A 127525-nucleotide genomic window follows, 5' to 3' on the forward strand; every position below is an offset into this window, starting at 1 on the left:
TTCCCGTAATGCAGAGCTATATTGGTAATTCTCCATTTAACATTCTGCTTGCAAAAAAAAATAATCTTGAAGGTCTTGTAAGCAAACTCTGATCTTTTGGTGGCCACCTCAATTCTATGTTGCAAGAAAAGTTACTCGAAATATATCCTACTCGTTTTTGATCATCACTGTTCCGAACCCGTACTACTTCCCATCTCACTTAGGTCAACCATGTATCAAATTTTCAACGACTTCCTAGAAAAGTCTTCGCATCATCACTTGTGGGAAATATATACGAATATTGTAAAAGTAGGTAAAAAACTCAGATGTACTATTGCATAATTATATAGAAAATTATTAGAATTTTTCTCCATTATGTTTCAAAACGACAGTGGCATTCAATGCATTGAAAATATTACGACAACATTTAAAATCTCCTAACCAAGTCCATTGTGAATCATTGTGTAAGACTTAGTATAGATCTTTTTAATTTCTTTATATACTTTAATTAAAATCACGGACTACGACTTCCTGGTTATATCTGACAACTTAACAACAAATCGTAGCATTTAACAATTCAATACTAAACTATTCAACTATTCTTCACGCTTTACATGCAATGTGTAATTATATATTTTTGACCTTATATATAGTGTACCTTGGGATTGATATTATTGTAAGTTGTATTTTTTATTTGTTAACATAATTGTTTTGGATATGGTTATTTTTTATTGTGGAATTTTCAGTGTGAAATCTTTCTTTTAAGATGAACAGTCTGACGAAGTTAGACCTACACCATGCCTAGATAGTACAATGGAAAGCTCAAGCTATGTTAATAAGGATTCTCACCAAGTATGTGTGATGCGATGTTTTCTGCTAGACAGATGTACATGGGCGTCTAACCTCCATTTGGCTCTCGAGCAACATGATTTGTCGACAACAGACTTCGTTGTAGAAGCAGACGTTATAAATTTAGAAGTGCCGAGAGTAGTCGAACAGTCAGATTTCATCATTCTGGTTATCTGTAAACATCTACAACAAAACATCCGAAAAATCAAGAGATACTTACAGGATGTAAGTAATAAGGTGATCATATCTGGTGATCTTCATGGACTTCAAACCAAACAAATATTCCACAATTTCAAAATGTTTAAGATAACCGATGCTGAACCTATCGCGTCTTACGTAAAAACAACTCTTTCTGATAATAGAGAAAGAAACGAAGAATTAATCTACAAACAACACTCATCTGATTATGATGACGTCAACAGTATTGGTGGAACTTATAAGAAACTAAGACATTTCAAACATTCACATTGTGGGTTCGTTCATTCGTCGACATTAGAACCAGGAGAAAATAATAGAGGGACTTTCCTTTTGGCCAAAGCTTGTTTCCCATCTGGTAAGAATTACTATATATGTAAACCGCGTTGAGGGGAATTAGATGAAGCATCCAATTTTACACTCCAAAAAGGCACGATCTGTAAATATGTATTTATATCGTGATCAGGAGTTATACTTTCATTCGCTTCATATATTTGTTCCTGATAGTTTCTTTAAGTTGATTGCCAATGTTAAATGAATTGAGCCTCCATCTTCTGAACATCTATCGAAGCTCCAATAGTAGATTTATTGCTTGTTTTTAATGTCATTGTTTTCTTTGTCCCTTTATATCATATGATTTAAAAATTTAAAAAAATTAAACAATTTAGAATATAAACTAAAAATATTATATTCATTAGTTTCTTGGATAAGCTCGTTTGTTTGTGTGTGTGTGTGTGTTGTTTGGTTGCAATCTCATTGATGCACATCTCTCATATTTTTTTATTCATATTGCTCTATTTCTAAAGACATACATACATACAACTTTTGAAAACAGTAAAATTATTGAATTACTCATGCACTAAACATTTGCTAAAGTAGCTCGGTTTTGCAAAGGAATAGATACCTCTGTGCAAATACTTTAAATTTTGGGGAGTTGTTTTTTTTTGAATATTTTTGAAAATACAACAAATACAGAGTTTTTTGTGAACTGAAAAAATAAAAGAACGGGTAATCTAAATTTCAATTTTTTTCCTTGCGCGTTTAAATATTTTGAAAATAATTTCCAACAAATAAGAAACTTATCAAGTTATCCCGATATGTGGCAAAAATAGGTTTTCACTTAATTATGTATATTAACCTATTAACCATAGTATAAATTGTTAATATTTTGAACTCCATTTTATATGAAAACAGATACAGTGACGTTTATTTTATATGCTAAAATTCAGTTTCTATACATTTTTTTTTCTTTTAGGAAGATGAAAAATAAATCTTGCATATCGAAATTTAAGTGTTTAAAACACTTTTCTATGTGATTAAAGGTCGTCTTTTATTACGCAAAAATATACGGAAGTGTTTGTATCCGTATTCAATAAACTTTTGATGTAATCCGAAACTAGAAACTAATAATATCTCCAAATAACTAATTCAAAGCGAAATCGTTCATGTATGAGTTCTTTCTTATTCCTTTATTTGAATATAAAATGCATTTTTTGTTGTTACTGTGATTGTATACAATTATCAAAGGTACCAGGATTATAATTTAGTACGCCAGACGCGCGTTTCGTCTACATAAGACTCATCAGTGTCGCTCATGTCAAAATATTTATAAAGCCAAACAAGTACGAAGTTGAAGAGCATTGAGGATCCAAAATTCCCAAAAGTTGTGCCAAATACTGGTAAGGTAATCTATTCCTGGGATAAGAAAATCCTTAGTTTTTCGAAAATTTTAAAGTTTTGTAAACAAGAAATTTATAAAAATGACCACGTATTTGATATTCGTGTCAACACCGAAGTGCTGACTACTGGGCTGGTGATACCCTCGGGGACGAAACGTCCACCAACAGTGACATCGACCCAGGGGTGTATACAATATTATATTAAAGAACCCAATGTTTATCCAAAGACTTTTTTCTAAATGGATAATCAAGTAAAGAAACATATAACTATGATTCACACTTCAAAATAAGTACGCAAACGTCACTTTACCAATATGTTTTGTTATTAAAAACACCCATGATAAGTTTAAGGATACCGATGAGAAAATAATTAACCGTTCATAGAAGGAAAGGCACAAATATGTAGATGAATAATAATAATAATCCAAGCGTTTTCTTTAATATATTTTAATATTCAATGAGAGTTCTACTTATCAGCACAATACCATTTATTATCAAAACATTGGTTCACAAAACAAACCGCGAAAACAAAATATTAAGCAACACGATACATATAAAAAACGAGTTACACTCTAGTATTCTGCTACTTAAGAACTGATTGAAAGATACAGATAACTATTTTTACATTAAGACAAAAAACTTTATTAATGAAGTATTTTTGTTTGTCGTAACAAGACATACAAGCAAACTATTTTCAATAGCTGAGATACTTGTTTTGTTTTGCCAAAATATTCTTAAATAAAATGGTTTGTTCTTTATTAGTTTTAGTACGTACCGATTCACTAGACAATCTGAAAAGACGGTTTTACATTGTCGGGGAAGAAGAAAAGAAAGAGCTGATTAAACAGATACAGAATGTTACATTAAAGTCGCTACGTATGAGTTCGGATTATCTTGGGTTGATAACACTACTTGGGATTGCAGATTATAACATCCAGGAAAATATCATAGTAACCTTGAACCATTTACAACTAGAAGACAATATAATGAACCGATGCTTACGAGCGAACGATCTGTTCACAGCAGCAAAGTGGTTGATAGGAATAGTGAAAGCTAATTTTGGAGACTCTCATATCATGATAAACCTGTTACCCGTTGTCCTGGAGACTATTTCTATGCTTTATTTGTCAACATTGACTATTACTATGCTTCATGAGAAAGTAAAAGGTGAAATAGAATCATTCTGCGCAGAATCAGACCAATCTTTGCGAAGCTTAGTAGCAAATCACATAGCAGGGAATAAGGATGCATTATCAGGCTTGATACATTCGCTTCTAGTACTCCTTGTTGATTTCAAACAAAGAGTTGGAATATCAACGTCATTGAAAATTGGAAATTTAAAAGATGCGTTGATGATCCAAGAAAATAGAAGTCGTATATTACGAGACTTTCAAAACACTATGTGCTTCCTCGAACAGTATACGTGCCTCGCTTTCGTTGCAAATCTGGTTAGTTGATAATTATTACTTCACTTGTATCTGTCAATATTCACACGTGAAAATATTTCTAATTAGTGTTGATTGATTGAATGGATTCTAGATTGATTGATTGATTGATAGATTGGTGGTTGCTTTTCACCGCATCAGCACAAAAATGCTGATATTACGTCGAACCAGTAAACCTGATAAACAATCAATTTTATGATAGATTTTTCATTTGTTACTAGTTATTTAAGTGTTTTTAAAAGTAAAAATGACGTTGTACATGACATAAAGAGCTTTCTTCATCGTTAAGAGAAAACAAGTCACGTTTTCGGTTTGCTCTGATAAAGTAATTTGTTTTTTAAATTGTGCGTTCGATGAACTGTTTATTCATATTATAACACTAGCACAAATACAAAATCTATCACAATATGAAGTTTGAAATCCTATTTTACGATTTAGATGAAATCAAAATTTAGAATTGATAAATCTTTTTTTAAAACTCAAGCAGTTGATAGCTACAAAAGGTTAATCCAGCAAATTATGCTTGGCATTTTGTTTTATACTATTGTCATTTAATTGAAAAAAAAGTAACTTCGTACCGTACCGCTGTTAGATAACTGCATAATTTAAATATCTTCTCTCCTTTATCTTGCCTATTGTGCTCGAAAAGATGGAATGTGGCTATTCTAGAAACAAAATCACTCCAAACGCTTGTCAAAACCCGAAGCAAAGTAATGACACTTTCTTTGTAATAATGTAAACTTACACTATGTCAAGACTGTTCTCTTGAATCGGTTCGAGTTAAAGTCTTTGATTGACTACATCAGTAGAAACAAATGCAAAACTATATATGGGTGCTATTTAAACAAATATCAGACGACAACACAAAGAATACATTATAGAATGAACTCAAATAATTTGCTTGACAAAAATCTTTCTTAAATGTATTTAACAAATAAAAAAAGATAAAAACTCTCCTTTTAAAGACTCGCACATTTTTATTTGCTTATACACAATTTTTGAATATTTTAGGTGATGAAAACAATGGATATGGAAATCATAGAATTTTTCGATCAGCTAATTCGTCAATCATTGAGAAAAGCAAGACGAAAACAAAAGATGAATGATGTCTTATTTTCAGTCCTTCATCTTGTAACTAAAACAGTACTATTAAGACTAGGAAAGGATATAGGTAAGATCATATATGAGTTCATTGCATATCTTTTGTCGTCCACTTTAAAACTTGATAAAAAAAAAATCCCGAAAATTCAGAAATATTCCTGGTACCCAACAAACTTTTCTTCATCTCCTACTCAAACACATTTACGATACCACCGGTCAGACCTTCGTTTTGAAAATAACCAGGTAAATACACAATATGTGTTTAAGAATAGACGAAAAACATAAACTGTGTGGAGATATTAGCGGTTTTGAAGCTATACATAGAGGGGGAGCTTTAATTGTTTTGCATGCTACGGAAATCTCTTAAATCTAAAATGACAAAAATACCGAACGCCGAAAAAAATTCTAATCAGAAAGTCCCTAATCAAATGGCAAAATCAAAAGCTCAAATACATCAAACGGTCGAATAAGAACTGTCATAATCCTGACTGGGTGAAGGCATTTTCTTATGTAGAAAATGGTGGGTTAAACCTGGTTTAATAGCTAGCTAAACCTTTCACTTGTATAACAGTCGCATAAAACTCCAATATATTGACAACGATGTGTGAACAAAACAAACAGACATAATAGGTAAAAATATAAAAAAAAATGGGTACATCAGTCAACGTTGTGTTATAATCTTAATCACTACAAAAACAAAAACATATGTATTATAGAAACACAAAAGGGCATATAGATAAAGCACATAGGTACATATGAAAGACAAGAATAAAAGAATTTACCAGAGCACAATAACACAATGACAGAATGTATAAGTAAAAAGCCACGTCATATATAACAAAGAAACTCAAAAAGGCATATGGACAAAGAACATTAGCAAAAATGAAAAATGAAAAACAAAAATACAAAAAATTACCAAAGCCCAATAACACAATGACGGGATGTATCAGTACAGAGAAACGTCCAATGGATATCTAATTTATTCCAGATGTCGACTTCCAAAGAACACCATCTCAATTGAGTTGGAAACTCGCAAAAATTTTGAATCTTTTCCTAGACAATGACAGAATTGGACTTTCTCTACGTAAAAGGTTACTGATCATGATAGAACCTTTGTTGTTAAGTAGCAGCCAACAAATTATTGTCAACATCATATATTTATTACGTAAACATGATGTAAAATCAGATGAAATTAGACAAAGGTTTGTCAAAACAATCAGCTTAAAATTACATCCAATCAATTTTAAAATAAGAATTAGTAGTGTTGAACTAGGTGAGGATTTTAAACCTGAGTGGGTGGATTATGAAGGAACATTGGCAGACTCTACCATAGTGACTATGCACATGCTTTTACCGACTCTAAACGCACTCTCGAAGGGCGACGTGGATGAGTATATACGGAAATCAAAGAAGTATGATACTGATCGTCACACCAGTGCTCTACAAGTTCTCCATTCGTTGCATGAAGGTGTAACCCATCGGTGCATAATGCAATTGTTTGCCTTCCAGTGTCGGCCAATTCCGTTGTTTTATGTGACTGAAAAGTCAAAAGACCCCGATCTTTTAACTTATTTATTGAACAGTAGACATGTTGAAAATCAGTTACAGACGCATCGACTATTAGAACTAGTTGTGGACATTATAGAAGCTGTGATATTTTTACATGAACACAAAATCATTCATAGAAATTTAACCTGCTCAGCATTTAGCATACGGCATGAAGGAAGGACGGTGTTCTTACACGACTTCAGTCTTGCCACTAGTCAAACCAGCAGTATTTCAGGTAAATACCTTGGATATTTTTTTTAATTTTTTTAACGTCATTAAAGAAACATTCAAACATTTTGATCGCTGGCCAGCCATTACAAAAACAAACAACCCACAAAAACACAAAAATCACCCAAAAGTTTTTTAAATGAAGTAATGAGTACTGATAACATTTTAATTCTAGAATCATTTAAAATACCTTCATTTTCAAATACTATTTTAAAATATTCATTTCTTTCTTTATCTTAATCATTAAAAAACTTCCAGAAAGCGAAGTTCAAAACAATGAAAACTCAACTTTGACATTTTTTCACCAAACAAAATGATATAGAACGTTAAGATCGTAATCGTGATGTTGTTCTGAGGTAATGAAATAAACTTCAAGATTAAACTAAAAACGGGCATTTAACTTTCGATCAATAATCTGTTGTTACATTTGAGACAATTGAACAACCAATACATGTAATGTTTATAATATTTATCTTGTGAGTTCAATCGGACAATTGACAGTAAAAGTCATAAAAATAAATTAAAAGAGAGAAACTATTTTCAAGCATAAAAATTTGATAAAGACATTATAGAAACATGATCCATGTAGTTAAATCAACTTATATATGTAGGAATAAAAGGGGATTTTTTAGACGTCACGGTACAGATATAAACGACATACATAACAAAAAGTACCTCTTAGTTGAAAAACAATCTTTTAAAATAAATATTTCTTTATATTCTTTCTTTACAGCGCAAGCGTCACATTATTTATTATTTTGTTGATTATAAAAAAAACTATTCCCTTTATCTTTGATCTAAATATTTTTCTTCAAACTGAGAATCAGAATACGGTTTTTGTAGAAAATAACCACTCCCATATATTGTTACTAAAACATTTCCATTGATAAATTGTAAAATAAAAAGTAAAAACTAATTAATAACTAACATCATTATGTTATTCTCCAATATGAAATATCGTCAAAATACGATACATCTATTGGTATGGCTCCTTATTTGGAAAATTCACACGAATATGTAGCGGTCTTTAAACAGATTCGTAGAAAATTTTACACGAAAAAGTAATGAACTATGACAAAATACAGATGGTTGATACCAAAGAGATATTCAAACTCGTTAATTGAAGACAAACTAACAATATGAAATGACATGGCAATAAACCAAAAATGATCAAAAGACAACCGTCTGCAAAACACAATAAGGAAAACTAAATACTGAGCAATACCAAAACAAGTTGTATTAAAAAAAAACTTCCGCAATCCATTATCTCTACCATTGTCATCACCAAGATACAATTAATTATGAATTAAAAACAACCTGACTTATCATGGAATTAAAAAGAATAGAAATGTATAAATTTATGTTATAGAAGTTGTAGGAATTCCAGTCCTTTGGTCTTCTCCAGAAAGTATCTTAGAAGATAGGTTTGACAAACGGACAGACGCATGGATGCTTGGTAATGTCGTGTATGAAGTATTCACTCGTGGTTGTCATCCATACACAGAGGTTTATAATACTCCAACCGATCAAATTCTGGAATACGTAAGCATAACATGATATTCAAATTTATGTAATAGAATACAAATATATATTTAAAAAAAAACTAGTTTTGCTGTAAATTCACTGAAAAAGGTTAGGCACATTATAAGTTTTAGAGCATTGGTTAGAAAGTAAGATTGTATGAGAAGATTCTGTTCATACATTCAGCAAAATACAAAATCCGCTTTTTAAAGTAATTGCAGAGTAGTGATATCTGTTTTATTAGTGAAACTTATATCAAGAGGTATAAAACATTGGTAAGACATGCAGTGTAAAGCGCCGAACAAGGGAAGTACATTAAAATACCATCAAATGCACTAACATTCGATACAAAAATATCTCGGCATTACATTTTTCAACATATTGCACAGGGAAACTATCAGACATTGTGTTGGGATGGTTGGGGTTTAAACCATAGATGGTTACAGGATAATATTGATAAATGTATGTAGAAAGTGACAGAACAAAGTTGAAACGGACATAAACATCTAGTTTTGAAGTTGATCACTAAACAAAACTATCATACGTTGCTCTGGGTATACTGTTGTATTTCAAGATAATAATGGTACAAGTAATATGTATCCTCTTTTATGTAAAGATATTGTTCAGTCATCTGAAGTTGTACAAGTGGCCATGTATCCCGAACGAAGTACACAACGCAATACTAGGGTTAACACAAACACAACCAAGCGATAGATCGGAAGTTTCAGCGATAAAAACAAAAATTGGATTGATGTTGAACGACGAAAAATTCAAGGATCAAGGTATGATTATATGCAAGCTACTTATAAGAACATCATATGTTGGGTTTTTCAAGTATCGGTGCCTGGTTGCAATCATGTGAAGCTTCCATATCCGATATCCAATATACCTGCTTAAATCAGTTTTTAATACATGGCACTATCTTTTATCGGTTGCGATGGGATTCGACTGATATTCTAAATAATATTCTACCAGGCGAAGTTTATCTTCAATGAGTTTTGCTATCCGTTTTATGTCTACAGCTCCTTATATTCATATATGTAGGTATTCGAACATCCAAAGACTTAAAAGCGTTCATGCTGATCGAGATGGAGGAATTCCATTAAGTGTTATTTTCATTTATATTCCCTAACGCTTTAAGATGTTGGTTTGTAGTTGTAGCAGGAAATAATTCTTCCGAACTGGCCTTTGTTCACGAGTTTTTTTGCAACAAACGTATAATAACCACATGGTCCAAAACACGTGTATCTGGAATAATCTTCATGGGGTACACTCATGGTCGAAATCTAAGGAGCCTAACACGTCGCTATACGCCAAAGGTTACAATAACTATGCAAGGTTGAGAACAAATTATTAAAACATAATTACTCATTCTAAAGGTGTCTGTATAATACACATTTAGTGTATTTCTATGTTTTCTATTGCATATTTTAATTCTTGAACAAAAAAGATGATAAATTTATTTCACTCCTATAAAGTTGATCTTGTATGTTTGTAGTCTCCTTAAGCTATCTAGCTATTCATTTTTGAGAGTTTCTTCTATGGATTTTCCGTGCTTCTGGTGAGGATATTAGCATTAATTTTAATTGAACACAAAAAGGGACTACTAACGGTAGTCGACTCTGATTATTAAGTCTAAATGTAATTCTTCAGGTTCAAAAATTAGTGTTCCACTCGACACAAAACAAAGTCAAGAATTGCCACAACTGGATATGAATCAAGGAAATCCTGAAATTGTAAGTTTTTAATAGTAAAATAATTAATTGTGAAAAACATTTTGAATTCTAATATCTATACAAAAAGAAGGCATAAATCAATAAAAATTACAAGATATATAATTTTGGATCCTCAATGCTCTTCAACTTTGTATTTGTTTGTCTTTATAAATATGTTGATATGAGCGTCACGGATGAGTCTTATGTAGACGAAACGCGCGTCTGATGTACTAAAATATAATCCTGGTACCTTTGATAACTATATAGATAAACATTCTGCATAATTTACGCATTTTTGGTCCGTGGTGCGCTTAACTGAAAAAACTTCGAACCTTAGAGTATCAAAGATCGAGTAGCGATCACCGTAAACCAACTTAAAAGCTGCAAAACAACAGAAGAAAAAGCAACAGGTAAAAATTCTCTGTTGAAGGATTACAACAGAAATTTTGAAATTTTGAATTACGTTGCAGTGCCGATATTCGATATTGTTCTAGTTTAAAAAAAAATCTACATGGCAACGTCTCTTTTAAAAAAAAGTTGGCGACCGTTATAACTGATCATCGTATTCGTACGTACTGTACTATACTATATTTTCACAAATGTGATCTACCGAATTAGACCATTTACTTGATTTGTAAAAACATGGGCAACACCACGGGTGCCACATGTGGAGCAGGATCTGCTTACCCTTCCGGAGAACCTGCGATCACCTCCATTTTTTGGTGGGGTTCCTGTTGCTTAGTCTTCAGTTTTCTATGTTGTGTCTTTTTGTGAACTTTATTTGTCTGTTTGTCTTTTTCTTTTTTAGCCATGGTGTTGTCAGTTTATTTTCGATCTATTAGTTTGATGGTTCCTCTGGTATCTTTTATAAAAGTTGTTTTTGCTTGATTTTGCTCTGTCAAGAACAACGTCACGGCTTCAGGTTTTGATATAGTTTAGCGTTCAACCCTTCAGATTGACCAATTTCGACTATGATTTTTTTTATCATTTACAAAGTGTTTTCTAAATTTAATGATCGATGTATAGAAGAAAATTCTTTTATAAGATATGTCTCGTCTAAAAAAAATTCGAAAGGTTTATGCCCAATACAGCTATGATAATGTACTCATGGGAAAGAACATCCTTAGAATGTCGAAAAATTCAGATATATATTAGTACGTACGTTAAGGTTTCTACAGTTAATTAATGATGCACCAAATACCCTTATTTAACTGTGATCTTTTTCCCTAGGAAGTACCAAAACTGATTTATCAGCTGAAATGTATTCACGGTGGATCAAGTAGTAAGTATGGAAATCGGTGTTTAACGCCATAATAAACTATTGTGCTCTTACGCTGTAATACTAAACAGAGGATTTCATTTTATAAAAAACTAACCTCATTTATAGTTTGTATACGTCATAAAGAAAAACAAATAGTATCTTCGGTTTGTGAAATGTTTAAACAACCAGTTTGTTTTTATTAATGGTAATTTTACATCAGAAACAAAAATGACTATGAAAACATGATTTATTTTTTTGTTGTAATTGGCTTTGAATCAGCTTTCATTTAATGCGAATACTCTTTCATTAGTCCTTTGTATCTATTGTTGTTATATTAATTCTTTTTATGTCTAGTGTCGATTTTTTATAATAAGCCAATAAGCAAACTGACAACGCCATGGCTTAAAAAATAAAAAAGACAAACAGAAAAACAATAGTAAACATGACACAGCATAGAAAACTAAAGAATAAACAACACGAACCCCACCAAAACTAGGGGTGATCTCATGTGCTCCGGAAGGATAAGCAGATCCTGCTCCACATGTGGCACCCGTCGTGTTGCTTATGTGATTACAATTCCGGTAAATAGTCTAATTCGGTAGGTCACATTCACGAACGGGAAGGGGATTGTAGTTACGACGTAAGGAACATATCCGATATCATTTGTGAAACGGTTATTCCATAACGGTCAACCAACTCGTGATGGCGTCCGATCAAAGTGTCATTCAAACTCCTAAGTAGAAAATAAACTGACAACGCCATGAAAAAAAGAAAATAAAACAAACAGACAAACAACAGTTTACATCAAACAATATCTAAAACTAAAGACTGATTAACATGGAACCCAGGTTATAACATTTGGGGATGTGGAATATATGGGTTGAGAGAAGGTGGATTTCGTCTGCAAACTGTAAACAAATGGGAGATTTGAGAAAAACGCATCCAGGTGTCATCTCTCTCGATTGTTTCTCGCTCTTATTGCTTTTTTTGTGACAACTTTTAGGTTTGTCCTTATATGTATTTACTAGTTTTATAGTTCATTTCTTTATATTAGATGCAACGAAAATATCAGGACATACGTATGTGAATACCCGACTTAGTCAGAGATTGCATAGTAACAGCCTAGCTATCAGTCCCCTTGATTTAACAGCACAAGATAAACCTAGAATCCTCAAAAGGGTAACTTTTGTACATGTTATGTCTGATATTTTTTCTAACAATTCTTACAATAAATGACAGTAAGTGACAGTGCTAACAGTTTTAATATTGAATTGTACCTTAAGTGATCGTTTTAAAACAGTTATTCAAGTTATTGGTTCAAACGGATATTCATTTCAAACACTGAGGGAGTAAACCACTTGAACATAAGCCATTTTTTTTTTGCCTTTTATAGCTTACCACGTGGTACGAGTTCTACTCATTGATAAAAGCCTATAGCTACTTACATTTGTACCTTGACCATTGTGACCTGAATGGAGAGTTATCTCATTAGCAATCATACTAGATTTTCTTATTTGTATAAAAATCTGATTATCAAAATGAGAATGTTCCTTCATTTTTTCAAAAATATGTTTCAGTCATTATACTAGCACCTTTTTCAGAGTATTATTTAGTTCAAATTTTCAAAGTATGAAACCTTCTTTTTAATTATCCTCATTTACTTTTGACAGCCAAAAGTTAAAACTGATAATGATAATTATGTATTTACTTAATTGTTCCTTATAGATACATGCACCAACATATTTTAGAAATTTGGTTACCCTATTTTCATTGTTTACTAAGAAAAAATGAAAGAACTTAGTCAAGTTAATATTTTTGTTAATCGACCTTTTGTATGTGAAAATAGAAGAGAGCGAACTATATTTCCCTATGTTGTACATAATCTTTCTAGATGTTTTTCTATTCAATAAATAATCTTGATAAAGCAAAGAAAAAAGATACAAATCAAAAAGGGGGTGAAATTGGACAGTGGCAGCTTTATCTTTCATATTTAAGAACCGAACATAATGATGAAAGGAGAAAATATAAATAAAATTAGATTTATAGACATTTCTTTGTAATCTAAACTTTAAATGAATATATATATACATATTGAAAAAAACGACTGAAAACAAATCAATTTGCCGTGACAAATCATCAAATTTGCAATATTCCGAAATAAAAAACAATTATAATTCTATGTAAATAACTGACGATATTTAACTCTTTCTAGTTTGGATTTCTAGACATACGAGAACCAGTAACATTGAAATTTCTTCGGATTTTACCTAATATTGACGAGGAAACTTATAAAGAAGTAATGTGTTTATATGATTCCCCGGAAAGGCATTTATCACAAACAGGCCAAAGAATGCAGGAACAAAATTTTCCATTTTATTTGGTAGGTTTTTCAATTATATTGTACGGTGTTGGTCTTATATTATGAATAACTAATCATAACGAAAAATAGTCAATCTTTTAAGTATGTATCAAAACTTGAATAAAAAAACAAAAATAAACATAAAAAAATTTTAATCGTTGGTCAACAATTCTATAAGTATTATAAGATATATTTATATTTCAAAGGTAAAAGCGAAAATGAAATGACATATGTTTAATATTACAAGTAGATAAGTTTTGAGAAAAGTATATGTATTACTAGCAGCATGTAAAAAACAGTACGATTTTTACTGAGGATTTATCAGCATGTCGTTTGAAGAATAACATTTCCTCATAAATCTTGCAGAAATACAGGACAATCAGAGGAAATAACCTATTAGAATTTGCGTTTACACATCCTTTTAAACATCTCCATGGAAATCCAGCATCAACCAAAGACGATTTCATTCACATAGTTGTCAAAATTGCGCATTTTATTTCCGAAATGCATCGCCGACATTTCATTTTAGGAGATCTTTGTGCTGAACATTTATATGTTTCTGACGACACAAAACAGGTAATTAAATTTTGGTATTTTACGTATTTTACGATGTAGGTATTAGCGTGCTTTTTCATAGATTGAATAAAACCCCTCTTGTTTTACACTTAACACTATTGTTTAAATATTCTAATGTCAAAATTTAATAATTTTAAGAGACATTTAAGTAAAAACCAAAGCATCATTACACTTGTTACCTCTTCGATTTTTCTAGTGCATATATTGATGTTATAAAGAAAAGAAATACACTTTAGAATGTCAATCAGCGTTTTTCATGATTTGACTGGATATGGAACGCGTAAACTTTAAAATCATTTTTCAAGGGTGCATTAAAACTTCAATACTAGAACAGTTTTATGACAAAAAAGGAGCAAAATAAAAAACGCCTAGATAATGCATTCTTGATCTTCTCAAAAAGTTTTATTATAAAAAATGAGTATGAGAGTTTTTTTCTAATCTTCAAAGGTGTTTTTGCCAAGAATTGGAAGAGTGTTATACTTTGAAGAATCTGATGGAATTGAGGATTGTTTACTTGGATCTATGTATCAAGACAGGAGAAGATGGTGAGTTATGCACTTGCTTTATAATTTTTAAATAACTACGTACATTCATGAACAAAAATTATTATAATTCACTTCAAGTAAAACATTTCAGAACGACACAAATATGGGTGAATATGGTTGTTTTTCCGTTCTGTATTCGAAAATATATCGTTCTTACCTAATTAGTATTATTTTTTTAGAGATAATAAATTATTTAATAACAGGTTTATAAAGATAACAAAAATACATTTAAAAGCATAAATTTAAAAAAAAGGTTTGAAAGTTGACAGTGTTAATGAATGAGATAATTCCTCAAAAATATATGTTTTTATGTTATCAACTATCATGATATTTAGAATAGTATTTTATCGAGTTCAAATATTACAAATCGATTAAAATTACACAAATAATGCTCTCAAAAAGAATCCAAGTTGAGGGATACCTGGTTAGCCAACAGCGCCTCCTGCTATACACGCATCATCCACCATGTAAATAATCACCTGGCCAAATTTCACAGTTTGATAATAGGAAACATTTGGTAAAATGACAGATCAGAAGACTATTCTGGTGTCTAAAGAACTAGGACCGCAGAAACATGGCCCTAGTGTCATTAGAACAAGACACGTTCGTAACGTAACAAGTGATATACATGTATGTTAACTCCCTTCATACGATGGGGTTATTGTTATGTTATAATACTAAAAACAATACAATTTGACAATTGAAAAGATGAAATCCTCACGTTTGTAACATACTTATATCTCAATGTTGCTGCCATTAATAAGCTAAACTATGTAGAATAATTTATCTGTTGTATTATGCAAACTATCACGTGATGAACTTTATCATGAATAGGAATCCAATTGAAGTTCTTCAGCATGGACAATATTCATACGAAAGTGATGTCTATCGTTTTGCAATGACTGTATATGAGTTCTACACTGCATTAAATATACATAGCCAGGACCCAATGGCTGATCAACTCAACTGTGCTCCATTTGCTTACGTTGAAAGTGATGTGGTTAGTTTTACTAAAAATTCATTTATGTAGATTTATATTTCTGTCAGTAAAAATATTACAGATACATTCATGAAGCCTGGTATCAATGATGATTACAGTTATATTGAATAATATACTCCAAAGCTAGGACTGAGGTACAATCAAGAAATCAGTCTTGGAGAAGCGCAAAAAACAGTTACTGATAAATAATTGAATTACTGAAATATATAAATCATAGACAGGTCAATTCCCCTCACAAACTGGACTGATTATGTATTCTGTCAGTTACTATACTATCTTTCTCCGTATATCCATTCCATAAAAAAAGGATGCGGTATATACCAAAGGGACATTAAAACTTAAAAGTTAGAAATAAACCGACAATGCCACGCCAAAAAAAAAAACGAAAAAGACCAAAGCTCGTATTGAGTCCGATCTGAGAAAATATTAACGATGATATATCTTAAAATGTATAGAAGGTTGTTATCCTATTAACTGTCCTCTATCTCGTGATTTCGACTATATGTTTTCTTAAATCTAAAATATTGGTGTTGGTGTTTTCAAAGTGGTACCTGTCAAAATAATTGTTGACAGAATATTTACTATAAATAATGATAATATATAAAACAATACTTTGATACCGTCAATACAGCAGCAATATATTTAAAACAATACTTTGATACTTCAATATGCAGGAAATTTTAAAAGCGAATAAAATACGAAATGTTTTCAACACAAAAAAACGCTGTGGGCTTGATAATTTCCAGAAAAATAAGAGATACATGTTTTTGTATGTCGTAAAAAATTGAAATTAAGAAGCATAGTCAAGTCATCTATGGCGTTTTTTTAATACATTACATCTACATTTTGACTTGAAAGATTATTATTTTTATTTGGAACTAAACAGATTTCAAAAATAATTTATTATTTATAACTTCAGAGGATAACATAATGTTGACTGCTGTTTCCCTATTTTTGACATTTTTACCTATTGTGTCTGTTTGTTTTGTTTACGTATCGTTGTCAATATAATGGTTTTGGAGGCAACCGTCATACAAGCGAGAGGTTAAGCTAGCTTTAAAATCAGGTTCAATCCACCATTTTCTACATAAGAAAATGCCTGTTCCAAGTCAGGAATGTGACAGTTGTTATCGATTCGTTTGATGTGTTTGATCTTTTGATTGTACCATTTGATTATAGACTTTCCTTTTTGAACTTTCCTCTGAGTTCAGTATTTTGTGATTTTACTGTTTAGATGATATACTTCGTAATAGAATAAATATCAAAGTAAGAATCATAACAGAAAACAAAAATATTTTTTCTTAGTTAAAACATTATTTTTATTCATATTTTAAGTAAGAACAGTATGTGTTTCTATATTTTCAATTTGCCAATTATTATTCCAGCTTCTAGATGTTTTATATAATGGAGCAGTACCACCAAGACCGAAATTATGCCCTGATTGGTTATATGGAATATTACTTAAGTGTTGGGATCGGGATAGGACACAGAGACCATCTGCCCTGTGGCTTAAAAATATTATTTCACGCCAAATGGGGTAAGTAAAGGATTATTCAAAATATTTTGTGGTATGAGGTTGGTGTACTCCAAATCTTCGTATATTCATAACTTGATTACAATTTTGTTTCTGATAATATAAAACTCTGATAAAAAGACGCCGTGAATAAATACATGGTAAACAAGGAAAATATATGGCCAAGTTCGGATGGATATCTAGAGTAGATGGAATTAATATGGTCATATATAACACCTGTTATGATTGGATATAGCTTTCCCGCCGTTAACACTCGAGGAACTGTTGGTTGTGGCAGGGTTCCTAGAGATCGACTCGATATCCCGGATGTTATGACGTCAATCCAATCAAATTTGAATGTAAACATATTCAGAGTAGGGGCGTTGTTCTTCCGGTTATCTAGAGACCTTACTCTTCAAAATTATTTACCGTTCATATGGAACTCGAGTCAGAACTCTAGTTCCATCCGAACTTAGCCCATATGAAAACTTAACTATATTATTAAATTTGGCTCAATGTTTTAGTTAGAATATTCATTTTCAACTTTTAACTTATTACCTACTAACGCATTATTACTTAAATGCCAAGTAAACTGCGCTTACAAGGATTCGTGAAATATAATACGATATTTCAGACTGTTTACAGTAAATATAATTACACCTTATGCAAGACTTCTGGGTTTTGATTGGCTGGTGGCCAGTATATTTTTCTCCAATTTACTTTTATCAAATGAATATCGTTCATTTTTCAACAGCGCCGGGTTATATGCGAAAAGGATATGCATTTTTTACCCTCTCTTCTATGGTATTAACCAAAAATACTCTATTCGACTGGACGCTTGTAATGACACGATTATCAATGCGTTTTGCACGTTAACATTCGGTGTAATTAAACAGATATAGCTTGTTGTTGAGGGGTATTTACGAAAAATACCAGTCTTGAGAATGAATTTCCATCGCCTTACGGCTCGCGAAATTGAACATTCTCTCGACTGGTATTTTTCGCAATTACCCCTCCTTAACATGATATATCTGTTCAAAAGTTAGTTATACATGTTGCTGTTAGAAAAGATAAGTTGATATCTCAAAGTGGATCTCATTGGGGTCTCAGCGTGAGACGGGATTACCGATTTTTTGTAAGCACAAGACGTGAAAGTCAAATTATTGTGACGTGAAAACGGGAAATTAATTCTAGCGGGACACGGGAAATAAAAAAAAAGAGAACTGCGTACGTTTATAGCGTAAGCGGCATACAGGAATATGACTAAACAGTAAGTGGGATCCGGGATAAGAACCCCCAATGAAACCCCCTCACACAATCAAGTTTCTAGCTTAACTACAATTTCTATCGATTCTAAAAGATGTATTGATCAAAGTAGTTTATTTTATTTTGTAGGGATCCTCTCTTAGATATAGACCATACTCTTTTCGATAAACAACTAGATACTGAAATAGCTGATTATGACACTCCAAGACCTGAAATACCTCTTCGTTCCAAAAAGACAGACCAACCAACAAATGAACACTCATTTCAACCTGCTGTATCTGATCAATCAGCTACTGCTAACAGGCATGACGAGTCATCAGGATTTACCCTATCAAGAGGTCCAACCGTTTATACACGCAGTGGAAGAAGATCGTCGAGTTATCGTCGCCAAAGCGACTCGTCGACTTTTGGAAAAACAGAATTTTCATTGCCTCAAAGATTTCCCAGTTTGGAAAATCTAACAAGAGATTTCAAGGGATCCTTTAGTCATACTTCACAGAATCAATTAATGCACAATCTCCATAGTAATACAGCAACTCGATCTCAACCTACTTTTGTGGAACCAGAAAGACAATCGTTAGGCAGTCATCATGTTAAAAGCCAACCAGTTCTTTCCCCTGTGTTACCTTTTCAAGGATCTGTACGTTTACAAAGACAGGTCGGTTCTTTAATAAATCACAATCCAACATCTAAAACTAGTAGTGCACCAAACTTACCACAACACCAATCGACAATATGGAGGAGAAAAGAAGACGTAGAAAATAGACAATTCAAACCACCACATCCATACACTGACAAGAGATTTCAAACATATATTGACGAATTGAATGACAAATTTTCGTCAGTCACAACGACAGGAAATGAACATGTGTTAAACGAGAGTATAGAGAGAAGCGAATCAAATTTGTATCTTCAAGCAGTTCAATATGTATGACATATGTTTTCATAATCCATAAAAAGAAAATCCGTAATCAACATATTCTTTTTTTATGTTCATTGAGAATGGTCTTAGTTAAAGACGTATTGTTTCTTTCAAACAATCTTTAAATGATTTGTTTGATTTTGTCTCTATCAGAAGCGTCATGTTGCCGGATTTTGGGGCAATTTTTTCAGCGGCGTCAATAAATAGATATAGGAAGATGTGGTATGAGTGCCAATAAGACAACTCTCCATCCAAGTAACAATCTATAAAGGTAAACCATGATTATAGGTCATGGTACTGCCTTCGACACGGAGCCTTGGCTCACACCGAACAGCAAGCTATTAAGGGCCCAAAAATTACTAGTTTAAAACTATTCAAACGGGAAAACCAACAGTCTAATCTATATAAAAACGAGAAAAAAGTATGAACTACATAAACAGACGACAACAACTGTACATCAGATTCCTGACTTAGGACAGGAGCAAACATTTGCAGCGGGATTAAACTTTTGTCCCACTTTATCGGTCATACTCTATAGACATTATTACAATACACGATTGCATAGTTAAATATTTAGTTTATGTGATTACTTCAGTCTGAGGGAAACACAAAGATTAACTCTTTACGATAAGTCAGTGTTATTTCGCATGCAGGTGTATCGTTTTTAGTATATCGCTTTCAACATTCGCATAGCTGCGTGTTGTTATTTAAATTTCAACATTTGCAATACTAATATACTATACTAGTCAACACACAACTTTTGAATCAAAATGATCAAAAAGCATTTAATCTAAAACAAAATCAGGTGCACTATTTTGGAAACTTTTGAAAGGCCATATATTTGCATATGATTATGAAAATCAAAACCTGCCGGAAAGAAACTAAATTCTGCGTAAATGATCACAGGATTCAAATATTTTTTGCGGAAAATTGGATTCAAATCGACACACAGTTTTCAAAGTAATAACAAAAATTCAAATTTGTTCAAAAATATGCAATATGGTAAATCAAGTTATGTCCATGTTGTAAATTAAGGGTTGAAATATTGGGTTTTTTTTGGGAGGGGGGGGGGGGGGATCTAAAAAAAAAGATAAAAAAAATGTGTCTACGTCTTAAATCAATTCTTTATATATGAAAACACCACACTTTAAATTTGGAACCTTTCGGATTAGTTTTAGGGTTGAAACCGTGTATTTGAATTTCACTTTACGTATACTGTATATAGTAAATGAAAGGATAATGTATATATTTTACCGATTTCTAATGGGACCGAATTTCGCATTACAAATAAACGAATAAAGTGTATGATTTTTAAAGAAAAATTGATGGCAAACATTGTCTTTACCTGTAAATGAGAGGTTGTCATTATTAGTTGGAACTTCTGTTTTTTAAAATTGTCGTTTTTGCTAATTTCGCCCAATGACGTCATGGAAACAAAAAAAAATGGGTTTTTTGTAAAAGGATATTTAGGTGTAAAACCACCAAATCATGGTACGTCACATTCGGTTGCATACGAAAATAGGTCGAAAAAAAATTCCCTTGAATTTGACAGTTGTAGGGAATTTTTTTGGAGGGGATTTCTATAGAATAATTTGTAATCTTGAGGTTACATGGTAACTAAACCTTGTACACAGATGAAATAAAGGGAGAAATTTGATTGATTCATTTCCAGTGATGGTTATTTTCTTATATGCAATGAAATGTTATGTGAATTTTTTTCTATAGTACTGGACAGGATAAAACTTTACTCATGAAAAGTATTTCTTTATTTGAAACAAAGATAATTTCTACACATTTTTTTGAAAAGTTCAAACTTAACAAAGACTAATAGGGGAAAAGCAATGTAGGTATTACACTTATAGTTCCGTGGTCATTCGGTATTACCATCTTCAATATTGGTCGTAAAAATGCAAACTTCATCTAGAATTCGAAAAAAAGGTTGGTTGTGTATCGTTTCTTTTGTTGACTAGTATATTAAAACAAGATACAGACGAGAAACATTTCTGTGTCAACATTAACAAATTGATGTCGCGTGGTTCCTGCTACTGCAGTGCAATTGTTTATCAGTCCGACTAATGATTCGGTAAGTCTGTCTAACATAATGACTACACACTACTAAACAGTGCCACTTGAATTAGAATAGATGACCAATCTACTAGTAATACGAAATGACAAATAAATGTATGGTTAGTTTTAAAACAGCAGTTTAAGCACACTCATATATAGCCCAGGTGGTCGTGTGGTCTAGCGGGACGGCTGCAGTGCAGGCGATTTGGTGTCACGATATCACAGTAGCATGGGTTCGAATCCCGGCGAGGGAAGAACCAAAAATTTGCGAAAGCAAATTTACAGATCTAACATTGTTGGGTTGATGTTTAGACGAGTTGTATATATATATATATATATATATATATATATATATATATATATCATGGTGGTTTTTGATAGTGAAAAAAACCAGAAAGTAAACCATCGAACTTCGGAATAACTGGTAATCATAGTCAACTAGAACCGAACAAACTTGCAGAAGTGGAGATCATATTCACAATATCCATGTTGAATGATTGATGATGTAAATACTTTTACGACTTGGCCACCAAGGTCCAGTTTACTTAACTTTATAAGATCGCAGAACCGTGTACCCGTCTTTGGTTCTTTGTATAAATACTTTTTCCTATCCGTCTTTTTTCCCTTGATATGACATCTGTCTTTGTCTTCTCGGTCGATCTGTGAGATTTGAACACTATAAACTACTGTTATTTATCTCTATGTAGGAAATGAAGAGAAGAAGTAGAAAAACAGACCCCAACCATAAGAAAATTTTAGCTATCATACTTTGTCTATTGTTTTGGTATGGAAGTTGAAAGCTTTGGCTTGTGTATACGATGAATATTTATATTTTGCATATAAATCACATTCAGAATGGGTTATTTTTACAATAAATCTATAAAATTGAGAATGGAAATGGGGAATGAGTCAAAGAGACAACAACCCGACCATAGAGAAGACAACAGCAGGAGGTCACCAACAGGTCTTCAATGCAGCGATAAATTCTCGCACCCGGAGGCGTCCTTCAGCTGGCCCCTACACAAATATATATACTAGTTCAGTGATAATGAACGCCATACTAAACTCCAAATTGTACACAAGAAACTGAAATTAAAAATAATACAAGACTAACAAAGGCCAGAGGCTCCTGACTTGGGACAGGCGCAAAAATGCGGCTGGGTTAAACATGTTTATGAGATCTCAACCCTCCCCCTATACCTCTAGCCAATGCAGAAAAGTAAACGCATAACAGTACGCACATTAAAATTCAGTTCAAGAGAAGTCCGAGTCTGATGTCAGAAGATGTAACAAAAAAAAATAAACAAAATGACAATAATACATAAAAAACATCAGACTACTAGCAGTTAACTGACATGCCAGCTCCAGACTTAAACTGATTGAAAGATTATGTCTTCATCATATGAATATCCGGCACAATCCTTCCCATGAGGGGTTTAGTATCATACCATCATAACATATATGAGAAGAACATAACCCGTGTCATGCCAACAACTGGTTTTTAATAAATGTGTTTAGTTCCGATGCAAAGACCCTATAAGTGAATGAATATCAACGCCAAAATATGCAATCTTTCATGACCTGAGAACAGTATCGCAACTATATCCCTTCTTAATAAGTCTATTTAAAGGTTTTGTTAGCTTCTGAGGTGAATAATGACATTTTTGTGCTTTATAAAGAAGATTTCCATAAAATATCGGATGTGAAATACCTGAACGTATAAGAAGTCTGCATGTTGAGCTATATTTACGAATGATGTCCTTATACCGATGATAAAATTTAGTAAATGTTTTGACTAGTTTGTGATATCGAAAACCCTGGTGTAATAATTTTTCAGTAATATATATATATATGAGAGTTTTACAGAAAATCGCACGATTTTATATCATGATGATCAGCTGGTTTAGTTGTTTGTGCTAAATTTGCATTTTCTTCATTACGGTAAGGTATAGTTTATATTTGTATTTGGGTTTTTTTTCTCTCTATCATACCCTTTTTGTCGGCTAAGAGATTTACAAACAAAAAATAGATTCATATCTATGTTTTTGTTAATCAACCACCACTTATTCATGTACCTTTTTAATGTCAAGGTCAGATGACAAACTCTCAAAACAAACAATTTTGGCAGTCTATTCAGTTTTGTATCTGATTTAAGAAGTATCAATAGTTTCAATCCTAATGTAACTATGCAAAAAAAAATCCAGAATACAAAAAATGGATGTCTGATAAACATATGAAGGTTGCTTTTTTGGAAATTAAGTGTTTTTGATTTTCGAGTTTAATTTGGAAAAGTCACCTCATCAAATCTTATCCTGTCTTTTTCTTGCCATTTATGAAATTGAAAAACATTCTGAATATTTGTTGGTATTTGTCGAATATTCTTATTAATAGGCAGTTAACCATATATATATATATATTATACAGAGATTCATCCAGATTGTTTTAATTGATACATGTATGTTTTAAAACTGTTTACTTCAGCTATGTTCAATTTAACGTATTAGGAAAAACATCCATGTGTTAAAATGATCATGTCAAGCAGAATCTTGAATAATGTATTTCCCTTTGTTCACACTTTTCAAATGTACTATAACATTATATTATATTTGAAATATAGCTAAATTAAAGTAGAATGAATGGCTACTAATGGAAATTAATGAAATAGAAACCAATATGTGTTGAATTTATGATAACTGCATATGTTACTAAAGTAGCTTTATTTCATAAATATCATTTTAGTTGATTATGTACACAAGTATATCGAGTAATTATAATGAGGTCTGGTTTACTCTTGTTTTTTGACATCTCATTACGTTCATGATTAATGTCATTTGAAATACACATATTGCATCTACATACATGACTGTTTGCGTCTGTTAAAAGTCTAAACATCGGCATACACAACAGCCAAATAGTTATCTTCCGAACATAAATTTGCATTTGAAAGAGATTCAGAATCTTTGTATGATTCACTTTCGGTATCCTCGTCCGCAGTATTGTCCATATGAAAATACGTGCTGCTTTCTCTCGACCTATCGCTGAATTTATCGTCATCTGCTGTATACACGTTTGTTGTTTTGCCACTTTCTGTTTTTGATTTATAAGGAGTATTTTCACCATTGATCTTTGCTGGTGTCTCAAAACGATTGCTGCTGCAAGAAGAAGCCGAACTCGTCTCCCTACCTTGAAAGTCTATTGATTTTATATCACATGGTGTTGTAGATTGTTTGGAAGTTTTACAAGTTTCTGGTTTTCGTGTGTTCTTTGGAGATGTTTCTGTCGATGACTGGCTATTCAAATCCATATGACAGTAAAAACTACTTGCGTTAGATGCATTGTTACCGTTAAATTGATCTTCCTTACAATTTTGGTTGATGCCTTCATTGATGTTTTTATCCTTTTCTTTAAAAACAACAGCCGCACCATTAATAGAACTTGCCGAAGCTTCTGCTTTTGAGATGCTGTTTGAATGGAATGAAATACCTTTGAACGTTTGACTTGTTTCTTTGGATTTTGCATCCGTATATTGATATTGATAATCGTTCCGATATTCATATTCTCTTTCTGATGTTATGATATCTGCGAATTTAAAACCATTGCTTGGGAAAGATCTTCTTGATGCTGATCTGTGTTTAGATTGCACATTATGATGTTTGAACGTACTCAACTCAGATTCTGTGTCGCTATTAACACATGAAAACTGTACATTGTCTTTAGTAAAAGAACTTGTTCTAGATTCGAAACTACAAGTTTGTTGTCTATTTACTTTAAACGGATTAGTATTCCCATATTTTGGAATCGAAATTATTGGCCAATGGCATGTTGTTTCTACAGATGGATTAAATTTGTCTAAACTGATGTCGTCAAGGCTGTCAAAGCTTTCACTATCAAGGCTGTCATAGTTTTCACTATCGATGCTGTTTGTTTTCTTTAGATGTTCATAACCCCCTTCTGGTTCTGAACCCTCTGGCACCTCGTACTTTTCTTGGTCAGAGTCGCTAGAGACCTGATTTGTTGATGTTCTGAAATTATAAACATCAAGTATCTGTATATTCTAGATAAGGATCAAGGATCAAGGATCCATGTACAGCAATATTAATGTCTCTATGAATTACGGTTTATGAGTAGCATCGATATATAACTTATATCAAATGTAAAAAGGTAAAAAAAAGCTATCCATTAGATATCACAAGCCTACTGTGGTCGAAAATGAATAAACCCATTACATGGTATTATGTTCCAAAAATCACTCAGTGTGTGTCGAAACAATAAAAAAAAATATCAGTTGAATAATGAAAAAAGAACTGAACAAAACGTTTTTGCACGCAAAATATGTAAAATGAAAGACCTAATAACCAAGTATGCTGATAAGTTCAAAATCAGATAATAAGGTTTATAGTTATTGTTATTTAGCATTCAATCGTGATTGATAAATTGTTTGAAAAGCGTTACTCAAGAGATTGATTTTATTGTGAATTGTAATTACGTCTATAACTTACTCCATGTTTCTCTTAATTTCTTTGATAATATAATTAGTAGTTGGTCTGCGTGTTCTGTCTCTGTTCCAACAAAGCTTCATAATATCATACAACCAATCAGGACAATAATCTGGTTGCATTGGTACTTCTCCACTGTAAAGGGTCTTAAGTAACTACAAAAGACAGACGGAAGATGAGATTAGTTATAACAAAACAATTTCCGTATTATCTTGTTTGTCATTGAGTATATCGTCAAATGCGAGACAAGAGTTACCTACTTTGTCGCTGCAATTAGGGGTACTCCGTAAGGAGCTCGGTGTGGTTTCGTCTGTTGGTGTATCTCCCATGTTTGTCAGTTTATTGCCGACTCTGTGTAATTTTATCTGACATCAGTATACTGCTACCATATTTGGTACGACATTTTGTGGACATACTTTACACATTTAAGCATTGTAAAATGAAAATGTTCAAAATATTAACATTTGACATTTGTTATTTGTCAATATTAACATTTGCACATCAATACTTTATTTAACGTATTAATAAGATATGCTATACACCTCCGTAATTGTTGTAAGATCTTTCAAAACTATCTTTGTGGGTACAAATCTATCTTATTTCATGTGTCTGACGCTCTTTTTTGTATTGATTTTATGTCATTGAGAAAATAATTACATCCAAATACGAGAACCCCAATCATGTATGAATGCATAGAAACGAAAGGATAAAAGTATCGTCAAATTCTTTTAAGTTAAATTTGCATTGAGGAGTTGGAACCTTACAAGTTTGTTATTCATCTGACGGTGTCTTCCTTTGTTTGGATGAAACGATTTTTGAATTCATTCAAATCGAGTATTATGGTTTGTACCATATGTTTTTTTTTTTTTTATATACAACTGTTTTACACTAGTCGGAGAGTATTTGTAGTCAAAACACACCACTATCTTATTATATATTTTATATTAATATCAGTCAATAAAAGTAATTGATTTTATATCCAACATTATATAACTTTTACCTCTGAAATTGAAACGGTGGCAAACGGTGCACATTCTAACTCGCTTGCCATGTTGTCATGTTGATGAACATCAAGCGCCATGTAAAGTTCATAAATTACCATTGCAAACATATAGATATCACCTTCCTTTGAGTATTGACCATTTTGAAGAACCTCAATTGGTAACCTATTATGTTTAAATTATGAGTTATATTCAAATAAATCAAAGGTTCAAGTTTTGCAATAGTTTAATGTTTACAATCACTGAATTTCAATTGAAACAAATAAATGTATATTCAAACTAAGATATTTTGTATTAGTTGTTATTTAATTTGAACCAGCGGTCAGTAACTTTAAGTACTCTCAGAACTGTACTTTGTGTCTTTCTTTAGTTGTTAGGGATATATAAATACCCTGCCACATCCGATCTATGAAAGACGTTTTTCTGCTTTGTATCGATCTGACGAATTAAACCATTTTCAACCAAAGAATACATATGATTTTTATGGACTTTTAGCTTTTATAGCCGACTATGATAAAATTGAGAATGGAAATGGGGAATGTGCCAAAGAGACAACAACCCGACCATAGAAAAAAAACAACAGCAGAAGGTCACCAACAGGTCTTCAATGTAGCGAGAAATTCCCGCACCCGGAGGCGTCCTTCAACTGGCCCCTAAACAAATATATACTAGTTCAGTGATAATGAACGCCATACTAATTTCCAAATTGTACACAAGAAACTAAAATTAAAATAATACAAGACTAACAAAGGCCAGAGGCTCCTGACTTGGGACAGGCGCAAAAATGCGGCGGGGTTAAACATGTTTGTGAGATCTCAACCCTCCCCTATACCTCTAGCCAATGTAGAAAAGTAAACGCATAACAATACGCACATTGAAATTCAGTTCAAGAGAAGTCCGAGTCTGATGTCAGAAGATGTAACCAAAGAAAATAAACAAAATGACAATAATACATAAATAACAACAGACTACTAGCAGTTAACTGACATGCCAGCTCCAGACTTCAATTAAACTGACTGAAAGATTATGATTTCATCATATGAACATCAGGCACAATCCTTCCGTGTATGGATTTTGATCATTGTTGAAAGTGGTATGGTGACATATCGTTGTTAATTTCTGTGTAAAGGCAATCCTATCACATTTTCTTATTCTTCTATAATGATGTTTAATTAATAGTAGATTTATTAATCAATTTCTATTACACATTATTATGATTTTCATCAGAGTTTGTAAAGACGACACGTGTGTGAAATGGTGTGCTTACCTTTATCAAGAACCTTGGTTCACCTTTTATGTGCATAAGGGTACATGCTGCTCAACTAGTATACAACATAATTTATTGACTATCTTTAATTAACTTGTGGAACACTTAGCATTAAGAGATTACATATTTCATTTATAATTATGTGATTGTTTTCTCTATCTGAATGCATATAGATAAAAACACCAATTAATATACCTCTGTTTAAAACTCATAAATCGATTAAGCGAAAACAAATCCAGATTACAAACCAACATGTCATTACTTTGAAATTTTTAAATCAAGTCCATATAACTGACAGGATCACAGCAAAGTTGTTTAACAACACAAATCAATTATGTAATCTAATTCGTTAATTTTTGTTATATTTCTTTTGAGAACTCATCTTAGCATGTAACATCAAGTTACAATGAAGATCTCTATCTTTCTTTGGATCTGTGTATACAGGTTTGATGTGTATTTCAACTCTTGGTATTTATTGTTGTTCGTAAGTTGTTTATGATTAGCCATCACATAAAATTGAGAATGGAAATGGGGAAAGTGTCAAAGAGACAACAACCCGACCATAGAACAAGCAACAGCAAGAAGGTCACCAACAGGTCTTCAATGCAGCGAGAAATTCCCGCACCCAGAGGCGTCCTTTAGATTGCCCCCCTTGTATGCTACAAGAATGTAAAAACTGACACTGGAAGTTTTTAGATGTAAATACTTTGTTATCAGAGCAAATGAAATTTAAATTTGCATGACTCAAATCTATGGTGGTTTCTGGTAATGGCATATTCGTTATCTATGATAAATGAGACGTCAAGCCACCCAAAATCTATGGCAGAAGTTTAAAAATCCAACGTTATGCAATCTATAAAAAAAAATCTTATCTATGACGAATTTCAAGTTTTCATATCAATGACATTTTGTCTTTGAATAGAAGACTAGTCACAGTACATATCTGATAAATTAGTCGTCACCTGAACTTGAATTTCTGAAATACATTTGAATTTATGGATTATGGGCCATTCTTTTTCTTCTATATTACAAATCTGTCATCATTAGCGTTCTAAACACTATAGTTAAATCTTTCCCCGGATAAATTATTATTATTTCAAGTTCTGCCATTGATTGAGAGGAGGAAACTGCCATAGATTAATGGTTTGTCCGGCGTTTGTGACGCTATATTTATCTTAGATTAAGAGCTCGACAAAGATATTTAACCAGCCATAGACATAAGAACTACATATATGCAAGGTATAACGTTCTCACCAGCGTCGCCTGTCCTCTTTTACTTCATCTATGATACAATCGTCCAATACGCCATTTGAATCAAACCACAACATTCGACCAAGTCGTGGCATAGTTATCTGTAATAATAATTAAATTGACATTTAAGATATTATAATAGGAACTGTGTTATTTCATTTATTGCTACATGTAGTTTAGAAAAAAGTCGAATCGCATTCTCTAAAGATAATAATGAAGTTCCTGGGTATAGTATAAAGATATTGATCAAACATATCTTTTTATCCAAATGAGATTAAAAAAAATCAAAATAAAAAATCAGACACCTCAGAGTCTGTATCTTCTAGTCATATCTTAATAATTTTTTTTTATTTTCTACTCATTTCAATTTTGATTGTTAAGATGATGGATCTCGTGCCGTCGTAACGTAAATTGAAAGCCTTTGATCTGTTTTTTCAAACAGGACTTATTGCTACCAAAGAATGTAAGAAGTTAATATTTAATTCTACCCATGAATTTTATTCACAATTTAATTGGTTTTCGATGTTACATCATTTCGTAAAATATCGTTCAGATGTTAGAAATTTATAGATCAACATAGAGAGCAAAACGATAACGTTCAACGTAATCTAATGTATATGCAATCTTTCATAAAGCATATTTCTTATCAACAAACAGTTTCTTTCGCTGAATGAAGCCTAACATAACCAACTTTACATCGAACATTACTTTGAATTGAACCGGCTTATTGAAACTTCAAGGTAATGTGTCCGTCTTTTTTAAAATTATCATTCTGATATTCACAATAGAAGGTGGCTAGTGATTTATTCACAGCAGTCATCGCTCCAAGTTTAGCTCCTTGAAGAATTTATGCCATTTTCACAAGTTTCTGTTCTAGTGTAATATTTATATTCTATATTAATTTATAAGATTTGAAGATCAGTCGACTGATATAAGTAGATTTTGGATGGTGCTTGAAAAATAATGCTCTCAACCTTTATGATGAACACTACTGTTATCTTCTAATAATTCAATGTATTATGTAACGCATTCTCTGATTTGCTGACAGTGTTTTGCCTATCAGTTCATAGACCTAATTTTGTAATATGACCGTGACGTCATCAACGGTTTTTTTTTCAATTTACTCCGGCTGAAATTGGAATTTAGAATTAAATTATAAGTAATGACTGTTATACCTTTTTTGTCTATTTTAAACTTTAAAATAACACGCTTCGCGGGTTAATTATTCAGTGTGCACCACATTTTTTTTATGTTATTTCTTCATAGACAGAAAAAAATATATTACAGTCGTTCCTAAAATGAAAAAAGAAATTACCTCCTGATTTGCATCCAATACGAAGATATTATCAGCACACAGATCTCTGAGTATCCAGTTACGCTTATGCATTTCATCAATGAATTTGACTATTTTTTGTACTATCTTCAGATATTCATATCCTTTTTCGTCTGGATCACCACAAAAATGTTTGAACGCTAGTTCTAACAGATTTGTACTTTTATGAAGTTTGTATTTCTATAAATGAAACAATTTGAACTAATTATTCAAATCTTTGACTTAATAAAACACATGAAATCTTTTACGTATAATGCGCGCTATGGTGGAAACAATCTCCCCATCAGGCTATACTCAAGAATTCTTTCGGTAAGAAATTATACTTGTTTATGCCACAATTTGTTCTATGCGATTTTTGTTTGAATGTAATAATATAAAGCTAAACTCTATCCCTGTACTTTAAATAAATCCGTTCCATTACCCAACAATCTTTTATTTTTTTATGCTATTAATTTATATATTCTCAATTTGTTTATTCATTCTCGACATTTGGGTTGCCTCAGATGGTATATTTCTTACCAGTATTAATTGATAATTTCCAGGCATATTTCTTCTTTCCTCTCTACTTGGGGTATCCAACAATTGAAGTATTTCTGTGCATGTCTGTTTATCGAGATGAGGTAAAGACTGAACAAAATCAACAGTCACTGGTTCATTAACCGCAATAAAATTGTGCTGATAAAGGAGGAAAACTTGATAAGATATTTAGTATATTATAGTTCAAGTATCATATGTAATTTTAAGCATTCTAAACGGGGGATGTTTTAATCCTTTTTTCAATTTTTGAAAAAATTTAAATTAACCTATGAAATCTAGAGATTTTTTCCCTATTAAAGTAATAGTTATTACTAAACCGTAAAGATATATATTTCATAAAAATCGATTACCTTTTTTTAAATGAAAACAACTTTTCATCATACAGAATAGTACATTTCAAGAGATAGTATAGAAGCCAATTAACAAAAATAAAGAAAAATGTATTCGTTCGTGATAAACTGAAGCAGTTTTGAACTTTATCTGAATCCACATTGTTGCAGTTAAAAATAGTTTGTTTTTACATTACTTTTTATGAACCTTGTTAGTTAGCGGACAGGAAGATACATTTTTTTTCTAAAGAAGCACATTTGTGTATACCTTTTTTGTCGATGTATATTATACTAGATTAGATTCACACTAACCTTTGCTTGAATGATAGGTTGGTCTGGTGTCTTTATGTCGGCTTTCGTAATTTGTAGTACATTCAATATGCGCCTTTGTGATTTTCTTATGTTAAAATATGACTTTCTAATTACATCTGAAAATCAATGAAGAAATTAACCAAAACCAGTTCAATACCAGAGTTTTAATTAACAAGTAATAAAATTATTATAATTATTATCAAACAGACATTTTTAAAACACTTACTATTTCTTAGTCGTGATACATCAAATATATGAGTGATAAAGGAACTAGGTAGACTTCCAGTTTTTGAACATTTTAATACAACTCAATCTATTTTATACCTTGTTACACTGAATATTGAAAATGTCATTCGCATTATTGAAAGAACCCTTTGAACTTTCAAAATCCCTTGATTAACAAGGTTTATATTCTTGGTATACATATGCAAAAAATGTCCTATCAGACAATAGCCTCTAAGACAAAGCGGCCAATTGTAAGAATATTTCATATGTAAGAATGACTATTATAAAGATTTATATAAAAGTAAAATAGATAAAAAAATGTAAAGTAGCAAACTTTTTCTGTATAAAAACTTAAAACCTTCACTTGAAGCAAATTTCATTTTATTCTCAATTGCAAGGTAAACGAAAATGTCAGACAAAATTTATATAATGATATACAATTAGATGACAAACATTTTATTCATTTCGCTGATGATCATTAATTATTTTCAACCCCACTTCTTTTAGACATGTTCGAATTATAGGCTTCATTATTAAGAGGCCATTGAACTGAGGACAGCGGTCTTTTTGTAACATGGATATTGAATATTGTAATATCATAAATATATCACCTGTTTTTGTGTCAACATTTGATTAAATTTCGTAGTATTTTGTTTTTATTTTGTTGTTTATTGTTTGTTGAAACTTGTATTGCAACAAACTTTGTAAATATTTAATGACAATTAATTAAATTATTATTATTATTAAATCTCATATACAGCTAGAAATGTATTTAACCTCAAATTATTTGAAATATAAGGGAAACTTAGTCATTTACCGACCAATGTTAGATAGATTATTGTATTCCACGGACACAAACGAATGAAGAAAAACATGTATGAGAGCCGTTGTGTAGTGGTTATGTCATTGGACTACTAACCCAAAAGTTTCTGGTTCGATTCCCGTTCCGGGATGAAAATTTCAGGGACTGAATTTTCGGCTCTCCCTTGACACCATTTGCGAGAATGGTCTTGCGGAAACGATGATAGTCCGTCTGAAGGGGACGATTAATGGCTGACCCGTGTTTAGAGAGGGCCATATCTTTTGCGAGTTAAAGACATACTTGTAGATTTTAAAAAAAGAGCAGGCTAGTGCCGCTACAAGGCAGCACTCGCACCCACAAAGTGGAAAGGGATTAATATAAGTTGCAAAACTTGTTTCCCAATCCACTTTAAATAAATATGTTTAAACTAAGGAAAACATTCATACCTCTGTCCTGTGTGTTATTATGTTTAAGCTGTTCAAACAAGGAAGGCAGTCCCTAAAAAATTGAAAATAATATCATTTTTGCATGCAAGTATGCATACGTTTTTGAATTATATTGTAAAAAATTCGGTATTTTTTTTCATTGGGCATACAAAGTCTATCTTGGGTAAAGCATATTATTGTCTTTAATAAAAACAACAATAACAATTTATATGTTCTTTGCGTCAATATCATCCGAATTATCTTTATGCTGCAAAAAATACACAAAAATCCATTCAAAAAAAATAAAAATGGACATATCTGGTATTTTGAAACAAGAGAAAGAAATAATACTTGATATAACATGAGTATGACATCTAACCGCATTAAAAAAAAAATACCAGGCACTTCATTGATTACCAGATATTCAAGCAGTTGAAATATATAAATAAATTGGCATTAAAAAATAACTTAAGAAAAATCATCCAGGAAACATACCCTTTCAGGTACATCATGATGAAGATCTAATTCGGGGTATTTTTTGTCTTCCTCAAATATATGCGAGACCAAATTACGTCTTCCTAAAGTAATACGTTAACAAAGCATTAATTCAAACATACAAACAAACAAAGTTAATGGCTGATATACAAGATAGAAAACTTATTAGTAAAATGTATTAGTACCAATTATTCGTTAGCGACAGAATGAAGTGGCTTAACACAACTATAGACCCTGTTACGGCCTTAAACAATGATCAAAGTCTATACAGTGTAGAAAGTTATAAAAAACGCAAACATAACATGTGTTATCCCTCAAAATGGTTATCAAAGGTACCAGGCTTATAATTTGATTCGCAGGACATGCGTTTCGTCTACATAAGACTAACCAGTGACGCTCAGATGAAAATAATTAGAAAGTAAAACAAGAATAAAGTTGAAGAGCACTGAGGATCAAAAAACGGGACAGTGATGTAGCAGCCAAGCATTAAAACTTACTATAAAGATATAAGAAGATGTGGTATGAGTGTCTATGAGACAACTCTCCATCCAATTCACAATTTATAGGTCAAAGTACGGTCTTCAATACTGAGCCGTGGCTCACACCGAACAGCAAAATATAAAGAGCCCAACAATGACTAGTGTAAAACCATTCAAACGGGAAAAACAACAGTCTAATCTATATAAAAAACGAGTAACACATCAACTTACGACAACTATTTAAAATCAGGTTCCTGATTTAGGACAGGTGTAAACAAATGCAGCAGGTTTAAACATTTAAAAACGTACCAACCTTCACCCTTATCTAAATTAATACTTAAACATCACAATATAAAAAGACGCACTAGAACATTTCAATTGAAGTTGCTCATTCCAACCAAAAGACATATGAACACAAGTTAACATACACTGAACGAATACATTTGATACATGACACAATGTAACTACAAAATAAGGGGTAAGATGTTTACCAATTTCAGAAAAACAACCTTACCTTGAAATAAATGTCGCCAAGTAGAATAATGTACACAGGTAAAGGACAATAATTTGGTAGTAATGTATACAGTATAAATACAGACCGGAAACATTTTTTACAAAATAATTAATTTTGTTGTTCCAAGTACAAAAACAGAAGTGAAAATTAATAGTCATACCAGTACTCTCATCTACCGATTGGTATTAAAACTCACCTTTTTAAGTTTTGTTTTTTTTATTATTCGTGTTATTTAACTGTTACAATTAAACCAACAAAGATAGTGGGTAACACTTGTAATTTATACAAAAAGTGATCTGAGTTATGCCGTATTGTCCAAGCAATATCACCTGTAATGCAATAGTTTTGTAGCGATCAAATGGAATTTTTATGACATTGCTAAGAAATAATTTACCAAAATGCTGATGAATGTTACCTCCGTTAAGAGAAATTAGTATACTGTTAAGTAATTTTCCTATCCTACATATATCTATACGGTCCTCTGGATTTGTCATGCAACATCCTATTATGATATCATGTACGTCTTTAGGGATGCATGGCCATTTCTGTGGCTTTAAATCTTGAAATACAATCTAAAAAATAGTTAAAACTCATCAAAGGTACCTGGCTTTGCATTTTATTCGCCAGAAGCTCGTTTGGTCTACATAAGACTCAACAGTAAAGATCGAATTTTCAAAGGCAAACAACCACTTAACATACTAAAAAAATAAATTACAAAAATATTCGACTGAAAGAAAATTGAAAACGGTAATCCCTTAACAAATTGCAGAATCACTTCTAAAATTAAAGTACATTTAGAGTAATGATACTTCCTCTGAAAATTCAATGGTCATTCCCGTATGTATACAATTCAACTGTGTCATCTATTTTGCTTACATACTCACATATTCTAACAGCTGTTCAGTTGGAGTCCCGTACACTTCTGTGTAAGGATGGCAACCGTGGGTGAATACTTCATAAATAAACTGTCCTATCATCCACGTGTCTGTTTTAGTATCATAGTGATCCTCTAAAATACTCTCGGGTGCTGACCATAAAACAGGTATCTGAGTGTTTTCCAAATCTGCATAGGAAAAGAAAAAAGTCATGTTTGCAGAGTATTTCTTTAATATAGAATACATTTGCGGTGGTTTATAAGGTTAAAAATAATGTTGGAATACAAGTTAAAGAGTAAAGAAATTATGGTATGTTATTGTCAAAGTTACAGATTTTATTTTACGAAAAGACCTCCGATGCCAATAATATCCAAATCACATAGATCTGCACCTTTTTTGAAGAATTATTTCATGAGTTCAGAAACAATACTGCATTTCGTTTAAACAACGTTAACAATATAAATAAACATGCATTTACCTATTCTTTGCAATTTCATACTCTATATTAGATATTTCTTAGTATCCAGGTATCCGAAATTGATATGTTTACGTTGCACTTTTCAGAAGTATTTCATTATTGGGAGGAGTAAGTATTCAAAGCTGCATACAAAATGCATTTGTAAATAATCGCGCTAAAAGATAAAGCATATAAATAAAAATTTATTCAAAAACATCCTGCACAATATACGTTTGGTCTTTTTCGAATTCGACCCAAGCGTTTTACTGACAAAGTCTTTCACTTAGAATTAAAAAAATCTTTAAAGCCGAAAACTGTACGCAAAAACAGGAAAATAATTAAAACTGTATAATACAAAAATAACAATATAAAAATAACCTGATATGAATCCAGTGTTGTTTCCTAAAACCTTTGACACACTGAAATCGTGCAAAACAACATTGTTTTTCCTCAAGCTAAAGGCAAAAGTCGTCACGTTTCGATGGATGACTGCCTTGCTGTGGAGAAACCCAACAGCATCAACAGCATCTGACACCATCGTTGTTAATTCCCTGCAAGAAATCCATCTGAAGACTCTTCTTGCATCTAAAAGATGTGCGTTTAAGTCATAATCTATTGACTGATCTGTTATATAGAATATTGGTAGTGGTCTACATTGAAACGCAATCAGTTGGATCAGATTATGATGAACCTTTTCATCTTGCAGATGTCTTAGGATATCAAGGGTATTCAAATGCTTTCTGGTTTCACCCTTGTTTGCCTTATGTTTATAGTCAGTCATGCTTCCTTCACTTATACAATGAAGTGTAGGAATCAAAGCATATAAAACAACATTTTTGTCTTCAGATACTGTCCCTCCAAACTTTACCCATGACGGTTCTAATCCCACATTGGCTGACTGATAGATAACTCCGTCTATTTTAAAGTTAATTGCAGATAACAGGTGGACAATATGTTTGCTGGCCTTTTCTCTTATGTCTTTTGACCTGTGATTGTTCTTTGAAAACAAATATACCATGTTTTGAACGATGTCTTTAGATTCTTTGAAGAGAAGTGGTTCAGTGAGATTAAGAATATGAAGTCTGTCCATTTGACTGACCTTAGTAGTATCAGTGAATAGGTTTATAATTTTACATAACTTCATCTGATATTCGGTTGTTGTTCTTGGCAAATGTGAACCTGTATATCAGGAAAATACTGATTTATTACATGCATCTAAACGTATCGTGTGTGAAGAATTACAATATATTGTCTTGATTAATTGTATTTTCAAACTGTATTTCCATGACATATGTGCAAAAATCTTTTATTCTAATATAAACTTTAAATCTGTATTTTCTGTAATAAGATATAAAATTTCACATGACCTCTAGCGACATTTCTTCCATTAAACAAAATTCCACATCACAAATTTGAAAAATGCAGTTGTATTATGAAAGCAGTAGTGGCAAAACAAACATATTTAGGAAACGTAGTATATATTTTTATTCATATTATTCATATGCATTTTTATGTATGTAACTATGAATAACTTTTTTAATTTTTTCGTTAAAACAAAACCCTGGAATGTCATAATGATGTTACTGTGTCATGAACTGTAAGAGAAGTCACAAGATTGATCTAATTTAAGACCATTTTGCTTTTAAAAGGAAAAACACATGCAAAAGAGTAACTCTTATTAAATAACGCTTTGAATATTTGGAATTTATACAGAAAAAAATATGGGGCACACCAAAAATTCTATTTTTTTCATGCTCATTGTTCCTGATTCGGTACCTTTTAAATTGTATCTGGGAATAGTGATCAATTAAGATAGAAAAAATTAACTGGCTGTGCAGTAATATATACCAAAGTCTATTAGGGTCACACATTTGTTTTTTGTTTTTTATTTATCTCGTAATTACGAGAAAACAATCGCGGAACTACGAGATAGATATCGCGTAATTTCGAAATAATTATTTTTTTATCTAGTAATTACGACATAATTATCGCGTAAGTACGGGAAAACTATAGCGTAATTACGAGTTAAGATTTTTTTATCTCGTAATTACGATATAATCAACGCGTAATAACGAAATAACTATTGCGTAATTACGAGAATACTTTCTCGTTATTACGAGATAAAATTACACATATATATAGATATACAGATCATGATTACCCTTCCGGGTCACCTGATGAAATGCCCGTTTTTATTAGCTCACCTGACCCAAAGGGTCAAGTTATCTTTTCCCATCACTTGGCGTCCGCCGTCCATCGTCGTCCGTTAACTTTTACAAAAATCTTCTTCTCTTAAACCACTGGGCCAAATTGAACCAAATTGGCCTTAATCAGCCTTAGGCCTTAGGATTTCTAGTTTTAAAATGTATCCAAAGACCCTGCTCACCAACCAATATGGCCACCATGGCTATAAATAGAAATGGGGGGGGGGGAGTAAATGTAGTTTATGGGTAATATCTCTGCAATTAAAGCCTTTAGAGCAAATATTACAAATATGTCAGACGAATCAGACTTCCCGTTGTAAAGATGATGCCCATGAATTGGTAATTTTAATGATTTTTATTCATTTTTTTTTTGTTATTTCCTTGAATATTATAATAGATAGATATAAACTGTAGCGCAAAAATATTCAGCTAAGTAAGATCTATAGATAAGTGAAATGACCAAATTGTCAATTAAGCCCTTAAGTAGTTATTGCCCTTTAAATTCATTTCTGCGATTAGGTAAATTTTCACTATTTCTTGTAAATTTTTGGAATCTTTCACAAACATCTCCTCTTAATCTTCATGGCCAAATGAAATTTTATCCCGTTATTAACGAGATAAAAAACTTCTTTTCTCGTAACTACGAAATAGTTTTCTCGTTATTACGCGATAATTATCTCGTACTAACGAGATAATTGTCTCGTAAATACGCGATAGTTTTCTCGTAATTACGAGATATTTATCTCGTTATTACGAGATAAATATATATTTTTTAGTGACCCGAATAGGCCTTCGTAAATATATTATAAATTTATAGATCGTTAAATATTTTCACTCCTTGTTTCGTCATACCAGCCAAATTATCTTTAAATATTAATCCAACGAATATCAATATATATCCACACCACCAAATATTTATAAACAGATTAATGAACAAATCTTACGTAAGTCCAAACAAAAAATAGGCATGCGACATTAAATCGTCAACTATAAAAATTACAAAGCATGCATGCTCAGCACATACAGAATTAGAAAATAAGTGATATATATTTACCTCTATTTGGGAACTGCGTGCATGAATTATTAAAAAAAGGTAATTAACTATCTAGATAGAATCAATATGACACTAGCATGTTTTTTATTATAATTTTATCAAAATAAAAGTATATTATCAGAATATTCAATCTAAATCCAAAATATCTAAATCCAAAATATCTAAATCAATATTATAAGAATCGGAATCAAGCATCACTATACCCTTTAGATATTATGACCAGCAACTTTAGCTATTCATCATGCCGAATGCTTCAATTTGCAAAATAATATTCCTTTACAGTTTTCGATGTTTCCTTGATTCAGCATCGCGACTCTTTTCATATGATCATGCTGATTCTTCAAAATTAAGTGAATGTTTGTATATTCGGCCATTATACCACATCTCCTTATTTTGATATTGCTTATAAACCTACTACTAATATTTCTCCGTTCACCAATCGTACTTTGGAAATATTTTAAAAAACTGTGGCAATGATACTGGATTTTTGTTTTTAATTACAATTTAATGAAATATTGATCTTAATTTTAACATGTTTAGCAATCTATCATCATTATATCATCATATTGGGAATTATTTTCCCTTATTACAGAGGTGTCTGAAGCTGCATACAAAAATATCATTTCAAAATACTATAAACATTCGTTTGCTGTGAGTATATTTTTTTTTATTTAATAAGTTATGTAAAGTTTTGATTAGTAAATAATGGCGTATAATTAAAAATTAGACGTACTTGACTCTAAATAGTATGTTTTATCGTAATGTATCTCTTTTGCCTTAATGAGTGTCTCTGGGTATTCTAAGTATGTTAAACATGTTTTACGTATACGTATGATATGAAAATTATACCTTTGCATAAGCGCTGTACAACGCCTTTCGTTATCAACAACAGCTGAGGAAATATGGTCTGTATGGATTTCTTTGAAATCTTGTCACGCAAAATGACTGACAAATCTGACAAGAAGGCAACAATTTGTATCTCTGACTTCAACATAATCTTCAAAATAGAAAATATATGTGTATTCTTATGTAAAAGTATTACTCAGACAATTTACGAGCTTCCAGTCAATTAAAATATGTTTAGCCGATGTTCAAACATTTCATTTAATTTTACCTATATACTAAACTGTTTGAAAACCTAAAGTGCAGTACTTAAATTACCACAATGTAAATGTCTGAATAGTATTGAATTTATTGCTCAGGGAAAGTCTTGAAAGACAGATCACACATGGCTTAATAATAAATTGTTCAGACTTTAAAAAAATGACGTAAAATTTTTTAGACCTGTTAAGATCAAATGTATGTTAACAGTTTACGTTTCAATGTAGGATTCGCAATAAATTAAATGGATATTTTTTATTTCTAACGTTTTTTTCGTTCACGAAGGGATATTAGCTGTTTGGTCATTGGACTAACAACTAATATCCCTTGCTTGGTGTATAAAAATATTTGTTAACCTGTTACCTTTTGATGGCTATTATTCGTTTGTTTCTCTGCCCTATATTTTCTCCCATTTATCTGTTTATTTATTGTAAACCTGTCGTGTAATGTTGTCATTTTAATGTTATAATTAACACTGCCATTAAAGCGGGAGGTTTGCCATACCACAAAACAAGGTTCAATCTACCATTTTTTCATGAAATGCCCTGTACCAAGTCAGGAAAATGGCCATTGTTACATTATAGTTCGTTTCTGTGTGTGTTACATTTTGGTGTTATTTCTTTGTTGTGTCGTAGTTCTCTTATATAAAATACGTTTCCCACAGTTTTAGTTTGTAACCCGGATTTGTTTTTTTCTCTATCGATTTATGAATTTTGAACAGCGGTATACTACTGACTACTACTTTTGCCTTTATTAGGCAATTGGATTAACTGACAACTGGCACTTATATTCTATAACCTATGCATTTGCTAAATCAATGTATCTTTGTTAGGCCGTGTTCACACCAAACGCCATGTACAGTAAACATATTTACAATAAGTTTTAATGTAATATACACTGGTTTCACATTAAATTTGTTCACATCAAAACACCTTGTTTAATTACTTGTACTTATGCTGATCCCCAGTTTCATAAAAAAAAAACCACAGTATTCTGGTCATACAGATGATAAAACAAATATTCTGAATCCAGAGTTTCCCTATACATTATAGTGTTAAATATTGTAAAGAAATTTGATTGCTAGCATTAAAAAAAAACTTTATAAAAACGTTCGCGCGAAAAGAAAAATACCCCCTCCCCCACCCCTCCTTTTTTTCAGTTATGTGGTTGCTCCTTTATGAAAGTTATTTTGATGATTTGCAGTAGTTTAAAGATACTAAAGATGTCTCGATTACGCATTAGTAAGCGTAGGCTGCAGCAGCGTGCTTACAGACAAAGAAAAAGGATTGAGATGTAAAGGATCACTACATTTCTATCTTTTCTGTTTGTTTCAAATGGTATTTCTTCTCCAAGGAGTATTTGGCAAAAGGATGGGGTAATACTTTTTTGATTTCTGAGTGTATTTTAACGGATCTGAGATACTAGACAAACAATACAATTTCCCTCCCACTTTATTAGTAATACATTTATGAGTGAATCGTTGTTTCAGTAAAGACCAGTGGAAAATATTTCTGTGTACGTCCAGTCGATTCGGGAAGACCTTTTCAATTGAATTATATGTTCGGCCATAATATTGCTTTAAGTCTTGAATAAGGGGTGAGTAAGCTACGCCAAGTGTCTTTTATAACCAATAAATATATCAAGTTTAGACAAATATTTCTGTAAAGAACTTTATAAACAATTGTTATGAATAGCAATTCTATTCAAAAATCGTTTCTGTCTTAAATGTACATCGTAAAATTAATGTTCTAAATGCCTAGTTTTGTGTACACTCGACCTACACAAGGACTACATTGACTATCGAATGCATGCAGACAAAACAGGATTTAAACAACATGTAAACATTTAGTGTTATCAATGGGAACGTAATTGAGTTTTGTTTATGTGTGAGTTACACTAACACAACACCGAGTTTAGGTCAATGTGAACACAGCCTTATTTTATGAATGTTACATTATATGTCAACTTGAAAAGTGACAATTAAAAACTTACCTGATTAATAACTACCATGAGTAAGGAGTACTGTTCCAAGTATGTCATTGATTTAGCGAATTTCTTTTTCAGTTCATCACGGCTGCTCTCGTTCATTAAAGCATCTCTGAAGTTTCCCATTTGTAGTGGGCTTGGATTCATGCCGATTTTTTTCAGGTAATGCAGCAGTTTTCGGAGAGAAAGTAGCAAATATTGACACTGACTTGAAAGAGTATTGTCTGAAATAATCTTATTCACCACAGATAATGAATTTTCGGTAAATATCTGTATATCTGGAGCTAAGTTTGACTGTGATACACCACTAACACAAGATTCCAGATACAACACAGCAGTCGTATCTAAAGTTAACGGTAAAAGACTAACCATAGCAAATTGATTTGCGGAGCATTTTCTACATAACTCAAATAAATGTTTCACTCCTTTCAACATTTCAGTACCCCTGATACATCGAGTACATAGATTTGTTTGTAGCTGATATGTATCAATTGCGCTGAAAACACTCGTCTGAATCCTGCGATCATCGATATCTAAAAGATTAATCATCCCAAGAAAATCCCCGTTTCTGATAAGTTCTTTGATAGTACTGGACATAATTTGTTTGGAGAGGTCTTCTCTGTCTTCTTCTGTTGCACCATTGAAGCGTTGTTTTATATCGTTTTGTGATGAAATGTATGAAACTAAAAAATGAGGAAATAATTAAATTTTGAGTTACATATAAACTGTTAGTGTGTGTTTTTGTTGTTATTTATTTATATTGTTATTTGTATCCTTATTATTATAACCATTTACATATTTAATAATCCTCATTGATGTAATTACTGATATTATTAACACTATCTTGATATGAGAAATACGCATTCTATCACTGTTAAAGGATATGATTACGGACATAAACAAGTGAAAAAACACAGTTGTATTTATTTTTAATCGTTAAATTGAACTTGATTAAGTACACATTTCGACTAAGCTAAAACGAACCACGTTTAATGGTTAAAATAGAACAAAAGGTAATGTATTCTTGTTTGAAGTTTTTGTCAACGACTTAAAATTAGTTCAATTAAATAATTTTATAAATATTAAGCAATGCAACTAGGATATCATCCCATTTGCTTTCAAACTAATATACATGTGGAGTTAAAATTCTGGGTATTGGGTGGAATCTTTTCCAAAAAGATACCAAACAGATTATTAAAAACGTCATCGAGTTTGATAAACAATGTTAATAATCATGTTCAACGAATTTAGTTGAGTTTCCGAGAATAAAGCTTGTGTGTGTTTTTTGTTTTTACTTTCATTGTACTGTCGGGTTTTTGTTTCATCAACTGTTGCCTCTTATAGTTGATGTGTTCCCCTCGGTTTAAGTTCGTAACCCGGATTTGTTCCCCTCAGTTTTAGTTCATAACCCGGATTTGTTTTTTCTCTATCAATTGATTACATTTGAACAGCGGTATACAAATGTTGTGAATATTTACCAAATTTTATTTTCATTAATTTTTAGAAATAGATGAAAATAAAAATAATTTTTTTAAACCTTTAGGTATACAAGATGAGCGTAGCACATGTGTTCCTCTGTTTTCTGTATCGCTAGTATCAAATGTATCTGCATGTATAAAGCCACTGGGAACAATATTCGTTGAAAACTCTAATTTATCTAGAGTAGGTGATGTGTCTAGTTTTTTAACATTTGTCTGTTCAGTATACGGCTTTTTCGTTCTTTGCGGAATTGATGGAGGGTCTGCATGTAGCTGGTCTATAGATGGGTATCTATCTTGATCTGTCTTATCTACTATTTGTTGAATATGTTGTATAATTTTGTTGCTTTCAAACACCGTAAAACGCGTAAAATCTGTCAATTTTCTGAGACGATCTGTTGACTTTGCTACAATGATAACTTTACTACGGAATGATTTAAGATCTGGCTTGAGTATTTTCTCCAGAGATGATTTCACATGATTACAGTAAAACACTAAAACAAACTTCGAATCTTTAACCGTACTAAGTAAGGCTAAAGATAACACGGGTTGGCATTGGTTTATTTCATAATCCGTTGTTGTAAAACCAACAGTTTCAAGCTTTTTTCTTACTGGTACTGCATGAAGACAAGATTCGTTGTTGGAACATTTGACGATAGTGCCGTCGTAATATGGCAAGGCAAAGTTTTGTGCCATTACGAATACAAGAGCTTTGGTTGTCTTGATACTTGAAATCTCCTTGAAGTCAATATCTAATAAAACAAATTTGAAAAACAATTAGCAGTCATGTTGAAATAACGTGAAAATACAATTTGGATCTCTGTGGATATTTTATTTCTTCATTCTGTAAAGGTAAATGTAGCACTTAAGAAAATGAAATTACAATATATGTTTCAATAAATTAGGAATTTGTATTTAAAACCACCATTCTCATATTACTTTGCGCATACTCAACTACATTTTTATTCGAAAAAATAGATATATTGAAACGGCCTCAAGGTAAACATGAACAAAACAAGTGATGAAAAAAACCTTGATAATTGATCAATTGAAGTACAAGCTTTATAATCTTGCAGGGATATGAGTCTATTATGAACTTTTTTTGTGGTTGTGAATAAAATTAATATTTTTTACAGATACTTATTGTCAAAACTAACATAATTATTATTGTATCTAATAGCACAATTAATTATGTACTGAAAATCTTTTTTTATTTTTAACCCCTTCTTTTTTTATAAAATACTTTACAATTATGATGTGCCACACAGTGGTACATAAAACATTTAACACTAATTAACTATTCTTTCGTATTTTTGTTCTCTTATTCATATAAAAAATGAATTTTCAGCTTTGTTCATTGTCATAAATAAATATGTATTCAAATGTATTACTAATATTACTGTATGTATGTTTGATGTGTTGTATTTGTTGTAAATTTTAAAAATATTTTTTTTTTACATTTAAGTAATTTTGCACTTAAATAAGAAAGATCATATCATTTGGAACATGTGTACTAAGTTTCAAGTTGATTAGACATCAACTTCATCAAAAACTACATTGACAAAAAAACTTTAGCCTGAAGCGGGACAGACGAACGAACGAACGGACGAAAGGACGGACAAACGAACGAACGGACGGGTGAACGATTAAACGAACGAACGGACGCAAATACCAGAAAACATAATGCTCTCTACTATGGGGCATAAAAACAAAACTTTTACTATCCATTTTCACAAGGTGTTGCGATAGATTTATCCGAGTACAAAGATATATATATATAAACAAGTCTAAATTGAAAACTACGTTCAAACCTATGATTGCGTTGGATAAAAACCGCAATTTTTATACGTGTGCATGTAAAACAATTTTCGTTGTAGAAGGGTCTAAATACAGCACAAACAACGTTTTCGAAAAGTCCAAAAAAAGTGAAAAAGTTAATTTAAACAAAACGCAACTGATGTCCTTTAACCCTGCTGACTGTCATTGGAGATTGCCAAATAAAATTGATCACAAGATGTAACAAATATATATGTATATAAATGTAGAAACCGTAAATAGCAAAACTGATCAGCAATACAAGATACAGAAATTTGACAGATGAGTGAATCAAGCTTTGAGAAAATCCTTAATTTATATTATTTTCATTATCGTTGTCGCTAGTCTTGTTGCTACGATCTTATATAAAAGGGGGTCGAAACATACCAGAGGGACATTCAAACTCAAAGATCGAGTATGAACTGACAACGCCATGGCTAAAAAATAAAAAGACAAACAGACACATAATAATACACACTACACAACATACAAAACTAAAGACTAAGCAACACGAACCCCACTTAAAACTGGGAGTGATCTCAGGGGCTCTGGAAGGGTAAGCAGATCCTGCTCCACATGTGGCACCCGTCGTGTTGCTCATGGTATTTCTAACTCGGGAAATAGTCTAATTTAGTAGGTCAGATTCGTGAAAAGGGAAGAGGATTGTATTCACGACATAAAGAACATATCCGATATCATCAGTGAAACAGATATTCCATAACTGTCAACCAACGCGTGATGGCTCCCTAAAATTTACGAAGGGATGATATCAACTCCATCATTTGGAACTCTTGGTTTAATAGCTTCCTAGTGAGCAGCAATCATTTATCAAAGACATCATTATAGAAAATACTTGCACGGGAATATTGTATCAATGGGAGATATATACTCCATATGCAGGCTCTGTTGGAATGTTGCTACGTTCAAATGAAAAGTTCACAATTTGAAGGCTGAAATGATAAAATTGAGAATGGAAATTGGGAATGTGTCAAAGCGACAACAACCCGACCATAGAGCACACAACAGCCAAAGGCCACCAATGTGTCTTCAATGTACATGTAGCTAGAAACTCCCGCACCCGGAGTCGTCCTTCAGCTGGTACCTACACAAATATGTATACTAGTTCAGTGATAATGGACGTCATACTAAACTGCGAACTATACACAAGAAACTAGAATTAAAAATCATTCAAGACTAACAAAGGCCAGAGGCTCCTGACTTGGGACAGGCGCAACATTGCGGCGGGGTTAAACATGTTTTTTTCATGATGTCCCCCTATACCTCTAGCCAATGTTGAAAAAACAAACGCATAACAATACGCACAGTAAAACTCAGTTTAAGAGAAGTCCGAGTCCGTTGTCAGAATATGAAACAAAAGAAAATAAACAAAATGACAATAATACATAAATAACAACAGACTACTAGCAGTTACTGACATGCCATCTCCAGATCTCAATTATACTGATTGACAAATTATGTATTCATCATATGAATATCAGGCACAATTCCTCCTGTTCGGGGTTAAGTATTATACCATCATGAAATATATGAGAAGAACATAACCCGTTTCTTTTGTAGTAAAGTTTTGTTTCAACCGACCCTCATTGTCAATTACGAGATGTAAGGCAGACTTAACTGTATTTGTAGTATCCTTTATTTCTATTTCGATATGATAGATGCGTTCAACATACATGTCTTGTAGTCACCAAATTTTGAATTATTTAGTGAGAGAACATCATCTATATAGCGGAAATTAACGTTAAAGTCTATTGCTAAATTCTTTTGTTTCTTCCTAAAAAATTTCCTGTATGTAATCAGCCTCATAAGAAGCCCTCCCTAAGACAAGATACACGTATCTACGTTGACCATTCTTGTTTCCGAAACAAGCAATACCAACTCTTTCAACACGCATGTAACATTGTGTAACACTTTCGGTTAATGCGTTAGTACACATGATCGTTATATAATTTTATTTTCTATAATAAATTGGCTGAGACGTTAGGGAAATTCCTACGATATAAAATCTGAATAAAAAAATGTCACGTTTAAATCATATGTTTATGCTGGAGTAATTATGTTATATATGCAAGATGATAGAAATATAATGTTTAAATTTCAATACAAAGTTTAAATGATCATATACACCCTTGTCGCATGCATAATTTTGAATTTCATCGGAATTATTTTAACCATTCCGATGAATATGTATTTCAAAAACGAAAGAAGGCAAATTGAACAGTTATCCAAAATGGCAAATTAAGTCGTCAGTATTTCCGATAAAGTTTTTTTTATATTTCAGCCGGTTAACTTTACCCTGCAAATCAAAATCTATATAGACCCCACTGTCGTTTGTATATTTTCGAATTTCATCAACGATATTTTTAACCTATACCAGTCACAAACCAAGGGGACATGAAGAACAATGTATTAGATTTTAGCGAGAGAAATTTATGTATTACTGAAAAATTATTACACCAGGGTTTTCGATATCACAAACTGGTCAAAACATTTACTAAATTTTATCACCGGTATAAGGAAATAATTCGTAAATATAACTCAACATGCAGACATCTTATACGTTCAGGTATTTCACATCCAAAATTTTATGGAAATATTCTTTATAAAGCACAAAAATGTCAGTATTCTCCTCAGAAACTAACAAAACCTTTAAATAGACTTATTAAAAGGGGATATAGTTACGATACTGTTGTCAGGTCATTAAAGATTGCATATTTTGGCTTTAACATTGATTCACTGATAGGGTCTTTGCATCGGAACTAAACACATTTACTTCTAAAAAAAAAAAAAAAAAAAAAAAAAAAAACAGTTGTTGGCATGACACGGGTTATGTTCTTCTCATATATTTTATGATAGTATGATACTAAACCCCTAACGGGAGGGATTGTACCTGATATTCATATGATGAAGACATAATCTTTCAATCAGTTTAATTGAGGTCTGGAGCTGGCATGTCAGTCAACTGCTAGTAGTCTGTTGTTATTTATGTATTATTGTGATTTTATTTATTTTCTTTTGTTACATCTTTTGACATCAGACTCGGACTTCTCTTGAACTGAATTTTAATGTGCGTATTGTTATTCTTTTACTTTTCTACATTGGCTAGAGGTATAGGGGGAGGGTTGAGATCTCATAAACATGTTTAACCCCGCCGCAATTTTGCGCCTGTTCCAAGTCAGGAGCCTCTGGCCTTTGTTAGTCTTGTATGATTTTAAATTTTAGTTTCTTGTGTATAATTCGGAGTTTAGTATGACGTCCATTATCACTGTACTATTATGCATATTTTAGGGGCCAGCTGAGGGACACCTACGGGTGCGGGAATTCTCGCTACATTGAAGACCCATTGGTTGCCTTCGGCTGTTGTTTGCTCTATGGTCGGGTGGTTGTCGCTTTGACATATTCACCATTTCCTTTCTCAATTTTATTCAAAGATAATTAAATTATTTTTACTCGTTGTAAATTTCTTATCTTGTTATTGGTAGCTTTGGAATTTTCGGAAGTTATAAATAGTTATCTCAACAATTCGTCTGTTCTTTTAGTGCACTAAAGGTCGACATGCGAAGTCTCGTATACATTGAAATATGAGTTGCATTATAATTACTTTTTGAGCTTGACGGTGTACATTTTGCATTTTTCTTAGTTATGGTTACACATTTTTAAAATAAGGAAAAACTTTTATTAACTGACATCTTCCGGTTACGTTTCTTGATAAACATTTATTATTTTTCCGATTTGCAACCCCGTCACAGGTAATCGTTCTAACATATACACCGTATAAACGCCCTGTAGAAACGTATAAACGATATAATTGGTATAAAGAATAATGAGACAACTGGTTATCGTTCGTATTTTAAAAAAAAAAAATTTAAGATTTTATTCTCACTTTGCTTCGTATTTTTGTGAACTTAATATATATCATTACTGTTGTTAATCAAATATTAAGCAAACTTACCTTCGTATCAAGGAACTTATCGTCAAAAAGTAAAATCCCAAAAATTCTAAACTGCGAGGAAAATTCAAAAAGGAGAGACCCTACCAAATGGCAATATCAAAAGCGCAAACATATTAAACGATTGAACAATAACTGTCATATTCCTTATCTTTGGTTTATCCGAATTTTAAAAATAGATTAAGGATTTTCAATTTGGATGCATGTGTTGTTTCTTTTTTTAGATTTTTAATGAACGCTCTACATCTTCTTTTATTAACATATATTTGTAAACTTGATAATCATACGTATGTAAATATGATATTCAATCCATTCGTTAAAGAATTGGATAATCATTATTTTTCACCAGTCACTCGTTTCATATGACTTTAATATAAATCAAATCAAATATATTTTATAATATTATTAGTAATGTTATATTATGTCACCCATGTTTTAACAGTAAATACATTTATGAAAATGATATGCAACATTTAATCACGAATAATCAGATATACACACAAATAAAAGAGAATCTTAAAATCAAACTGTAGTTAGATTTAAAAAAAACTGCATGTTTTAAATTCACAAGGAATTTAAATTATTTCACTTTCAAAAAGCATAGTTTTTTTTTGTTTCAGGGTTATCATTTGATTACTTTTAATCTATTCCGTTTTTGTAAAGTTTTAAAAGTCACTGCTTAAATTTTATACAGCAATATATCAATTCATAAAATGGAAACTTTGATTCGATAAGAATTTGTCCATCAGTAAATATTTGACGTTTGAGTTTATCATAGTATATTTTGAATTTTCGGAAATTTTTATTTAACATGCTATGTGTTAATTAGACTTACTTTATTTTCTTTTGTTTAATTCTTCAACCCTATAGGTAACACTTTGTAAATACATTTGTTTCTAATACCACGCCTCTATTGGGTTCGTTTTCTATTTTTGAATTTCGAATAAGCCGAGGTTAGACGGTGTGAATGATGACAATTACGTTAAAATATAAGCATTCTACGGGAAAATGCTCGAATTTGAAATTTAAAGTCGTTAATACATGAAATCATAGACAAGCAATGCTTAGTTATTTTTTTTAAAAGTCATATATTCCTAATTTTTAAAAAACAAACTTCTACTACTTATTTTCACAAGGTGTTGCGATACATTTATCAAAGATAAACATGTTGTGTACAAGATGTGAGTTTTACAAATTTGTACAAGATATACGTTTTGTGACACATACCTTTTTGCACCAGGTGATACAAATTTATTTTCTAAAATGTAACAGTTTAACGTCTAAAATACAAATTTGTATACTTCAACCTAACACTTTAGTGCTATTCTGGAAACAAGAACACCTGAAAGGTTTTAATTCTATTTTTTTTTCCTTATGCCAAAATCATCTCCTTTAAAAATTGTTTGTGTTCTTATAATGTTTTTTTGTATCAATGCTCAGTATTAGACTGTATAAAGTAGAAAAGGAAATATGAAGCAAAAGACTGTGTGCTTGCGTCATCCATTTGTGTAAAGGTGTTCTGAAAACACTGATAACTTGTACAAAACTCTGTAAAAATTATAATTCGTACAAAGTTTTGTAGTATTTGGTTGAGGCAAACTAAAGTCAGGAAAACGGAACCAATTTTTGGGTGGTCGGGACGGACAGACTTTAGGGTAACACTTTATGCACCTCCACTAGGGTGCCAATACAGAAGTTCTGACTAGCATCCCACTAGCACTGTCATTAACACACACACACACACACACACACACACAATTTTATTATAAAAACATTCAATCTTAATTTTAATTTCTTTATTTTGGGCAGAATGATTATAGATCATTATATGCATGCCCTTCACAAGGAGTATCAAATTTGTACATATATTTTTTTGTAAAATTTTATAGCTTATTTTTCAACTAATTAAAGCTTACTAACTTAAATTGACCATCACTTTCTTTTTATATGTCTTTTAACATTCTGTTTTGAACAAAAGGATTTGTTACAAATACTTAACATGTATTTCTATCAAATCTGACATTATTACAAAGCCAATTAATTAAAATTCAGTAGAACTTGAAAACAAATGTGCAATCAAATATATATACATGTCGTCACTGGTGAAGTGGCTAGTTACACATATCATTGGCCAATTGAACGACATGTCCTAATTAGATTGTTTTAAAACGTCTAGAATTGTTAACGGAAATAAGGGATGAGAAAAGGAAAATAAATGAAAACAGAACAACGGAATTGAATAAAAGGATGTTCGATATACTTTATATTTCGTTTCATTTTTAAAATCTATACGATGCTTTATTTTTATCTAGTTTCCTAATCAAAATAATTAAAATAAGAAGATAAATACCTTACAGCTTCCTTTACCGTCGATGCTGAAATGTTTAATGTTATAAAACAATTTTAGCGTCTTTGACCTACTTTAACTTTTTATTCTGATACTTGTGGAAATCTTCTACAAGTTCAACGGGAACATTCGAATGATCTAGAATAGAACCCAGATGGAACCAAGAAGTTGGGTTGCAAAAACCAAACAACCCGAGTGTTGAACCAGTTACCATGGTTTCGAACCAAAGAAACCGGATAGAACCAAGGTTCAGAACCAAAAAAACAGATAGAACCAAGGTTTAGAACCAGAGTGCCCGGATATAACCTAATTGCATTTAGAATTCTCATGACTTTTTAAACCTTCAACGTATTTTACAAATCATTTATTTATTTAGTATATTTATATATAACTGAACGCTTCAAATCTTCTTTTATTAACAAATACTTGTAAACTTGTAATTCATTTATGTATTTAAATAAATGTTTGATAGTAGCTACTACCTAAGACAAAAACGTATTGATATGATAACGGATCACCATGACTACAATAATCTGAATTTTCGAGAAAATGCTTATGGTACAAATAGTATCACTTACACTTATGCATTACATTAGATACACTTTTCATTGGGTACATATATATTAGTTATTGAAGACAACGCTGGATGTGGCAAATGTGTAGGTAGAATCGATAGCATTTTAATATGCAGGATATATTGATGGATTAAAAAACAAATCAAGACACTCGTTTTATAAATAAAGCCAGAAGAACTGAAAAAAATAAAATTCAATGTTTGCACTTTTGTAAGAAAAAATATAGTTTTTTTTTTTTTATTTCTTTATCGAATTAATGTCTTACGAATATTCTGTGCACCTATTTGTTTTTGCAATCGAAATTTATGTTTAACTGATTTTAAAAATAGTTAAAGGGGTTTGCTTCATTTTTTTTAAGTCACATAATTGCACATTTTAGATATTTTCGTGCATCATTATCATTTGTAATCGTCCAGTTCCGGGATAACGTTTTCAGACGAATCTATCATGTGACTTCCATCACCACGTGACCAAACTGTATGCATCGTCATTTCCAACACATCTTGAGCAAACGGTGAAAAAATTTGATTGTATACTGTAGAAAATATTAGGAAAATTAAATTCTAATAAGATGGTCACCCTCCCGCAGTCGTACGTGAATCACGATTAAATACTTACGGAACATAAATTATTTCTATACTGCCCTACATAAAGACGATAATGCATACATGTATGAAAGTGCTGGAAACTTTAAATAGAGCAGGGATTCAACCGCGCCTTGTATTTGTTAAATGACGTCATAATGGCGTGTGAAATTGTCGATCTTTTCTAGTGAAAGACATGATTGCAGAAATGACGTATTCTTTCGATCGAATATTCAATTTGATCTTATTTTGAAAGATTCAATTATTTTCGGTAGTTCTTTTGATGTAAGACGTGTATTAGTATGGTTCATAAAAAATCCGTGATGTTACCAATTGGCGCACCTAGAGGACATTGATTTTATAAACTAAGGCGGTAAACTCACAACTTGAATAAGTAATGTTTAATCCTCAGAATTCTTAACGAAAACATTTTCAATTTTTTTAATTACATATTTTGTTCATTCCAATGTCTTTTCTTAATGAAATAAATATGAATTGTAAGCCGTCAAGTATCGAAATAACCTTAAGTCTTAGAAACCTATTGTTCAGTTGTCGTTGTTTGTTGATGTGGTTCACAAGTATTTCTCGTTTCTCGATTTTTATTCGTGATTTTCCTGTTTGAATTATTTTACACTTTTTGCAGCACTTTTAACTTGCTGTTTGTTGTGTATGAAAGCTCCGTATTAAAGACCGTACTTTGACCTATCATGGTGTACTTTTTACACATTTTTACTTTTGGTAGAGAGTTTTCTCATTGACACGCATATCACATCTTCATATATCTATGTATTTTGTATTTTCATAGTGAAATATATATAATAGTATTTACACATGTAACGTAAGTACTTTCATCAATGTGGTGTATCAAAGTGTATACACAGTGAAAAGATCTAAAGGACAAATCCTAATCACATTTATGTAGATACGCAAATCATAGAACCAATTGTGCCCTCTTCTTGTCAACTTGTTACTTTATTATTATGAGGCTGGCTTATACAGGAACTTCTTAGGAAGGAAGATAAGAAGTTAGCAATATCCTTTAATTTTACTTTCCGCTAAATAGACGATGTTCTCTTACTAAATAATTCAAAATTTGGTGACTATGTTGAACGAATCTATCTGATCGAACTAGCAGATGCAGTTAGGTCTGTCTCATATCTTGACTTACATCTAGAAATTGACAATGAGGGTCGGTTGAAAACACAACTTTACGATAAAAAGACATCCTTTCAGCCTCCAAATTGTGAACTTTTCATTTCTATGAAGCAACATTCCAGCAGCACCTGCATATAGAGTATTTATCTCCCAATTGATACGATATTCCCGTGCTTGTATTTTCTATCATGATTTCCTTGACAGATGGTTGCTGCTTACAAGGAAACTATAAAACCAAGAGTTCCAAATGGTGAAGGTAAAATAATTTCTTGTACATTTTTTCGGACGCCATCACGAGTTAGTTGACCGTTATGGAATAAAAATTTCACAGATGTTATCGGATATGTTGCTCATGTCGTAACTACAATCCGTTTCCCTTTTAACCACGAGTGACACTACCAAATTAGAATATTTATTGGGTTTGTAACACGACAGGTTGGAACAGGATCTCCCTACCGGAGCACCTGAGATCACCCCCAGTTTTTAAAGGGGTTTGTGCTGAATACTCTTCAGATTTCTATGTTGTGACTTGTGTACTATTTGTCTGTTTGTCTTTTTATTTTTTAGCCATGACGTTGTCAGTTTATTTTTCGATGAGTTTGACTGTCCCTCTTTAATTGAAAAACACATCGTTTGAGAATGTGACTGCATACATTTCGATACTGTTTTGAATCAGAAAGCCTGTAACATTGTGGAAGAAAATTAGAAGACTATTCAAGTTTGCTGAGCAGTAGACATTGATATACTATCAAAGCATACATATTGTATCGTATTTATGTTTTTCTCATCGTCGAAGGGAAACACAACATAAGAATTTTGGTCCCCCATGCTTTTCAACTTATTACTTTATTTTAATTTGTCAAGAAAGTGATTCAATTTTGATGAGTCTCATTAATAAATAGTTAAACCACGAATTATAATAATTGTATTCCGATTAGTTGAATTGATCGATACCTGCACGTGTTTACATGAATCTATTCGATAATAAGGTGAAGTATGATAACATGCATTAGGAACACCATTTTTATATAATAATCGAGCAAATATTAACTACAATCTACAATAATGTATTACCCTGTGTTTATATTCTTCAAATGGACTATATTCGATACTAAACATATTTCGGGAATTTCTCGCTACATTGAAGACCTGTTGGTGACCTTCTGCTGTTGTTTTTTTCTATGGTCGGGTTGTTGTCTCTTTGGCATATTCCCCATTTCCATTCTCAATTTTATTGTATTCTATCTTCAGTATTATACAATTGATTCTATTATGGGAATTTTAATAAAATTCAACCAAAAAATTATATATTTGTTAAATAACATATCATGCATATGTTACAAAGATATCTTTTAAATATCTCTAATTTTTTTTAAACTAAAGTACATATGGAAAAAGCATTCAAATTGTTCTCGGCCTTTACTGGTATTGTTCAATATACATAAAGTAAACCGATGTCTGGTTGACTATTTTCCATATATCATTTTGTCCCTGAATAATGTTTTTTGAATACACATAGCATATTTACAAACAGTGTAGTTTGCGTCTGTATACAGTCTAAATATGTGCATACACAACAGTCAAATAATCGTTGTCTTCCGGTGGTGAAAATAATTCGCTATTTGTAGCAGATTCAAAATCTTTATATGACTCACTTTCGATGCCTTCATCTACAGCATTGGCGGGTGGTGTATGCACATAAAAGTATGTGCTACTTTCTCTTGAAATATCGCGGAATTTATCGTCATCTGCTGTTTTGCCCCTTTCGGATTTCGTTTCATGATACGTATTTTCAGCATTACATTTTGCTGGTGTCATTAGATTATTTGGAGACGAACTCTGTTCCATTCCTTGAATGTCTATTGGCCTTATTTCACATGGTGTTGGAGATTGTTTCGAAATGAAATTGATAAATTTACAAGCTTCCGTTTTTTGCGAGTTCTTTGGTTGTGTTTTGATTGATGCCTGGTTAGGAAAATCAGAACGGAAGTAACTACTACTTGCTTCCGACGAATTGCTACCGTTTAATCGATCTTCCTTGAATACTTGGTTCAAGTCTTCATTGATGGGTTTGGTATTTTCTTTGAAAACAACATTATCACCATTTATATAACTTGCCGAAGTTTCATTTTTCGAGGTGTCGTAAGGATGATAAATAACATCTATGATCGATTTATCTGTAGTTTTTGCATCCGTAAATTGATAATCGTTCATGTAGTCATTTTGATTTTCTGATGAAATACTATTTACACATCTAAAACCATTGATGGAGGATGAACTTCTAGAAGATTCTGATACTTGATGATGATTTTGCAAATTATTATGTTTGACCGTACTCCATTCTGATTCTGTGTCGCTATTAACACATGAAAACTGTAAATTGTCTTTTGTTGATTGATGAGTAAGAGAATTTGTACTAGATTCGAGACTACAGGTAAGTGGTCTACATACACCAAAAGGGTTATTTTGTCCACGTTTTGGAATTGTAATTAATGGACAAGAACTCATTGTTCTCATAAGAGCACTACAATTTTCTACCCTTCCATCGCCAAGGCTGTCATAGTTTTCACTATCGATACTGTTAGTGTCATTTAAAGGTTCATAATCCCCTTCTGGTTCAGAATCCTCTAGCTCATCGTACATTTCTTGGTCGGAGTCGTTATTCACCTCTTGTTTTGACGACCTGAAATTGTGAACATGAAATGTTAATGTAATATACTAGTAAGTATTTTTTATGTCTAAAATATATTCATATGAAATGTTTATCTAAAAGCTTTTATCACGTTGTGACAAGAGTGGTACAGAAACAATGTTAAAGCTACATTTCTACACTATTTTATGAATATCAGACATAGAATATTGCCATGAACACTTGGAAATGGTTTCATAATTTAGATCATAAAATTTTGTAATATTTTGATTAAGTTCATGTTTTAGATTTTTATTACATCAATAATGTTTGATTAGATAGTCATGGAATGAGTAAGGATGACAATATTCGGGACTTCCATTTTAACTCATAACTGTATAAACTACATTTACATGTATCCACTTGTCGAGAGACAATTTAAAAATGTTAAATTTTGAAAGGGGTCTGCCATTAGATGTTATCGGGTCGCTTCGGTACAAATCGATTGAAGCTTTTCGAACATTTGTAAAACTGCCTTGTTGATTTCTTTTACAATTATAAAGTAATACTGAGAAAAAAGAGTTAACAAGGAGAACAATAGTACAGGAATAAATGCTTGGATACATAGGGTTAATTGTGAAACCGTTCTCACGGTACGGTATCATGTTTCGAAACTCTTTTTCTGTGGCAAAATTTAAAAAACCACATTTCAGATGGCAGAAGAAACAATTAACTTTACCATTGCTTTCAATGACACTAGAGCAATAATTTATGAACAGCTCAAAACAAGAATTTTAATGATCATTTTCTTTTTTTTGTATCCATTCATGATTGGTTTTTATTAATGTACAAATGTATTTGTCAAACAATGATACTTCAAATTGTATTAACGACCATGACTTACTCCATGTTTCTCATAATCTCCATGTTTCTACTTATTTCTTTTAGAATATAATTAGTAGTTGGTCTACGTGTTCTGTCTCTATTCCAACAGAGCTTCATAATGTCGTACAACCAATCAGGACAAACGTCTGGCTTCATCGGGACTTCTCCACTGTATAGGGTCTTCAGTAACTACAAAAAACAGATGTCAGAAAAGAGATGGTAAGCCGAGTGTATTGTAGTCTATATCGTCATATGGGACGAATGAATGCTTTCTATGTCGCAGCGCAAAGTTACACTCTGTTTGGAAATATAATTTCTTGTGTGTGTGCGTCACCGTTTTTTGTCTAAATGTTTCCGAATTGGTGATATATCAGTTGACATCTGCAAACTAACACCAAAACGTCGTCTTTTGTGCATACAATTTACTGTAGAAATAAAACAAAATGGTAATGATTAAAGCCATTAAAGTCTTCAATAAAGTGTAAACCTACTTTACATCAATCAATTACTTAATGATATATGTCCAACATATGTTGTAAGACCTTTGAGTACGGATTTTGTACATGCCATACATACTTATATATCATGTGTCTGATTTTGAACCCAAATATGTGCAAGCCAATGGTATATAAAAACCTAAACACGTTGAGAGATAACTATTAATGAGAAAATGACTCCTTTTAAGTATAGTTAAATTCGATTACCTTTGTCTGTGAGATGGGCTCTCACAAGTATTGGCATTCATAGCTTACCTCCGTTTCATTATGTACACGTATTTTACAATATTTTTTGTGAATAAAAGTGCACCGATTTACAGTCTATAAATATCTACCTCAGAAATGGAAACTTTTGCAAACGGTGCACATGCTAACTTGCTAGCCATGTTGTCGTGTTGATGAACATCAAGCGCCATGTAAAGTTCATATATTACCATTGCCAGCATATAAATATCACCTTCCTTTGAGTATTGACCATTTTGAAGAACCTCAATCGGTAACCTATTTTAAAAAGAATCTTATGTAATATTTTATGAAATCTTAGTTAATGGTAACACTCATTGTTTTCCGATCAAAACAAATACATGTATATATATATATAGACTTGTTTTCATTTTGTCAAAAGTTAAGAAATAACATGTTTCATGTATAATTAAGAAGGTCTTCTCCATAAGAATGTTAATTTCATTACTTAGAAATTGTAAAAAAGTCATCATTGCTAACAAGAACACAGGAAATATTTTAAGATATTGAATCAACTAATCAAATAGTTATCAAAGGTACCATGATTATAATTAAGTATGCCAGACGCACGTTTCGTCTACATAATATAAGACTGATCAGTGACGTTCATATCAAACAAGTCGCACCAAGCTATGATAAAAACAACTATTTTTGAATTGATCTATGTATATATTTTTATGTGTATTTCAACAATTAGTCTTTGTATATATTTTATGTGTATTTCAACAATTGGTATATATTCTTGTTTGTAAATTGTTAATGATTTGCCATCAATTATTACTGCAAGAAATAAGACTGCAACTGGGCGTTTAGGTTTCAGAGCAAATATAAGTTAAATATACACGATATAACGTTCTCACCAGCGTCTCCTGTCCTCTTTGACTTCATCAATGATACAATCATCCAAGACGCCATTTGAATCAAACCACAACATTCGACCAAGTCGTGGCATAGTTATCTGTAATTGTAATTAAATTGATATAAGAAAAATGTAAAATCACAAAATTCAAAACGGAAAGTCCCTGATTAAATGGCAATATGAAAAGCGAAAACATATCAAACGAATGGATGACGACAACTGCAATGTTTCTGGCTTGGCACAGGCATTTACTTATGTAGGAAGTGGAGGATTACACCTGGCCTGATAGCTAGCCCGTATGACAGTTGCATACGAATATATATATTCTCGTAGGAACTTCCCATTAGTTGCATGTTTGTTGCTTTTTCTGAAAAAGGTCGAATCACATTCTTTTAAGATGAAAAATGTAGAGCCCTGGTTCAATTTCAGTACTTTGCTTTAATGTTTCACTTTTATAAATACATACAATGCAATTTTCCATTTCTCCATTTCTTTCCTTTCACTTTGGGTTTTCCTCAGAATTAAAGTTTTGCCGCTACGATGTGTATTTATACTGGTAACATTCATTATGTCTCTATGAAACATAGAGATCATATATAGCAACTACTACGTAAAGAAAACAAAATAAATAGGAACATTATGTATTTCCCTAAAAGATGGACAGCTTGTGAAACAGCAATGTTGTTCAAACTATAGTTAGTTGTTGGTGGTGCGTGAACAAAAACGGTCATTACCTTAATAAAGAAAACAACTGTTACATTTTAGTGCTTTTAAACCAAATTACCTCCTGATTTGTATCCAATACGAAGATATTGTCAGCACACACATCTCTGAGTATCCAATTACGCTTATGCATCTCACCAATGAACTTGAATAGATTGTGTACTATCTTCAGGTATGCAAGTTCATTTTCTTTAGGATCACCATACAAACGTTTGAACGCTAGTTCTAACAGATTTGTACTTTTATGAAGTTTGTATTTCTATAAATAAAATATTGCCAATTGATTACTGAACTCGTAGACTTTGTACATCAGAAACCATCATAAAATCTTTGACATATAATGATAGTAACATTATTTCCTTTAGTCAAAAATAAAGTATTAATTCAACAATAAAAACGATATATATTGTTAAAATTCACAACAAAGCTACGGTGCTTTAGACAGTGCGATTTTCCATCATATTTCCAATTACAAAATAGCACATGTTTTTATGCCATACATTTTTTTCGGATTTTAATAATATTTAGCTGTAATCTGTCGCTTTTATTTGAATAGTGCGGGTTTTTTTTATGTCTGACACAAAAAGTTTAATTGAACAATTCCTATTTTCTCGATTTCTCAAATCATTCAAGACATTGTTTCGTTTCAGTTGGTGGTAAGATACTCACCAGTAGGTATTGATAATTCCCAGGTATATTTCTTCTTTCCTCTCTACTTGGAGAATCTAACATTTGAAGTACCTCTGTACACGTTTGTTTGTCGAGATGAGGTAAAGACTGGATAAAATCGACAGTCACTGGTTCACAAACAGCAATAAAATTGTACTGATAAAGGAAAAAAAATGTTGATATAAATATTAATTTAAAGCACCCATCTTCTCTCACAAAATGGTGATTTTTTAATTTCCTTTTATTTTTATTTTCTAAAAAAAATAGTATAAACCAAAAAAAGTGTAAATGTGTTTTTTTCATTAAAATAATTAGAATGCAAAGGTATACGTTTATTAACTACAAATACTTTTTCTTTAAATAAAACAATTTTATTGGATACAGTAAACTGCATTTCAAGAGAAGGTGTAGACGCCAACTGACAAGGATTGGAGAAAAATATATCTGTATCGTTCTTGACAAACTAATGCAATTTTGTTGAATATTTAGTTTGTCAACGCCTGTTATTCGACCAATTTGTTTGAAATCTGACCAATTTTGTCAAATTTCGTCAAAATCTCTTATTTTGATCCATTTTGCATGTACAACACAACACTTCAGAATGAAACTTTGACACAAATAGTTCTATTTTACTTTCTCACATGTCTTTAAGACAACTAAAAACATATTTTATCTTGTACCATTCAATTTTCTCAGCGGGGCCAAATAAGGCCCTTACCGAACTTACTCCTTTACGTTGTTGCAGTTCGACAAAAATAATGTAATGAGTATTACCTGTTATACTTTGTTAATTAAAAGACAGAAAGACACGATTTTCTTATCAGAAGAAAGCCATGTGTGCATACATATTTCTACGTATTGTATTATTTTACCTTTGCCTGCGTGATAGGTTGGTCTGGTGACTTTATATCGGCTTGTGTAATTTGTAAAGTGTTGATCATGCGTCTTTGAGATTTTCTTAAGTTGTAATATGATTTTCTTATTACATCTGAAATTCAACGAAAAAATCAAGAGCAAAAGCTATCGACGTTCTTATTATCATGTACAATGTATCCACATAAATGTAATCCTTTAAAAGAGAAATTAAAAAGTACTGATTTTTCTAAGTCGTGCATTACATGATCTTCAATATTCAATACACTTGGAATGTGTTTAAAACTTTTAATTAATGTAATGCATTTTTGTTATTCAATGTTTGCTTGTTTTGTGTTTTCTTTATATTAAACAGTTAGTTTTATTGTTTAAATTGCTTTACACCAGTAATTTTTGTGCCTTTTATAGCTTGTTGTTTGGGGTGAATAAAGGCTCCGTGGTGAAGGTCGTACTTTTACCTATAATGGATTACTTTTTACATATTGTGATTTGGATGAAGAGTTGTCTTATTGACATTCAAACCCCAATTTCTTATATTAATGAAGTAATATATAAGGTACCGTTGTTATTTACCGCACATTGCGTTATGTACATTATTGCATCAATACAAAATATAAGGAACAAGATACATACGTCTGTCCTGTGTGTTATTCTGTTTAAGTTGTTTAAATAAGGAAGGCAGTCCCTAAAAACAAAATTGAAAAATTATAAGACTTTTATGAGCAAAATGTTTCCTCTTTAAGTTTATATAGAATATAATTTCAGACCTATTTGGCTATAAACAAACAGAGCATATATTGGGTAAAACATATTCCTATCTTTGATAAAACTTTTGAAATAAAATTGAAAGTATATATGTTCAATGTGTCAATATTTTCAGAACTATTTTTATTTCACAAATAAACTGAGACCAAATATTTTTTTAGAGAAAATAGATAAATCGTTTATTTTTTGAAATCTGAAAAAGAAATGATACTCGATATAATATGATGGTGATATAAAACCACGTTTCCTAAAACAAATCATGCATTCATTGATAATCAGATACTAATTTAAAACTATTTGAAATAATCTTGAATTAATTGACATTTGAAAGATAAGGTAAGTGCAATCAACCAGGAATCATACCCTTTCAGGTACATCATGCTGAAGATCTAATTCGGGGTATTTTTTGTCTTCTTCAAATATATGCGAGACCAGATTACGTCGTCCTAAAAAAATAGGATAACATAGCCACAACTTTCATTCAAACATAAACATAAATATAACATCATCATTTTAATTTAAAATGAAATAAAATAAAAAGATGTAGGATTACCAATAATCCAACTATTCGTAAGACACCAAATGACATAGATATAGGTACCTGTAGGTCACTTAATTGGCCTGCAATAACGACAACAATCCATAGAGTACAATAAGCCTTGAGGGGCCGGATATTACATGTTGTCGACAGCTCAATAGTCTGACTTACATGGGACAGTGATGTAACAGCCAAGCATAAAAACGAATTTTGAAAGTTGGTGTTAACTAGCTCACCTCACCAAATCGAAACACAACAACAAAATAAATTATTATTTGGTAAGAACTCTTCAAAGATACCAGATTTACGATCGACAAGCGTCTACTGAAGACTTTTCAGTGGCGCTCTAATCAAACAATAACAAAAACAAATTAAGTGTCACGAAGTTGAAAAGTTGTGCCACATTAGAGTGGATGGACGAATAAAATCAACATCTCCAGAAACGTTCCTGCATCTCTCGCTTTATTTTTAGACGTATACACATCTATGTATAAAAAGATTTAGATGACGATTTTCTTTATATCTGTTTGTTTTGAAGCTACTGAATGTCAAATAATATAATTGTTAACAATTACTTTAACTATGTTGTATGTTACCTCCATTAAGGGAAATTAGTATACTGTTAAGTAATTTTCCGATTCTATGTATATCTATACGGTCCTCTGGGGTCGTCATACAACATCCTATTATGATATCATGTATATCTTTTGGGATGCATGGCCATTTCTGCGGCTTTAAATCTTGAAAAACAATCTGGAATAAATACAGTAATAAACCATCAAAGATAATATGCCTTGAATTTGGTACACAAGACACAACAGTGATGCTTTAATAAAATTAGTTAGAAGGAAAATTTAAATACAAAGTTGAAGAACATTTAATTTACGATCAATATTTTTTACTACATAAGACTTCCTTGAGGAGAAAGAGAAAGACCTTAACTTAAAGATGAGTTTTTATTAAACTTTGAATCTTTAATTAATGAAATTCTGCTTCGATTTGATTCTCGAGTTTCCTCTTATTTACTTGATTCAACATTTTTATCAATTTCAATCATTATATGTAAGAATGAGGTTTATAAAAACTGTTAATCGACGTGCAGAAAGATATGTTCTTTATATGAAGTTATAAGACATTGACACCTATTTTAATGTTGTCACAAAATGAAATGCAGAAGAATTTAAAAAAATTGACGTCATAATTGAATTTCGACCAATTATTTGCCGAAAACGAATTTTCTCTATTTGGGGGAAATATATCAATCACACCGATTGGGAAAAGTGAAAATATAATGAAACTTGGAGAAATATTGTTCTTAGAGCTACTCACATATTCTAACAGCTGTTCAGTTGGAGTGCCGTACACTTCAGTGTAAGGATGGCAACCATGGGTGAATACTTCATAAATAAACTGTCCTATCATCCACGTGTCAGTTTTAGTATCATAATGGTCCTCTAAAATACTTTCGGGAGCTGACCATAGAACAGGTATGTCAGTGTTTTCTAAATCTGCATACACAAAGAAAAGTTCTTGTTTATGTAGTCATACTTTTATGTTCGACAACATTGTGATAGGTTTGAATTTTTTATTTTAACAATAGACCCCGGGTTCTAACCGCATTCAGACCAAATTGCATGGCATTATTAATCATTATGACAGATCAAATACTGTTTCTTGTGAAGAACAAATTTTATATATTTTGGTATATGTATTCACTTTTTTTCTCTGCAATTTCATAAACTATACTAAATATGTCTTTGTATCGAAGTACCAGATGTGAATACATGTCACGCCACACTATCCCAGAATAATCCATTGGTGGGAGAATTAAGAACGATAAGGTGTCTGTGTCTGTGAATGTTCAGACTTTGGGAGAATTAAGATAAAATAACAGATACTATTATCCCTTAAAAAAATTTCAATTCTTTTTTTTTCTACATTTTTTAAAATAAAATGACAAAACAATAACTGAATGAACTTGCCTACAGTTGTAAGGGAAAATCAATAAATGAAAAATAATATAAAAATAACCTGATATAAATCCAGTATTATTTCCCAAAACCTTTGACACGCTGAAATCATGCAAAACAACATTATTTTTCCTTAAGCTAAAGGCAAATGTTGTCACATTCCGATGAATTACTGCCTTGTTGTGGAGATATCCTACAGCATTTACAGCATCTGACACCATCGTTGTTAATTCTCTGTAAGAAATCCATCTGAATACTTTTCTTGCATCTAAAAGATGTGCGTTTAAGTCATAATCTATTGACTGATCTGTTATATAGAATATTGGTAGAGGTCTACACTGAAACGCAATCAGTTGAATCAAATTATGATGAATCTTTTCATCTTGTAGATGTCTAAGAATATCAAGAGTATTCAAATGTTTTCTGGTTTCACCTTTGTTTGCTTTATATTTGTAGTCTTTCATGCTGCCTTCACTTATACAATGAAGTGTAGGAATCAAAGCATGCAGAACAACATTTCTTTCTTCAGATACTGTTCCTGCAAACTTTACCCATGACGGTTCTAATCCCACATTGACTGACTGATGGATAACTCCGTCTATTTTGAAGTTTATCACCGATAACTGGTGGACAATATGTTTGCTGACCTTTTCTCTTATATCTTTTGACATGTGCTTATTCGTTGAATATAAGTATACAATGTTCTGCACAATGTCTTTTGATTCTTTGAAGAGTAGTGGTTCAGTAAGATTAAGAATATGAAGTCTGTCCATTTGACTGATCTTTGTGTTATCGATGAATAAATTTGAAATCCTACACAACTTCATCTGATATTCGGCCGTTGTTCTTGGCAAATGTGAACCTGTATATTAGAAAAAAATGATTTATAAAATGCATCAAAACGTATCGGGGGTGAGAGAAAACAATATTTTGTCTTGATTTGTTGCATCTTTTCATATCTTCTTCCAATGCATATATGCCAAAAACTGGTTTGTTCAAACATTTTAAAACTTTAAATCTATATAGTATTTTATAAATTAAACGGGAACTCTACAGTGATAACTGATACTCAACATCACCTATTCTTAAAGTGCTGCTGTGCTTTGAATGCAGTAGTGGCAAACAGAAATGTAGACTTTATTTTGTTATCTAGATAAAGGCAACGCCTATACAACAATTCCAAATTCTTTTTTATTGAGTGAATTACGCCAGTTGACCCCAGGTGAATCAGTGCAAATAGCGTCATGGACCAACCAACGCTTACCTTATAACTGATTTGAATGCAGTAGTGGCAAACAGAAATGTAGTTATCTAGATAAAATTATCCATCTGCAACTTAGGGATTTTTTGTGTCATTTTATTCAAAAGACAAAATACAAAAAGTTAAAAAAAAAAATGTTGCTTCAGTATCATGATCTTTTCAAGAGGACGCACTATAATTTTGGGTTAAGATAAAAACATATGCATTTTATCTTTTAAATGAAAAGGTTATGCAAAGCACGAACAATACCTAAATAAAGCATTGCTTGTTTCCAGTCATCTTCGCTAGCCAAGGGTTACGATCCACTCCCGCTCTCTTCACCCTTGGCGGATTGAGATAAAATTTCGGAGACACAGGGTAAGGGTTTTTATTGGTTGCAGTCGAAACTCGCTGCATCCAATCAAAAAGCGCCTTTAATATGATCACGTGAAAATTTAGAAAGTGTTTGTAAACAATTGCCACGTGTTTATTGTGCAACAAGTCTTTACATCCCTATACATACGACTATATTTAGTGACAACTTGAATGTTTTTAATCAGCTAATAGAAGTTCCTGTGTATGTTTCATGCACAAATGCATGAATGTTGACGTAAATTTTCGTTTCCGGCTGTACCAAGTGTGTAGAATCTAAACACTACCATGATTTTACCTCCAAATTGAAGAGTTCAAGTGCTACCATTGGTCAAAAATAATGTATTCTAAATGGGCGTGACTTTAATATTCCGACAGATGGCCCAACATTGTTTTCACAAATGTTGGCTCAATCCGCCAAGGGCGAAGAGAGCGGGAGTGGATCGTAACCCTTGGCTAGCGAAGATGGTTTCCAGTTTTGTTCTGCCAAAAAATATAAAGCACACCAAAAGTTCCCATTTCCTTTTTATTCATGCACATATTATATGATTTGATACCTGTTTTCGTTATATCTACGATAAGTGATAAGATAAAATAGGATAAAAATAAATAAACATGGCTGTGCATTATTAAGTTGTTATCAAGTTCTATAATTTAGTTATTTCACTCGTGATTTCGTCTTACCATCCAAAGGCCACAAACTGTTTATTAAACGAATATCAATATATCCAAACCAACAAATAATATCTGTAACTTTAATAAATAGATCATACAAATATTAACAATAGGCATGCGACATTAAGTTCTCCTTTATGAAAATAAGAAAAGCATGCATGCTTATAACAAACGGATTTACAAATTATATTTACCTTGATTAGGGAACTGCGTCCATGAATGAATTAAAAAACAAAATGGTAGAAGACTATTTAAATTACAACTATATAATACTTGCATGTTTTGGATTCTTATATTGTTCAAATAAAAGTATAAATTAGATTGTTTCATTAAAATTATACATGTTTTTATCAATATGGTAATAATCAAAATCAGGCCTCATACACCCTAAAAAACTTATTTTGTTATTCATCTAGTCGAACCCTTAAAATTGTTGACTAATTAGCAATCATATCACATTTCCTTATTTTCATTTTACATAACAAGTAAAACTCCTAGCAGTATTTTTCCATTCTTCAATCGTAAGTTTGAAAGATTGGTGCAATGGTACATGTGGTACATGTACTTGGATTTTGTTGTAAACACACAAAGGATACAATTTGCATTAAATTTAAGACAAACTATAGATAAATATCAGTCGTGTCTGAAGATTCAAAAAATATTTCAAGACTTCTAAAAATACAAAAACAACATCAGTTTGGAATGTTTTGATTTTTTTAAATCTAAAATCTCTCATTCAATATGTGATTTATAAATTTTAGATAAGTAAAATATGTTGTGTTTTTTTGGGAAACTATGTGTACTGGATTATATATGATGTGTTTATTATAATGTATCTCTTAAATATTTTTAAGTGCTCTAAATTATTATGTGTAGGTTGTATATATCTGTCTTACTAATACCTATAGTATAAGGACTATTTTGTTTACCTTTACATAATCGTTGTACAACACCTTTAGTCATCAACAGCAACTGTGGATAAATAGTCTGCATACATTTCGATTTCTTTGAAACTTTGTCAACCAAAATTAATGCCAAATCAGACAAGAAAGCAACAATCTGCAACTCAGACTTCAACATAATCTAAAACAAAGTATGTTTGTATTCTAATTAACTTTTAAATCTATGAACACTATATATATCACTAGTAAATCGATTTAAATCTGTAATGTTGATTTTGATCCGAACAAGACATGATATTTGGAGGTAAAATCTTTTGCAAACAACATAAATCTCAATGTTGAAAGTTATTTGTGATAAAAAAAAAAAGACAAATTTAACTTGTTCGTGTTATGTTCATATCAAGAGAAACAGTTTTCAACAATTATCTTCAAACAAAAAAGCTTCTGCTATTTTAACCCGTACAATTGATTAATAGTCCACCCTCAAGATAAACGTATGATATTTTCTGTCTTTTAAATTTCTTCCTTTAGAGTATGTCACATTTGCTTGGTTTAAAAGATAACTCGACAATTTTTAATCTTGGTTTATTTAATAAAATATAACCAGTTAAACAGTTGCGGGTCAAGTGGGTTCTTAGGGTTTAAACACTCCTTTTTAAAGATTTAAAGATCAATGCATTTGAATGGGGACATAAATTTGGAAACACCCTTTTTATCCTGGGTTTAGAACGCCCCCTTTTAAAATGGCTTCGTTCCCCCTGTCAAATGTCTTAGTTTAAAAGTTTATGTAACTCAAATAGTTGATAATTGCTATAATAATAGTATGTTCAAATATAGTTACAATACAAATATTACCTGATTAATGACAACCATAAGTAATGAGTACTGTTCCAAGTATGTCATTGATTTAGCAAATTTGATTTTCAGTGCATCACGGTTGCTCTCGTTCATTAAAGCATCTCTGAAGTTTCCCATTTGTAGTGGGCTTGGATTCATGCCAACACATTTCAGGTTATCCAGCATTTTTCGGAGAGAAAGTAGCAAATACTGACACTGACTTGAACTTGCTGAGAGAGAATTGTCTGAAATAATTTTATTCACGAGAGGTAATGAATTTTCGGTAAATATCTGTATAGCTGGGCCCAAGTTTGACTGTGCTAAACCACTAACACAAGACGACAGATACAAAACAGCAGTCGTATCTAAGGTTAACGGTAATAAACTAACCATAGCAAATTGATTTGCAGACCATTTTCTACATAACTCAAATAAATGTTTCGCTCCCTTCAACATTTCGGTACCTCTAATACATCTACTGCACAAACTTGTTTGTAACTGATATGTATCAATTGCACTGAAAACACTTGTCTGAATCCTACGATCATCAACATCTAAAAGATGTATCATCCCAAGAAAATCACCATTTTTTATTAAATCTTTGATAGTGCTGGACATAATTTGTTTCGAAAGGTCTTCTCTTCCTTCTTCTGTTCCACCATTAAAGCGTCGTTTTATTTCGTTTACTGATGACACCACTGAAACTAAACCACAAAGAACCAATTTATTATTTTTTATGTTGTGTGTGTTTATTTTTTCTTGTTTCTTTTTTGTAGGGTGACATAGTTTACAAATTGATGAAGGAAATCGTGTCATTTTAAAGGTCCTGGTCATCTTACAGTCATGTCATGTTTTCGGGCGATTTTTATGTCCAAGCAAATTATACACTAACTTAATTAAAATTTGAATACAATTTCAAGATTAACATTAGACACTTTCGGCATGGTATGATCCGAAGTCATAGCCAAAACCAAGGCTAAAAATAAAATATTTCTAAATGCGATATCAATAATTAGAAAGACGGTTTCGAATTAAATACGCAAAGTTAATGGTCCTTTAAAAGAGTGGATCACTGAATCACTACGAATACTTGTTTCAGGGGTCAGAGATTGGAGACAAAAATAAAGAAAAAGATACAGTTTATACCATTGACTACACAATAATGTCTTGCTAAATCAAAATTGACAAAACTTTTTATTTAAACACTAAATTTCCATTTAGAGAGGTTGAGAACTTTGTATGTTTAGATGTGTTTTAGTGTTTCTCGCTTCTCTTTTTTTTTTATAAAGATTAAATCGTTGATTTTCCAGTTTGAATAGTTTTATTTTAGTCATTATAGCTTGCTGTTCGGCTTAGCCAATGCTCCGTTATAAAGAACGTATTGTGACCTATAACGGTTTACTTTTACAAATTGTGACTTGTATAAAAGTTGTCTCATTGGCACTAATACCACACGTTCTTATCTATACTATTAAACGAGAAGACCTCATTTTGTGTGTCGCTTCTCTTCTTTCCACAATAAATTTATCAAGACGCCTCTGTGTCCTATAGGTACAGTGCATAGTCGCATTTGTCATCCATTCATATGATTATTTAGATTGAGTTATTTTGGGAGAAAATCGAGAAAAAAGGCATCCGGATATTGTCCCGTCATTGGACGAAATTTTAAGTCAGATTAGACTTCCGGTTTGCGTTTTTCTGTTTACTTTGAACATACATATATCTACTACGAATAAAGTGTATTTTAATTCTATCTGCTATCATTTTCAAGTTTACTATCCACGGCGGTCACAGAGTTTATTAAATAGAGGGTCTGTATACTATATCAATGAGCACCATGGATCGATTAGTAAACTTAGAATTGAAAGTAATTACACTTTATTTATAGAGTAATGAATGTTCATAATATACAGATAAGCGCTAAAATTATTCATGTGAACTTTTGATACCTTTTCTGAAATTCTCCAGTCATTAAATCTTTTACAAAATTCATTGATTACAAAAAAAAGAAGATGTGGTATGATTGCCATGTTGAGACAACTCTCCACAAGACACAGAAATTAACAACTATAGGTCAACGTACGGCTTTCAACAACGAGCAAAGCCCATACCGCATACACAGCTTTAAAAGGCCCCGAAATGACGATGTAAAACAATTCAAACGAGAAAACTAGCGGCCTTATTTATGTACAAAAAATGAACGAAAAACAAATATATAACACATAAACAAACGACTACCACTGAATTACAGGCTCCTTACTTAAATGTTCATAACATGCAAAAGGTATGTTCATATTGAAATTGATAGAAAACTAAAAATTGGGAACTTTGGAAATAAAGGAGGAGGGATAAAAAAAACCACAACATTTTCCTGTCCCCAATAACCTATGACTTATGATACTTTTGCTGAAATTCTCCAGTCATTCAATATTTTACAAAATTCTTCCAACAACACTTTACATACTTTAAACTACGTTCTGAATGCCTGCGATTTCGCGGGTGTGTTCTAGTATTTATTTAATTAGGAAGTGTATTGTTAGGTCTGTGTCTCATTGACGTTTACCGCAATATGGTGTTATTCATTTCTAAAACTATATGAATATATAAATCAAAACCTTTAGGTATACATGATGAGCGTAGCACATGTGTTCCTCTGTTTCCTGTATCGCTAGTATCAAATGTATCTGCATGTATAAAGCCACTAGGTACAATATTGGTTGTAAACTCGAATTTATCTTGAGTAGGTGATGTGTCTAGTTGTTTGACATTTGTCTGTTCAGTATACGGCTTTTTTTTTCTTTGAGGAAGTAAGGGATAGTCTATCAGCTGGTCTATAGATGGGTACCTATCTTGATCTGTCATATCTACTATTTGTTGAATATGTTGTATTATTTTGTTGCTTTCAAACACTGTAAAACGCGTAAAATCCGTCAATTTTCTGAGACGATCTGTTGACTTTGCTACAATTATAACTTTACTCCGGAATGATATAAGATCTTTCTTGAGTATTCTCTCCAGAGATGATTTCAGATGAGTACAGTAAAACACCAAAACAAACTTTGAATCTTTTACAATACTCAGTAAGGCTACAGAGTACCCCGGTTGTCGTGGGTTAATTTCATAATTGTTCGTTGTTAAACCAAACGTTTCCAACTCTTTTCTGACAGTTACCGCATGAAGACACGACTCGTTGTTTGAACATTTAACAACAGTGCCGTCATCACAGGGCAATGCCAAGTATTCCGCCATAAGGTTTTAAGGTTACAAATCGTTGGTTTATTTTGGTTTTCTCATTGAAGTCAATATCTAAAGTATGAAAATTAAAATATCATAACTTTCGTGTCAAATCAAACATTAAATCAAATCTTAAACTTTTGTGGATATTCTTTATCTATATTCTGCAAAGCAAATCTATTCAATATCCCAATTTAACTAAATATTTGAAACCAAGTATTTGGAAAACAAAGTATAGTGCACTTACTTGAGTATTCCGACAATTTGGGACATCAGACAAAATATTCCGGTTCCGAAAAATGTCTATAGCAATCTATGTTAAAAAAAAACTTGTGTAATCCGACACCTGTCACGTCCGTTATATGACACTGTTTTAAATCCCGATGCTATTAATTAAAATTATTAATCCTGTCTAATCTGACCCTTTGATCTGCTAATCAATACATTAAAATAAATAATGACCACTAAACCGTTACCCAAATTGACATGATTTGTACATTTAAATTTATAGGTCGGGAGGCGAGTTGATGATCGTTAAGGGTAACAGATTAGTTTATGATAAATAAAATTCTTAATGCGATTTATTTTCAGTTTCTTTGTCAAATCATTCAAATATACACCATGGCTACGACAACTTAATATGAAAAGTGAATCCAGGAAAATGACGGCTTTGCCTTTATCAAAACGGAATGGAACGGAAGAAAGTTTAGAAAGTTAAATTTGATTGAGGGCTACGATAAAGTTCCTAAATAAACCCCAAAATAACATTAAAATAACCAGCTATATGCCGCGAATTCTGCAGGAAATATTCGTAATGTTCAAAACTGAAACCTTAGTATTCCGACACCCTGTATAATCAGACTCAATTTCCTTGTCCCTTACAGTGTCGGATTATACAGTTTGTACGGTATGCCTGCATCTTCATTTGTGTTGAAATAGTACCAAAACTATTTTGTTTCACAAATCATTTCCCACATTTTGTTCAAATTACGACATTGATAGAAAATTTGTAGTAGCAAATTTGATCTATAGTGTATTTTTTGTTAAAATCCTAGCACAGGGTATAGTTTCTCATTTGATATGTTTTTTTAAGACAGTTTCGTGAAACTGACCCCGGGTTACAAACCGAAACAGTCCTACAATTTTAATTATAAAATTGCATCTACAAAAGGCATTTAACGTAAAAATAAGTCGAAAATGTGTTAAAAGGATTTTTCTTGGGCAATCCCTTTTATAAGGATTCACCTACTGGTGTCCGGTATGCTGTCATTTTTAGAAGATCTTGTAATGCTGATCATATTTACTGCTATCTGTTACTACTTCTCGATAACATTTATAGAGATAGTTGTTTCCATTTCTATGTAGCAACATTCCAGCAGCGCCTGCATACGGAGTATATATCTCCCAATTGATACGATATTCCAGGGCTTGTGTTTCCTATCATGATTTCCTTGATAGAGGATTGCTGCTCAAAAGGAAGCTAATAAACCAAGAGTTCCAAATGATGAAGTTGAAATTATCCCTTCGTACAATTTTACGGACCCAATCACGAGTTGGTTGACCGTTATGGAATAACCGTTTCACAGATGATATCGGATATGTTCCTTATGTCGTAACTACAATACCCTTCCCTTTTGACGAACGTGACCTACCAAAATTATACTATTTATCGGATTTGTAATAATATAAGCAACAAGACGGGTGCATCATGTGGAGCAGTATCTGCTTACCCATTCGGAGCACTGAGATCACCCCAAGTTTTTAATGGGGTTCGTGTTGCTTAGTTTTAAGTTTTCTATGTTGTGTCTTCTATACTGTTATTTGTCTGTTTGTGTTTTTTATTTTTAGCCATGGCGTTGTTAGTTTATTTTCAATCTATGAGTTTGACTGTCCCTTTATATACATTTGTATCCACGTTTACCACGTTTATATTTGATATTGTATATGTTATTGCCATCTAGGTTTAAGTTAGAAAATCTGATTTTATCTATGTGTGAGATTCAATGAAATCATTGCACTAATAGATTTTCACAACAGATTTCTCAAGGTAACTTGTACCCCAATGTAAAACAAAGTTCGTTTTCTGTCATTGGCATTCAATAAAGAAAAGAATATCATAACCTATAAATCATTATGTGTTGATATACTAGTAAAAAGGGTACTTAGAATAGTGATATTTTGAAATTTACTTTTGATTTCAATTTCTTGCTGTAATAAAGCAATGCAAATAATTTTGGAAATAAGTTGAGAAAACATTTACAAATAATACAACAAAGTATTAACAGATGGACATACAGATTGATAAATATATTATATTACCATAAACACCACCGAATCGTCGATCAGGTTTTTCTGGCCCAAAAGCGATCTTTCTCGAAGTCGATCCGAGTTTAAGTCGATCATGCCCCATCATAATATAATGAATAATTTATGTAAACTTTGTAGGATTTGGTGACATATTTAAATCAGGATAAATGAAATTTGTAAAAATATCGATGATATACAAATATTCGTCAAAGGCCAACTTTTTTTACCGTTCATCTTTTTATCATTATATTATTTTAAAGCTCATAAACTTTTATAAATAACAATTCATATCATATTTTCATTTTTATACCTCATAAATATTTTGATATGGGGCCGGATCGAAATTAAATAGGAGACCGGATTAACTTTGGACGGATCGCTTTAGGACAGAATGACTTGTGACGGATCGACTTGGGACAGAACGACTTGGCGCGGATCGACTTGGGGCCAGATTGACATCAATTGCTTTTTATCAGAATACATAGCTGGATACAAATGTATATAAAAAACAAATAAAACAATTCATGGTAAAAAAGGAACGAAAGATACCAGAGGGACAGTCAAACTCATAGATTGAAAATAAACTAACAACGCCATGGCTAAAAATTAAAAAACACAAACAGACAAATAACAGTATAGAAGACACAACATAGAAAACTTAAGACTAAGCAACACGAACCCCACTAAAAACTGGGGGGATCTCAGTGCTCCGAATGGGTTAGCAAATACTGCTCCACATGAGGCACCCGTCTTGTTGCTTATATTATTACAAATCCGATAAATAGTATAATTTTGGTAGGTCACGGTCGTCAAAAGGGAAGGGTATTGTAGTTACGACATAAGGAACATATCCGATATCATCTGTGAAACGGTTATTCTATAACGGTCAACCAACTCGTGATTGGGTCCGTAAAACTGTACGAAGGGATAATTTCAATTTCATCATTTGGAACTCTTGGTTTAAAAGCTTCCTTTTGAGCAGCAATCCTCTATCAAGGAAATCATGATAGGAAACACAAGCCCTGGAATATCGTATCAATTGGGAGATATATACTCCGTATGCAGGCGCTGCTGGAATGTTGCTACATAGAAATGGAAACAACTATCTCTATAAATGTTATCGAGAAGTAGTAACAGATAGCAGTAAATATGATCAGCATTACAAGATCTTCTAAAAATGACAGCATACCGGAAACCAGTAGGTGAAACCTTATAAAAGGGATTGCCCAAGAAAAATCCTTTTAACACATTTTCGACTTATTTTTACGTTAAATGCCTTTTGTAGATGCAATTTTATAATTAAAATTGTATGACTGTTTCGGTTTGTAACCCGGGGTCAGTTTCACGAAACTATCTTAGGACTAAGACATGTCTTAGGATGGTCTTAAAACATATCATAGTCTTTCGTGAGTTTCCCAAAGTGGTCCTTACTTAGGACATCTCATAAAGACGGTCATAAAGTTAGAACTACATGAGAGGTGTCTTATAATTGTCTTAGGATAGTCATAAGTGTATTTATATAAGATACACTTATTTTCTATATCAATTTAGTAAAATATCTACTTATCATTTAAATATTTAATCTCCCTTTCCTGCTCCTAACTGAATCTTTATAGGTTAGCGAATTATTAACAATGATTTACCAAAATACTCGATATATTTATATCAAGAATGCATGTTTTTATCGTTAACCTTATTATAACCGATACAGTGACAAATTGAATACAACTCACTTATACACACTAAAAAAAGTTCATTACTCTATTGTTTTTCCCCTCAAATTTGTATTTAAATTTTTACAAATATGTATTATTGATAGAATATTTATATAAATTACTAATGTTTTATATTAATTTTCCAAATTATCTTAGTATGTCATATTGATACGTTTAGTAATGTATGGGGAACACATACTATATTTGCATGCACTTTTCAATAAATCCATGTTGATATTTAAAAAATTAAGGGTTTGCGGGTTTAGGATATCTTAGCTTAGATCATCCTAAGACAGCTTCGAGACGAGGTCTGAGATATGTCCTAGGATAGTCATAAGAGGATTATAAGACATGTCCTAAGGCATATCTTATGACAGGTCTTAGGATAGCTTCGTTAAACCGGCCCCCGGATGTCTTTTCTCTCAATCGATTTATGACTTTTATACTACTTTTGCCTTTATTAGAGTATAACAAAATGCAATTGGGTTATTACAAGGTGATGTATTCACATTTATTAAAATAATTAACATAGTTAGAAACTGTAAATAGCAAAAATGAACCTCAATACATATACAATTTTGACAGGTATGGAATCAAGAATTCTGACTTCTATTTGTGTTTCATTATAATCATGCAGATGTCATGATCAGATGTAAAACTAGAGGCTCTAAAGAGCCTGTGTCGCTCACCTTGGTCTATGTGCATATTAAACAAAGGACACAAATGGATTCATGACAAAATTCTATTTTGGTGATGGTGATGTGTTTGAAGTTCTTACTTTACTGAACGATTTTGCTTCTTACAATTATATCTATAATGAACTTTGCCCATTAGTAACAGAGAACTATATTTGGTAAAAATTTACATAAATTTACCAAATTAATGAAAATTGTTAAAAATTGACTATAAAGGACAATAACTCCTTAAGGGGTCAATTGACCATTTAGGTCATGTTGACTTATTTGTAGATCTTACTTTGCTGAACATTATTGCTGTTTACAGTTTATCGCTATCTATAATAGTATTCAAGATAACCAAAAACGGCAAAATTTCTTTAAAAATTACCAATTGGAGGGCAGCAACCCAACAACCAGTTGTCCAATTCATCTGAAAAATTCAGGGCAGATAGATATTGACTTGATTAACAATTTAACTTCTTGTCAGATTTGCTCTAGATGCTTTGGTTTCATAGTTATAAGCCAAAAACTGCATTTTACCCCTATGTTCTATTTTTAGCCGTGGCGGCCATCTTGGTTGAATGGCCAGGTCATCGGACACATTTTTCAAACTAGATACCCCAAAGATGATTGTGGCCTAGTAGTTTCAGTGGAGATTTTGTAAAAGATTACTTAGATTTATGAAAAATGGTTAAAGATTGACTATAAAGGGCAATAACTCCTAAAGGGGTCAACTGACCATTTTGGTCATGTTGACTTATTTGTAGATCTTACTTTGCTGAACATTATTGCTGTTTACAATTTATCTCTATCTATAATAATATTCAAGATAATAACCAAAAACAGCAAAATTTCCTCAAAATTACCAATTCAGGGGCAGCAACCCAACAACCGATTGACCGATTCATCTGAAAATTTCAGGGCAGATAGATCTTGACCTGATAAACATTTTTATCCCGTCAGATTTCCTCAAAATGCTTTGGTTTTTGAGTTATAAGCCAAAAACTGCATTTTACCCCTATGTTCTATTTTTAGCGGTGGCGGCCATCTTGGTTGGTTGACCAGGTCACGCCACACATTTTTTAAACTAGATACCCCAAAGATGATTGTGGCCAAGTTTGGATTAATTTGGCCCAGTAGTTTCAGAGGAGAAGATTTTTGTAAAAGATTACTTTAATTTACGAAAAATGGTTAAAAATTGACTATAAAGGGCAATAACTCCTAAATGGGTCAACTGACCATTTTGGTCATGTTGACTTATTTGTAGATCTTACTTTGCTGAACATTATTGCTGTTTACAGTTTATCTCTATCTATAATAATATTCAAGATAATAACCAAAAACACCAAAATTTCCTCAAAATTACCAATTCAGGGGCAGCAACCCAACAACCGATTGACCGATTCATCTGAAAATTTCAGGGCAGATAGATCTTGACCTGATAAACATTTTTATCCCATGTCAGATTTCCTCAAAATGCTTTGGTTTTTGAGTTATAAGCCAAAAACTGCATTTTACCCCTTTGTTCTATTTTTAGCCGTGGCGGCCATCTTGGTTGGTTGACCAGGTCACGCCACACATTTTTTAAACTAGCTACCCCAAAGATGATTGTGGCCAAGTTTGGATTAATTTGGCCCAGTAGTTTCAGAGGAGAAGATTTTTGTAAAAGATTACTTTAATTAACGAAAAATGGTTAAAAATTGACTATAAAGGGCAATAACTCCTAAACGGGTCAACTGACCATTTTGGTCATGTTGACTTATTTGTAGATCTTACTTTGCTGAACATTATTGCTGTTTACAGTTTATCTCTATCTATAATAATATTCAAGATAATAACCAAAAACAGCAAAATTTCCTCAAAATTACCAATTCAGGGGCAGCAACCCAACAACCGATTGACCGATTCATCTGAAAATTTCAGGGCAGATAGATCTTGACCTGATAAACATATTTACCCCATGTCAGATTTGCTCTAAATGCTTTGGTTTTTTAGTTATAAGCCAAAAACTGCATTTTACCCCTATGTTCTATTTTTAGCCGTGGCGGCCATCTTGGTTGGTTGACCGGGTCACGCCACACATTTTTTAAACTAGATACCCCAATGATGATTGTGGCCAAGTTTGGTTTGATTTGGGCCAGTAGTTTCAGAGGAGAAGATTTTTGTAAAAGTTAACGACGACGGACGACGACGGACGACGGACGACGGACGACGGACGCCAAGTGATGAGAAAAGCTCACTTGGCCCTTCGGGCCAGGTGAGCTAAAAAATTAGAAGACGCTTTTCTTCGCAAACATTAATCTATTTTATTGTCCATGAACAATTGAATAAACGCGGTTCAGAAATGGAGACGTTAGGGAAATCACCTAGATATTAAACCCTCTATTTAAATGCTCAAGTGAATGTTTTATATTTTTATGATGAAAATGTTTAAATGGAAACAGCAATGTCATACTGTAACGAAAATGTAAATGATATCAAACATTTAAATGGGTAAACCTGTGTCCCATTTGTCATTTTGATTTTTATCAAGATGTGTTTACTGAAGTCAGTTTTTGCAATATTATTTCATAATCATAATGAATTAAATGGTCTATTATGTTTTCTTATGTTTAGATTTCGATGTGTTTAATATTAATAATACACTAACGATCCAAATGTACATGTATGTTTATAAACTTTTGTCGCATGTCTCTTTTTTTTATTTCCGTTAACGATATAATGACAAATGCTGATTTAACTACTAATTAAATATCGAAAGTAGAGGATGTTTTCAAAATAACACGTTGTCCTTTAATCGTATTAAACGTCTTTTTGTTTTGTTAATTAAAGCTTTCAAATTACTAGACTTTATGAATGATTAACATAACGGTGCAAACGGTGTATTCTATTAGATTTAGAAAGGTTCAAGTGCACTTTTTTATTTAATTGAAATACGAACTTGTTTTTTTTTCTATTTCAGTGTTTGCCAAGCTTATTTTATTTAATTTCGTGTGTTTGCATTTGATTACAATCAATATTTTTACAGGTTCATATCATTTCACCTTCCGGGTTCAAGAAGAATATCATTTACTTGCACTCACTATGTACATATGATTATTGTCATAATTATATTTTAAAATATTATCATCATTATCATCATCATAATTATTATTGTGAATACAAAAAAATCATGTATTGGAGAGAGGGATAGGCGGAAAAGTGGTAGATCCGATTTAAATTAGCTTTTGGGGTATATTGTAACCTTTTATGTTATCTAGTTATACAGAGAGATGTAGATGAATTAAGAACAAGTGTATAACGTCCATTTTCACTGAACTAGTACGCAAATTTGATTAGGGGCCAGGTGAAGGACGCCTCTTGGTGCGGGTATTTCTCGCTACATTGAAGACCCATTGGTGGCCTTCGGTTGTTGTCTGCTCTATGGTCGGGTTTGTTGTCATTTGACACATTCCCCATTTCCATTCTCATTGTTTTTTATAGTATATTGTGTAACGTTTCTACATATTACGTCAGTATTTATACAAATTTTTAATATTTGAAAATGCACATCCCCATCGACTGAAATGGTCCTCACATATGCATGATATTAAACATAATCAGATAATATAGGGATAAAGTTCAGATTTGTAATTTAACTATTCATCTTTTTGTTCGTTTGTTCGTTCATTGATGATTATTTGTTTGTTTGTTTCTTTGTTTCTGTCTTTCTTTTTCTCATTTATATTTTTGTGATATGATATAAGGCATTACTGTTAATAAATTACATAAATCATTCTTACCTTTGGACATGAAATTTATAACACGCCGTCAAAAATTGTTCCTTTCGGTTTGTCCGAAAGTTTAAAAATAAATCGGGGATTTTCATTTTAAACACAGTGTTATCTTTATATTGCCACTTTTACTGTACACCTCACATCTTCTTTTATTAACAAATATATATAAACTTGATATTATTAACGTGATGACATGATAACGTATCATCATTATACTACGATTAACATAATTTATAAACATGTATGTTTACAAATTTTCTTTTACAAATTATGAATTGGAGAGAGAGTTGTCTCATTGGTAATCATACCACATCTAATTATATTCACAACATATAAAACCCATCATCCCTTACAGTTATGCATTGCATTAGATATAAACCAAATCTTTCTCCTCGGGTGTATTTTTAAGATATATCTATGAAGGCGTTAGTCCAAATTTTTGCACGTATATTTTATTTACATTAGAATATTTTTGCTTATGCAACATTATAGTGTTCACTTAATTATAAGGGAGTCTTTCAGCGTTTTGGTCATATGGTATTGAAAAGCATTATAAATGCAGGTAATGATATCCAATTTTATTTAAAGTCATAAGAAACCTCAAATTAAAAAAAAATATGCATATGTTTTTTTATAACTAAATGGATAGTTTTCATTATAGAACTTATGTACATATACTTTTTTCTGAGGAAAATTCTTTAATTTGTCCACATTTAGAAGAAGTTTACTTATTTTTAATTGCTTGCTTTCAGGAAGCAATTCGCCGACATATTTTCCGTATGCATAGTGACACGAGCGTAACCCTCCTCGTAAAAATCCGGTGATCGCAATACGCATGGATCTGTCATTGAAATAAACAAATATCGGATTATACATGTTAAACACGTGCTCAATACCTATGCTTTTTGTGTTTTGTTTACTATAAGGTGACAATCGGTAAAACTCGGCTCCAAACACGGCATTTAATGAGCAGCCATATTTGTTAAATCATAACAAACAGAGAGAAAAAAAATTGACGATTATATGATATACATGTATTTGCTAAAATAATGATAAAAACGTGCACAGAGGACTAAGTTTATGATATATACATGCATTGGTTCAAGAATTGGATAAACATTATTTTTCACCACTCACTCGTTTCATATGACTTTAATAAACTCATCATAGATACCAGGACTAAAGTTTCTATATACGCCAGACGCGCGATTCGTCTACAATAAAATTAACGGTACCAATTTTCTTGCACCAGATGCGCATTTCGACAATACATGTCTCTTCAGTGATGCTCGTGGCAAAAATATTTGAAATCCAAAGCTTATATAAAAGATGAAGAACTATAATCCAAAAGGTCCAAAAAGTATAGCCAAATCCGTGAAAGGAATCAGAGCTTTGCATGAGGGAGATACATTCCTTAATTTATAATAATTTCTAATATTTTGTAACAGCAAATTTTAATAACACAAAAAATCCGTATGTTCATGCCAGTACAAAAGACTCATCAGTGACGCTTGAATCCAAAAAAAAAATGCCAAATTAAGTACGAAGTTGAAGAGCATTTCTAAAAGTTTTGCCAAATACAGCTAAGGTTATCTATGCCTGAGGTAGAACGGCCTTAGTATTTCAAAAATGCAAAATTTTGTAAACAGGAAATTTATAAATATAACCATATCAATGATAATTCATGCCAGTACAAAAGTGCTGACTACTGGGCTGGTGATACCCTCGGGGAAATAAATCTCCACCAGTAACATGATGTAAAAAAGCGATTTAGCAATGCAGGAAGTCGAAAATTTTTATGTTGAGTTGCTCAAGTTTTATATGCAGGATCTATTGGTTGGTTTTCTAAGGGATTTTTTTATTATTATTTTCTATGTACAGGACATATAAAACTGTACATGAAATGTATAAAATTATATGTGCATTTTTATAGAAAACAATACCAGAATAAAAATGAAATAAAAAATAAGTTTATCAATTTTAAATTCAAATAGTCTTTATCGAAATTAATTGTTTGTTTTTGCTACTGTCTGTCGTACTGTATTGATATTTAATTAAATAGTTGATTCTTCTGAACAACGTGAAATAGCCATAACAACACATAAAGTTATATCAAATAAAAACATGATTTTCCTTAATTTCATTTAAAGTACAAATTGCCTATCGGTTTTTTTTTCATGTACTAAGTCAGGAATATGACAAATGTTATCAATTTTGAACTGTATAAAGTGTGTCAATTTATTTAATTCTTTCTACTGAGTAAAGATTTGTTCTATTTTTTTCGGTTGTTCTTTTGATGTTCCCCATGGAATATTTTAGTTCATTAAAATCCCTGATGTCGCCCTTTATTCAGCTGTTACCTCAAGTTATCTGTTCTAAATGATAAGTGTTGAAACAAGTTTTATTGAGGCTATTGGTGTTTGAACTGAGGCAATTACTTCTCAACCGGAATAAAATATGCTTAATATTCATAGCTCTTCACGAAAACATTTGCAATTGTTTATTGAAAATGTTGTTCATTAGCCGTCAGATCGACAGTTGATATGTCGTAATTAAGGATTAAACCACCATAATGGCTGGCTTAAATCAACAAATATTCAATAGATTTTTTAACTTGTCTGAGACATTGCTGAAATAAGCATCTAATTTACATATCATCAAAACCTTGAGTGAACTGAAGGTAACATCGGACTCACGGAGCGCCAGAATTTATGAATGCCGCTACGCGTTCTCGAGGAAGAAACATATTGATACAGTTAGCAATGTTTTTATACCTGAGTAGACAAAACAAATAAGTTCATTAAAATATGAATATTGCATAAGTGTTACAGCCGCAATTATCTAAGGCTTACCTATTTGCAGTTATAGTAGTTTGTATTAAGCAGAAACGATTAATCAAGTAAAATGCACTAACACATATGGAAAACATTATATTTATTCATATTTGATATTCATTGTGTAGTGGTAGTTGATAAATTATATCATTTGTATTAATCAACATAGTAACAAATTGCTATGATTGATCGCTCCGATCAGGACTTTTGGCACTGAGGCGGCGTAAAGCAAACACAAATCAGGCAATTTAAATTGGAACATAGATTTCAAACTTATTTTCATCCCTTAATGAACCCCAGACTGTTGAAAAAGTGTTCCATGATAAAATTGACATTGCACGAAATATAATTGTATGACAATATTTAAGAAATAAACACAACTAGTTGCAGTATAAATAAAGATATATAATTGACCAAGATTTTGCATAACATAATTTTTAATTTCTTCACATACTACACAAAAGCTCGAAAAGATAATCACAGATTTTTCTGGAGTACTTTATTCTTGTAAACAATAGCACACTTTCCAATGCTCTATTTGTATTGACTATCATACCAATGTTAGGAAAAAACCATGTACGCCTGACTATTTGTTAAAGTGACAAATAAAGTGTGATTTAATAAACAATTGATATGTAAATAACATGGTGCATTGTCATCAATCATTCTACTCTAAATTGACTAAGTAAATGCATTTGGGAATTAATCATTTAAATCTAAATAAAATAACAAGATTTGAATGGTAATTTGGCAGTTTTAAGATCGTAGATGGTTGTAGAAAATCCGTACTAATTTTTTTTTATCAAATATATGATAATACGGATGACAATTATCAGGAATCCTATTTCTATCTGAATTTTCCTTTTATGTGTACCTTCTTACCGCTTTGTTATAAGACTTGCTTGTCATTTCGAAAATTATGGTTTAAATTGCACATATCTTCCTTCTTGTCCCTCTATTTTTATTTTTCTATTTTGTTTTAGCAACACGGAAAGTAAAGTTAGAATTGACAATAAATTATATCTGTTATTCAGTCATATGAATATACTATCATGGAATATTGGGCCATATTGTAATAAACAACACGTACTGACTGGTCTCTTATTACAGATGTTTTACAAAACAATATCCTGTAAAAATTCATTGTAAGACAGTCTGAAATGTTCAGAACGAATTTAGAGTATGTTATTTTTCGTATGATTTTTTTTATGAAATAGGTCGCTGGTGTTTTATATAAAGTGAAGTCTAGCGCATGTTTAATATGGACAGCATTGTTTTTCGTAATGTTATTTGTGTTCCGTGTTACCTCTCTTTTAAAAATCACGTATTGTAATGTTCACTTATCTATCACTATGTAAAGATCATTCTTAATTCACAAAAATTTGGTTGCATTAAGTTTGAAAAAAAAACTTTGTAGGATTATAGCTTCAGCGACGAAATTAACAAATGATATTAGATGGCATTGCACGGTCCCTTTAAGTTTATATGTTGAGTGCATACGTGTTTCATTTTATTGTAATAGCTAATGATAGTTTATTAAGCAATAAAAACGAAGTATAAATGTCAAAACAAATTTATTTGTAGATAATAAACTTTGAACACATTTGAATTGTATCAGATTAAAGACGGTGAATAATTTCAATCTGCCTATAGATCACAATGGAAATATTTTAAGTTGTACACACATACAGATCACAAAGATTGCCTTCGGGAACAATTATTTTTAGGACATTATTAGTATTTATCTATTTTTATGTTACAAAGCATATGAGTTTAAATCAGTATATGTTATTTTTAAAATTAACAGTATGTTATGTACACCTACCAGGAAGTATATTTGTTAAAAAGAGGTATCGCCCAATTAATCTTAATATGCACATATCAATTTCATGCACTTCTAAAAAAAATTGGAGGAGATAATGGTTTTAGATATTTTTTCCTATGCGTCAAGTTATCAACGATTATCAGAATACTTGAACTTTACTCACTTATATTTTGTTATAAGTTGAAATACATGCATTTTCTGAAAAACTCCTGTAAAGTTTGCGTTCTGAATGCATGTACATATTCTTTTTGGTTCGCCAAATTATAAATGAAGTCTTCTGCAATTAAGTCAAAGTCCTGAACAATAAGTAATAAAGGTTTTTTTCTTTCTTCTTCTTTGTTATGTAGTAGTATATATGAATATAAATGTTGGCAATTATAAAAGGAAAAGTTACAATTTCCATTATAAATAGTTGCTCATATGAATACATCTACTTATGTTAATGGTAACAACTGATCTTGCTACGTAAACGGTAAATTGAATTATTCGTAAGAGTCACTCTTCGAAACTATGAATATTCATCAATGTACATTGCGGATCGTGTACATTAAATTGGAAAACTGACAGCATTGTTTTAAATTATAGATATTAATAATCTATATTTTATCAAATTCGACAAAACTCTCTGCTAGTGTTTGAGATAAGAACAAGTTAAAACCAAAGTATATGCAAAAATATTACCAAGAAATAATTTCGTCATTCACCTTTTAAGGGACACTCAAATACGAAAAGTTCCCAGGAAACACATGACGTCCTTGCGACGTTATGTATTGGTCGCTGGAAGGTCATGGCTGACGTTACGTTAGTACGACGTTGTTGCAACGTTGTGAGAATGTAATTTTACGTCACGTCAGATACGACGTAGAACCGACGTCAGGACAACGTTATTATTGTTTTTAATAACGTTTATATTACGTTGTTGCAATGTCATATTGCGACGCATCTGTCACGTATCTGTGACGTTATAGCAACGTCGTCATATTTTTGGTCGATAAAGTATTAAGTTGATTTTTACGCTATTATAAAAGAGGAACCATGTTTTTGTCATCAATAAAACATCGTAGATTCATAACAAAAAAAATAATAAAAAATAATTGCAATATGTACTGTACATCGATCAAATAAATCACGTAATTAAAACGTTGTAGCAACGTAATTGATGACATCCCTAAAATTTACAATAGCAAAATTTCTTCTTTTATTATGTACTAGATTTAATTTGTCTTGTTTGTATCGGTAGAACTAATGAACAATATTTGATATGAGGCAGGCATTACCTGTGAAAGGGGACGAAGTCTGTACGAATTTATTCATGTTAAAAAAAGATACGGAAATACCGTAACGTTTCCGATTTTGGTTCCGTTGTTAGGGCTTTTAGTTGTGACGCTATTTAAGTGGTGACGTCATATTCAAAGTAAACGCCATTCACCAAGCCATTGAAGATTGAAGCCACTGCACTTAGATCCAACGTAAGTACATTTATCTGTATTCTTTAACTGTTGTTTTTTTCTTCTTACTTTTTATAAAGTTTCTATTATAAAGGAACAGAATGATGTTCCCGTAAAGTTTTGACGTCATAAAACAAAACATCTGACGTCACAATGGAAAAGTGATTGTCAAAAGTTAGAGCGGCCGGTATATATGTCAAAATACAGGATTTAGTGTTTCATGCATGATTTTTGTGTTCCAAGCATTATCACTACCAGCGACGTCACAATGTGCAAAATGATGTGAGAGGTGAAATTATCTGAATCGTGACAATGCAGGTTTTCTTCGTATATATGTCGGAAAATATCAGCCGCTCGTCAAAAAGGTTCACATTGTGCCTCGGGGCTGATATTTTTACGATATCAGCATGTAGAAAACCCGATAATTTATACATATCGCACCACTATTCTGGTTTTACAAGACGTGCATGATGTAATACATAAAACCATTTTAGAAGAGAGACATGATAGATATGAAATTAAATTTTGTTGTACTCTTGCTTTATAAATTATTTTTTAAAAAAACTTTTGCTAATTTCGTCTGCAGAAACCTTACACACGGGTAGCTAATTTGATTATAATTGAGGTCAGGATAGCGAGCTATCAGTGGTATGTATTTGCCATGTCATGTTAACTTTATACACAGACACAGTGATGGCATACCTTGAAAATAACTCAAGTGTATTTACAATATAAAGTCTTGTGCATTGAACTCATAAACTAAAGAACTGATAAAAATTTAGTATGAATAAATACAAAAGATTTTTTACAAAAATCAACTTTGTAGTTTTTAATTTCTGTGTCATTTATAATTATTTATTTTTGCAAGGGACAATATAATTTACAAAAAAATCATACAACTACTCCTTTAATTATTATTATGTATATAATGACTGAATAAATAGTCAACGATTAATCTGTATTATGTAATATATGTTCCAGACCGTATCTATAAGTTTTTGGACCGTATGCTTACTTTTTCAAAATACTCATACGGTAGAACTAATATAACATGTATAAAGAAGTTGTTCAAGTTTAATGCAAATGCATATATAAACAGATCAAGATAACTTAACTCTCAAATTTATATAAAAAAGTTCAAATGTAATTGAAATAAAAACTTTATATTTTAACTATTTAAAAAATTCGCGCTAATAAATCTGTCAATTTCGTGTATGTCTTAACATGTCGACCAGTAATACATTAATTGAATTATATGATCACTGAAATTGAAGATATCGGAAGAAAACATAATGTGGGAGGACACTATTTAGCAATTTTAGAAACAAAAATGTAAATGCAAGGGAACATGCATGAACAGCACACATTTCAACGCAAAAAAAATACGTCCATCTAATTGTAATAACAATTTGCAATACTAAAAATAAAGATTGTGATAATGGTTGTCTAAATGTAATGCATATGATCCAATAACATTAGGTCAGCTCGTACTGGACCATACGCGTATACTCATACGGTCCGACCGCACGCGTATGATCGGACCGTACGAGTATACGTATATACGGTCCGAACCGTACTCGTACGGTCCAAATACTCAATGGTCTGGAACATATATATGGCAAATTTGTAAATGTAAAACATACATTTATGGTCATAATTTTCAATTATATTTTTTTTTTTATATTTTGGCAGTGGCTTATTTGCCGGTGAAACAGTAATTATATGATATGATTATAATATCTCGATTAAAAGCGAGCTATAAATAGCTATAGCATAATTCAAAAGTAATGGCTATTTTGCCGGCGCTGACAATACTGTGAATTTGTGTTTTTTTTTACCGGTTCTTTGTGGAGTTTAAAAAGATATATCAGTCACAATGAAGACATGGAGTTTTTTCTTAAGATTTCCAAATTGATGAAACAAAATATTCTGTTCGAGTACAGGACAAAAAATATTCTGAATCCAGATTCCACCCATACCTTATAGTGTTAGACTTAAAAAAAATAATTTGATTGATATCGTTGAAAAATTAAATAAAATTGTTTGCACTTCACTGACTCAAGCAAAAACCATGACCTTCCTTGAAGTTAAATTGTTGCTCCCTGACAGTCTACGGTTTATTTTTAAATACTATGCAAATTTTATCAATGTCAATTTTTGTAGAGTCTTACATGAAGAACTACATGTTCAAGCTACTCAGCAAGGACATCAGATATTGAAGAATTGATTGGGGAAACCCTAAAACATACACCCCCAGAACCAGGCGGAACACGCTATATGGTAAGAATACCATTATTACCCCGTATAGTGCAACCTATATTGGAATATTTCCCAAAATTATTATTGTTTGTATTCTATGTTGTTGTTTTTTTTAATTCAGTACGAAATTGTTATTAGGCCTAAAATTTTGTCTTGTTCTGCTGTCTGTTTGTTCAAGAATATGCGATGGAATGGCAACAAGACAATGTATTACTTTATAAAATAAAATAAGTCTGGTTTTTAAGCGTCTCTCAGCTAGTGGTGGCCATTTCAACTGATTTAGCATGTTTGTGACACTGCTCGTGTAATCGTAGTTGTTGTGTACATAACGAGCAGCACGTCTCTGTACCTTTTCTAATTGTATCTGTTGTTCTTTCATATGGGGGTCCCAGACACTACAACTATATTCCAGTTTGGGTCTTACTAGTGCCTGGTATGCTCTTGATTTTGTTTCTGTGTATGATGTAGAATGTGACATTGACGGTTGACCCCTTTCAAAGAAACCACCAGCATGTACACACAACAATGCTGCAATGCTTTAGACAACATTGATCTAGAGACTTCATGATTTACATGTATAAAGTTTTTAAATGTTAAAAAAAAAAATTTCCCTACCTACCTACCCACCTGCTGATAGTGTGGGTCGGCTATGCCAAACACACAATTTTTTAAGGGTGGCCTTATAGATATGCATTTGTAACTAGCATTGTGAAGATCAAGATACTCTTTTGAGACAATAAATTAAGGGGAACATTAAATTTAACTGAATATATAATTATGTGGTTTATGTGTTTTTCAAGGAGATTTGGAAAGCCACGTCTTACACACAGCTACATAGATCTAGTATTTATTTGCAATAATGTTTGACCTAGAATAATTACAATTTAACTTTTTGTACAAATAAGTTTTTGTATTGTCATTGCAGGAACCAACTGTTAAGAGGACAATTGCAGCAGCTCCGGAAATACCACTACCAGGGACCCAGGAGAACATTTAAAATAAACAAAGTTAACGATCAATTCTTCACTTTTTGATATACAGATATAGGAAGATGTTGTGTGAGTGCCAATGAGACAACTCTCCGTCCAAATAATAATTTAAAAAAAAGTAAACCATTATAGGTCAATGTACGGCCTTCAACACGGAGCCTTGGCTCACACCGAACAACAAGCTATAAAGGGCCCCAAAATTACTAGTGTAAAACCATTCAAACGAGAAAACCAACGGTCTAATCTATATAAAATTAAAAAAAACGAGAAACGAGAAACGCGTATAAATTACATGAACAAACGACAACTACTGTACATCAGATTCCTGACTTGGGACAGGTGCAAACATTTGCAGGCATTATTTACTTTTCATAAACTTTTTTTTATAACTTTCATGGGTTGGTATTTAGCTAGCCAGGTATTATATTCAGAACGTGAACATGCTTAATGAGAAATGTATACTACGATGAAATAAATTGAATATAAAAAAAGAAGATGTGGTACTATGATTGCCAACGAGACTCTCCACAAGAGACCAAACGACACAGAAAATAACTATAGAGGTCAATGTACTGCCTGCAACAATGGGCAACTCCCATATCGTATAGGCAGCAATTAAAGACAGGTTAAAGAGACCGGCGCAACATCCCTCTTATAGAGTAACATATATGATAAATGCATATTATTTTTACAAGCACTATCAAGAACTGCATACGAATAGGCAGACACTCAGCTATAGATGGCCCTAGGAATCATTTCTGTTATATCACAATTACTGAAACAGTAATTCGATTGAAGCTACAAAAAAAAAAGATGATGATGCAGAATATACGAATTCCTTCAGAGAATATAACCAACATATATCATCTAGAGATCACCTCATGGTCCCAAACACAGTTGATACTATGTGTTTGTATATACGATAATTTCTTGGCCAACTATAAAGCAAAATATAAAAGTGCAAGTATATTACGTCGACATAATGTGATCTTAACGTTGTAGAAACGTAATTTTACGTTTTACGTCACCACAACGTTAATGTATAATGTTGCGATAACGTGATATAAACGTTGTTGTTATGTCAGGAATAACGTTGTAGAAACGTAATTTTACGTCACCACAACGTTGATGTATGACGTTGTGACAACATCGACATAACGTGATATAAACGTTGTTGTAATGTCAGGAATAACGTTGTAGAAACGTAATTTTACGTCACCACAACGTTAATGTACGACGTTGTGACAACGTCAAGAAAACCATACACTTTTACGTAAATACAACGTAATAACCTGACGTCAATGCGACGAAAACATGACGTTGTCACGACGTAATTATGACGTAACATTGTTAGCTGGGTTAGGAGCTTATAATTAATTTAGGCAACAGATGTTTATCGATGTTCAAATCTCAGAAATTGTTTCAGAAAACAAACCAAGGTAACAAACACCAACTGAGGTATGTAATTGAATGATCTCCAAAAAAAGAGCGAGGCCGGGTGTGATGAGTTGAAAAAAATGAATCTAGTGAAAACCTCTACTATTGACATCTTTTCTCATTTCAAATCTATACTATTAGACGGTTAGTACATAACATAATTGGTGTTATACTGGTCAATTTGTAGTGGAGACATTGACCGTTGACCTAAATTTTGCGAACTTTTATCAAAATTTATAATTTGCAGAGAAGCGTGCTCAACTTAAGTGAGTATGATTTATGAGTAGCTGGTATCGATACTTTGGGTAATTTGGTTGCATCGGACTTGTGCTGTCCCATGGAATGCAGATAATTTAATATCATTCTGATGCAAATGATGTCTCAAAATTCTTTCAACGGTACACTTAAAATAACAGTAGAAAATCACGGAATGTTATATGATTGTCCACAAAACACCAAAAGTAGAGAAATGAGCTCCGATTATTTGTCATTTGTGACGGAAACGAAACTTTGATGATGCTTTATTTCTGTTTGGGCTAGTTTGACACCCGGTGGATCAGACTCTTTTGAGTAAGTATTATTTGACCAATCTTCTTGTTTTCCATTTCTATAACAAGCAAACAAATTAGTTTCGAGACAAAAAGCATAGTATATGAAACATTTTTAAGACGTTTAGTTCTTAAAAACAAACCAACATTTATTCCTGATAACGATAAATGTTCAAACGCCTAAACCTACATGCCTGTGGTCACTAGAAATATTGGTTACACAAATATTTAATATATGAAATCCATATGAGTACGTTCACATAAAGTTTACATCACATATTTTACTATTTTGAATAGACGTCAGTATATAAATGTTTAATATAGGCAACAATATTATATCGGTGTTCGATGTTCATAAATAAAAAAAAAACAAACATAGAAGTGCAAAAAAAAAAACAGAAACGCCAACAAACATAAGAAAGTACAGGACGTTTTTAGAGAAATGGTGTGTTGAACCTGTTTGATGGCAAGCCAAACCACTAATATTGCAATGTTAGATATTACTATCTAAATAACTACATCACGTCACAGGATTACAGTACAAACAAACACAAGAATACTCAGATCGATATCACATATTAAACAGGGCATTGACATGTTGGATTGTTCCAAAAAAAAGGGGGGACGAAAGATACCAAAGGGACAGTCAAACTCATAAATCTAAAACAAACTGACAACGCCATGATTAAAAATGAAAAAAGACAAACAAACAACAGCACACACGACACAACATAGAAAACTAAAGAATAAACAACACAAACCCCACCAAAAACTAGGGGTGATCTCAGGTGCTTCAGAAGGGTAAGCAGATCCTGCTCCACATGCAGCACCGGTCGTGTTGCTTATGTGATAACAAATCCGGTAAATAGTCTAATTTGGTAGGTCACATTCATGAAAGGGACGGGGACTGTAGTTACGACGTAAGGAACATATCCGATATCATTTGTGAAACGGTTATTCCATAACGGTCAACCAACTCGTGATGGCGTTCGTTAAATTTACGAAGGGATGATTTCAACTTCACCATTTGGAACTCTTGGTTTAATAACTTCCTTGTGAGCAGCAACCCTCTATCAAGAAAATCATGATAGGAAATGCAAGTAAAGGGAATATCGTATCAATTGGGAGATATATACCCCGTATGCAGGTGCTGCTGGAATGTTGCTACTTAGAAATGGAAAGTTCAAAATTGGAAAGCTGAAATCATCTCTTTTGTCGTAAAGTTTTGTTTTCAACCGACCCTCATTGTCAATTTATAGATGTAAGTCAATATATGAGGCCGACTTAACGGTATCTGTAGTATCCTTTATCTCTAGCTCGATGGGATAGATGCGTTCCACATAGTCACCAAATTTTGAATTATTTAGTGAAAGAACATCATATATATAGCGAAAAGTAGAGTTAAAGGATATTGCTAACTTCTTATCTTTCTTCCTAAGAATTTTCTGCATGAAGTCAGCCTCATAATAATAAAGAAACAAGTCGGCAAGTAGAGGGGCACAGTTTGTTCCCATTGGAATGCCGACAGTCTGTTGAAAAACACGTCCTCCGAACGTAACAAATATGTTGTCAATCAAGAAATCAAGCATCTTGATAATATCAGTTTCAGAGAATTTTTTGTTCGAATCAGAGTGATCCTTTACAAAGTAGGATTTATCCCTCCCTAAGACAAGATACTTGTATCTACGTTGGCCATTCTTTTTTACGAAGTAAAGCAATACCAACTCTTTCAATTTGTCTTTTAGTTTGGAATGTGGAATACTAGTGTACAGAGTAGAAAAGTCAAATGTTTTAATACTGTTACAAGATGAAAGAGAGTTAGATTGTATGTACTCTAAAAGATCTTTGTGTGAACATGAGTGTGGACATTTTGGATAGATTCAAATACATATATGCGTAAAGCCGTTTGGGTTGAATAAAGTGCTTTAACATGATTTGAACAGTCATTACTTGGGGGTAGACAAGTGCCATCTATCCAAATATACATATATTGGTGTCTATTTAATTCACATGATGTAAAAACAACAATATATACAAATAAACGATATTTCCTGCTGAAATTTAAGTGTTCAGACAATATAACGAAATGGTTTTATGCATTGGTTTTGCAATTTGAAAGGTACTTTAAACTTGTTTTTTAACGTTAACAAACTGACATGTAACATTAAATTACATTGGAATTCTGTTTAATGACTCGATAAAACATGTACAACACCCGAAAAACCAGGGCTGCTTAAAAAAAACTCTGACATAAACAAATAATATACTCGTTCTCAAAATGTTAATCTTTATGCAATAACAACAACTTTTGTGAAATGTCTGTTTACCTATAATATTCCATGGATGCATTTCCTTTAAAAATAAGATCTATTTACGCATGTTACGTAAAGATGTATTTAACCAAAAGGATCATTACAGAAAGCAAAATTCATCTATAGTCACATTTGCCTGGGAGAGTTGGAAACTGAAAGAATTTTTTTTTACTGTTTAGGATTTAAATATAAATATTATTTGACTGTAGTAAATATTTTGTTAATGAGTGATAGGTGACACCCCAATAATCAATATGTTAAAGATATAGTATTCAGATCCGCCTTATTATCACAGGACAGATCTTGTTTATAAGAATTTAAAATTATTGATCGCTTTCAATCTTTTAAAGATTTATTTGTTTATATATTTAGTAACACAGTAAAAAGGAAGTAAATTCTAAATGGTAAGAAACAAATCTTTATGTCAATTTTACTAATGTCGACAATACCAAGTATCCAGTAACATAATGATACCCATTTTCCTACAATAACGTACATTTTAGACGTACAATCAAATAGTAAATACTGATCATATGTAATAGTATAAAATGTTTCATAGGTTGCTTAAAAAAATTGTTGTTTAGAATTTCTTCAAAATATTTTGTTTTGAAAATATTTAAAACGAGATATGACTAACATGTTGCACCATAGTAGCGTAAATCATTCTCATGAAAGTTGCACGAACGACTATACCGCTGTTCAAACTCATAAATCCATGGACAAAAACAAAATCTTGGTAACGAACTAATACTGAGGGAAACGCATTAAATGTAAGAGGAGAACAACGACACAACATTAAAATGTTACACACACAGAAACGGACTAAGCATTAGAGAAAATCCTAAGAGAATAACAAATATAACATCAAAATCAAATACATGAATTTGGGATAGATAATTGCCGTGACACGTCTTATAGTAATTAAGCCTTTTTAACTGATTTTTTATTTTTGTACTGTTACACCACTGTACCAGGTTAGGGGAGGGTTGGGATCCCGCTTACTAGTTTAACCCCGCCACATTTTGTATGTATGTGCCTTTCCAAAGTCAGGATCCTGTAATTCGGTGGTTGTCGTTTGTTTATGTATTACATAATTGTTTTTCGTTCATTTTTTGTACATAACTTAGGCCGTTTGTTTTCTCGTTTGAATTTTTTACATTGTCATTTCGGAGCCTTTTATAGCTGACTATGCGGTATGGTTCATTGTTGAAGGCCATACAGTGACCTATAGTTGGTAATTTCTGTGTCATTTTGGTCTCTTGTGGAGAGTTGTCTCATTGGCTTTCATACCACATCTTCTTTTTTTATTATAACAACGCCATGGCTAAAAAAGAAAAAGACAAACAGACATATAATAGTACACAAGACACAACATAGAAAACTAAAGACTAAGCAGTATTCATCTATAGTCATACTGGCTTTGGAGAGTTCAAAAGCTTTTTATTCAATTAATGATAAGATAGTTGTTTTTTAACGCATGTTAATAAAGAGCTGTTAATTATGGTATATGATTTCTGAGGCTAAAACCTATTTGATTTTTAACTGAGTTTTCTAATGAAAAGTCTAGTTAGTAGTTTAGACAGGAACGGAGGGCGGCAAGCGGGTGAAGTTTGGGCAGCTGACAACTGCTTCCGGGTATGAACTATTGAACTATTTAAATTATGCTTTTTAAATTGTAATATGCTTAGTTGATATTCATCACAAAATGGAGGTCACGTTCGATATTGACGACTTTCACTTTAAGTATTCATAAGAAAACATTCTATAATACTTCATGACAACTTTTAAATTATAATATGCTGTTAGAGGATTTTCAGTCATGGGTTATGGTCTATGGGGTAGATTTGGAAATATACCTTTGACGAGTGGGTGCTAACAAATTTTGTGCTATAACTTAAAAACCTTTAAACAGATGATTTTGAAATTTTTATATATAGATACATATATGTATACATAATGAAGGTCAATTTCAACTTGATGAGTTTCAATACTTCAGTCTTTAAATTATGATCCTTTGAGGCAAATGGAAAATAGACATAGAATATGACAGATAAAATATACCTGACTGCGCCTTTTACAATATAGAAAACTAAGTTTGTTGAAAATTTGACAACTCATTCCTTGTTTCTAATTATGTTAAAAGTTAAACGTTCACTAAACCAATATCCGAAAACTATGAATGCATATAATAACATTAACGGTACCAATTTTTCTGCACCAGATGCGCATTTCGACAACTAATGTCTCTTCAGTGATGCTCGTGGCCAAAATATGTAAAATCCAAAGCTTATATAAAAGATGTAGAGCTATAATCCAAAAGTTCCAAAAAAGTATAGCCAAATCCGTGAAAGTAATTTTGTTGCCATTGTGCAGATATATTCCGTGCGAGCACTGTCGTACCGTTATGTAAAACCAGTGAGTAATTCTTCACCAAGTTGACATCCCGATTATATATAATAAACAATAATAAATTTCTTATGAGTGTCATTCTTTTTATATTTCAATAGATATAAGATGTGATATGAGTGCCAATGAGACAAGTCCCAATTTGTAAAAGTAAACTGTTAAAGGTCAAAGTACGGTTTTTAACACGGAGCCTTGGCTCACATCGAACAGCAAGCTATAAAGGTCACTAAAAATGACGTGAAAATCCATTCACACGGAAAAAACAACGTTCTACTCTGTATCAAAAAAGAAAACGAGAAACACTTATGATCAAGAAACGACCACTACCAAACATCAGATTCAAGTCCGTTTTAGTGGTCGTGTTCTAACAAGTCATGATTGTCATTATAATGAAGTTCAAGTGCATTTCAAAAATCAAAGGAACAACTGAACGACCTGTCACAAAAATGCCAGATCTGAGATAAGATTGTGGTTTTTTTTTGTATTAATTTTTGCGATCTTCGAACGAGTTTGATCGCTTAAATCCTTCCCCTTAAAATTTATAGTTTATATTTTCCTTATTCCATAACATCATTTTCTGTAACAGCCTTTTTTTATAATAATGTACGTGTTCAAATTCACCAATCACAGTGAAGTGAGGGTTAGAGATTGTTTGTATTACGCATTACATCTGCCTTAAAATATGGTTTATTTTTCAAAACCTAAACAGGTTCCTAAATTGCGTCAGGTATATACATGCCGTGAAGTCGGACATTTTGTTTTGATCTCAATCCTCCATATATACCTATGACCAATGTGGAATAAACAAATTAACAACAATCCGCATAGTAAAAATCAGTCTGAATCCGATGTTAGATTAAGTAAAATAAGGAACTGAACAAAATGACAATGATCAATATACATAAACACAGTACTTCTAACAGCTACTGACATGTCAGTTCCATACCAAAATTAAACTAATCTAAAGATCGATAATGTTGGTATTTAGTAAAAATCAAGCTCAATCCCTCTCGTTATGGGTTTGGTATCATGCATAATAAATTATACGAGAAGAGCATGAAGAGAATGGTATATATAGAATGTTCTAATTTAACTCTATTACATGTATATGTTTGGTGAGCAGAAAGTGATAATTCTGGAAGGAAACTGTAAGTTGGTATTTAATTTGAAATCCGATCACATCACCCTATAACCACAAAACATGCAATGAAACAATGAAATTGATTACATGGGTAGCATTTACTAGTAACTTTTAAAAACAGTCTAAAAGAGTCAAATGAAGCCGATAAAACCAAAGTAGTTAAAATGAAATGGCATTAAGCTTTAGAGAACACCGTACGGTCTTCAGTAATGAGACAACCCCATTCCGTATACTTGTCAATAAAGTGCCCTTACTTGAAATTGTGAACTAATTCAAACGGATAAACTAAAAGCCTATTTAATAGAAAAACAACTTAAGAAAAAAAATATGATAGACATGAAACAACGACTACCACTGAACTACGGGCTCCTGACTTTAAAAATATTATTGTTAACGGTTAAGAAGTGCAAAGCAGAAATGCACATATGTACATGATGTACTCTATAATTTTTGTTTTTATTTTAGTCTTAATATGTGTATTCAAGGAAAATAACAGAAAAGAAGGTTAAATATGTCTGCATACTGTTTATATTGGATCCTGTGTATGCAGACCTTAGTGTTAACATTAGGTCAGTTTACATCTAGATGAAATGATCCTGTTGATATTAAGTTTTTTTTTGTAATTATCCCCACTACCTTTAACATGTTTAATATACTAACCAATAACCTATTGACAACTTTAATTGCACATACATTTTACCAATCAATTTGAAATTCATTAGTACTTAAAGACTTTCTGATATGCACGCTAGAGATCAAAGCAGGTAGATTTACATCTAAATGCAGAAAAATCGAATATCATTCTAAATGTAGAAAAATCAAATATCATTCTAAATGCAGAAAAATCGAATATCTAAACATCGAATATCATTCTAAATGTAGAAATATCGAATATCATTCTAAATGTAGAAAATCGATTATCATTCTAAATGCAGCAAAATCGAATATCATTCTAAATGTAGATACATCGCATATCATTCTAAATGTAGACAAATCGAATATCATTCTAAATGCAGCAAAATCGAATATCATTCTAAATGTAGAAACATTGAATATCATTCTAAATGCAGCAAAATCGAATATCATTCTTAATGTAGAAACATCGGATATCATTCTAAATGCAGCAAAATCGAATTTCATTCTAAATGCAGAAACATCGAATATCATTTTAAATATAGAAAAATCGAATATCATTCTAAATGCAGCAAAATCGAATATAATTCTAAATGTAGAATCATCGAAAATCATTCTAAATGTAGAAACCTCGAATATCATTCTAAATGCAGAAAAAATGAATATCATTCTAAATGTAGAAACATCGAATATCATTCTAAATGCAGCAAAATCGAATATCATTCTTAATGTAGAAACATCGGATATCATTCTAAATGCAGCAAAATCGAATTTCATTCTAAATGCAGAAACATCGAATATCATTCTAAATGTAGAAAAATCGAATATCATTCTAAATGCAACAAAATCGAATATCATTCTAAATGTAGAAAAATCGAATATCATTCTAAACGCATAAAAATTGAATATCAAGGTGCTTTCAACAATTGGCAAGCTAAGTGTATTGTGACAATCGTGCTTTTAAACGTTTAAGTTTTAAATTATATTTGAATAATTTTTTAAAACATAGCACAAGATATGCATCTAACGCTAAATTACTAGTATTTAAATGACATGGTTATAATCTTGGGAAAGGCACATCGATATGTACGGTGTTACACTGTAACTTCTGTTATATAACCTACTTACTTTAGAGTTTTAAGGGTTACGCAAGTATCAATCTGACTTCTCAACTAAAAAATGTACATATTTCATGGCTTTTCTTTCTAGAAATGCATACTTAGATTTGCGCGTACCGTACTTCATACATTCATTAAATAATCGTCATCAAGTTTGCTTGTTTTAAATATATAAAACATTGAGGGTTAAAAAACAAAGGAGCTTGACAAACAACCGTCTATGGTCAACTCTGTACATTCCTACTTTTAAAACAGGTTTTTTTTTTCTTAATATAATTTCGTCTGTTGACCTGTAGTTTATAGGCCTCACATTTTAATGAAAAAATACAGGATTGTCATTCTGGAGCATCAGAAATCAAGTATGTTAATAATAGAAACTACAAATAATCGATCCAATGAAAAAAATTATTTTGATTATCAACTTATGACCAAAGATGATGAATATACTATAACTTATTTTATAGGATACAAAGGAAAAGAATATTTAGAAATATATCAATGTCATGATATTTTTTTCTCTTTGCAGACAAGAAATATATTTAGTATTTTACACTATATTTAAAAGGAAATAAAACATTTGATATATTGAATGCTAGTGCAGTTTTTTTAACAACTTGTTTTTTTAGGTCAACTTGCTATAATAACTAATTGCCATGTACTAGGGAGCCCATGTACTATATCTTGTTCCATTCCCGACTTTAGCAAACTTGCATCATGGAGTAGAAACAACACGAGTATGACGTCATGTACTAATAGTCCTTTCTGTGATATAGGATCGACCGGAATATACAATTTTAGCGCTAATCAGTTAGGAATATATGTAGCTATCTCTGATTTAACTTCAAACGAAAATGGTGTAGAATGGACTTGTACACATGGAGTAGATACGCCAGTTAGCCTTTCTATAAGCATTCTCGAAAAAGGTAATATTAATGCATAGTTGATTAATAGATATATCTAAAAGGAGAGTATAAACAAAAAAACAAAAGTTAAAACTGAAGAGATGACTTCGCGTCTTTCTTTACGAATATTTACCTAACAAGCTGCAATCCCCTACCAACAAGAAGATAATATTAGGAAACTCCATCCCTCGATTATCGTAACAACTGTGATAAAAATTCAGACGAAGCAAATATGATGTAAAGAATTGATTTTAGATTTGATTTTGTTTGATTTTTACCTTCCAGTGGTATTTGTTTTTTCTATCCAAGAATTTTGGTTTTCAAACATAAAGAAAAAAAGTGGAACGTGTGCCAATGAAACAACTCATCCAAATCACAATATGTAAATATTAAACAGTTATAGGTCAAAGTACGGTTCTTAACACGGAGCCTTGGCTCACACTGAACAGAAACTGTCACAAAATAACTAGTGTTAAACAGTAAATGATTATTAACTTCATTATCGATTTTTAATTTCAATTGGATCTATTCGAGCACCACTCATATGTTTTTGCATAAATTGTTATATTTACTTTCTATTTACAGATGAGATGGACAAATCAGGTAAAGACATATGTACAATACCTACATATAGGCTAAATGTCACGAAGGAGAGTCTTGTCTGTCAATTATTGCAGCATAACAACGTTAAAGCAGTTGCCTTTTTTTTGTTAAATATTTGTAATCTAAAAATTATGCATGCGTTTTAAATCACGCATAGAACTCTAGAAATGTCACGATATTTAGACGCAAAAATAAATATTTGGAGATTTGTAACTTTTTGGAACAAACGAAGAGTATGATTTGATATCTTAAAGACTCCAAAAATTCTATATTTTCCTCAAATTATATACAAATTATATACAAAAAACAAAAACTCTGTATCATTATTGTTTAAATAATATTTTCATTTTACAGGACTTGCTGGCGGGGCTATAGCAGGAATAGTAATTGGTGTCATGGTGGTTGTCATTGTTATAATCGTTATTGTAATATGTGTTTTACGGGGAAAAAAATTGATCTGATTGACCAAACTATCGAAAACTGTTCGCAATATAATGCAAATACAAGAAGAAATACATCGAACAACTTCGATCAACGATTACAGATATTAGTAACCAGAACACAATTATTACATTATTTGTCATTTGTACAAATACATATTCAGTTGTTATTTAAGGCAAAGAACTATAACACAATGTTCATTGTTATCAATCGTAAAATGTGGGGGTTTTTTTTCAGATTCGTTGAATTTTATTTCATATAACGTGTACAATGTTTGCACGGAAAGTGTGTGGAGTAGAGGTAATAATTTTTTTCTTAAGACGTTCATGTCATAAAATAGAATAATACGTGAAGTACACTATGTTTCAACTATCTTGTCAAATATGTTTGGACTCAATAGTATCTAATATCCGGTACGATGACGCACAATCAACAGACAGAAAAACCTTAAGGTAGAATTATTGTTTATTTGTTTGCTATATACTAGTAAATGATTTTGAATAGTGTACATACACAAATAACTATTTTCAATGGTGAGATATAATATTTTCTACAATCACCCGCTTCCATTTTTATATTGTATGCTGCAAAGCATACGAGTTTAGTTTGTTAAAGGCTACTTTAAAAATTGGCAACATATTAAGCACACATACCAGTAAGTATAATAATTACAATATGATTTAGGCTAATTTATCTCTCAAAATGCGGGTGTTTTAATCAATCGTATACACAAATGCAAATATTATGTTCACGCAAATCTAAAACAAATTCGGTCTAGATAGTAATTCATCTTGAAGCGAAGTTTTAAATATTTTTGTCATTATATACGTTAAATTCTCTATGCAATGACAAGAACTTATGTTTTCAACGGTCATGCCAAACAGTGGTATCTAACGTTGCTTCTTTTACTAGAAAATTTCTTTTTGTATGGGCCATGCTGCGTTTATATGTATTGCTATACTTAAATAACATGGCAGCTACATACGATTCTGTAATTTCGACCGACTCATTCAAAAATTCATATAATATTTTGTATGAAATGTACCATCCATAACTGACCGTGTTCTCCTTGAAAACTCAACAACAATGTATAAAATAATAAACAAATGCCTTAATTGTAGTCGTTATTTCATGGATTTGTATAAATATGATCTTAAAAGAGTTGAAACGTTTCTTTTTAAAAATTCAAAGTGTAGTAAGCATTAAACTTGGTGCGCACATTTTGAATATGATGCGCGGAAAATTCCTAACAAAAAGGTAACTAGCGTTAATTGATGAAGTAGTATGTTACATTTTATTTTTTGGCAATCGTTTGATGAGTTTGAGCTTTTGATTTTGCCATTTGATTAGAAACTTTCCGTTTTGAATTTTTCTGCAAGTTTATATGTTTGTAATTTCACTTTTTGATTTTCACTATATCTTAAAGATTATAAAGTTATGGATACTTTGAGGGGCACCCAAAACCATCAACTTGCAACTTGCAACTGCAACAAATTGTTGAGACTTGAGCAGAACAAAACCTTATTTTGGTAAACGTCTATTATGCACACATACCAGTAAGTATACTTGGTTTAATGAATCATAGCCTAATAAGTCATTACATCTTCAGATTTTTGAATAAACAAATTGAAGAGATGAGATTGGTCCTTTTATGCACGTTAACGTTAAACCAAAATACGTGTTGTTTTAAATTCATCTATGTTAAGTTTTATATAATTTCTATTTAAATTAAAACATTAATCGATCACAGAAAATTATGTCAAGTCAGTAAAGATTTGGATCTTTAAAAAGAACATTTAAGAATACTCCTTTCTTAATTTTTTTTAGAGAAGTTTAAATCCATGTTTGACATATTCCTGTAGAGTTCGTGTTCTGAAAGCCAACGAATTTTGAAATCAGTTTACACAATAACAAAAAAAAAACGAATTAATTTAGTAATTAAGTTGTCAATGCTAATTACAGGTTTCCTTTGTTAGGATGTAGTAGTTTTTGAAAATAACTTCCTGCAGTTATAGAAAGAAAATTTATTATTTGCCTCATGAATTATTGCTCATTTTCCTTGTTCTTGGTACAAACCTAATGTGTTGAAAGTAAATTAAACATAATATATATGAATTATAGAATATATTCAAGTGCATGGATGACGGGACTATTAAAAACCATATAGAAGTACCTATATTCAAGATTATTGATCATGCATCATTTATCAACGATGTTTAAGCAATCGATAGTGTTTAAAATTGTGAGGTAAACATAGAAATATCAAAAAAAGGTTATCCAACAATATGACACAGAATTCTTTTGTCGATATGTAGTATGATTGCAAATGGGACAACTGTACGAAATTTTATCAGATTACATAAATACAATTTAGTAGATCCGACATGATCTCTTCTAAAGAGATACAACAACAAAAAAAGCATCGGCTGTCACCTTCTCTCAATTTGTGTAAAGATAAACGTTACTCTGATTAAGAGAAGAAAGAAAACAATCTGTTGTTGAAAGTTCAAATGTTTATCAACGTTCACCTACAGAAGTTTTAAAATACATATTTCAATAATTGTCATTCTCCATTTATATTGAATGAGATGTAAAAGAGAGTTGTTTTTTCTGATTTTTTATCAAAGTTATGCATTGAAGAATGTATTTAGTTAATAAAAAGTAAAAATTCATCTGAAAGACAAATTGTAGATTTACTTACAAAAACATGTTTGGTCTCTGTTAAAAGTGCTTCTTTTACAAAAAAGGTAGCAACATGTAAACAATAATATAAGTTGAGAGCATTGTATAGCTTGAGCAATCGTGAAGCATTAATAAATTGGTCAAATGAATTAAAAGTAGGCCAAAATATTAGGAAATAGTTATTAAAGGTAACAGGATTATAATTTAGTACGCCAGAAGCGCGTTTCAGAAAACCAGAAAGTACTCCTATGATTCAATTTATGATATCGGGCTTTATTAAAGATTTAATATGAAAACTTCGAAAAGCAATTAGAAAATCACAAAAAAAATTAAAATAAACTCAACTTTTTTACTGAAAGAGACTTGCTTTTGATCTAAATTTTGGAATAAAGCACTGTATTGACTAGTTAACATGTATAGATATAAAATAATGTAGGGTTGATACATTTTGTATATAATATGTGATATCTTTATTGTCTTGAATGATCTTGTATATAACATTCAAGCCTGTTTACATTAATGCTCATTTTCACTTGAAAAACGTGAAAATGATGAAATCACACGAAAAAATATATATCCAAGTTGGACAGTATACCTACTGCAAAGAACAATCAAACTAAATTATGTGAAATTCAAAACCTTCATAGATGAAGCGCTATATGACCATACATGACCTAAAATAGCAAAAGTCATGTAAGGCGATCTTAGCATGAATGAGTACGTACTTTAAAAATATTCGTTTTTAAAATGGCGTATTCTTATATATATACTATTAAATTTGTTATTGTGATAACAGAAGCATATACATTCTTTGTTTGAGAGGTATAGTCGACAACCCACTGATCGATATTTAACCGTTATTATATTTAAAAAAATATATCGTAGGACAGATCATATGTTTTAAGACTTTTAAGTATTGATCGCTGCCAAAATTTTTATTTGTACATATTAACTTGTTTACATATTTAAAGGAAGGAAATTACTCATGGTAAGGACAATGTTATTCATATTAATAAATATTAAACAGTTTCAAATGAATTCGACAGTTAAGATGATTTTATTTTTTATTGTTATAACCTCCTTTTATTGATCTTTTACATGCATGCACTGTTTGGTAATAATTATACAGTTTGAGAGCACTTAAAAAATCAAAAACACCCGAATGACCTGGAACAAAAATACCAGTTCTGAGATAAGAATTTTTTTCTTCTTTTTTTGTTCTTCGTACCGATCTATTTCATTGGTCATCCCCTCCCCTATTGTTTATATTGTTCAATTAAACAAATGTCGCCGGTTGAAGAATGAATGAGTATATTATAACCCAATCACATTCTTAATTTGACTGTCCGAAATCAGTAACGTGTAATGCACAGGTTGTCCATGTATGTTCTCTTGTAATTTTTTTTAACATCAATACTCGCTAGAATTGCTTTACAGTTTGTAATGCTGGAACCTTGAGAACTTACCATACGTTATAGATGTTGCTCATTGGTGATGACCGTATAAGTGAACTGTTAATGATTTCATCTTTGGTGATAGCGATTTCAATGACAATTGTACCACATCTTCTTTTAAACTTTAATGAAAATATTGAGGTCTATATCTGAATATACAAGACGTCCATTGATAAGCATAAAAGAATAAGCGGAAAGAGCAACGACATGTCAATGAAATGTTCAGGGATTGCATTATGAAAAAATGGTATGTGATATAGGTTTTACATCTACCTGTCTTAATTCAGAGATGATGGACATTGTGGGTGTAGAAAGGAAAAATTATTCTTATAGTTAATATATTTTTGACATTGGACCGCTGATGACTTACACTTTTATACTGAAACATAAACATGTGTTTTACTGAAATAGAGACTTTTCATATAAATCCATCGAATTTAAAAAAAGAAAAAAAAAGACCTCTACTGATATCGAATGAATTGTTTGTCTCAGAGTGGATGTATCGCGATTTTGGTTTAAAGAAGAGCTCGTTATTTAAAAAACAATAAAGATTTAACAAAAAAATAATGGTTGAAATTTCAACGCATAAATATTTTAAGGAGAAAAATTCAAAATCTAATAAAATCTTATAAAATGAATGCTATACAAACAAGAATGCCCAGTGCTTTAGCGATACAGAGGACAAAACAAAATCAGACCAGTAGGAACGAGCATTGCAATGGTTATAATCTAATTTGTATTTTGCTGTCTATTTTGGGACAAAACTTGTATATCAATAGTGTGTTGGCACTAAGACAAATTATTGAGGATCACATGAATTTGAAAGAACACGTTAATTGAATAAACAAAACTGAACTGTTTGTTCCGTAGGTAACCCTGCCCCACTCACAATTTTATGTGCCCATGTTTAGTATTCAGTTATAAAAGAATCGATATCGTAACTTGTCTTGAAAAAGATACCTTTTACAGTGAACACGAGTATCAAGTTTCCCGAGTAAATGTAACCCCAGCTTAATGGAACACAAACAAAATCTATGAATAGAATTGAGAATGGCAGAGGAGAATGCAACAAAGAGACATAAAACCAACCATAGAGCCGAAAAAGGAGAGGCAATCTATGATTCCTCAGCGCAGCGAGAAAATCCCACACCAGAGGCGACCGTTATGTAGTCCCCAAATACAAATAATAACACGTTCAGCGAAACAGTCACACTAAAATTCGACTAAAACCACAATTAAAAAGCAACACACAAGGCAAACATAGGCTAGTGTCCTGGCTTTTGACAGATGCATACATGCAGTAGATTAAATATATTTTATATCTACCATCCCACACATCAAACCATTGTGGAACCAACAGACACACAGATTAAAAGAAGATTAAGGCCGATGTATAAATATAAGATAACAGAAAAAAAACCTGAATAAAATGACAATGACATATATAACATATATAAACCAAGGATTAATAGTATGGGTTTTAGTATCATTCAATCATCAATGAATCGAAAGAAAGCTAACATATATAGAATGTACTAATTTGACACTATTACATTTCTCTGTACAGTGAGCCGTGCACGTTAAATCAGAGGTGGTACCGTAATTTGGCATTAAATTTTAAAGCAATCGGATCATTATGTACATGTTTACTAAGTTCATAATTGATGTGATCCTAAACTTGTTAATTGTTAATTCCTAAAAATTAACCCCCTCTACTCATTACTACCGTAGCCCGGAGATAAAACACAGTAGGCAACAAATCATGCCCTATTAGTGAAACAATGTTATTTTAAACAATGATCTTTTTTATCATTGGTACATACAACTGTAACTGTTAAAAAAGCCTGATATGGAATAGAATAAAGTCAAATTGCTGTGATCCTTTCAAACTGACTTGCATATGTGATAGTACATAACGGCAGTTTTTGACAACGTGCGGTCTTCAAAATTGAGAAAACCTCGTACTGTATAAATGACAATTAAGAACTCGCACACAAGATGGGAAACCTACAAGCGAGAAAACTAACGGCATATTCTATTGCAAACATCTTTTCAAAAAAACAAACACGACAGACATGGACAATCGACTACCACTTAACTACATGCTCCTGACTTTTGACAGTATATTCCCAACGATTAAGAAGTGCATTTTATGTCATGTTTGAATGGATTATGACACAAACAAGTACATAATGCATTTCAAAAATATTTTTTTTGTTTTTGTATTGCAGTTTAACAGAATTATGTGTATCAAAGGAACTTAACAGAATAAAAGTTTGAACATGACTGTAAACTGTTTATATTTGTTCCTGTTTATGCAGACCTTCATGCTAACTTTGGGTAAATTAACTTCAAGATGAAACTATACTTATGTTTAGTTTCTGTTAAAAATTAATTTGTTTTTTCCCACTAATTCCGGTATATTTGCCTATGATTAATTGAAAAATGTGATCGCAAATACAGAATGATTTTAAAAACACCTTGAAATGCATAAATACCTTAAGACTTTCTGATATCCACTATACTCTATGGAGGACACAGGAGTTACTTGTTAAATAAATTTAAAGTCGAATATCAAATTTATTGTTTTCTACATTTGACAACACACATTACATGTACATTTTAGTAACACACTAACAACCTAATTATCAAGGGAACGCCATACATAGTTGTCAAAGTTAAACTTTGTAACAAGTGTTTTATTACCTACTTACTTTATAATTTTAATGGTTAAACAATTGTTACTCTAACATCTTACCTAAAAATAAACATATTTTATGTTTTTCATCTAGAAATTTATAATAAAATTTGTGCATACTACTTTAGTCTGGTAAATACATTTTGACAGGTTTATTTGGTCTGAAGTTTTTTTGGTCTGAAAAACATGTATAACACTGTAGATTTAAAAACAAAATCGTCTATGATCAATTTGCAAGGTTTTTAAAACAATTCTTCTATTGAATATCATTTAATCTAGTGACCTGTATGTTAAAAGCTCACATGTCTTAGAAAAAGTGGCGGATTGTCGTTCTAATGCATCAAGAATCAAGTTTGATAATAATCGAAACTACAAATAATATATCCAATCAAAATACTTATCAGATTTGATGGTATAAACAAATTCTATGAAAGTTTATAAAACAATACTAAACATTTGAATTTCTTTCTTTAGAAAACGGAAACTTATTCATAGAAAATAGAAAAAAAAGTATTCTAATTATCAACTTATGAACAAACATGCTGGGTTTATCATAGTTTATTTATGTATGATACAATATTAAAGAGTATTTTGAAATATCAAATGATTATTAGTTCTGTTTTTTAATCTAACATAACACTTCAAAATCAGTAGGAGAACTTTCAACTATTAAAGAACTTGTGTATACTAAATGTATGTATGTAAGATCACAGTAGTTCCAGGGTCTGTCTTTCCACAACATACTTTTTAAAAACAAAAAGGTAGAAAACATCGATTGCAACGTCAAGATGAACTTGCTGTTTGCAATATACTTTTGTTTTTCACACAGTATTTTTTAAACAGGTAACACAAATGATTTAAAATACTAAATGTTTAAAATTTGTGTGCAATAATCATTTTTTTTTCTTCAGGTAAACTGGCTATTAAAACCAACTGTAATGTAAAAGGAAGCTCCTGTACTATATCATGTTCCATTCCCGCATATGAAAAACTAGCATCATGGAGTAGAGACAACAAGATTATGACGTCATGTACTGAAACTTTTTTCTGTAATAAGCAATCCACCCTGTTATACAGTTTTAGCGGTAATCGGACAGGGATTTATGTAGTTATCTTTGATTTGACTACAAACGAAAATGGTATAAGATGGACCTGTACACATGGAGTTGATACGCCAGTTAGCATTTCTATAAGCAGTCCCAAAAGAGGTAATAGTGTGTGTAGTACCCTTATTAACATGGAGAGTACAAACATAGAAACAAAAGTATAACTTTACAATTTCCTATTTAAATTCTTTGTTCAATGTCTACATCGTTAACAGCAATCCCCTATAGAGAAAATTATGGCAGAAATTTCAAGCCTTCGATAATTGTAACAACAGTGATATACATTCAAACGAAACAAATATAATACCAATAATTTAGTTTCGATTTGATTTTGTTCATTTCAGTTTGAGGTTATACGTGTTGAAACACAACAATGTTTTTTTATATCTAAGAATTGTGTTTCAATGATTTTTAACTTCAAACTTCATTTGAATATCAACTGTTTTGAATCGAGCACCATTAATATAAGAAAAGAAAATGTGGTATGATTGCCAATGAGATAGCTCCAAGATACCAAAATGACACAGAAATTAACGACTATAGGTCCACGTACGGCTTTCAACAATGAGCAAAGTCCATACCGCATAGTTAAGCTATAAAATGTGTTTTTCCAGTGACCGTCATTATATATCTTAATTACAATCCTATTTTCTATGAAGATACTACACCACTGGATCGGTGCCGCCACTTAAGCACTTGTAATCTCCGATGACACCAACAAAATAGTCAGCACTCGTGTCTCTGATTCATTATTTTGTTAAAGTGATCTGTTCATATTATTAACATTATTTGTAAGACTAAGATGTTCAACCCTCAAATCAAGATGATTTAAGCCAAATGTAGCACGATTGACGTCAAACTAGAAACTTACAAAGTCAGCCGTCTTTTGAACAACGCTGGATATCAAAATAGATATTTGTTTTGGTGTTGATGGCTAGAAACTTAAAAAATAATTTGACAAAAGTCATGTTTCTTTTTATTTGTTTATCATGTATATGGAAAAGTTGATTTTGTTTAACGTTTTGATTCGCTAAATCAAAACGACTGCCTTCTTAACGTGTATTACAGGTCAGAATCGAAGTACAAAGGTGTGAAGATATTAACAAATATAATGCCTACCTATTGTCAAATTGAGCATAAAGAATGACACAGAAGAGTATTTCTAACCTAATTTCGCCTTCCGAGTGCTTTCATTCAAAATGTCCCTTCTACGCCTGAGTCTAATATTTTTTCCAAACGTTAAAATCACGTTAATCTTTAAACATGTATTGTATTTGATTATTAAATAGATATCAATGATTATGTGCCTCTTATAAATAACAAAAATCTGAATCTAAAATAAGGAGACAGGTATGTTAAAATAATTTTTATATTTAATAGTAATTCCAAATTTGCTTTCGGTTTTCAGATCACATCGACAAATCAGGTAAGAATTGTGCGGATATACGCCTTCTGTGATGGAGGGTAGGATTTGTCAATTAATTTCTGCAGTAGTATATCGGTCTGGGAGTTGTGTTCATTGAATTTCTGCAATCAAGCAATTATTTATGCATATTAATATCGAAAATAAACTGAAACCGAAATATAAAAAAAAAGACCAAAGGAAAAACACAAGTTTTCAAAATACAACGTTAAAGACTAAAATCGTAACAACACGGTCCCCACCAAAAACAAGGACAGTCGCAGGTTCTCCGGAAGAATTAGCTGGTCCTGCTTCACATTTGGCACCCGCCGTGTTGCTGATATAACTAAAAACATGGTTATTAGTCTTACTCAGTAGGTCACATACAAAAACAAGATGATGGCATGGGATTGACATTTGATACATATCGGTCGTCATCTGGTATTTCTTAACGGTGAGCCATCTCATGGAAAGTGTCCATGAAAGGGAAGATTCAGTTTCACCACTATGAACTCTTGGTTTAGTAGATTCCTTGTGAATTTCAAAATCTTCGTTTCACAATATACCAACAGCATATTGATGCTTCTTGTTGTTATAAATAAATACTTGCTATTTTGCAGGACTCGCTGGCGGTAGTATAGCTGGAATAGTGATTGGTGTCTTGGTACCAGTTTTCATTGTTATAACAATTATTGTCTTACTTGTTGTATGGAGACGATTTTTGTGAAATAGTCTTCTGCAAAACAATCATTGATAAAATTCAATGCAAATACCAAAAGAATTGCATTAAATGTCTTGATTAACGATAGCAGATATTGATAACCAGGAGAATAATAATAATATTTTTGTAATGATTACAAAGACATAAATAGTACTGCTTATTTAAAACAAAGAAACATTGGACAGTTATCTCTCTTAAATATAATTCGTCATAATTCTTTTATTCTATTCGTTGAACTTAATTTGATAATTTCCCAATATTTTTTTTTTTTTTTTATATAATAACATGAATATCAATAGTGTGGTCATTTTTATAAATGTCTTGTTTACAAAACTTTGAATTTTTCAAAAAACTAAGGATTTTCGTATCCCAGACATAGATTATCTTAGCCGCATTTGGCACAACTTTTTGGAATTTTGGATCCTCATTGCTCATCAACTTTGTACTGTTTGGCATTATAACTATTTTGATATGAGCATCACTGATGAGTCTTATGTAGACGAAATGCGCGTCTGGCGTACTTAAATGCATCCGATACAGTTTTAAGGGAGTGAACTCTTGGCGCGACGTTAAACGTTTGAATTCCCGCAAATCGTCACTTTTTGCGGGACGTAAAGCGTGTAATTTTGCGTAATAAGAAACGTAATGTGGAATTTCGATGCTCCAATTTCTGTTTCTCCCGCATGCTAACTTCTACGCCATTAATATTAGTGCATTTGATTCTAACAGGATAACAGTCTAATAACATCATAAGAAATAAAACAAATTACTGTTTCTTTGAGATCTTCAACAAAATAATGCAAAGTGAGCAATCATAAGACGACTAACCCTTCTGGTGTTACAAATATCATGCATGTCAATTATCATTTTTATTATCATTCATCATCCATGACATTGTACTGCAGCACAGGAAACCAATCATATTTTAAAACTAATATCGAAAACGTAGGTACACGCCGCTTATATAAAAGAACAAAGTTCTTATTTCCTAAATGTTGAACGTATTTTATCTAACAAAAGGCAATAGCCAACAATAAGTTTATTCCGTAATTTTTTTTACGGGACGTATTATGGTATACAAATGTCCGTAGTAAACATATTAAACTGAACATGGTTGTTTTTTCAGTGATGATGGTCAAACGATCTGTTTAATTTTTGGTGAACTTTTTGAGTTACAGGACTTTGCAACTAAAACAGTTTTTTTCACAGTTCGCGCTGTAACTCAAAAACGATTTATGACTACTTATGGAACGCCGACACTGTCTTGTTATGACCATTTTCTTTATATGATGTGCATTAACTTTTTTATGATGTGCAATTGTCATTATATGATGTGCAAATATCCTTACATGATGTGCAAACATCCTTATATGATGTACAAACATGATTATATGATGTGCAAACATCATTATATGATGTGCAAACATCATTATATGATGTACATGTAAACTTATATGATGTGCATATATACTTATATGATGTGCTTATATACTTATATGATGTGCAAATATACTTATATGATGTGCATATGTACTTATATGGTGTGCGAATGTACTTATATGATGTGCAAACATTCTTATATGATGTGCAAACATTCTTATATGATGTGCAAACGTACTTATCTTATGTACAACCATCCTTGTATGATGTGCAAATATACTTATGTCATGTGCAAATATACTTATATGATGTGTACATATCATTATATGATGTGCAGTTACCATTATATTATGTGCAAATATCTTTATATGATGTGGTTGTGTCATTATATTATGTGCTTGTAATCTTATATTATGTGGTTTGGTGTACTTCATTATATGATGTCGAAACGTCATTATATGATGTGCTTTCATCGTCCTTATGGTCAATGAACATGATTACGATTAGAATGATTACTGTTTACGTCATAACTGATTCCGATCTGCTTCTGTAAACTATAAACCCGGCTCAAATATGTGTCCATCGCTAGCGAGAGTGCAATTAATAGGGAAAATGAGACAATGCAATTTAACAAAATCAACGTTTTAAACAGTTCAGAGGGAGATAATTTAAAGATCAATTAATACAGGAGCTAATTGGAGAAATTTGCGGCTGTGGCGAAAATATGATAAAACAAATTTTGAGGCTCTTTATAGGTTGCTATTTTGGTTTAGCAAAAACTACGTGTTGCAGGTCGTACTTTGACCTATGAGTGTTTAATCTTACAAATTATGACTTGGATGGAGAGTTTTCTCATTAGCCCTCATACCACATCTTCTTATTTTTATTTATTCCAAAATGCATCATTGAACTCACAGTCAGTTTTAAAAATATTTCACAACAATAGCTATAAAATTATCTACTCATGCATAATATGGCGAGATGGTTTGTTTTATAAAGTGTTATTGAATAATATTAATGGTAAGATGTATAATGTAGTGTTACTCCTCCAAAACCATACAAAGTCGGATATATTTGTGATATGACGTATACATGTAGTGTTTTGTACTTCCTTTATTTGTCTTTGAAACAATCTTTTTTTCCTCAGAAAAAGCCAAACTATCCAAATTCGGAGACTGCATGCTTAATCCACGTACTGCCAGCGAAATGCAAAATGGTCAGGTTTGGTAATGTTCACATATTTGTATATACAGATTGTTTATTTTCAACTTATTTCAATGGAGATTTTTTTTAACGTATTGAGAAAGGTGTGTGTAATTGTTCTCTTGTGGTTTTTTAGGGGGGGGGGAGTCGTGAAAAGTTTATGTCTTTGGAATGATTGTTTTTTTTCCTATTTCACGGTAATAACTTAGAGAAATTCTTTCCTACGCCGTCCCCACCACCAATGATGAAAATGACAATAATTATAATTTACTTATTTTTAAATCTGTTCTTATAATATAAAAAAGAAGACGTGGTATGATTGCCAATGAGACAACTCTCCACAAGAGACCAAAATGGCACAGAAAATAACACTTATAGGTAACCGTAAGGCCTTCAACAATGAGCAAAGCCCATACCGCATAGTCAGTACAAAAGGCCCCGAAATGACAATGTAAAACAATTCAATCGAGAAAACTATTTTGCTCAGAAAAGGTTTCCCTATAAATAAGTATCAAGATAAAAGGTAATAAAACAACAAAACTCATAAGAGCCAAAGTTGCCCAAAATGGGACCTTAAAATTTACCATAAAATATATTCAGACACATTGCAGTATTTTTTTTAATCTATTGTAGTTTTAAAGATAAACCTAAAATATTAAAAGTCACCGCCGTAAATCTTCACTTAGAAAAAAATAAAACACAACTCTCTATATGTCAGAGACCACCAGGCCTCAGTAAACAAAAAATAAATATAGCATTTTTATGTTCATTCAGACACAAATCTAATTAAATTACATCTATTGTGTCCAAGCTATGCTTACGCGGATCTGAAAACGTTCCATTCTACTTTCTGTTTAAAGACCATTGGGATTCTCGGTTTTGTCGGATTTATATACACCTTCAAAAGTTTGAAGGCTGAATGTCATTGGCTTATGTAATATTTACTAGAACAGAAAGTATCAAAGGACTGAAGTACTGAACATCGGATGACTGCAAGTTCTCGTGGATGGTCACACGCACTTGTCTAAAAGAAAATCACATCACAATACCTGAAAGTGAGGTTAACTTACAGAGACATATTTTTTTCTGAGACAAGTTCGTGCGAGGATGATGAACGGGCTCGTCTAGATATTCACTGTGACATGATATAGTCAGTATTAAAAACGAAACTACCTATTATTCTATATATAACATTTACATGTATACATAATTTTTATCCAAATGCTATAGAATTCTATTCTACTATTCTAAAAATTGTGCAGTGCAAGTGAATGGTGAAAACACTTCTATAATAATTCGGATTTTCGAATAGTTTGGATTTATGTAGGCATTCATTTTTTCCGTATAAACGTTCTTGAGATGTTCTTCCGAATGCGTTAACACAATTGTCCTGTATGTGTTCCTAGATATAACTTACTTATAACTTTATAATATAATTCTAACGACGCAACATTTTCATATTATTTAATTTAATATGTTCTAAAAAAAAAATTTATGAGTATTACTTGAAGCGACAAAGAATGCTATTTTGCACTCGGTTATGTCTGCGTTTTTATACGATCGGTAACATGTACCAGTCAAAGTCGAAAGTCAAATCTCTGTTGCGAAAATACATCGGAATGCCCTCACGGTCATCGTGATGTAAACATGAAGTGTGGGCAGGAGGACGTGTGCTTCCTTGTTCCAGGACAAACACCATTGTTTTATTTTTTCTCTCATTTTCTCATATTTATCAGAATAATCTGTCCGGGTAAGGTGAAATGGATTTCTGTGAAGTAGCATTTTAAAAATCCGACTCAGGGTGTTGGTCTATTACAAAACAGGGTTAATATTCATTTCACATTAATATGTTCCCGTACGAATATGCACCTGTCCCAAGTCTGGAGCCTGTAATTCAGTGGGTTGTCGTCTGTTGATGTGTTACATACCGGTTTTTGTTTTTCGTTCATTTTTTGTACATAAATTATGTCGTTAGTTTTCTCGTTTGAATTGTTTTACATTTGTCATTAAGGGGCCTTTTAAAGCTGATTATGTTGTATGGGATTTGCTCATTGTTGAAGGCCGTACGGTGACCTATAGTTGTTAATTTCTGTGTCATTTGGTGTTTTGTGGAGAGTTGTCTCATTGGCAATCATAACACATAGTCTTTTATATATATATATATATATATATATATATATATATATATATATATATATATATATATATATATATATATATATATATATATATATATATATATATATTTCAATTTTCCGCTGGACGTCAAGCATACATTCATAATCATGTAAGTGTGCAATAAATGCATGAGAACATAATAAAAAGATGCAAGCAAGTGTCATGCACCGAGTTGAAGGTCATCCAATATCTCCTTTAATTCCTTTTGGGGGGTGGGGGTGGGGGGCTCGGTTGACGAGCAGTCCAAATATCTAGCCTGTCAACACTTACATGTAAGTTGTGAGTTCGAATCCCACACGTGGCAGGTAAGCTCGACTCCAATCTTAATTTAATAGAATTATTAGTTTTTCCTACCGAAAGTCGGTGGTTTTTCCGGGGACTTCGGCTTCTTCCATCAATATAAACTCACCGCCACGATATAGCATGATAGTGTTGAAAGTGGCGTTAAAAAGCAATCAATCAACCAATCATCCATACCGGTACAATTATAAATGCAAGAGAGGATAATTTTGTAGCTATCGTTATTAAATATTTTTAAAATTGACTCTGATTTCATTGGTGTCTTTTACAATGAATAGAAATAAAAAGATATGATATGAGTGCCAATGAGACTACTCTACATCTAAGTCATAATGTGTAAAAGGAAACAAATATAGGTTAAATTACGGCCTTCAACACGGAGCTTTTACTCAAATCGAACAGCAAGCTATAAATAAGAGCCACAAAATTTGTATTATCATATTTTTGCCGCTGCAGGGAAATTCTTCAACTAGTTCCTGTATCAATTGATCTTAATCTTCCGCCGAAATGTTTGAAACGTTAATTTTTGTTAAAATGCATTGTCTCACTTTATCTTAAAAATGCACTTTCGCTTAAAAGATTAAAGATCTGTTTCTAAAACGTAATAAGTTAACTACATATGCTCAATATCGTAGATCCCGTATATTCATTAATGTAGACCCATCAATAAAAATTCATAATTTGACAATTTTCCATCAATAATATCTGGTGTGATTTTTAAAATGCATTGTCTCACTTTATCTTAAAAATGCACTTTCGCTTAAAAGATTAAAGATCTATTTCTCATGAAAACGTAATAAGTTAACTACATATGCTCATTATTGTAGATCCCGTATATTCATTATTGTAGACCCATCGATAAAAATTCATAATTTGACAATTTTCCATCAATAATATCTAGGGTGATTTTTTTCATCTTTAATTAAGGAACAAACATGTCAAGGTTTTTTTCTTTTTACATCTCAACCATTTTCCAAACGATAGCTAAAGATTTGATCCGGGTTTATATTAATTCTGCAGAAGCAGATCGGAATCAGTTCTGACCTACTGAGTAATCGCTTTAATCGTAATCATGTTCATTGACCATCAGGACGATAAATGCACATCATCATAATGATGTTTCGACATCATCATAATGCTGTTCTGACACCCTATAAAGATGTAAGCCGAACCACACCCTATGATGTTACATTGTCATAATATAATGACATTACCACATCATATAACGATGTTAGCACATAACATACGGATACGTTCACATCATATAGAGAAGTTTGCACATAATATAAAGACATCTGCACATGATATAAGACCATTTGCACATCATATAAGATAATTTGCACATCATATGATATAATTTGCACATCAGAAAATGTCAAATTGTCATCATATAAAGGTGATTGCACATCACATAATGCCGTTTCTACATCGTATAAGAAAAGCATCACATAATATAAGGACGCAATCACATGACTTAATGGAGAAAGCACATTATATAATGAATTGTGGACATGATATAAAGATGTTTGTACCTCATATAAATGTGTTTGGACATCATATAAGGACAACTTCACATCATATAATGACAAGTGTACATCATATAAGGGTAAAATAACATCATATAAAGGCAAATGAACATCATATAATGAGAAATATCATAATAAGACAGTGTCGGCGTTCCATAACTACTGCTTAAAAAATTACATACTTCTAGTTTAGTTATATCAATCTGAAGATCTGTATATACTTTTTGAGGATGATTCAAAATTTGATTTTAGAGTTATTGAGTTTATGACAAAAAGAGTGGGTTTTCACATGTCGCACCGTAACTCAGAAACTATTTATAATTATTGCATAAAACTTCACATACTTTTTAGTTAAAAATATACTGAAGATCTGTATACTATTTTGTGATGATTCTTTAATTCATTTTTGAGTTATTGAATTTTTATTGAGCTTCAATTTGGGGATCTTATAAAACATGTTGTGATATACAAACTTACTATTGAGCAAGAATAATGAATGAGCCAAGATATACTTAGCATGACTTCCTGTACAACTTCCGTGTTATTTTAAAAAAAACATGTATAATGTTTTTTATTAACACGACGGGCGTATCATTCGCTCGTAGCGCAGCTGTTTTCTTTTTCTTTATATTTTTTGTAAATATATTAGAATAATGACGGGATGACAGCAAATACAATGCAATTTCCAATATAATCAATGTTTCCAAATGGCATAACTCTTTTAAAGAATAGTTGATATGCACTGATTTTCGGACGTGTCCATACGATATCAGTTTATAAAATGTTGGTAAGAATTGTTCACTTAAAAAATGTAATTAACCAGAAGGACCGGAAGGACAGACAGAGGAATGGACGTGCGATATTTTATGTACGCGCTATGGTGAAAAAAAATAAAAGTTATTTACCAATAAAATTACGCTATGAGAGAAGGATTTTAATCGCAACTAATACAATCGGTTTTGCCAAATCATAAAATTTAAAGTTATAGTTTCATTGTCTGCATGGACAAGAGCATTCTTTAGGAAATTGAAGATACTCCTTTAAAAGTGTTTGCTTTTGTTTTCTGACCACATAAAACAGAAGATGTCTCGTATAATTGCAAATGAGACAACTCTCAACAAGAAACAAACATGACACAAGAAATTAACAACTATAGGGCACCGAACAGTCTTCAGCATTGAGCAAAGCCCATACTGCATAGTCAGCTATAAAAGGTCACGAAATAACAATGTAAAACAATTCAAACGAAAAAAGTAACGGCCTAATGTATGTGCTGCAATTTATGTACAAAAAAAAGATGTTCGTTTGCAGGATAATGCTGAGTTCACACGTAATTCGAATTCGATTCGCATTAACTAGTTCGAAATGTTTCACGTCCTAACGTAAATTCTAATTCGGATTGCAATGCGCGTTAAATTGGATTTACTGCCCAAACGACTTTTAATTCGTATCAACAAAAACGGATTTTTCAGTGATTAAAACGTGAATAAAAGGATGTTAAGGAATAATTTTTTATATTTGTTATGAAACAGCAGCCCACTAAACAAAACAAAACAAATCTAGAGGTCAACATACGGTATGAAACCGTATAATATACGAGTGTATACAGTAAATGTACCTGTATGTCAAGTTCTAAATGGCCGAGTCTTTAATTTTAAAAGCCGTAAAAATTAGCAACAGCCCGTTATAACTTTTCTTGAGATGTTTCTCACTTAGACCACAAACAGAGAGAGGTATTTGTTTTAAACAAGCACGGACCTATGTTTTATTTTATGTTTTATTTTTTAACTCGCCAAGGCCTACAACATATTACAAAATTATAAAAATGACATTTTATCGAGAAACTGTATCGGATGCCCTTACTTATAATCCTGGTACCTTTGGTAACAATTTACTGCAATTTCTAACATAATTCATATTTCTACGGGGCATTGCTCCATTAAAAATTGTCTTTTGGAACAGATTTTATAACCTGTCCAAGACATTGCTGATATATGCATCTCATTTAAATATCATTGAAACTTGGAGTGAATTGTCGGAAAGGTCGGACTTACGTACAACAGGAATTTCTTGAATGCCGCCACACGTCCTCAAGGGAGAAACATATTGATACTATTAGCAATGTTTTAAAACCTGAGTAGACAAAACAAACTAGTCCATTGAAATATGAATATTGCATATGCATGACAGCCGAAATTATATATTGCTGAATTTAAATGAACTAGTTGCAGTTATAGAAGTTTATATTTAGCAGAAACGACCAAACAAGTAGTATGCACAAACACGTATAGAAAACATTAAAATGATTCAGATTTGATATTGATTTATTAACCTTTGTTGTGGTAGTTGATAAATCACATCATTTGTATTAATCAACATAATAACACATTGCTAAGATTGATCGCTCAGATATAGCCTTTTTGCACTGAGGCGGTGTAAAGCAAACTCTAATCAAGCAAGCAATGCTATAATTGAAAACCATTATAGAAAAGATATCAATTTTGAATGTGTTGTTAAATATATCAAAAAACTAAACTGACTACTTATTTTAAAAGAATATGTTCACGTTCAAGGTTAGATAAAAAGGCTCCCTGTGTACAGTATGATAATTATGTTTTACTTCGTTTCGTTTTATTATAGCTATTTATATACAAAACCTTAATAGGTTACAATGTACCAAATAAAATTACATGGGTGCAGCCATTTTATGAAGGGAACATGACATAGAGATAAAAATAGATGGCTCTCTGTGATTGGTTGTTATATCTTTTATATATTTTTCTTCTGGAAAGCATTATGAATGAAGTTTCATGCAAGCACAAATTTGTCCTTAAATGTATAGTATGAAGGGCCGGAAATATTTTTTTTATGTTGCTCAAAATTAGGGAAATTTTTCTGCGAAATCGTCAAGTATCGTGAAAAACCCCAAAATTCACCAAGAAAAGCCATGGGACCATATATATTTGAGTGCGGTAAAATCGCAAATTGATATCGAGCTTCAATTAGACAACAGCAGTTTTTCCATAATTAGTTTATTAAAAGCGCCTTTTAAGGAGATAATTGCTAAAAATAGCATTGCCGACAATGGGGCCACCATTTAGTACTTTATATCCTTAAAGATATGTCATTGATGACGCCTTTCTTTTATTTTATGTTTAAATGTGACAGGTTAAATTGTATTCCTATTAAAATGTCATGCCATTAAGTTCACATGTGACTCATTCGTATTGGTTTATCCTAACTATGGGCCCTAATTTGAGAAAGAAATTGTTATACTTCTGTTATTTCATTTTGTCTGATAACAATCACGTAGAAATTGACATTTTCGTGGTGTGTCCTCATCATTCAGTGACGTTATGAATACATTTTAGAATTAAAATCAAAAATCAAAATCAAAAATGAATGTTGCTAAAACCACAGATAAATTAGAACAAACTCTTAAAGGAAAATCAAACTGTATCATATATATATATATACATATATATATATATATATATATATATATATATATATATATATATATATATATATATATATATATATATATAATCATACATTATCTTGTCTCCAAGTCGGTCTGACGAAGTCAAGTAATTAAGACATGAAAAACGCGCTGATGGTTTTTCAATAAGACATATTTGGTTTTTCGTTCCTCTTGCAAAGAACTCAATTGATATCGATATTTGTTTTACATTTTGTTCATAACATATTGATAAAGATCTATAATTGATCAAGATAACGCATACCTTTTGTTTATTTGTTATTTCTTTAAATACTTCACAAATGCCCGGAAAAACAAACACAGTTTTTTTAAAAGAATGGAGTACTTTTAGTTTTGTAAACAATAACACAATTTCCAATGCTCTATTGGTATTAATTATCATACCAATGTTAGGAAAACCCTGTACGCCTAACTATTTTTTTACAAAGTTAAAGTGACAAATATAGTAAGATTTAATCAACATTTGTATATAACATGGTGCATTGTCATCAATCAGTCTATTTTTTATTGACTAGATCAACACTTTTATAAATGCACATACGAATCAATAATTTAAATATATTTGAAATAACAAGATTTGAATGGTAATTTGGCAGCTTTAAAATAAAAAAAACCTTATCACAGTGATATTAAATGATCTTTCATTCCTAAATAAAAAAATATGAGAATTTTGCAAATTTTTTTTTAGGCGATAATTGTTTTGATGAAAATTCGTAAATGTTTGTAGAAAATCCATACTCCTTTTTATGTCAAATAGACGATAATACGGGTGACAACTATTAGAATCCCTTTTTGTCTATGAGTTTTCCTTCTACCAGTTGTTAAATTTATTCTGTCATCTCAATCTTTCCATCAAAATCTTTACATATTTAGAATATCAATATTTTCTTACAATGCTTAGCTAAAAGTATTGTGATCTATCATATGATTCTTTATCTATATAACAAAAAACGATCTATTACAAGAAACACAGTCTTTTATGTGGCAATTTATGAAGATAACACGCGGAACTAGGGTTCATTTTAGTTTAACAAAAAATGTTTGGTCTCGGTTGTCAATCTCAATCTCTAACTCCCCAAAAATGTTAAATCCTTTTATCATACCAATATAATCCTTTTGTCAAAAAGGCGTACAGGGTTTTCCTAACATAAGTATGATTAAAGATCATCAATGCTCTTCAATTTTGTACTCGTTTTGCTTTTTAACTATTTTGATATGAGCGTCACTGATGAGTCTTATGTAGACGAAACGCGCGTCTGACGTACTAAATTATAATCCTTGTACCTTTGATAACTATATACATTATTTTATCGATTAACATTTTTTTATAAAAAAAGATTTACGGAAAAGGTCATGGCAGAATAAGAAAAGGATCAATGTGCCCGTTCTCTGTTATCGGTCCAGACTCCTTTTAAAACAAACAAATGTAGCCGGCCCCATTTTTTCAAAATTCAAAATTCGCCCTTTGGAGAGACTGTTCCAGAATTTCGTTTAAAACTTACATGTATGCTTACCTATTCGAAGATAACTTCCATAATTAGGTTGTAGATAGGAACATCCCAATCTAGATCATATTAGAGACTAAATACTTTTTTAAGATTATTCCAGTTTTAAATCTTCCCCCTCATGGTTTTACTGAATGTTTCGGAAACAATTGATTCAGATCATTCTTTCAATTATTCGACCTCCACCGCACCCTTTAATGGATTTTCGTCGTAGAATAAGGGGTGATGCAAACTAAGAATGGATTGATTTGCTCAATTTTATGATAACATAGATATTTTTGTCTTGCCACATGTGAAGCTCCTGATACAATGCTAGATGTTCTGCAATTAGTCAAGAGCTCATTTTCATAAGATACAGGGAGATCCCCCTAATTATCTTAGACGAATAGGGTAAAGATGTATATTATTTGCCTTTGGTCGTTTGCATCTTTCCATGTTCTATCGTTGCTTTTGATATAAGTGTTTCAAAAATAATGCATGCCAATATTTAAAAAGAGCCTTGGAGTAGTTCGTGTAGTGGCCTACTGTGAACGGATGGAGAAGGTACAGGGTACTTGGCCTAAACTCCCTTTTTCACACCGGTGCAATCGACGGCATTTCTGTAGAGATATACAGCCCACAAATTCAAGCACAAGAACTGTATTTTCCCGGTCATCGTCATTACCACGCATACATATAATTGTGATAGTCGACAACAACGGAAACATTTGTTATGTCGAAAGCGAATTTTGAACCACTAAAATGATGCGCAAAAGTATAGGATGATGAGACAGATTGGAGTTGATGCAAGCTAAATTTTCCAGAAAAATGTGCGCTGTTCGAAGATAAAATTGATTCTAATCGACATCCCGTAATTATGTCCTTTACGCGACAGCAAATCGACAGAAACCATTATAATCAGAAACGTAATAGTCAAAATTTTAATTGAATCGTTGCGGTATATAGAAGGCTTCTCGAACATGTCATGGGTGATCTAAAAGAATATGAAGTGATGGGTACTTTGTGGGGGCACCCAAAACAAAAATTAAAAACATTGTTGCGACTTGAGATAACAAAACCTTATTTCTGTAAATGTCTATTATGCACACATACAAGTATAATTGGTTTAATGAATCATAGACTAATAAGTCATTACATCTTCAGATTTTTAATTAAACAGAATCGAAAGGATGAGAATGGTCCTTTTATGCACGTTTACGTTAAACCAAAATACCTGTTGTTTTTAATTCATCTCTGTTGGGTTTTATATATTTTCTATCAAAATCGAAACTTAAATCGATCATAGAAAATGATGTCAAGTCACTAAAGATTTGGATTTTTAAAAAGAATATTTTAGAATACTCCTTTCGTATTTTTGTTTTGAGAAGTGTAATTCCATGTTTTACGTAGTACTGTAGAGTAACTTCGTGTTCTGAAAGCGGATGCATTTTGAAATCGGTTTAAACGATAAAACAAATCGCAATTAATTTATTAATTGAGTTGTCAATGTTAATAACATGTTTACTTCGTTATAATGTAGTAGTTTTTGAAAATAACAACCAATAAAGAAGACCACGGCTGTCTCTTTCTCTCAATTTATGTAAAGATAAACGTTTATCTCATTAGGAGAAGAAAGAAAACAATCCGTTGCTGAAAGTTCAAATGTTTATCAACGTTCACCTACAGGAGTTGTAAAATACACATTTCATTAATTGGCATTCTCTATTTATATTGAATGAGATGTAAAAGAGAGGGTTTTTTTTATAAAAATTAAGCATTGAAGAACGTATTCAACCTAATAAAAAGTAAACATGCATCTGAAAGACAAATTGTAGATTTACTTACAATAAAATGTTTGGTCTCTATTCAAAGAGGGACGAAAGATACCAGAGGGACGTTCGAACTCATAAATTGAAAATAAACTGACAACGCCATGGCTGAAAAAGACAAACAGACAAACAATAGTACACATGACACAACATAAAAAAAACTAATGAATAAACAACACGAACGCCACCAAAAACAAGGGGTGATCTCATGTGCTCCGGAAGGATAAATATATCCTGCTCCACATGTGGCACCCGTTGTGTTGCTTATGTGATAACTAATCCGGTAAATAGTGTAACTCGGTAGGTTACATTCATGAAAGGGAAGGGGATTGTAGTATCCGATATCATTTGTGAAAAGGTTATTCCATAACGGTCAACCAACTCGTGATGGCGTCCGTAAAATTTACGAAGTGAGGATTTCAACTTCACCATTTTGGAACTCTTGGTTTAGTAACTTCCTTGTGAGCAGATTTATCAAGAAAATCATGATAGGAAATGCAAGCACGGGAATATCGTATCAATTGGGAGATATATAAACCGTATGCAGGTGCTGCTGGAATGTTGCTACTTAGAAATGGAAAGTTCTCAATTGGAAAGCTGAAATCATCTCTTTTGTCGTAAAGTTTGGTTTTCAATCGACCTTCATTGTCAATTTCTAGATGTAACTCAAGATATGAGGCCGACTTAACTGTATCTGTTGTATCTTTTATCTCTAATTCGATGGGATAGATGCGTTCAACATAGTAACCAAATTTTGAATCATTTAGTGAAAGAACATCATCTACATAGCGGATGTATGAAGTCAGCCTCATAAAAATAAAGAAACAAGTCGCATGAAGATGGGCACAATTTGTTCCCATTGGAATGCCGAAAGTCTGTTGAAAAACACGTCCTCCGAACGTAACAAATATGTTGTCACAATCAAGAAATCAAGCATCTTGATAATAAAATTGATAAAGGAAATGGGGAATATGTCAAAGCGACAACAACCCGACCATAGATCAGACAATGCTAGTTTTGGGGGATTTTTTATTTGATTCAAAGTGATCCTTTACAAAGTAAGATTTATCCCTCCATCAGACAAGATACTTGTATCTACGTTGGCCATTCTTTTTAATGAAACAAAGCAATACCAACTCTTTTAATTTGTCTTTTAGTTTGGATTGCGGAATACTGGTGTAAAGTGTATAAAAGACAAATGTTTTAACACTATAACAAGATGAAAGAGAGTTAGATTGTATGTACTCTAAAAGTGTACAAAAGTGCTTAGTTTGCAATAAAGTTAGCTACATGTAAACAATTATATTTCAAAAGTTAAGAGCATTGTATAGCCTGAGCAATCTTGAAGCATTAATAATTTGATAAAATGATTTGGAAGTAGGATAAAATGTTAGATAAACCAGAAAGTACTACTATGATTCAATTTATGATATCGTGCTTTTATATAAGATTTGATGACTATTAGAAAATGTACCAAGTAATTAATACATTCAGGGTAAATTGAATATTTTCATTTTTCAATTTTTTGCAGTTAATTATAGTCAATTAAGATAAATATTAAAGCGGCCAACATATAAAGAGTCTAATGAATTCAATAAGAAAACTTTAAATAGCAATTAGAAAATCAGAAAAATATGCAAAATAATCTCACCTATTCTCCTGAAATAGGCTTGGTTTTAATCTATATTTTGTATTAAAGCACTGTACGGACTAGTTAAACATGTAAAGATATAAAATAATGTAGGGTTGATACATTTTGTAATATGTTATATCTTTATTGTCTTGTATGAGATTGTATATAACATTCAAGCCTGTTAACATTAATGTTCATTTTCACTTGAAAAAAACTTATCAGACTAGGAAAAAAGATGAAATCACACGAACAAATATATATCCCAGTCGGACAGTATATCTACTGCAAAGTACAATCACACTTAATTATTTG

General features: G+C 31.7%; 4 protein-coding genes and 2 long non-coding RNA genes across 8 annotated transcripts; 4 read left to right on the top strand and 2 right to left on the bottom strand.

Moving 5' to 3' along the window:
• Positions 1–3469: 3469 nt before the first annotated feature.
• On the top strand, positions 3470–19749 carry LOC143079422 (uncharacterized). The gene is made up of 14 exons (XM_076254759.1): positions 3470–4150; positions 5159–5318; positions 6237–7031; positions 8394–8566; positions 9162–9327; positions 10199–10281; positions 11491–11542; positions 12576–12700; positions 13734–13901; positions 14247–14456; positions 14904–15001; positions 15836–16001; positions 17387–17538; positions 18910–19749. Exons 1-14 carry the CDS (start codon positions 3581–3583, stop codon positions 19712–19714), a joined length of 3723 nt encoding a protein of 1240 aa, XP_076110874.1. The 5' UTR covers positions 3470–3580; the 3' UTR covers positions 19715–19749.
• A 4788-nt stretch (positions 19750–24537) lies between these two features.
• Positions 24538–50285, bottom strand: LOC143079424 (uncharacterized). The gene is made up of 16 exons (XM_076254762.1): positions 50176–50285; positions 44450–45142; positions 42919–43595; positions 40675–40822; positions 36946–37746; positions 36120–36298; positions 35651–35807; positions 34243–34325; positions 33769–33820; positions 32296–32411; positions 31637–31792; positions 31100–31297; positions 29788–29885; positions 27266–27431; positions 26269–26420; positions 24538–25791 (listed from the first exon to the last, which is right to left on the bottom strand). The coding sequence occupies exons 2-16, from the start codon at positions 45084–45086 to the stop codon at positions 24654–24656; spliced, it is 4758 nt and encodes a 1585-aa protein (XP_076110877.1). The 5' UTR covers positions 45087–45142; positions 50176–50285; the 3' UTR covers positions 24538–24653.
• A 5649-nt stretch (positions 50286–55934) lies between these two features.
• LOC143079423 (uncharacterized) lies at positions 55935–72812 on the bottom strand. 3 transcript variants are annotated; one of them, XM_076254760.1, is made up of 15 exons: positions 72126–72812; positions 69529–70214; positions 68701–68854; positions 65546–66346; positions 64844–65022; positions 64111–64267; positions 63340–63422; positions 62845–62896; positions 62211–62326; positions 61339–61494; positions 60731–60928; positions 59948–60045; positions 59180–59345; positions 58367–58536; positions 55935–57516 (listed from the first exon to the last, which is right to left on the bottom strand). In XM_076254760.1, the coding sequence occupies exons 1-15, from the start codon at positions 72757–72759 to the stop codon at positions 56391–56393; spliced, it is 4776 nt and encodes a 1591-aa protein (XP_076110875.1). In that variant the 5' UTR covers positions 72760–72812; the 3' UTR covers positions 55935–56390. The 3 variants fall into 3 exon arrangements, 2 of the variants coding, with proteins under 2 accessions (XP_076110875.1, XP_076110876.1); XM_076254761.1 differs by lacking the exons at positions 68701–68854; positions 69529–70214; positions 72126–72812 and having other exon boundaries at positions 55936–57516; positions 65546–66424; XR_012979406.1 differs by lacking the exons at positions 55935–57516; positions 58367–58536; positions 59180–59345; ... (2 more) ...; positions 61339–61494; positions 62211–62326 and having other exon boundaries at positions 62881–62896; positions 64090–64267.
• Positions 72813–87324: 14512 nt separating this feature from the next.
• LOC143078099 (uncharacterized) lies at positions 87325–91006 on the top strand. The gene is made up of 3 exons (XR_012979052.1): positions 87325–87347; positions 89490–89606; positions 90511–91006. It is a non-coding gene; the product is annotated as an uncharacterized LOC143078099 (long non-coding RNA).
• Positions 91007–95149: 4143 nt separating this feature from the next.
• On the top strand, positions 95150–103231 carry LOC143079425 (uncharacterized). The gene is made up of 5 exons (XM_076254763.1): positions 95150–95275; positions 98884–98987; positions 100796–101092; positions 101657–101674; positions 102029–103231. Exons 2-5 carry the CDS (start codon positions 98930–98932, stop codon positions 102133–102135), a joined length of 480 nt encoding a protein of 159 aa, XP_076110878.1. The 5' UTR covers positions 95150–95275; positions 98884–98929; the 3' UTR covers positions 102136–103231.
• A 2417-nt stretch (positions 103232–105648) lies between these two features.
• On the top strand, positions 105649–112427 carry LOC143079427 (uncharacterized). The gene is made up of 5 exons (XR_012979407.1): positions 105649–105785; positions 108483–108591; positions 109861–110157; positions 111464–111481; positions 112078–112427. It is a non-coding gene; the product is annotated as an uncharacterized LOC143079427 (long non-coding RNA).
• Positions 112428–127525: the final 15098 nt, after the last annotated feature.

The sequence above is a fragment of the Mytilus galloprovincialis genome, chromosome 6, assembly GCF_965363235.1.
Source record: "Mytilus galloprovincialis chromosome 6, xbMytGall1.hap1.1, whole genome shotgun sequence".
Classification (NCBI taxonomy): Eukaryota; Metazoa; Mollusca; class Bivalvia; order Mytilida; family Mytilidae; genus Mytilus; species Mytilus galloprovincialis.

Coding starts and splice junctions, on each gene's coding strand:
- LOC143079422 (XM_076254759.1), top strand. CDS start 3,581: ATGAGTTCGGATTATCTTGGGTTGATAACACTACTTGGGATTGCAGAT. Junction 9,328..10,198: donor CGAAAAATTCAAGGATCAAG/GTATGATTATAT, acceptor GTAATTCTTCAG/GTTCAAAAATTAGTGTTCCA. Junction 14,457..14,903: donor TTTCTGACGACACAAAACAG/GTAATTAAATTT, acceptor TAATCTTCAAAG/GTGTTTTTGCCAAGAATTGG.
- LOC143079424 (XM_076254762.1), bottom strand. CDS start 45,086: ATGGCACAAAACTTTGCCTTGCCATATTACGACGGCACTATCGTCAAA. Junction 35,808..36,119: donor CTGAACAGCTGTTAGAATAT/GTGAGTATGTAA, acceptor ACTATTTTTTAG/ATTGTATTTCAAGATTTAAA. Junction 29,886..31,099: donor TATTGGATGCAAATCAGGAG/GTAATTTCTTTT, acceptor TTATTATTACAG/ATAACTATGCCACGACTTGG.
- LOC143079423 (XM_076254760.1), bottom strand. CDS start 72,759: ATGGCGGAATACTTGGCATTGCCCTGTGATGACGGCACTGTTGTTAAA. Junction 62,327..62,844: donor GAATAACACACAGGACAGAC/GTATGTATCTTG, acceptor GTTGAATTTCAG/ATGTAATAAGAAAATCATAT. Junction 61,495..62,210: donor AACCTATCACGCAGGCAAAG/GTAAAATAATAC, acceptor TTCCTTTATCAG/TACAATTTTATTGCTGTTTG.
- LOC143079425 (XM_076254763.1), top strand. CDS start 98,930: ATGTCTGCATACTGTTTATATTGGATCCTGTGTATGCAGACCTTAGTG. Junction 98,988..100,795: donor GACCTTAGTGTTAACATTAG/GTCAGTTTACAT, acceptor TTGTTTTTTTAG/GTCAACTTGCTATAATAACT.